Below are 102,444 nucleotides of genomic sequence, written 5' to 3' on the forward strand. Positions count from 1 at the left end.
AAAAGGTGGGAATAAAACTTAAGTTTTTATATTAAATTAATTTACCTAAAAAGAAAAATGACTTCATTGATTGTTTTGTGATTTTTATCAATTTTTAATTTTTCATATCGGTGGTTAAGTGTTGACATTCTTACTAAGCTAGTATAATTTATTTTTCTTATTTAATCATTTCATATCAGGAAGATTAAGATCCAGATTCTAAACAACAAGAAAGTTAGCGACTAAAGATTGTCTCTCACAGTAACGGCCCCGAAAATCCAAAAGAAAATATATAATAATTTAAGTAAGGAAGCGAAATAAAATATTAAGGTTTACATCTCTTACACAAGAACTTAAAAGTACAAAACAAACATTACGGAATGAATTCTCTGAAAGAAACACGAGAAATAAGAAAAGTAATAGAAAATAAAAAGTATCTAGCATCTATTCGCAATCTTCTTGCGGATCGTGCTCAGAAACTAGGTCCTCTTGATCTGAAATAGTTAAATAAAGGATGAGCTACACTAGCCCATTAAGAATATTACACTATATCACCGGCACAGAAGCAAAGGTTGGTACAAAATCAAAACAACTAAAGGAGCACTAAATTTAGCAAATTCGTTTATCAATCATAAAATCATTTACCGTTCACTTACCATGTACAATTTATGAAAATAATCTATAGAGACAATAATATCATACAGATCATAACTTCATGAACAATCAACAACATAGAACATATCATAAATTCATATTCATTAACAATAAACTAAATTATAACCGTTTCTCATTTCATCAGCCTACTAGTATCCAATGGGGTTCATAGGGGTGTCCCTGCTACACGTGAACCCTTTCCATTAACAATCTCAATTACAGGGTCGTCCCCATACCCCATCCGGTATGAGCACCAAATTATCAAGTCTCCATATCCCGTCTAGTACGAGACAACGTTCACAGTAAAGTTTCCTATGTACCCAGTCCGTCCACCATCTTCTAGAATATCTAGTAAAGCTGTCATTCTATCTGTTTATCTAATCATACCTCTTTCCTGTTTTTCCTTAGTCTCCATCATCAAATCAAATATAATCACAAAAATAAATAAACATGCATCCAGTAATGCAATCTTGTCTCATATTTCAAAATCAAACAGTGGTCAAGTAAGGTGGTAATACATGCATTTAAACCATAAAATAGATAAACCAGATACCATCATGCATTTAAACTGTAAAATAAATCAACAGAACTTAACAGAAAACAATGTTTGGTTCGGGCTCCATTAGCAATCCGTAATTAATTATGCACATCTATTTAATTTGTACAAAATATCGTATTATTATTTATTCAAACTTCAGTTATATGATAGGAAATAGGATGAAGAGTCCTTACTTGATTTGACGCTGAAAAATTAAATGATTTACTGCGCTTACGGGCGATCCTTGCGTTCCCTAAATTTTTTTTCAAGAACTGAAACGCGCTTATAGTACCTATAAATATATCAAATAAACTCAAAAATCAGTGGGCCTACTCGGCCAATTTCAGAAATCCAGCATAGTGGCTCCGCCGTGCTCTGGCGCCACCGTCCGCAGTTGCGGTTTGCCTCGGGTCAATCGTTTTCAGCCGAATTCAGTCGATTTTATATTGATTCCTGCGAGCACACACGCTAAAGGGCCTCGGTGGGCCGAAAAAATACGAAAAATCGAAACTTACCGGCGGTGAGGCTCTCTGGTGCGGCGGCTCCTCCGGTTCACGTTGCGGTTGGGTGTTTCGCTTCGGTCAACCTGTAGAGAAGAAAACAGTGATCACAACGGTGAAAAAATTATACGAAATAGAAATCGAAAAGGGTCTCATTGAAGGTGATCTGTAAAATTCCCCGCGGCGGCAACGCCGAGTTTCGACTGTGTTTTTCAGTCAATTGGCCGCTTCTTTCACTCCGATTTGACCATGAGTGGGTTTAAAATTGAATTTCATGTAAAATAAAATTTTTTTACTTTTTTTAACGGTCGAAAAGGGTTCCGATGCAGCGGCAGGTGGCGGCAGTCGGCTCCCCGGCGCTGGGTTGTCTTCTCCGGCGATGGGTTCTGGTGGCTAGGGTTAGGGTTTGGATGCGGATGGAGTTATTTATACCAATTCGCTTTTGATCTGGACTATCAATCGTTTTTTATCTATACCGTCCGATCGCGATTAAATAGGGAGTGAATCTGTACCGTTCATCGCGATCCAATCTTGCCCGTCCATATGCGATTCACTATGGATCGTCCGTGCGCGCGGGAACGGACCTCAACCGTTCAATCGAGCGCACACGGATTGCCCACATGGCTCCCCTCGCGTGGCCTCTCGCGTCAGTGCCTCTACCATTTGGCGCGTCCTGGTTGGTCGGGGCTGCTGACCGAACATCTGACGTGGAGTAATTTTTTTAAATTGCGTTTTCACTCTCGGTTTTCAATTTTTCTTTCAAAAATAACTCTAGAACCCAAATTTTCACATTTTTTTTTCAAAATTATTTTCAATTTACTCAATTTTTTTCATTAAATTAAAATAAAACAAAATATAATATAATAAAATAAATTAAATAATCAAAAAATTATATTTATTAATAAAAAAATAAATAAAAAGAAAAGTTTTAGGTGGTCCCATCGAAGTTGCCTTGCGGATGTTGAATCTATAGAATTTTAATTATATTTCTATTTTTATTATTTTAGTTTATTTTAAGGGACATTCACATACCCTATTCGACATCATAATTTATTATGTAAGGAATGTAAACTTTAAATTCTCAATTATTTTCGCTTATGTTTTATTAATTCAATATTTCTATTCAATAAAATTCTGGGAAGATATAATTTGAGTAATTTTAAAATTAATAAATTAATTTTTTTATTATTTTATACTAGTCAATCCAATTCAATTTAGAGATCACAAAACAAAATTTTTTCAATCATATTTATCACATAGTAAAGATGTGTCAAACCATATGTGGTCCAAATCCAATTTATTTGATGTAGTCTGATTAATTTTTTTTTCAATTAAATCTGGAATACGAACAAATCAAAATAATAACTCATCTCATCTATTCTTAATTTTATATATCTATTTTCATCTTTTAATTGATTTAAATCTTCGAATTTTTTTGCGTATAATTCGATGTTTTTTAAATTATACAAAGAATGTAGTATTGGTTCACAATATCACCATCGACAAACCTCAAGGACGGAAACTACTGGTCAATCATCTCTCCCATGCCATATGTTTTTGCAGTACCGCCGTTGATGGTTTATGAGGTTGACGTCGAGGGAGTCGACAGTGGAGAACTCGAACCCGAGGATGTCGAAGGAGAGACTGGAGGATGTTAGCGACGGCGTCGAGAGGGTCTAGGGAGATTGTGAAGGAACGAGTCGTGGATTCTTATCTTGATCGGTCAAATATGTCGATGGGAGTCCCCATTCGACAGTAGAAGCTCAAAAAGTGCGAGAGAGAGAGAGGAAATAGGCGGTGGACGATATGAGAGAAGGAGAGAAGCATGTGGTGAGGTTTGGGTTGCCGACGACAGTTTTGGACAATGAGATTTGGGAAGACGAGGGAAAGGGCAGTAGTTATTTTTTATTTCTTTAATTTTAGGTTTTTAATTTTTGTTATATAAAAATAATTAAAAAATTTATTTTGTACATGTAAACAATAGCCCAAATAAAATTCGACACATGTTAAATATAAACATATGTGTCATTTAAACTAACACAATCAGAAATTAAAATAAGTTTTTTTAAAAAATATATAAATTAATTTGAATATCTTAAAATAATATCTCGAATTAAAATCAATTCGTGTTGTCATGATCGTATTGGTTGAAAATTAAAACTGGGAATGCGTAATTAATTTTATTTGGGCTATACATACAGCAATATAACATTTGTTTACGTATTTTCCAAATTTGATTTGGACTGTACATTCAAAATATTAATTTCGTATATCAAATTCCAAGCCCACATGAAAAAGCATTTGCTTTATTATTTATACCAACATCGGATTGCGAATACGTACAATAGATTAGATTCTTCTGCCACCTATATTATTATTTGCCTGATGCGTAGGTTACCATAAAGATACGACAAAAGAGACAGTTCAGTTTATGTTTTCAGTAACTTCAAAAAAATAATAAAAATAAAGAAACAGAAAATTTAATTTTTACACATTATCGTTATTTGAATAAGCTATTTTTTATATTTTAAAAATAATATATAGTTATTAATAAAAATATATTTTTTTATTATTTAAATAATTTATTTATAATTCAAATCATAGTGATAAAGGAGAGAAGAAAATGAAACAAAATAACTAAATAAATAAAAGAAGAAGAAACTTGGGTGGCTCAACGCTGGCAGCGGTTGCAATTCGTACAATTCAAATTTATTGGTGTGAACATGTCAGCATTTATTATGCTCCTATAGAAAACGACAAAAATATGGCCTCTTTCTTTTTTTTTTTTTCTTATGAGTGAATTTTATTTTTAATATTGTTAATAGAAATATTTTATAACCTTATGACAAATACAAATTTATTATAACATAAATTTTTAACAAGAATGTATAAAAATATAATTTAACTCAAATTTACTACCATTTACAAAAAGAATGACATATCAATTATTTAATCATAGTTTTTATTTTGTAATTAATTGAAATCAAATCAGTATTTAAAATTTTGTTGACCATATAAAATATCATGTAACACTTAATATAACATTCAATATATATAATGATTAATCAAAATTTGTTATATGTTAAAAAATTTTAAATTCTTATATTAAAAATTAATAATATAAATAAATTAAATTAAATATTTTTAAAAAATATAAGAACTAACAGATATTAAATCAGTCAAAAAAATAATTATACAATGAGCAATTAGTTAAGAAAGCTAGTTTGTTTGGAGTTGTTTATGAAGCTGGACAATTCTCAGCAAAGATGGAAATGTTCATTCATTATATTAAAAGGTTGGGAGGTGAATACATTTATAGAGCTCTTTGGCTCTTGAAAAACAGAAAATAACAACAATACAAAAGACACAGAGGACCAAAAGCAATATACGTAAATACAGGTGGTACATGCAGCTTTAACGATTTTCAAACAGGGATGATTTGACACTTAAGCGGAGGATGGTTGCGTTCCAGTTGTCGGCCATGCATATTTGTCGGTGATCTGTGTGATGAGTTTGCATGCTGACTGGAACTTTCTGCTAAGCTGGACAAGTTGACACACTTGTCTTCAAGCAGCGGCTGTTGCCAGTTGTTTCTATTCTCAATATTCTCCCTCAAACTTGTCAAGGGAAGTGGCCGGTGAACTAATCTAAGTTTTTCCCTGAAATACTAAATCTGTGTTTGTGACAGAGCCTTGGTGAAGCAATCGGTGGTCTGATCACATGATGGCACGTACCTAACGTCCAGAGCTCCTTTTATCACTTGATCGCGAACAAAATGAACGTCCACTTCAATATGTTTGGTTCGTGAATGGAAAACGGGATTGCTTGCAAGGGTCGTGGCACTCATATTATCACACCAGGCTATCGGAGTTTGTGAAGAAGTTGCATTTATCTCTTTGAGTAATGACTCCAGCCAGATGATTTCACAAGCAAGAAGAGCCAAGGCCCTGATTCGGATTCCGCACTTGACCTTGACACAACACTTTGCTTCTTAAAGCTCCAAGAGATCAAAGTTTCTCCAAGGTAGACGTAGTAGCCTGAAGTCGACCGTCTGTCATCCCTTGAGCAGGCCCAGTCGGCATCCGAAAACCCAACAATGTTTGGTCTATCACTGGGTTTGATATGAAGACCGACATCAGTTGTTCCTTTTAAGTAACGAAGGACGCTTTTCAAGGCTTTCATGTGAAGATCAGTGGATTTTTACATGAATTGGCTAAGTTTGTTGATAATGAATATATGTCAGGCATTGTATGAGTTTGATATTGGAGAGACCCTATTATTTTTCGATAAGGAGTTGGATCTTTCAGGTCTTCCCCTTCTCTAGTGGACAACTTGTTTCCAAGTACAGTTAGTGTCGGATAAGCTTTAGCAGATAACATGTTACTTCTTTTGAGGAGGTCATCTATATGTTTCGTTTGGGTGAGAATGAGACCAGTGTCATCACGTGTTGCCTCAATGCCGAGGAAAAGATGGATGTCTCCAAGGTCTTTGAGAGCAAAAGAGTTGTGAAGTTGGTTGACGACATTTTGTATCACTTATAGTTGGTTTCCTGTAACTATTATGTCATCAACATAGATTAGGATGAAGATTTGAGTTGTCCCTGTGAGGAAGAGAAAGAGAGATGTGTCTGCTTGTGAGTTTCTGAAGCCCCACTTGATCAGTGAGGATTTGAGCTTGTCAAACCATGCTCTTGGAGCTTACTTCAGACCATAGAGCGCTTTATTGAGTTGACAAACTTAGTTGGGGTATTTGGGATCTTCGATACCTTCTGGTTATTTCATAAAGACAGTCTCTTTCAATTCTCCATTCAGGAAAGTATTGTTTACATCCAGTTGTTTGATATTCCAACCGTTTGTTACAGCTAACACCAGGATCACTCGAAGTGTTGATGCCTTAATTACTGGGTTGAAAGTTTGATGGAAGTCTATTCCAGGTTTTTGGTGAAACCCTTTTACCACTAACCTGGCTTTACACCGTTGGAGGCTACCATCGCATTGGTCTTGATTTTGTAAACCCATTTGTTGCCAACCAAATTCATTTCAGGTTGATGAAGAACCAGCTTCCATGTTTGATTATTTCTGAGTGCATATAGTTCTTCTTCCATAGCTGATTTTCAGTGAGGGATTTTGAGTGCTTCGACGATGGAGGTAGGAGTTGTAAGGTTTTTTACCAGCACTACTTTAAAAAAATGGAAGTCTTGTGGCATACTTCTTGGTTTAAAAATCCCTGCTTGAGCTCTGGTCATCATCTGGTGTCTTGGTGCTTCTATCAATGTATTTGCGGCTTGTGTTCTCCCTTCTTCTTGTTCTGATGGTGTTGTGCTTTGAATTGAAGTAGACATTGGTTCTTCATTTCTTGGTGAGTGTTGTGGTGAGGACTTTGCCACAGGTGAGGAAGCTGGTGCTAGGGGTTCTTCAACGACTTGTCTGCTTGGACTTTCTGGGATGAGAGATATAGGTTTGGAAGATATGTTCAGCCAAAAGGGGAGTGTGATTATAGAGATAGTGTCAGGTTGATATGTTTTAACGAAGCCATGGTGAAAAGGGAATTCAAGTTCATTAAAACAACGTTTCTGTAACACCCCAAGTGTTATTATTATTTTTATTTTATTTTGTAATTATTTGAATTTTTTTATTTTTAATTAATTTAATTTGATTTTATTTAATCTAATTTCATGAAAATAAAAATAATAATAATGATAAAATTAGGTAAAAATATTATTTGGATTTAATTGAAATTGATTTTGGAAAAAAGGGGTGAAAATTTGGATTCTGGGGGTGTTTTTGAAAAGAAAATCAGAAACCGGGGGTCAAAACACAATTTAAAAAAGTTTTGTCACGTCAGCACCACGTCAGCAGCTACGTCAGCAGCCCGGTCAGCAGCCCCGGCCAACGAGGACGCGCCGCGTGGCAAGACAACGCTGACTAGGGAACGGGCCACGTGGGTGATCCGCGTGCGCGCGACCGGAAGACCCAGATTCAATCAGGCACAGACGGTCCAGATTTAATCCCAATTAAATCGCGATCGAACGACCCATATTTAATCTTGATGGACGGTTGAGATTAAAAAGCAAATGGTATAAATAACCCCACCCATACCTGACCACAAAAACCCCAGCTGCTAGTGCCTCGTCGGAGAAGAAGAACCAGACGCCGGAGGAGCCGGCCGCTGCCATCTGCCGCCGCACGGGTGAAGTTTTCGACCGCCGATCGAGGTAAATTTTCTCCCCCTTGCTCGTTTTTCGATGCTGAGTCCACCTATGGCCAAACTGGAGCCAAACCACCGGCCAAACGGCCGAAAAACTCAGCCGAAGCCCTTCCTCAATTTTTGCCTCCGATGAGGCCCTTCCTGGCCTCCGTTCGACGTAATTTTTATACCACTATGATCACCGTTCTTTTCTCTACAGGTTGATCGGAGCCAAACATCAAAACGCAACTCACGCTGGAGGAGCCGCGGCACCCGAGAACACCGCCGCCGGTAGGTTTTGGTTTTTCGTAATTTTTTGGCCCACCGAGGGCCCTAGGATTGTTTTGTCGCAGAGACCGATGCAAGTGTGGCTGAATTCGGTCGAAAATGGCCAACCCGAGGCAAATCGCCGCCACTTGCGGCGGCGCCGTCGCCGGAGCCGCCGTGTCAGAATTGTGATATTGGCCAAAAGGGGCCCTAAGTCTGATTTGGAATTTTTTGGGACACGTGCAGGTACCGGTAGTGCGTTTCAGTTTTCCGAAAAAAATTCAGGGATATTAGGGACAGCCCGTAGGCGCACTGTAGAGTCGATTTTAGACCCCGAAACAAGTAAGGACCCCTCACCCTATTTACTATCATAGTATTAAAGCTAAATAAATAATTAAACTGCACTTTGTGACTTTATCGATGTATAATTGATGAAGGTTGCCAATGAAGCCCGAGTCTGACACAGTGTTGGTCTGTTATTGTTTGATCTAATTTTCAATATTAAATGCAGTATGATGTTTGATGTAATTATGTTGTGGTCTCATATGCATGAATCTTGGTTTCTTTTATTATGGTTTGTATTATGGTGAACCCGATATTGTGTTGTCTTATTTGGTGTCAATTACTGGTTTACATGCTGTGTATGATTGGATGATTGAGATTAAAAAAAAAGGCAAAAAATGTTATGTGAATTGATAAGTGGAAAATGTGGACAGCCTGACTAGATATCTTGGGAGATGGTGGACGGACCGGGTCCGTAGGGAACCCTACCGGGAACGTGGTCTCTCATACCGGACGGAGTATGAAGACCTTATGTGTTTTGGTGCCCATACCGGACAGGGTATGGGGACGACCCGTTTCACCCTCATACCGGACGGGGTATTGAGATTCATGGTTTTGGTGCCCATACCGGACGGGGTATGGGGACGGCCCTGGAATCAGGTTGTAAATGTTAATAGTTCACGTGTAGATGGGACCCCCTATGGATCCCCAGGGATACTAGTAGGCTGCTAAAAGAGGAAATTTGTTTCCTGATGATTGAAATGTGAAGGTGTGATATATGTTATATTTTAAAGTGTGTATGATTTCATGATATTATAAGGTTATTATTTTCATATGTTGTTTTCATGGATCTCACCGAGGTAGGTGGACAGTAAAGATTTTTATGTCAATAAACGAGTTCGTTATAAATTTTACTCCATTGGTCATTTTTATTTTCTACCCACCTTTACTTCCATGGCGGTGAGATAGTGTGATGTCTTTACTGGGATGGTGTAGCTCATTCCTTATTTAACCATTTCAGATCAGGAGGACATTGTTCCCGAGCCCGTTCCGCAGGAAGACGATGAAGGGGACGCCTAAAGACTCCATAGCTATATTTATAGTTCTTATTTCGAGTATCTCTGTTAGTTAGTTTGTTCTTTTATGTTTTGAGTACGTTTTGGTTATTGTGTAAGGGATGTTAATCAAAATTTTTATTACGCTTCCGCATTTAACATTTTTAATACATATATTTCATTTAAATTTCCAGGGCCGTTACAGGTGAGGAAGCTGGTGCTAGGGGTTCTTCAACGACTTGTTTGCTTGGACTTTCTGGGATGAGAGATATAGGTTTGGAAGATATGTTCAGCCAAAAGGGGAGTGTGATTGTAGAGATAGTGTCAGGTTGATATGTTTTAACGAAGCCATGGTGATAAGGGAATTCAAGTTCATTAAAACAACGTTTCTGAAAACATATATTTTGCCAGTAGGACCGAAACATTTGTATCCTTTGTGCAGTGGATTGTAACCAAGAAAAACACATTTTGTTGAGTGGAAGGAAAGTTTGTGGTTTTGATACAGTCGAAGGCACGGGAAACAGGCACACCCAAAAATCTTTAGCTGTTTGTAGTCAGGCCTTTTGTGGAAAAGCTTTTCGAGTGGTGAAGACTGATTCAAGGTAGGTGTGGGCATTCTATTGATCAGGAATACGATTGTTTCAAAAGCATCCAGCCAGTATTTCAATGGCACACCCGACTCGGTAAGAAGAGTGAGGCCGGTTTCGGTTATATGCCGATGTTTTCTTTCAGCACGTCCATTTTGAGCTAAAGAGTAGGGGCACGAGTATCTAATCTTAATCCCATTATTTTGGAGAGTCTGAGCTAGGCCAGTGAATTCTCCTCCCATGTCTGATTACAGACATTTTATTTTCCTTCCAAATTGAGTTTCTGTTTGGTGTTTAAATAGAGTAAAGGTTTGAATAACTTCTTATTTCTATTTTAGTGGATAAAGCCAGGTGAACCGACTATAATCATCAATGAAAATTACATAGTACTGATGGCCAGAGAGAGAAGGGAGTGAAGATGGTCCCCAGACATCAGTGTGAACAATTTTAAAGGGGGCTTTTGCATTTGATACAGATGGAGTGTAGGGAAGAAGATGAGACTTGCCTAGTTGACATGCACCATAAAATAAGTTCTCATTAAGTTTAAAAGATTCAGGGATTTGATAATGTTTGTTAGTGAAGAGGGTTTGATAATAAGGATGAAAAATAGGAGTTGATCCTGATGAGCCTAAACAATATAAGCCGTCTTTAAGCTTCCCTACCAGCAGCACCTTGCTTGTGGCTTTGTCCTTCACAAAATAGGAAGATGTGTCAAAAGTAACTTCAACATTGTTAGTGGAGGTAAGTTGAGAGACACTCAATTAATTTTTATTGATCTTTGGTACATGCAGAACTCTGTTTAAGGTTAGTTTTCTATTTTTGGGAGTATGAATATTTGCCTTACTAACATTTTTTATGTTTATTTTCTCACTATTTCCAATCATGAAACTTTCACTTCCTTCATATTATTGTTTGGACTGCAGCATGTTGACATCTCTTGTTACATGATTATTAGCACCACTATCAACCTACCAAAGTGGGTCTTCAAGAGGGTCTTCAGGGGTTGCTGAAAGAATTGAACTTTGATAAGCTTTGGGAGAGTTTTCTAGAATGGTTCCCATGTAGTTGTTTTCATACCGGTAATAGCAGTAAGCAGCAGTGTGGTCAATTTTGCCACACACCTGGCAGATTGGTCTGGAGTTACCACCGGCCCTTACTCCTCTTCTGTTGTGGTGACGACCTCCTCTATTAAAGGAGTTGTTGCGTCCACATCCTCTGTTGATTGATTGAGAATGTGAGTTCTAGTGAGTTTTGGTATTTTTAATGCTAGTGAAAAGCGCTAAGGGTCATCCGAGATTTGGAGTGGTCGTGGTCAAGTTGAGTTGTTCCAGCCGTCTTTCATAGTTGAGCAGTCAAGACTGCAATTCCACATAACTTACGCTTTCTTTTTCTATGATTTGACACACGAGTGGGTTATATTCAGAAGAGTCTAAACCAGCAAAGACTTTTGAGGTGAGATCCTCCAGGGTAATAGGATGTCCTGTTGGGGCAAGATTATCAACAATTTCTTTGATGGATTTGAGGTATTCTTCCATCTTCAGGTTACCCTTTTACATTTTAACGAATTCACTTTTGTAGTAGATTATGTTTGCTCGTGATTTAACTGTGAAAAGATCACGGATTCCTTCCCATAAGAGTTTTGATATTGAGTGCTCCATCAATTGGGAGGCTAAGTTGGTCTCAATGGAGCTGTAAAGCCAAACCCAATAACATTTGGTCTTGTGCAAACCAGTCTTTGAAATCCGGGTTTATAATGATTTTAACTTCAGCACTTCCTTCTATGGTTCTTTCTGTGTACTCAGGTGGGCTTGATTTGGCGTTGGTGAGGTAACCTTCAAGTTTGTTACCTCTTATGATTAGGAGAACCAACTTTTTTCAGATGAGATAGTTATCGTGATTGAGTTTCAGAGCACACACTGAGCTCATTGAGCTGCTATACAGAGTTTGAACTCTTTGAGGTGTTGGGTTGAAGGTAGAGGAGTTGTTGTTCTCTCCTGCCATGATGCCTCGTGGCTCTGATACAAAGTTAAGAAAACTAGTTTGTTTGGAGTTGTTTATGAAACTGGACAATTCTCAACAAAGATGGAAATGTTCATTCATTATATTAAAAGGTTGGGAGGTGAATACATTTATAGAGCTCTTTGGCTCTTGAAAGACAGAAAATAACAACAATGCAAAAGACACAGAGGACCAAAAACAATATACGTAAATACAGGTGGTACATGCAGCTTTAATGATTTTCAGACAGGGACGATTTGGCACTTAAGGGGAGGATGATTGCGTTCCCGTTGTCGGCCATGTGTATTTATCGGTGATCTGTGTGATGAGTTTGCATGCTGACTGGAGCTTTTCGCTGAGCTGGACAAGTTGGCACACTTGTTTTCAAGCAGCGGCTGTTGCCAGTTGTTTCTATTCTCAACACAATTAACCTTATGAATCATATAAATTAAATAGATCATTATCAAAACGAAACAAAATAAACCCATTAATTAACGAAAAGTTTGGAGACTAAACAAATAAACAAACAAGAGAAGAGAAGCCAATTAGCCACAAGAAATTATATAACTTTTATTATATTTAAAAATAATTAAAATTTAACTTTTTATGTATTAAATGTTATACAATTAAGCATGTAACGTTTGAATTAAATAATGATGTAAGTAAAATGTGACACTAAATATAAATTTAGATCCACCTAATATTTCTATAAATATTAGTAATGAATTGAAATAATTTTCTTTTAAAAGTATAAAAATTAATTTAAATGTTTTAAAAATAATATCTTAACAAAAATCAATTTGCATGGTTGAAAATTAAAATTCAATATTTCCATAGTAATTAATTTTAATTGAACTATACATACAGCAGTATGATATTTATTTGGATAATTGATAAATTTGATTCCAACTATACATTCAATACCTTAATTTCGTATATCAATTCCAAGCCAAACATGTGCTTTAGCACCTCCTCCTTTTTTTTTTTTTTTTTTTTGTATATAAGAAACACTTCATTATTTATACCAAATATCGAATTGACTCGTACAACACATGAGATTTTTCTGCCACGTGTATTATCATTTGCCTCATGCGTAGGTTACCATAAATCTACAACAAAAGAAATAATTCAGTAATTTTTTACAAAATAAAGAAACATAAAAAATAATTTTTACACATTGTTGTTATTTGAATAAGATATTTTTATATTTTTTAAAATTATTATATAGTTATTAATAAAAATATATTTTTATTATTTAAATTAGTGATAACGGAGAGAAGAAAAGGAAATAAAATAGAAAAATAAATAAATAAAAGAAGAAGAAACTTGGGGTGGCTCATCGCTGGCAGCGGTTGCAATTGACGCAATTCGTACAATCCAAATTTATTCGTGCGAACACGTCAGCATTTATTAGTTCTAATACACGGAGCTAATTAGAACTAATTAATTAAATCACAGCATTAACATTTTGATTACTCAAATACGTGTCATAATATGACGTATTGAGGTAATTAGAACTAATTAATTAAGTCATTGCATTAATATTTTGATTACTCAAATAATTTTTTTTAGAAAAAATTTGAACTTTTATTAGATAAAACAATTATTATGAATTAATAGATTGTTGAAAGCAAGATTAGGAAAGGAATAAGAATTTGATTAGCAGATAGAGTTTCCATCATGCTCTTAACATTTGAGTTTAATTTTTGTAGAGTGCAAAAGAAACATGAGTTTTTTTCATATGAGATAACATTTTATAGTTTAACTCATAATTTTCTTACAATACTAAATTATGCATTAGATTCTAATAAAAGTATAAAATATACTGACAACATATAATATATATATTTATCAATTAACTCATATATATATACATCAATCACAATATTTATAAATAACTCACAATTTACTTATTTCTCTCTCTAACACCACCTTCTTCTTCTTCCACTCTCTTTCTAATTTCTGCACACTAAAAGAAATGGCGGCGAGCAACTAGCCTATTTGTGATTTTTTTTTGTTGGTTGCGGTTGTTGTGCTCTAACTAATGCAGTTAAGGATTATTACTTCAGTTGAAGGCTTGTTTTGCAGCAGCATCCGAGATTCAGAAGCGAAGCGAAGCTGACAATTTTTTAGGGAAAAAGGGCGCTCCCTCTTAACTCCTTCCACTTTTGCAAAGGACATGGACTACGGCTTGACTTTTAGGGAAGAATTTTGTGGGTTTCATCCTTGACGGGTGCCTAGAAATTGAAAGGTTGTCCCTTTACAACGTTAGAAGGTAGGAAAAGTCACGAAGCTGGCTAACTGCACTCTGGCAGAGCTCTGGTATGGAAGTTGGTGGCTGAAGTCGCCGCACAGTTCAGGAGCGAGTAAGACTATCTTGGTTAATGCAATAAGAACTGGTTGCTTGCCACAGTTACGCGTGCTGTTATCCGGCGTGGAAGTGCCTCCGACGAACCGATCGCGCCAGATCTTAGCCTCCTCGTTTATCCCTCTCTCTCTCTCTTTAAAACATTTAGATTAAGGTTTAAGGCCAGGTAGGTTGGGAGATGTATATTGTTTTTTTTTCTTCTTACCTATGGACTGATTCAAACTAATTTACATGCAAATTTTTTTTATCATTTCAAATTTCACGTAACATTTAATATAACTTCAATATATGTTATGTTACGTATTAATAAATTTTGCATGTGGCGGTTGAAACTAATTATGTTAAAAATTAATAATGAAAATGGACTAAATCAAATATTTTTTAAAAAATATAAATACAAAAATCAAAACATAGACTAAATGATAAAAAAAACAATTAATAATACAAGGAGCAATTAGCGTTTTGAATCATTTACACTAAATAAATCCTTATCAAAATCAATCAAACGAACTCACTAATTAACAAAAAGGTTGGTGACTAAACAAATATAAAGGATATAGCTTTTGACTTTTTGTACACTCATCCTTGCTGCCCAAAAACAATCAAGACATAACAAACACTCATCAAACAATCAAGAGAGAAGCCAAGCGACAATGGCGTTTTGCTTATCAAAATCACTTTCATATCCACTAATGTTACTTTTTTCACCATTCCCTATCCCTACTTCATTGTCATTATCCCACAACCAAGAAAACATGTCGTCTTTCTCGACATCCAAAATCTCATTATGCCTTTCAAGATAATTATATATCCATTCCCAATTGTTACCTAAATCAAATTTCTCGGTATCCAAACAAGAAATTTCTGAGGAGCACGAAGAGGAGATGGTCATACTACAATTCCCGCCACTACCGCCACCACTACTCATGATTGTCCCTTGATCAACACCAGTAAGCACAACCGCAGAATAATTACTCACAGTCAAAAGCTCATCTGGGTCCAAAAGCTCCTTATCCATAAGTTCGCTAAAACATAATATCCAATCATCATCACCATTAGTGACGTCGTTGTGTGGACCCAAAAGAGTTTCCGTCTCTTTCTGTCCACCGCTACCTGGGCACGACATTGAATTTCCATTTAATGTCTCTTCTCTCTCCTCACCAGAACACGAGAGAATTCCATGAACGTTGTCGTCTGCAACTGCATGGCCTGCACTTGGACTGTCTCGAGAGGGACTTGAACCTCCAGCTGGGTTCGGAAACGACGTTGTATCCCTCTCCGCGCACGGATGATCCAGATTCATGAAGCAATACACGTCTCTCATGGCACCTTCGTCCAGGTCTAGAGTAGTTGGTGGACATGGCAATGGTGATGACACTGTGGGTTTTGAAGCCAAAAGTACCTTCGCTTCTGGCTGCTTCGCTGCGACGTCGTTTCGGACGTTCCCAGCTTTATGCTTCTTCTTTGCCGGCCGTCTGGTACCACTGCTTGGTTTGTCAGCGGGCGGTTTTGGCTCGGTTGCGGCGGCGAGATTCGTGACATCGGCGATGACAGAAAGAGTTTCGTTTGAAATAAACTTTCGGAGGTTGTGAATTTTTCTCCTCAAATGGCAGTTCCAGTAGTTCTTTATTTCATTGTCTGTTCGTCCCGGTAAATGACTCACTATTAACGACCACCTGCCATTGTTAAAAGCTTTCCTTTACAATCTACTCACAATATATATATATATATATATATATATTGTGAAAAGTTGAAGTCGATTCTAACAGTGCCAGTTTTTTTAACCTTTGATTTAATTATTTTTTCGTAAGAGCGAATTATTTAATTTGGGAATCATTTTTACTTATACCCATTTAAAAGTAACAGCACAAGGACCAGCTGGCTAACAGATAAAATATATAGTTACTACAATTGGCATTTCTTTTTTGATATTATTATTATTATTATTAATTTTAATTAATATAGTCACCTTCAAAACTATTGAATGGTAACTCGTCACAACCCCAGTTAGATAGATACCATGAAAACGAGAGGAAATAGCAATAAAAAGAAAAAAAACGAGGAATTTCATTTGATATTATTCATGTATTGCATTAATGGTTTCTGTTTCATTTTTTCTAAAATAAATATTAATTATAATGGTTTCTCACATTTTGGATGTTGGCAAAACATTTGGAGCTTAAGAAGGTAAAAATGGTTAAATGGACAAACCTATTTCCCAAAGTAGTATGCAACTTAACAATAAGTTCTTCTTCCTCAGCAGTTATGCTTCCCCTCTTCAGGTCAGCCCTCAAGTAGTTCATCCATCTCAGTCTGCAGCTCTTCCCACATCTCAACAACCCTTCAAGAACAAAGTACTTCTGAGGATATATACATATATTCATCAATTATATCATACTTAAAGAATCAATTATAACATAAGACAATCTTCAATCAATAGTGACACACCATAACATAATGCTATTCGGATTATAATGGAGAAATAAACGCATCAAGCAGAATATCATTCAGTTAAACTAGTGATTCACGTAACATTTTTAAACATAGTAAACTAGAATTCAAGAAACAGCTGGGCTGTCAATAAAAACAGTGTGGATTAAATGGGTGATTGTAATAGTGTATGTATGTGAGTGTAAAACTACCTGCATTCTTGGGTAATGACCTCCAAGAGCCTTCACCATTAGCTTGAATGTACTTGGTCAATTTCTCATCTTCTTCCGCTGTCCATCTCCCCTTATTGAGTCCCATTTTCTCGCAACACGGCGCTCTCCCCATTTTCCAACTCTCTCTATATATCACCCGCAAAACAGAGACAAACTAAGGCCAGAAACCCACAATGCCAGAGATTTTCAACAGTACCTATATATACATATGTATATATATATATGCATACACAGTCCAGTTGTCGTTGATGTAAAACCCAAAAGAAATTATTTTATGGGTTTTTTGACTTGGGTATAGCTACAGTAAATATAGTGTGGATTGAGGTGAAAATATAAATGTATAGACATATATATATATAATTATATAGGGGAAAGATGGGGAAGTGTGTGGCGATCTGCCGTGCTGTAAGGAAGAGAAGAGTCGTGAAATCTCCACCGTCGAGAGCGTTTCTCTCACGTTGATGCTCCCCGTACTTGCACTTTTCTCCTCCTGTTTACACCACCCTCCCGTCTTTCGCTTTTATTATTCTCATCTAACCCTTCTTATCTTCCCACTTGTTTATAAATTTACTTCTCTTTGTTTACGTTTTCAGTATTTTTTATAAGAATATTTATTCTAAAATTTTATTTTTTTTAAAATATTTGTAACAAATTAATTTTCTTTTTAGTTAAATTAAGCACAAATTTATTAATAATTTTTAAAATTTGTTTCAAACTTAATCTAAGTTAATTTCATTAAATTCTTATTTTTTTTCTTAAATTATTTTTGTCAGTTGATATGAGAGTTGATGTTCATGATTAGGATTCCTTTTTGTCTTTTGGTATGTACTCAAATTAATTTCTAGATCTAGGTTGTGTTCAATATGTGTTACAAAATTAATTACATCATTTAATTCCCTAAGAGATTGGTGTTTAGATTGTATATATATTATCACATCAATTGTTTAGAAACTGTATTGCATAATATTTAATGATTATAAATGTAATGTGACAAAATAATAATAACATATAACGAAACATTCATTCTAATTTTTGAGTAATGATTATAGATGTATGTAATTCTCTTTGCTTTTATTCTATATATTTGATTGAATTTTTATTTTTTTGTTATTGTAATTCACCACAATATTTCAATACAAAATATTGTATAAAAGCAAGTAGTATATTACAAGATTAATAATGTATAACATTTGAAGTTTTTGAGAAAACTTATACTATTTGAACTACAACAATTGATAATAAATTTATTAATTTCTTAAATATTGGACTTGTTAACATCACAATAACTAGTGTTGTACAAAGTTGGTACGCATTAATTTTAGACAAGTATGAAAAAATTAATATAATTACGTATTAACTGTGAGTTTTACTAACATTTATATATTAAATAAACTAATATCAAGAAATTGAATAAAAATATAATAAGTATGCACTACATAAAATTTATATCTCTTCTACTTGAACTAAGTTTAAACTTATAAATAAAATTTATAAAATTTTCAAATTTGTTACAAATCTAACTTTAGAGACAAAATTATTCAACGGTTTGAAACATGATATGATCGGAGGAGATTGAAGCTGAACATCGAAAGAAGTTGGGATATGAGAATTGCAATTTTTGATCATTTTGGTTTAATCCAAACTGAAAAAAAATTCAAATATAATTTGAACTAAAATGGATCATTCTCTCTCTCTCTCTCTCTCTCTCTCTCTCTCTCTCTCTCTCTCTCTCTCTCTCTCTCTCTCTCTCTCTCTTTCTCTCTCTCTCTCTCTCTCTCTCTCTCTCTCTCTCTCTCTCTCTCTCTCTCTCTCTCTCTCTCTCTCTCTCTCTCTCTCTCTCTCTTTCTCTTGTATAATCTTTGTATACCAAATAAAAGGAAGAAAATAAAGCACTTTTTTCTCTCAATCACTTCTTCCCTTGTCTTCCTTTTGGCTCTATTAACTTGATTCTTTATTCTTCAAGTTGCACTAAATTTCTCAAATTTTATCGTTTAGAAATATGAAAATTCCTCACCAATTAAATATTTTGACTACGTTCTAAAATATTTTAATGGGCCACAACAAATACTAACTCCAAATCCATTTAAAGATAATGATTTTAGACAATCTAACTGACGTCGTTTTCAAATTATCCTCATAGGGCGTTTACTTTTTGGGAAGAGATTTGTGACAAAAATGATAATAAATGATCGACGTGGCTTAATTCTATTGATTTTTATAGCTACAAGCTTACACTGATTGGTTATATTAACAAGGAACATGTTGTAAAACATAGTGATTAGTTATCATATTTTGTAGTTTTAAACTCTAAACACCCCAGTTTTAAGGGGGTCTTTGCACAACGAAGCAGACGAAAGTTAAGTGCCAATTTACGAAATCTATATTCGTTTCAAACAATCATATAACCGTATTGCATCACAATTTCACTGTAAGTGCGAAATCAAGATCCATAAAGAGCACTAGATTCGGAGCTTGGAGAGATCTCTCCTGATTTTTATTAGTGTCTGGTTTTTCAATAAGCGCATCCGAGGGTGAAGATTTTTGCTATGCACTATTTCTTACACTTTCACTCTCATATTAGTGTAAGCACCTCTATCCCTAAAAATGTATGTCCATCACTTATGATTGCAAACGTATACAGTTATGGCGATATGGAATTTTTTAGTTTTAGTATTTGTTTTTATAGATGTTGAAAATTTGATGCATGAAAAGTTACTGTGATATATTGTAAATGCCAAAAGGTGCCTCTAGTGAAAAATTAAGAGAGCATATAGAAAATTAACATTGAAGTATCACCCCGATAAGAACCAGGATAACCAAGAGACCAAATGTAATAACTAGATTTTTTTGGGTTATAAAAAATATATATGAATGATAATAATAATAATAAGGATATATATATATATATATGGGTGTATAGAAGAGGGAGAGGGGTGAGAAGGAACGGTGCAGATTGTGAGATAAGAATGGACGGCTGGGATGATTGGCAGGTGGGGTATAAATAGAGGAAGAAAAGAAAAAAAAAAGAAAGAGGGGAAAAACAGCAAGATAAGAGAGGAAATTTTTGAGAGAAGATTCGAGAGAGACAATTGGAGAAGGAAGAGACAAGAATAAAGGACTCGGTCGAGGACGGGAAAGGGAACTGGGAAGGAGGAGACAAATTAGACGATGGAGTGAGCTGTGGCAGTGTGGAGGACGATGGAGACTGAAGGTTTGGTGAATTTAAATTTCAAACATAGGAATGGTGAATTTGTAATGTGAATTCAATCTTGCAAACTTTGAAACGACATCTGGTATTTAAGGTTCTATGGTGTTATCGAGAGAATGTAAGAAATTGAAGGAGGAAATAGGTGTCTGATGGAATAGGAGAGCGAAGGAAGGATGTCAGTTACAGAAAGGTTCGATTAGGATTGTGAGTGAAGAAGAGTAATAGAATCCGTGGGAGGAGAGGTAAATAGATACGGGAATAGGGTTGTCGAGACAGTGTAAGGAATTAGAGGAAGAAATAGGTGTCTGAAGGAATAGGGGAGTGAAGGAAGTATTTTGATTATGGGAAGGTTCGAGTAGGACTGTGAGTGAAGAGGAGTAAGGGAATCCGTGGGAGAAGAGGTAAGCAGGTACGAGAAGGGTGAGTCGGGAGAAAACGACATACGAACGGGAGAGTGAAAGTTATACGAACACCATAGAGGAAGAAACAAGAGATGCAAGCATTAGGCAAAGAGGGAGAGTGTGTGTGCTCTAGGTGGTTATCTGGGAAAGGGAGAGATAGGGAAACATACCAAAATTGGGTTGTAGAAGGGGAGATGAAATGCAGAGAGAGGCGAAAAAGAATGTAGGGAACATGTTCTGATGGACGCGTAGGGGTGATGTGGATAGAGAGAAAAGTGTTGTGAGGCGAGAAAGGCAGAGGTGAGGAAAGAGAGAGACTGAGAGCAGGGGAGAATTTGAAATAGGTGCAGGTGTGTCGATGAGAGGTGAATTGTTGAGTAGAAGAGAAAGGGATTGGGGAAGTAGGATAGAGAACAGTAAGAGTGTGTGTGTGTGTGTGTGTGTGTGTGTGTATGTGCAATATAAGTATGATTGTTAAAAATTGCATGGAGATATTGATGGTTTATCAGTATTTTAAATTGAATTGACTTACATGTGGGCTTAGTATGCATGTATGTGTGGTATAATGAGTATGAATGTGGTGATGGTATATTAATGTTGGTAATGTTGGTGTAGGGTTGGGACACTGATATTGGTTGTCATCACTCAAAAAAGGTAAGTTGATTGCCGATATTGGTGATGCCTGGGAGTTGTCAGATTGGTAACAACTTGAGTCACCAATATTAGTGACGAAAGGAAATAGTAACGGTGTGTGTGGGTAGCCGGTTGTGGGTCGAGTGGTGAGAAAAAAAGGTCACCGATATTGGTGACAGTTGGAAGGGTTTTATCTGGGAGTAATAGTGTGGGTGAGTGGCCAGATCAGGGCTGAGGGGACAGGTACCTTGGTAATATTGGGTGACTACACATAGTAGAGTTGATAATTTTTCATCAAGGATATGTGATAATTACGGTAGGGTTAGATGAGTAGTAGTAGGAGAGTGTTGGTAGAAAAAAAGGCGTGGCCAATGTAAATGGGGGGGGGGGGGACTTAGAAGAATAGGCATTTAACTAGATTTTCATGCTATGTTTGTTATTTAAATTTACTGTGCTGAGTTTGTATATCCTCATTTCCTATCAATTACAGATGAAGTAGGACTGTGGGGGGGGGGGGGGGGGGGGAGGGGGACTGGATTAGAGCTGCATGCTTCTGAACCTAGCGTATAGAGGAAACAGACCAGAGAGTATGACTAATAAAACAGAATAATTACATAGTTGATAGTAATGTAACTCATTTTGGAAATGGGGACTTGTGAAATTCGTAACTAATAAAACAGAATAATTACATAGTTGATAGTAATGTAACTCATTTTGGAAATGGGGACTTGTGAAATTCGTAAACTACCATGATGATGGATATACAGTAGAGAAATTTTAAAAATTGAGTAACTTGTTTCCAATATTTTCTTTTTGTGTATGATTGAACTTCTTTATGGATCGATATACGTTGTGTCATGTATACTAACATGGTTGAGGTAATGACACTGAAAAAAAAAATCAAAAAAATATATGGGTGTTACGGTTGGTATCAGAGCAAACAAAGAGAAATACTAATGTGTGTCACTATCCTGTAGGTAGACCAAGAGAAATGACGAAGATGGGCAGGGGCCCACCTCGTCGGTAATCTGCCCCGGGGGCGCAGGACCCATCGGAAGCCCCACAACGAGCACCTGTTCCACTAGGTGCCCCTCATTGCATTTCAAGGGCCGCCTCCGTACCAAGCAGTGCCCCCCTCCTTCACAACCAAGATCTAACACCAAGTCACTATATACCTCCGAATAATAGAGGCTATGCGCGGTGCGGTAAGAACCATGGAGATCGGTCGTGTATGGGTGGCAGTTGGGGCTGCCACTGGTGTGGCAGTACTCAGCACTTCGTGTGTGATTGCTCCCTACCCAGGGAGCCTAGCAGATCGATGGTTCAGGGACGAGTATTTACCATAACAGCTCCAGAGGCAGCTACTACTCCAGAAGTAATACAAGAAATACTTTATATTTCAGATATTCCTGCTAGAGTATTAGTTGACCTTAGGGCCACACATTCATTTATATCACCTATGTTTGCATTTAAAATAGGAGCTAAACTAATGGTACTTGATCGTGTATTTGTAGTATCCACACCAACTAGTGGCACTTTACATACTGATGTAATGACTAATTCATGTAGAATAGAAATAGAGGGGAGGAGACTAAAGGTAGATTTAATTTTACTGGACATTAAAGACTTTGATATAATCATAGATATAGATTGGCTTGTTGCACAACATGCTCATGTAGAATGTTTCCATAAGAGAGTGGTATTTATAATTCCTAACGAGGAATCTTTTGCTATATAGGAAAAATAAATAAATAAATAAATTTTACTTTAAGGTATTGTACAGAGTAGTCTTGAATTGATAAATGTATGAGTTAAAAATCTTACATGTGCCTTTGATAGGGAACGAGAGTAAGAGACTCAAATTCCAGGAGATACTGGTGGTGAAAAATTTTTTGGATGTATTCCCGGACAACTTTTCGGGATTATCACCAAATAGAGATGTCAAGTTCACCATAGAGCTGTAGCCCGACACGCAGCCAATTTTTAAAGTCCCATATCAGATGGCGAGATCAGAATTACTGGAACTAAGTAGGCAACTACAGGCATTACTAGATAATAAATTCATCCGACCGAATATATCACCATGGGGGGCTCCAGTGTTATTTGTTAAGAAAAAAGATGGAGCTATGAGAATGTGTATTGATTACTGGGATCTGAACCAAGTAACAATAAAGAATAAGTATCCTTTTCTGAGGATAGACGACTTGTTTGATCAATTACAAGGAGCACATGTATTTTCAAAAATAGATTTACGTTTGGGGTATCATCAGTTGAGGATTAAGGTAGAAGACATTGCAAAAACGCGTTTTACACGAGGTATGGACATTATGAGTTTCTGGTGATACCCTTTGGACTAACGAATGCACCAACAGTGTTCATGGATCTGATGAACCGAGTGTTCAGACTCTTTTTGGACTGTTATGTGATTGTCTTCATAGATGATATATTGATATACTCGAGGGATCCTGTATAACATACGGAATATCTGCCAGCGGTCCTAGGGATACTTCAAAGAGCCAAGTTATATGCAAAATTCAGTAAATGGGAGTTTTGGTTGGATCAAATAGCATTATTGGGCCCCATGATGTCGAAAGATGGAGTATCTATAGACCAAGCAAAGGTAGAGGCAGTGGTAAAGTGGGAAAGGCCGAATACTACATCAAAAATCAAAAGTTTTTTGGGACTAGCTGGGTATTACCGCCGGTTTATCTAAGGGTTTTCGAGTATTGCGGCGCCTCTTACTAGATTGACTAAAAAGAATAAGTTCGAATGAGATGATAAGTGTGAAAGTAGTTTTCAAGAACTTAAACGTAGACTTACTACTATCCTGATATTGGCCATCCCGTCGGAAGAATGAGGTTATGCGGTGTATAGTGACGTATCTCATTTCGGATTGGGCTGTGTACTAATACGGCAGGGGAGAGTAATAACCTATAGGTCCCGATAATTAAAGATACATGAAAAGAATTATCCGACACATGATTTAGAATTGGCTGCAATAGTTTATGCCCTAAAACTATGGTGATACTACTTATATGGAAAGACTTTTAAAATTTATACAGATCACAAGAGTTTGCAATATCTGTTCACTCAGCGGGAGTTAAATATGTGACAGAGAAGATCGATGGACTTGTTGAAAAACTTGGACTGTAGGATCAGGTATCATCTCGGATGAGGAAATGTGATGGCAGATGCCCTCAGTCGGAAAGGTACTGGGGTGTTGGCTCATTTGATGGTGTCTGAGTGGAATTCATGAAAAGCCATGCAACAGCTACAAATTCGAGAAGAAAGTAATGTGAAATATGTAGCTAGTTTCAGGGCTCAACTTACCTTGGTTCAGAAAATCACGGAGGGACAGATGGTGGATACCGAGATACAGACGATCCGGAAGGGGATAGAACAGGGGACATCGAAAGAATTCAGTGTACAGGGGGATGGGTTACTCAGATTTTAAACTAGAATATGTGTTCCCAATGATAGTACGATACGGGAACAAGTACTTAGTGAGACTCATAACACCAAATTTACCATACATCCGGGGAGTATTAGGATGTACAGAACTTGCAGAAAAATTTCTGGTAGAAGGGTATGAAAAGAGATATTGTCGAGTATGTGTCGAGGTGCTCGACATGTCAGCAAGTGAAAGTGGAACATTAGAGGCCTGGGGGTTTATTACAACCTTTACCAATACCCGAGTAGAAGTGAGAGCATGTCTCCATGGATTTTGTGACCGGGTTACCAAGGAATCGCAATAAGCATGATAGTATCTGGGTGGTAATTGATTGTTTAACTAAATCTTTTCATTTTTTAGAAATGAGGGTGACTGATTTGGCGGATCAGTTGGCTAGGTTGTATATCAAGGAAGTGGTAAGATTACACAACATTCCCGTATCGATTGTTTCAGATCGGAATTTTCAGTTCATATCTAGATTTTGGAGAAGTTTACAACAGGCATTGGCTACTAAGTTGAGTTTTAGTACAACTTTTCATCCATAAACGGATAGGCAAACAGAGAGAACTATACAAGTATTGGAGGACATGTTGTGGGCATGTGTTATCGACATAGGGGGAGATTGGGAGGAGATGTTATCTTTGATGGAGTTCGCTTATAATAAGAGTTACCATACTAGCATCGAGATGACTCCTTACGAAGCTCTTTACGGTCAGCCCTTCGCCAGTGTGTTGGGAGGAAGTTGGGGAGAGACAGTTGATTAGGGCAGAACTAGTGAAAGAAACTACGGTTAAGGTGTCAGTAACATAAAAAAATTTACAAGCTGCCCAAAATAGATAAAAGGGATATAGAGATAATCGCAAAAGGGAGTTGAGCTTTGATGTAGGGGATCATTTGTTTTTGAAGGTGTCCCCAATGAAAGGTTTGTTAAGGTTTGGAAAGAAATGAAAGTTAAGCCCACGCTTCATAGGGCATTTTGAGATTCTCGAGAAGGTGGATATAGTTGCATACCGGATCGCGCTTCCTCCGCAGTATAGTGGGGTTCAAGATGTATTTCACATTTCTATATTGCAAAAATATCACCCTAATCTGAAACATATTATACAATATGAGTCGTTGCCATTGGAGAAGGATTGAACCTACAAAGAGGAACCGATCCAGGTCCTCGAGCGACAAGAAAGGAAATTGAGAAGTAGGATAATACCTATGGTGAAGATACAATGGTGACATCACGCAAATGAGGAAGCAACGTGGGAATGGGAGGACAAGATGAGAAGTAACTATCTGCAACTCTTTGAGGTAATAAACAAAATTTGATGGACTAAATTTCTTTTCAATGGAGGAATAATGTTATAATTGGATTTTTTTGGGTTGTAAAAAAAAATATATGAATGATAATAATAATAATAAGGATATATATATATGTGTGTATAGAATATATGGGTGTATAAAAGTGGGAGAGGGGTGAGAAGGAATAGTGCAGATTGTGGGATAAGAATGGACGGTTGGGATGATTGGCAGGTGGGGTATAAATAGAGGAAGAAAAAAAAAAAAGAAAGAGGGGAAAAACAGGAATAGAATAGAGGAAATTGTCGAGAAAAGATTTGAGAAAGAGAGTCGGAGAAGGAAGAGACGAGAAGAGAGGAGTCGGTCGAGGACGGGAAAGGGAACTGGAGATGAGAAGTTATTAGAGTTTTATATTAATTTTTTATCATTCAATTTTCGGATAAATATCATAAATTCAATTTAGCAAATTACTTATGATATTAAAATAATTATTAATTATAATTTAAAATATTTATAAAGCATATATCATAAATTTTTTTAAACAAGTGAATACAAAAATATTAAAAGAAAAATAAAATAATTTTAACTGAAATTATGAAAAATAGTTCTCCAAGATCCTTCGTTCTTGGACCAAAATTCTTCAAAAATTTTAAATATATATATTTTAATTTTTATAAGTTATTTGTATTTATTTTTGAGGAAACATTGATTTGTGTTTTGATAATTTATTAAATTGAATTTTTATAATTACTAACAAATAAAAACGAATTGAAATCTTTTAAAATAAAAATTATAGTTGTAAGTAGGCCCAATATAATAATAAGAATTTCCCATCAATTTAGCCAGACAAGAATTTCCCTTTCTTCCCTGCATAGGCTGTTTTTTTTTTTTAATTTATTTTAACTATTTAGAGTTTTTTAGTCATTTGACTGCTCTAATTAATAAATTTTAATTTTTATAAAATGTTCCTTCATGCCAACAGATCATCATTTATTACGACAAAATTAATTTAATAACCACAATCATTAATAAGTCAAATTATTAATTTTTACTAGATTAAACATCATGGATCAGTTGTTGTCTGCTTATAATATTTTTATAAAATAATAATATTTACGTTATCAATAAAATTTAAAATTATAATTTTTAATTTATATATAATAAAAATTTTAATCACTCAATTTCTTAATTATTAATTAAATTACTATATTTAATAATATATTTTATTTTTAAAAAGATCATATTTGGTCGAACTACTCCTATCTCGAATTTGGCCCAATAAATTAGAGAATTATCTTAGTTTAATCAGGTTTTTCGAAATTAACTGTTTCCTCTAGTTTTTATTTTGATTTTGTTATTAATAAAAATGAAGTGAATCCTGTGCTATGCAGCCGGCCAAATATAAAAATAATTAATAATTTTAAGTCATTAGAAATATTTAATTAACTTATTATATAAAATTAGAGTTTATTTTAATAAATTCAAAATTTTAATTAGCTGCGAGATTAATTCAAAATTTTAAATATTTTTAACAGGTTAAAAATCTGACTTAACTTAAAAAAAAAAAAATTTATTACACATGTTATCAAACTCAAAATACTAATCAATTAAATGATAGCATCTCAGCCATTAGAGCTCAATGTCAATACTATCTCATTGAGCCCATAACTCATTTATAGTCAAACATAGATCAAAATATTAAATTAATCTATTTATTATTTTAAAATATTCAATTCTTAATGGTTAACTTCCACTAAAACCGTGAATGAAAGTGTCATCTGAACACAAATTGAACATGTGACACATCTTGATTGGATCATTGTTCATGTTAGATGTTATATATATGATGATGTGATAACTTATTTAGTTTTTTTTAATTATTACAACTATAAATCTATATAAGTAAAGGAAAAAAAACAAGAGCATATGGCATTTAATACTAAATCTGTAACGGTCTCGAAAATTTAAAAAAAAAAAATGTATATAAAGAATATAAGTGCGGAAACGAAATAAAAGGTTCTGGTTAATATCTCTGACACAATAACTTAAACGTACTAACAATACCGAAAATAAGTTCTCTAAAAAAAATACTGAAAATGAAAGACTATAAAATAAACTAATAAACATCTAGGTATCTACTCGTCGTCTTCTTGTAGATCGAGCTCGGGAACCAAGTTCTCATGATCTGAAATGGTTAAGTAAGGAATGAGCTACACTATCATAGTAAAGACATCACACTATATCACTGTCACAGAAGTAAAGGTTGGTAGAAAACCAAAAACAACCAATGGAGTACAAGTTTCAAGTAAATTTATTTATCAATAATCAAATAATTTACCATCCACTTACCTCAGTGGGATTTATAAAAACGACCCATGGAAATAATAACATCATGATATCATAAGTTTATACATAATCTGTAGCATAATACATATCATACTTTTATATTTCAATCATCAAACAACAGTTGTCCCCTTTTTATCGGCCTACTAGTATCTGTGGGGATTCATAGGGGTCCCTGCTACCCGTGAACCATTCCCTTAACAAACTTAATTTCCAAGGTCGTCCCCATACCCCGTCCGGTATTGGTGCCAAACAATAAACTTCAATATCCCGTCCGATATAAGGGTGAAGCGAGCCGTCCCCATACCTCATACGGTATGAACGCCAAAATATTTAAAGTCTCCATACCCCGTCCGGTATGAGACAATATTCTCGGTAGGGTTCCCTATGGACCCGGTCCATCCACCATCTCTCAGGATATCTAGTGATGCTGTCAACTTATTCATTTATCAATTCACATACCTTTTTTATTTATTTATTAGTTTTTCGTTTCTCACATAAACATGAATACTTAAACAAGTAATGAGCATCCAACAAGGCAAGTATATCATCGGATTCACAAAATCCAGCCATAATAAAGTAAATAGTGATTCATGCATTCAAAACCATAGAATAAATAAATCAGATACCATACTGCATTTAGACTGTAAAATAAATTAAACAGGAACTGACAGAGAAATATGTCCGGTTCGGGCTCCATTGGCAACCGTAATAATTATGTATATCTATTTAATTCATACAAATACAGTTTTATCATTTATTAGACTTTAATCCCGTGATAGGAAATAGGGTGAGAGGTCCTTACCTGATTCGAAACCGAAAATCAAATTTTCACTGCGCCTACGGATAGTCCTTTGGTTCCCTGAATTTTTTTACGGGAACTGAAACGCGCTTACGGTACCTACACATGTTCCAAATAACTCAAAAATTAAACCCAAGACCTATTGGGCCAATTTCGGAATTCCAGCACGGCGGCTCCGCTATGCTCCAGCGATGGCGCCGTCGCTCACGACGGCAATCGCCTCGGGTTGGCTGTTTTTGACCTTTTTGGCCGAATTTGGCCAAACTTGCATTGGTTCCTATGAGAAAACACCCCTATGGCCCTCGGTGGTTCGAAAAAATACCGAAAATCAAAACTTACCGGCGGCAGAGCTCTCCGGTGCAGCTGCTCCTATGGCTCGAGTCACGATTTGGCGTTTTGCTCTGGTCAACCTGTAGAGGAAGGAACGGTGGTCAAAATAATATAAAAATTACATCGAACGGGAATCGAGAAGGGGCTCATCGGAGGCAAAAATTGAAAAAACTCGCAACGGCGACGCTGGGCTTAGGCGGCGTTTTCCAGCCAATTGGCCAGTGTTTTTGCTCCGATTTGGCCATAGGTGGGTTCAGTATCGAATTTTGAGTCAATGAGAAAATTTTTACCTTGTTTGGCGGCCGGAAAGTGCTCCGATGCGGCAACGAGTGACGGCGGTCGGCTCTCCGACGGCTGGGTTGTCTTCTCCGGTGAGAGCTCTGACGGCTAGGGTTAGGGTTTGGGTGTGGATGAGATTATTTATAACCTTCCGCTTTAATCTGAGCCGTCCATCGCGATTTAATCTGGGCCATCCGATCGCGATTAAAAAGGAAATGAATCTGGGCCATTCATCGCAATGCAATCTGGGTCATCTGTGCGCGATTCAACCTGAGCCATCCGTGCGCGTGCAATCTGGGCCGTTCGTGTGCGTTTTTGATCTAGGCCTTCCGTGCGCGCGGGAACGGATCTCAGTTGTTCGATCGCGCGCATGCGGATCGTCCACGTGGCTCTCTTTCGTCTGGCCTCCAGCGTCAGCGTCTCTGCCACGCGGTGCGTTCTAGTTGGCCGGGGCTGCTGACCGGACAGCTAACGTGGCTCAATTTTTTTAAATTACGTTTTGACCCCTATTTTTTAAATTTTCTTTTAAAAATACCTCTAAAATCCAAAATTTCACCCCTTTTTTTCAAAATTATTTTTAATTAAATTCTTAAGAAATTTTTTCTCTTTTTATTGTTTTTATTATTATTATTTCTATTAAAATACATTAAAGTAATTTAAAATAAATTAAATTCTATTAATACTTAATTATATTTATTTAGAATTAATTAAAAATAATACAATAAAATAATAATAATAATAATAATAATAATAATTCTTGGGTGTTACAATCACGGAGTGGGCCGGTCTGATGGATGTGGGCCATAGCTTCATCAAAGTCTTTAAACTCGGTCGGTCCGAACCCCGCCAACAACTCCTCTTTAAACTCGGTCCAGGTGATTTCTCTTCCTTCTTCTCTATAATTTCGGTTCAGCCACTGCCACTATTGATTAGCCTCTCCTTCCAGGTGATAGGCGACAAGAGACACCTTGTGTTACTCGGTGGTGCCTTGATAGAAAAAGAATTGGTCGACCCAGCATAACCATTTAGTCGGGTTGCCCCTGGTGAAGACCGGGAACTCCACTATGGCGAGTTTGGAATAGAACGATTTGTGGTTGTTCTCTTCGAGTTGTGAGTTTACGTCACGGTTTGCGGAGGCAGGCTGGAACACCAAAATCTCCTTTCACGTTCTCATGGGCTGAAATCGAATCACACCATGCGAATCACTTCCACTATCTGACATCAGAAAGCAATTGCTCTCATTGATAGCGGCTCCACGCACAACTTCATTTGTGAAAAGGTGGTAAGCTGATTACAACTCTCGGTCATTCCGACGGCCCCATTTTCAGTAAAAGTGGCAAGTGATAACACTCTGAAATGCTAGGGACAATCTAACAATGTTCCACTGCAAATCCAAGGTACCCCCTTTTCACTCACACTCTTTTCTTTATCACTGATGGGGTTAGATGTTGTGTTGGGTGTCCAATGGTTAGAAAACCTCAGCATCGTGACCTGCGATTGGAAGAAACTCACCATGGTGTTCCAATGGAACAATCAGAGGTGACTTTTGTATGGTCTCGACGCCCCTCCCAATCAGGCCGCCTCGCTAGAAGAAATTAGCAAGAAAACCAGCACAGCCGATTCTGTCACTGCCAATCCAGGATTACAAAAGTTATTGACTGAGTTTTTGGGTCTTTTTCATGAACCCAATCAACTTGCCCCAACTAGGAAAATCTTACACCACATTAATCTCAAGGAATGAAGTGAACCAGTCAATATTCGACCATATCGATATACTTATTTTCAAAAGCCCAAGATTAAAAAACAAGTAAATGAGACGATTACTTCTGAACTCATCTGACCCAACACTAGTCCATTCGACTACTGGAGCCTTCTTTACTAGATGTGATGGAGTTGGTGAGTCGTTGGATGGATTCTTCAAGTGCCCGAAATCGGTCGACCATTCTGATCTCCATTCGGCTTAAATGATCTTGCAGTCCTTCGAGGCCAGTCTCTAAATTCTCAATCTGCTCCTTGTTGGTCATCATAGTAACCTGGCTCTGATACGAGTGTGTAGTCCCAATACAAGCTTAGTATTGTGTGATAATACTGGAGCGATCACTCAAGCAAAAGAGCCGAGATCGCATCAAAAGTCCAAACACATTTTGCATAGATACCACTTGATTAGAGAAATCATTGAACATGGGGATGTTAAAATTTAAAAGATTGATAGAAAGGATAATGCAGCTGACCCGTTCACTAGGGCTCTTGGTGCAAAGGAGTTTGACAAGCATAAGTGGAAGTTATGAATGACGTACATGACAAATTGGATCTAGTGCAAGTGGGAGATTATTGGGAATATAAGTGTTATGCCCACAATCCAATTATTCATATAATATATTGAATACATTATTATTTGACAATTTATTTTAGTATATGACAATAGTATTTTATTATTATATCGTTTAATTTATGTGATAAAGTTCTTAATTAAATTTATAGATTTTACATCAAGATGGAGATCTTGATAATAAGAGTAAAATTTTTTATGAATTAATTTAAAATGTTCTTAGTCATTAGATCATCAAAATAAGATATTAATGATCCGGTAAGACTAATATATATGTGATAGTTTCTATAAGATAAAGATTAATTAATCTCATTAATTAAATCACATATATAAGTGATGCATATGGAGATATGATCATTGAATCGACGCAATTGAGAATTTCTAATGGTTAATATTATCTTAAATTGTCAATAAAGTATTCGCTTATTTGGATAAGATGTAAGAACTTTCTTATACCATATATCATCATAGTAATTGATAAGTAATTTATTATACTTTGAATTTGGACACCTATAGTCATAGAACTGTAGTTGAAAAGATATTGAGCGTGATTAAATGCTTGCAAAATTAATGATTGGTCAAGACGTAATCTGTCAACTTAGATAATAAGTTTAAACTCTATATTGTCATTTATTATAATGACTAAATTAAGATCTTGCGCAAAGTAGTTAAATGAAAGAAGAAAAGAGTTTCTTATGTCATTCATTAGTCAATTATAATTGACATGAAACATAGTTGGTTACCTGTTGGGATTTGACGGTTAAACCATATCTTAGGATTAATCCGAAGCAATAATGACAAAAGGAAGTATTACATATTTCTTTAGCAGGTTCTTGAGAGTAATTATACATTTCATACTATCCGGTCATTGAAGAGTGTTGCTAGATGCCAACCTTAATTAGTAAATTGGTTTGACAAATTTACTACCGGTTTAGTGTTGAACCTATGGGGTCGCACACTAACGAGTGTTCTGACTTTTACTAAATAGATTAATTATTTGAGAATTAAATTAGAGAATTTAATTTAATCAAATAAATAAAATTAGATCGTTGAGGAGTGTTGCTAGATGCAACCTTAATTAGTAAATTAGTTTGATAAATTTACTACCGGTTTAGTGTTAAATCTATGGGGTCGCACACTAACGAATGTTCTGACTTTACTAAATAAATTAATTATTTTAATTATTTAAGAATTAAATTAGAGAATTTAATTTAACCAAATAAATAAAATTTTTGGTCTAAATAGAATATTATTATATTATTTACTATCACCGAAAATATAATTAATATTGTAGATAAATTAAAACTTTCTATTTTTAAAATAAAAAATTAATATTTATATTTTAGTTATTATATTATTAGTATAATTATAACGGCCCCGGAAATTTAAAATGAAATATGTGTATCAAAAATGTCAAATGCGGAAGCGAAGTCAAAATTTCGATTAACATCCCTTATACTAAAACAAAAAACGTGCTCAAAATATAAAAGATCAAACTAACTAAAAGAGAAACTCGAAAGTAAAAGCTATGAATATGACTATGGAGTCTTTAGGCGTCCCCTTCATCGTCTTCCTGCGGGACGGGCTCGGGAACAATGTCTTCCTGATCTGAAATGATTAAATAAGGAATGAGCTACACTAGCCCAGTAAAGACATCACGATATCTCACCGTCACGGAGGTAAAGGTGGGTAGAAAACACAAAAAGACCAATGGAGCATAATTTACAACAATTCCTTTTATCAATAATAAAACCTTTACCATCCACTTACCTCGGTAAAATTAATAAAATAATAACAAAAATGCCCAAATTGTTTGGGCGTTACAACTCTCCCCCTCTTAAAGAAATTTGGTCCCCCAAATTTGCCTCTTACTCTTGATCGAACAGATGGGAATACTGGGCTCTAAATTCTGATTCCAGTTCCCAAGTAGCCTCCCTGGGCGTGTGGTTCTGCCACACGGCCTTTACAAATGATATTTTCCGGTTGCGGAGTATTCTGCTCTCTCCGTCCGTGATACCGACCGGTACTTCTTCATAAGACAAGTCCTCTTGGAATGGAAGTGGTTCATGAGCCAAGACATGAGAAGGATCCGGGTTGTACTTACGTAGCATAGATACGTGAAACACGTTGTGAACCCGGGAGAGCTCAGGAGGCAGTGCAAGTCTGTAGGCAGCGGTACCAATCTTGTCTAAGATTTCAAATGGTCCAATATATCTGGGGTTTAATTTTTTCCTCCTGCTGAACCTACTAATTCCCTTGAAATGAGTGACCTTAAGAAACACCCGGTCGCCTTTCTCAAAAGCTAGATCTCTCTTCTGGGTATCTGCATAACTCTTCTGCCTACTCTGAGCTGTCTGAATGTTCTTCTTGATTTTAACTATCTTGGACGTGGTCTCCTCTACCAACTCCGGGCCGAACAATCTTCTATCGCCCACTTCCTCCCAACAAATCGGTGACCTGCACGGGCGCCCATATAGCACCTCATATGGAGCCATGCCGATACTTGCTTGGTAGCTGTTGCTGTAGGCAAACTCTATCAGTGTTAGATGGTCGTCCCAATGGCCCCCAGAGTCAAGGACACAAGCTCGGAGCATATCCTCAAGCGTACGAATTGTCCTCTTTGATTGTCCATCAGTTTGGGGGTGGAAGGCAGTACTAAGAGACAGCTTTGTACCCATAGCTTGCTGAAAACTATTCCAAAATCGAGAAGTGAATCTGGGGTCCCTGTCGGATACCACTATCACTGGGACTCCATACAGTCTGACTATCTCCCGGATATACATTCTTGCCAACTTGTCCAAAGAATCAGTTATTCTGATGGCCAGGAAGTGGGAAGACTTAGTGAGTCGGTCAACAATTACCTATATAGCATCATGTCCTGATCGTGCCTTGGGTAGTCCCGATACGAAGTCCATGGTGATATGTTCCCACTTCCACTCTGGAATCGGTAAAGGCTGAAGTAACCCACTTGGGCGTTGATGTTCTGTTTTGACCTGCTGACATACCAAGCACTTAGATACAAAGTCGGCTATATCTCTCTTCATCCCATTCCACCAGAACCGAGGTCGCATAGTTTGGTACATTTTTGTACTTCCTGGATGCATGGCAAACCTTGAACTATGGGACTCCGTCATGATGTCTCTTTTTAACTCACTGTCGTCTTGGACACACACTCTGTCCTTGAAACGAATCAATCCGTCGGCAGAGATCTGAAATTCTGAACTCACTCCCTGTTCTGCATTCTTCTTGCGGGTTACTAGGGCGGGGTCGACGGATTGGGCTTCCTTTATTCTTTGGATTAACTCGGGTTGGACTGCTAGGTGGCCCAAACATGTGGCCCTCTTCAGATCTCGCAATCGAACCTGCTGCGTGGCCCCAATTGACCTGCATTCTGAAACCATCAAATGGGCTAGGGTGCCTGCACTTTTCCTGCTGAGGGCATCGGCTACTACGTTGCCCTTACCTGGATGGTATAGGATGTCACAATCATAGTCCTTGAGGAGTTCCATCCACCTTCTCTGAGGTATGTTGAGATCCTTCTGAGTGAAGATGTACTTCAAACTCTTATGATCGGTATAGATCTGAAAGGTCTCTCCATACAAATAATGGCGCCAGGTTTTCAAGGCGTGTATGATTGCGGCAAGCTCCAAGTCATGGGTAGGATAGTTCTTCTCATGATTCTTTAGTTGTCTAGACCCATATGCTATAACCTTTTCATGCTGCATCAGGACACAACCCAGGCCCAGATAGGAGACATCACTATAAACTGTATACCCTCCTGATCCACTCAGTAGAGCCAGCACGGGTGCAGTAGTCAGTCGCTTTTTCAATTCTGAAAAACTCCTTTCGCAGTCCTCATTCCATTCAAACTTTGCATTCTTCTTTGTGAGTTGGGTTAGAGGAGCTGCTAGACTCGAGAACCCTTCGACAAACCGGCGGTAATAACCTGCCATCCCCAGGAAGCTGCGAATTTCCTTAACTGTTGTCAGCCTTTCCCAACCAAGTACCGCTTCAACCTTTTCGTGGTTCACTGATACCCCTTCCTTCGATATAACATGTCCTAGGAAGGCGGTTTGCTCGAGCCAAAATCCACACTTGCCCAACTTTGCATACAACTTCTTTTTCCTAAGTACCTGTAGGACTTGGGCAAGATGATGAGCATGTTCTTCTCTACTTTTTGAGTATACTAAGATATCATCGATGAACACGATGACAAATTGATCCAAGAACTCTCTGAAGATCCTGTTCATTAGATCCATAAAGATGGCCGGGGCGTTGGTTAGCCCAAACGGCATGACCAGGAACTCATAGTGTCCGTACCTGGTTCGGAATGCCGTCTTGGGGATGTCTTCTATTCTTACATTTACCTGATGGTAACCTGATCGTAGATCTACTTTAGAAAAGACTCGTGCACCCTGCAACTGATCGAAAAGGTCATCAATCCGAGGAAGAGGATATTTGTTCTTAATTGTTACCTTGTTTATCCTTCTGTAATCAATGCACAGTCTCAACGTTCCATCTCCCTTCCTTACAAAAGTAACCCCGGCACCCCAAGGGGAAACGCTGTGTCTAATGAAATCACTGCCTTGTAACTCAGTGATCTGTTTCCTTAGTTCTTCCATCTCGATGTGGCTCATTCGGTAAGGAGCAACCGAGATGGGCTGGGTACCTGGCTGTAAGTCTATGGTGAACTCGACCTCTCTGTCCACTGGTAGACCGGGCAGTTCATCTGAAAATACGTCTGGAAAGTCTCGGACTACTGGAATCTCTTGGATACAAACTTCTTTCTTGGGTTTACCTAGTTAGAGAAAATACAAGATTAAGGCACTGGGAATTAAGAAAACTTGCCATCAGGGGAAATCAATACTGAATGATTTTATTAACTTGTAAATGGCTCCTCGTTGGGAGGATTAAATACAATCTTTTTGTTAAAGCAATCTATGGTGGCGTGATACGCCGCTAGCCAATCCATTCCTAGGATTACATCAAAATCCCCCGTGTCTAATCCTATCAGGTCTACCCTCAATTTCTTATCTGCTATCTCCACGGCACATGCCCTGTAGATAACCTCTCCTAGCAATATCTCCCCCCCTCCCCCCCCCCCAGCGGTAGATTCAAGCAATAATGAATCAAGTCTATCAGGTGATATACAAATTTTGGAAGCAAGAACATGTGAAACAAAAGAATGTGATGCACCAGTGTCAAACAAAACATGAGCGATGTGGCCAGAGATAGTATACATACAATGTACCACGTCCGGGTCTGCGTCGGCATCCTTCTGGGTAAGGTTGTAAACTCTGCCCTGGATTGGAGGTCTTCTTTGATTCTGGTTCCTAGGGCATTCCCTTGCATAGTGCTGGGCACTGCCGCATATGCGACAGGTGTTGCTGAGGCGGTAGCAGGGTTGGTCCCCGTGATCCCTGCCGCAGTACTGGCAGATCTTCCCACGTGCTGCCCCCGTAGCCTGATGAGGGGCCTGGATGGCGGGTCTGGGCCTCTTACTGGGTTGGACAGGCATGGTAGGTGCTGGCCTGCGGAGCGGGGCTGAGGGTGGGTGTCGAAGCTCCTTTCTATGATCTGCGCCTTTGCCAGGACTGCTGAATATGTCTCGAGCTCCATTACCAGTAAGTGCTGTCTGATCTCTAGGCAGAGACCCCACTGGAATTTCCTGGCCTTTCGGCCCTCATCCATCAATGTCTCCGGGGCATGTCGGCCCAGCTCCAGGAACTTACGGGCATACTCTGACACTGTCATGTTTCCCTGGACCAATTGAGCAAACTCCATTTCCTCTAGGTGTTGGATGTGTTTAGGGAGATACTCCGCGTGGAAGGCCGCTAAGAACTGCTCCTAAGTAGCTGGTGTAGGCAGGGTGGTCCGCTTGAGCTCCCACCAGCGTATTGTTTCCCCTACCAGTATGTAGCAGGCAATGACAGCCCTCTGCTCAGAAATTACTCCCAATGTCTCGAAAGCTCTCTCAGTCTCTGCCAGCCAGTATTGGGCCTCTTCAAAAGAGGATCCCCCTGCAAAAGTAGAAGGGTTCAGTCTTCTGTACCTCTCTATGAAACCGGGGTCGATCAAGGAAGGAGCGGGGTCTCGAGGTAGAGGGACTGGGGCCGGCTGAGGGTGAACTGGGGGACCCTATGGTGGCACCTGCTGATGTGGTGGGGGTACTGGAATGTGCTGTGGCGGCGCCTGGTGGTACTGTGGCTGTGGTACCGGGTCGTACAGCGGCTGTGGTACCGGGTGGTACTGTGGAGGAGTAGGCTCCTGCCGGGGTGGCTCGGGATCAGCCTACTGTAGCGGGGGCTCAACCTGCGATAGCGGAGGAGGTCCGGGTAACTCCCTTCTCTCCTCTTGCCTTTGCTGGGCAGCTACGAGAGCTTCCACCATCTCAAATAGTCTATCTAAATCCTCCCGAAATGAATTATCTTGGGCCGCTCGGTTTAGTGGGGGCCTTCCACTCCTCATTTTCGTGTACCTGCATTCACAAGGAATGGTTGAGTAACGATATATCGGTGAGTATTTCTCTAATGCGCTATTGTGTAAGGGATGGGTCCGAGGAAATGCGGCTCTGATACCAACTGTAACGGCCCCGAAAATTTAAAATGAAATATGTGTATCAAAAATATCAAATGTGGAAACGAAGTCAAAATTTTGATTAACATCCCTTACACTAAAACCAAAAACGTGCTCAAAATATAAAAGATTAAACTAACTAAAAGAGAAACTCGAAAGTAAAAGCTATGAATATGACTATGGAGTCTTTAGGCATCCCCTTCGTCGTCTTCCTGCGGGACGGGCTCAGGAACAATGTCTTCTTGATCTGAAATGATTAAATAAGGAATGAGCTACACTAGCCCAGTAAAGACATCACGATATCTCACCGTCACGGAGGTAAAGGTGGGTAGAAAACACAAAAAGACCAATAGAGCATAATTTACAACAATTCCTTTTATCAATAAAAAAACCTTTACCATCCACTTACCTCGGTGAAATTCATAAAACAATATACGAAAGCAATAACATTATCATCATCATGAAATCATATAAACTGTATAACATAATACTTATCACGCCTTTTGTAATTCAATCATTTCACAATATATTTTTCCTCTTTTACCAGCCTACTAGTATCCATGGGGATCCATAGGGGTCCCGCTACCCGTGAACCTTTAACACTTGTAATCAGATTCTAGGGCCGTCCCCATACCCCGTCCGGTATGGGCGCCAAACTATAAACCTCAATATCCCGTCCGGTATGAGGGTGAAACGGGCCGTCCCCATACCCCGTCCGGTATGGGCGCCAAAACACATAGGGTCTCCATACCCCATCCGGTATGAGAGACCATAATCTCGGTAGGGTTCCCTACAGACCCGGTCCGTCCACCATCTCCCATGATATCTAGTCAGACTGATCATATTATACAATTATCAATTTACATAACCTTTCATTCCCCTTTTCCTCCGTCAGCATTATCAATTCACACACAAACAAGCAAAACAGTAATTTATGCCAAACAAGACAACATACAGCATCGGTTTCTCAGTCATTCAACCCATAATCAATAAAACAGTAAAATATACACACGAAACTATGAAATGAAAACATCAGACCTCATACTGCATTTAAAACTGTAAAATAGGCCAAATAACAGTTAACCGACAAACACACTAGACTCGGGCTCCATTAGTGACCTTAAGCAATTTCACACATTCGTTGATTCAAGAAATACCGTTTTATCATTATTGAACTTTAATACCGTGATAGGAAATAGGGTGAGGGGTCTTTACTCGTTTCGGGGTCCGAACACGGCTCCACAGTGCGCCTACAGGCTGTCCCTAATTTTCTCTTAATTTTTTTTGGGGAACTGAAACGCACTACTGGTACCTGCACGTGTTCCAAAAAATCTCAAATTAGACCCAGGGCCCCTTTCGGCCAATATCGCAATTCCGGCACGGCGGCTCCGCCGTGCTCCGGTCAAGCGGCGGCGATTCGCCTCGGGTTGACCGTTTTCGGCCATTTCCGACCGAATTCGGCCACACTTACATCGGTCCCTGTGATAAAACAACCCTAGGGCCCTCGGGGGGCCAAAAAATTACGAAAAACCGAAGCTTACCGGCGGCGGTGCTCTCGGGTGCGGCGGCTCTCCGGCGAGGTTCGTGTTTTGGTGATTCGGCTCCGATCAACCTGTAGAGAAAAGAATGGTGATCACGGTGATATAAAAATTGCATCAAGCGTCCGTGCGCACGCTTGATCTGGGTCGTCCGTGCGCGCGGGGACGCATCTGGGCCGTCCGATCGCGTGCACGCGGATCGCCCACGTGACTCGTTCCCTGGTCGACGTGGTCTTGCCACACGGCAGGTCCTGGTTGGCCAGGGCTGCTGACTGGCCCGCTAACGTGGCTGCTGACGTGGCGCTCTTTTTTTTTTAAATTAAACTAAATAAATAAAATTAATAAAATAATAACAAAAATGCCCAAATTTTTTGAGCATTACAATAATAATATAATATGGGTGGCTATTATAATAATTGATATTATTATAAAATTTAATTTAAAATTAAATTGATTTATAAAATTATTTTATTAAATAATAATAATTAAAAAGGATAAATATATATATATATATGAGATATATATGTAAATATTTAGGTGTTAAAAAAAAAAAAAGTGGATGAGTCCAAATAAATTTGGACGTCCACAGGAAGAGTCCAAAATGAACTCCTACAGCCATGCCATCTATATATATATATGATATATATATTTATGTGTGTGGGGTTTTGAAAATAGAGATAAAAGAATTAAAAAAATCAGAACATATTTATATTGTTAAATTTATCTGTATGTTTAGTTGATCGGTAAATATTGATTTCGCTGTAGATACGTATAAAATGTTCATATTTTTGAGTAATTTTAATTTAAAAAACTACTGACAATATATTTTAAATTTGATTTTTAATCTGTAATATAATTTTTAAATACAAATAAATCATATTAGATTGTTATACACATATTACAATATTTCAAGAGAATAATTAGGTTCTCTACAAATAGATAAGAGTTTAAAATTATCATTTTCATCATTATAATATTCTCTAAAAATGTTGTTATTAAAGTCTTAGTGATTGAGAATATCATATTAAAAGTGTTCAAAATCAAAACTAGAGTCTTATAAATAGAATTCTTCATTAACTTACACAACAATCTCTAAAAATTTTAATAGAATTCTTCATTAACTTACCAATATATCACAAGGTGTAAGGCTTGTGATATATTGGTTAAATGATGGTCATGTCTTTTTTTTTTTTCTTATCATACCTAAATCTAATTTTATCTTATAATAATTAAAAAAAAATCATGTTATATGTAATGCTATTAAATACGTAATATGATATAGACAATGACCCAATTTAAAATATTGCGCATCCAACTTGAATCCACACGATATTTTTACTAATAATATTAGTAATTATTAACATTCATAAATAAAAAAGAGAGATTTTTTAAAAATATATTAATTAAAATAATAATAAAATATTATATATTATATAAAATAATAAAATATTTTAAAATAATATAAAAACTAATTTAACATTTTGACGATCCAATGTCCATCGTTCATAGATATTTATTAATTATTGAAAAGTATTCATTAATTTAAAATTAAATTTCATAAGAAGTGGACCATGTAAGAAAAATTATTACATATATGGATCAAAAACGGGACATAATTGGATCGTTTTTATTTTCATATTTTAATTTTTTTGAGTTGTTATAAATAATAATTACTAATTTATTATCAAATACTAACATTAAAACTAATTTAACATTGTTAAATAAAAATACTTATACCTATTTATTATAATACAAATTTTCTAATAAAAATATAATTTAATTCAATTTTACTATTATTTCTAAAATAGTAACTACATACCAACTATTTAATTATAGTCTCTTGTCTTGTAATCACTTGAAATCAAATCAATATTTAAAAAAGGATATGTATATATGGAGCAAATTACAATTGGTTAATTACTCAAATATGCACTATTGTATGACCTAGGGAGCTAATTAGAACTAATTAATTAAGTCATTGCATTAACATTTTGATTATTTAAATATTTTTATTAAAAAAGTGTTAATTTTTATTAAATAAAAATATTATTACGAATTTAAATATAACTGAAAATAAAATTATTAAAGGTATATGACTCTGATTATTAAAGAGAATTTTAATTTTATTTTAATAACTTGAGTTCAATTTTTGTATGCAATATTGAATATAATGAAAGGTGAATTTTGAAAACCTTTAACATATAATCAAAGTGATTAAGTAAATAAGAATATTTTCATAGGAGACAACATTTTGTAGCTTAAACTCATGAATTTTTTGTTTACAATATTAAATAATGCTCTAGATCTTATTTACAGTATAAAAAATATTAATAATAGAGAACACATATATTCATCAATTAAATTATATACATACATATTAATATAATAAAATACAAATAAACTTTAAATAAGAATTAATACGAGAGCATATAACTAATTTGAACTTATGCCATATCATATTATAAAATAAAAAATGTATGAATTATAAAGTTAAATAATGTTTAACATGAAAAATGTTAATGGATTAATATAATTTAGGTTATAATATAAATTTAGTCTTTGCACTATTATTTTTTATTTGATTTTATTTTTATTATGATTTTGAGGTAAATTAATTTTTATATTTTTTAAAAATATTTAACTTAGTAAATCTTTGATAGTGATTACTAATACCATTAACAATTGTGTTGCTTATTTTGGACATGTAATTTTATCTGTTTTGTTAATTTTAGATGTCTTAATTATAAATTTTAAATTTGTATTTAATTAAAAAAAAATTAAAAAAAAAAACACCCACCCCACTTCTTTTTTCTGCTTCTTTGTCTCTTTAGTTCTTTTTTTCTCTAGCACCAACTTCTTCTTCTTCTCATTTCTCCCTCAATTTTTGCACAACAAAAGAAACAACGGCAAGCTACCAGCCTATTCGTGGTTTTCTTTTTCAAGGTCGCGGCTGTTGAGCTCCATGTAATGTCGTTCAGGATTATTACTTCGTCTACTGGCTTGTTTTGGCAGCAGCATCCGAGATTCAAAATCAAGCTTAGCCGCCTATTTTTTAAAAGGGTGCTCCCTCCTCTTAACTCCTTATACTTCTCTGAGGAAGAGGGACCATGGCTTGACCTTTCAGGAAGAACTCCGTAGGATCCCTCCTTGACGAGTGCTTAAATAGTGAAATGTTATCCCTTTGCAACGTTAGAAGCTAAGAAAAGTCACGAAGCTAGCTGATTATACTCAGGTAGAGCTACTGTTAGGATCCGTAGATCCCAACGTATCCCCATAAAGAACCCAAAGTATCTTGATGGAGCATGACTAGGTCAACAGGACGTGCACACCTACAGAATTGGTCTCACTTATCCACCTCCAACTGAAGAACCACTCCACTCTATAGCAGCAACTCCGCACAACGAAAGTGACTCACGATCTTTATCCTTTATTTTTCATGTTGTAAATGTAGGAATTTACCATTATCTTGTAATCTCTTATTAGTTATTTAAAGCCTGGAACTTTAGATGGAAAGGGCGTAAAAAATTTAAATCAAATTATGGTTTCTTTCTCACCTCAAGCAGAAAGTCTTTTTCTTATTTTCTTCAAGCTTTTATTGGGACTAAACACCGGTATCAGAGCCAGGTTACTATAATGACCAACAAGGAACAGATTGAGAATTTGGAGACTGGCCTCGAAGGACTGCAAGATCATTTAAGCCGAATAGAAATCAGAATGGTCAACCGATTTCGGGCGCTTAAAAAATCCATCCAATGACTCACCAACTCCATCACATCTGGTAGAGAAGGCTCCAGTAGCCGAATGGACTAGTGCTGGGTCGGATAAGTTCGGAAGTAATCATCTCATTTACTTATTTTTCAATCTTGGCCTTCTGAAAATAAGCATATCGATATGGTCGAATATTGACTGGTTCACTTCATTCCTTGAGATTAATGTGGTGTAAGATTTTCTTAGTTGAGGCAAGTTGATTGGGTTCATGAAAAGACCCGAAAACTCAGTCAATAGCTTTTGTAATTCTGGATTGGCAGTGACAAAATCAGTTGTGCTGATGGAGAGCAAGCAAACAACATACATAGAAAGCCCTCTACTGGTTTTCTTGCTAATTTCTTCCAGCGAGGCGGCCTGAATGGGAGGGGCGTCAAGACCATGCAAAAGTCGCCTCTGATTGTTTCATTGGAACACCATGGTGAGTTTCCTCTAACCGCAGGTCACGATGCCGAGGTTTTCTAACTACTGGACACCCAACACAACATCCAACCCCGTCAGTGATAAAGAAAAGAGTGTGAGTGAAAAGGGGGTACCTTAGATTTATAGTGGAACATTTTCAGACTGTCCCTGGCATTTCAGAGTGTTGCCACTGGCCACTTTTACTAGAAACAGGGCCGTTGGAACGATCGGGAGTTATAATCGGCTTGCCACCTTTTTGCAAATGAAGTTGTGCGTGGAGCCGCTATAAATGAGAGCAACTACTTCCTGATGTCGAAAGGTGGTGGTGACTTGCATGGTGCGAGCCGGTGTCCAGCCCATGAAAGTGTGCAAAGAGGTTTCGATTTCGGGACCCTCTACTTCTTCGTCTTCCTCACCACCCCCTTTAAGTAGCAGGAGCTACGATTTGCGACAATGGCGGCCAACCATGAAGCGCTCGTCGCAATTGAAGCACAACCATATCTTCCCAGGTGAGCCTCTTCGGCACTGTGGCCATGGCGATTAAGGTTTGTGGAAAAAACTCAAGTAAGGATGATAGATGTTGGGCGGGTTGGGCTCTCCTGGGTCGGGTCAGACGATTTTGTCGACCCACTTATTCTTCCCACATTCGGGCCAGGCCTATGGCGTTTCTGAGTGTCTTGGGCTTGAACATCTGAATCCCATCAGCTATCTCGGGCTTGAGCCCACCAATGAAGGCTTTAACTAGCGCCCGCTGAGGCCACCCATGGACTCTGTTGCCCAATTTTTTGAACTCCCTCTAATTATCACAAAGTGGGTCAGTCTGACGGATGTGGGCAAGAGCTTCATCAAAGTCTTCAAACTCGATCGGCTCGAACCCCGCCCACAGCTCCTCTTCAAACTCAGTCCAGGTGATTTCTCTTCCCTCTTCTCTGTAAATTTGGTTCAGCCACTGCCACCATTGATTGGCCTCTCCTTCCAGGTGATAGGCGACAAGAGACACCTTGTGTTACTCGGTGGTGCCTTGATAGAAAAAGAATTGGCTGACCCAGCACAACCATTCAGTCGGGTTGCCCCCGACGAAGACCGGGAACTCCAGCATGGCGAGTTTGGAATAGAACGAGTTGCGGTTGTTTTTTTTTAGTTGTGAGTTTACGTCACGGTTTGCGGGAGGCGGGCTGGGACACCGAAATCTCCTTGCACATTCTCATGGGCTGGAACCGGCTCACACCATGCAAGTCACCACCACTATCGGACATCAGGAAGTAGTTGCTCTCATCGATAGGTGCTCCATGCACAACTTCATTTCTGAAAATGTGGCAAACTGATTACAGCTCTTGGTCATTCTGACGACCCCATTTTCAGTAAAAGTGGCAAGTGACAACACTCTGAAATGCCAAGGACAATTTGACAATGTTCCACTGCAAATCCAAGGTACCCCCTTTTCACTCGCTCTTTTCTTTATCTCTAACGGGGTTGGATGTTGTGTTGGGTGTCCAGTGGTTAGAGAACCTCAGCATCGTGACCTATGATTGGAAGAAACTCACCATGGCGTCCAATGGAACAATCAGAGGCGAATTTTATGTGATCTCGACCCCCCTCCCATTTAGGCTGCCTGGATGAAAGAAATTAGTAAGAAAACCAGTAGACGACCTTCTCTATATGCTGTCTGCTTGCTCTCCATCAGCATAACCGATTCTGGCATTGCTAATCCAAAATTACAGAAACTATTGACTGAGTTTTTGGGTCTTTTCCATGAACCCAATCAACTTCCCCAAGCTAGGAAAATCTCACACCACATTAATCTCAAGGAAAGAAGTGAACCAGTCAATGTTCGACCGTATCGATATGCTTATTTTCAGAAGGCCGAGATTGAAAAACAAGTAGATGAGATGATTACTTGTGGACTCATCCGACCCGGAACTAGTCCATTTTCATCTCCGATTTTGTTGGTCAAAAACAAAGACGACACTTGGAGGTTTTGCACCGACTAACGAGCACTCAATGCAATCACCATCAAGGACTGTTTTCCTATTCTAACGGTCGAAAATTTGTTAGATGAGCTATATGGTGTCACTTACTTCACCAAACTAGATCTGACATCTAGATATCACCATATCAAAGTCTACCCTGAGGATGTCCATAAAACAGCATTTCGAACTCACAATAGCCACCACGAGTATTTGGTAATGTCGTTCAAACTCTGCAATACCCCCTATACTTTTCAAGTTATAATGAATGCCATATTTCGGTCATACTTGCACAAATTTGTATGAGTATTTTTTGATGATATTTTAGTGTACAGTCTCGACTGGCAATCTCACCTAGTGCATGTGCGACAAGTGTTTAAAGTTTTAAAACAGAATAAGTTCTTCATCAAGCTCAAAAAATGCGTGTTTAGCCAACAAGAATTAGATTATTTTGGCCACATCATCACACCGAATGGGGTACAAGATGACCAGAGTAAGATTCAGGAAATTTTAGACTGACCAACCCCAGCCACTATCACGGAGTTCTGCAGATTTTTGGGACTGATTGACTACTATAGAAAATTTGTAAAAGATTATTATGCGTTCATTGTCAGGCCATTGATACAACTCCACAAAAAATGGTAGTTTGAATGGAACAATGATGTAGAGAAAGCCTTCAAAAGCCTGAAGCAGGCCATGACACACACCCCCATACTGACCCTACCTAACTTTAGTGAGCCATTCACTATTAAGACTGATGCCTCAGGGGTCGCAATAGGAGCAATCCTCAGTCAACAAGGAAAACTCATAGCCTACTTAAGCAGAGCTTTAGGAGTTGCTAAACACTCTTGGTCCACTTATACCAAGGAAATGTTGGTTGTTGTTATTGCAATACAAACTTGGAGACCATATTTGATGGGCATGAAATTTTTTATTTAAACATACCAACGCAGTCTTAAATACCTACTTGAACAATGGATCTCTACTCTGGAACAACAGAAATGGGTCTCCAAACTATTTGGGTATGATTATGAAATCATGTATAAGCCAGACAAAGAAAACACGATGGCAGATGCCCTCTTCAGATAAGTTACAAAGTCATCCCTGGACGCGCTATTCGTCCACCATAATCAGATTTGGGACAACATCTGTAACACCCCGTTTTTTTTTTCTTAACGGTGTACGATAAAGCACCCATACAACACAATACCGAAATCCATATTATTCCAACCATGCACAAGAGAAATTTATCCACCTTCCATATTCCAAATCAATTGTACATACATCTCCACCTCTACAACACATAGTAATACAATATCAACATTCCTAGATATTCAATATCCAGACTAAACCATCCTTTCAAACTACTTTAAATCACAAACAAAACTTGTGCCCTATGGCACTACCGACGGGGCTCCGTTACCAGCCGCTCGGATCCCAATTCCGTCCTTACTCCACCTGTGAATGATGAGAAGTGAGTTCACATAACTCAATATGATAAAAATCAAGTTGTAAGTGTAATATGCAGTGACAAGAATTTCCAGAAATGTCTATATGCATTTACCCTACCCAACCCCAAACAACTCATAACCCTCTCCCTACACTAATTATCAAGGTCCCATTCCAAGGCAATAGCACGGCCAAACAACCCCCCCCACCCAACAATCATCCACTAACTCTCGTCACCAACATCGGCGACTCATACACTCTTCCCCCATCTCCCGACCTCACGAGGCCACACACACACACACCCAACCACCTTCATTCCACGTCACCAATATCGGCGACTCACACCTATATCTCCACCTCTCGACCTAATAGGCCACGCACACACACACACACCATTATTCCGCGTCACCAACATCGGCGACTCACACTCACTCCTCCACCTCTCGACCTAAAGAGGCCACACACACACACAAATACCATCATCTCGCGTCACCAACATCGGCGACTCATACTCACTCCTCCACCTCTCGACCTAAAGAGGCCACACACACACACAAATACCATCGTCTCGCGTCACCAACATCGGCGACTCATACTCACTCCTCCACCTCTCGACCTAAAGAGGTGGAGGAGTGAGTGTGAGTCGTTAATAGGCGGTGATGTGTTGCCCCGAAATGCACGGTGGTGAGGGCGTGTATGTGGCGTGAAACGGTGCAAGCTGAGAGGTTAATCGCCCTAGGTAGGCAAAAGTGTATAGGAACCGGGAGGAGGCAGGAGGATGGGGGAGGTAGTGGGTAGGGGGCAGTGGGAGAGGGAAGGGAGCTGGAAGGTACGGCAGAGGGGACTAGGAAGCGGGATTTGAGGGGGATTGGATGGGAGAAGAGGAGTAATGTGGTCAGTAGGAGTTAGTAAGTTAGAATGCTTGGGACTAGCATGGTATAAGGGGAGATGGGAGCATGCGGTTTGGGAGGGGAGATTTGGAGGCCGTTGGTAGGGGCGGGTTGAGTTGCCGATGTTGGTGGAGCAGGGAGGGGATATGTATGTGAGTGTGGCCTAGCAAGGCCGAGAGGGGTAGAAGGGTGCATGAGTCACGGATGGTGGTGACGGGAGGTGGAAATGTTTGTGTGTGTGCGTGGCCCAACGAGGTCGAGAGATGGAGGAGTGAGTATGAGTCGCCGATGTTGGTGACGCGAGAGGATGGTATTTGTGTGTGTGTGTGGCCTCTTTAGGTCGAGAGGTGGAGGAGTGAGTATGAGTCGCCGATGTTGGTGACGCAAGACGATGGTATTTGTGTGTGTGTGTGGCCTCTTTAGGTCGAGAGGTGGAGGAGTGAGTATGAGTCGCCGATGTTGGTGACGCGAGATGATGGTATTTGTGTGTGTGTGTGGCCTCTTTAGGTCGAGAGGTGGAGGAGTGAGTGTGAGTCGCCGATGTTGGTGACGCGGAATAATGGTGTGTGTGTGTGTGCGTGGCCTATTAGGTCGAGAGGTGGAGATATAGGTGTGAGTCGCCGATATTGGTGACGTGGAATGAAGGTGGTTGGGTGTGTGTGTGTGTGGCCTCGTGAGGTCGGGAGATGGGGGAAGAGTGTATGAGTCGCCGATGTTGGTGACGAGAGTTAGTGGATGATTGTTGGGTGGGGGGGGTTGTTTGGCCGTGCTATTGCCTTGGAATGGGACCTTGATAATTAGTGTAGGGAGAGGGTTATGAGTTGTTTGGGGTTGGGTAGGGTAAATGCATATAGACATTTCTGGAAATTCTTGTCACTGCATATTACACTTACAACTTGATTTTTATCGTATTGAGTTATGTGAACTCACTTCTCATCATTCACAGGTGGAGTAAGGACGGAATTGGGATCCGAGCGGCTGGTAACGGAGCCTCGTCGGTAGTGCCATAGGGCACAAGTTTTGTTTGTGATTTAAAGTAGTTTGAAAGGATGGTTTAGTCTGGATATTGAATATCTAGGAATGTTGATATTGTATTACTATGTGTTGTAGAGGTGGAGATGTATGTACAATTGATTTGGAATATGGAAGGTGGATAAATTTCTCTTGTGCATGGTTGGAATAATATGGATTTCGGTATTGTGTTGTATGGGTGCTTTATCGTACACCGTTAAGAAAAAAAAAACGGGGTGTTACAACATCAGGAAAGAAATAGAGACACACCCCTATATACAGAAGCTTAGTAAACTGGCAGAAGAGCAAAAGGGTAGATCTTATACCTCACGAAATGGATTGATTTATTATAAGCATCAGGTAGTCCTACCCCCTCAGTCTTATCTGATATGACAACTTTTACTAGCTTATCATGATTCACTATTAGGGGGACATTTTGGAATCCTCCGTACCTACAAAAGATTGACGCAGCAATTCTACTGACCATCTATAAAAAATGTAGTTCAAGAGTATATGTCCGCTTGTGAAACATGTTAGAGAGTAAAAACAGAGACATTAATCCATGTAGGTCTCCTCCAACCCTTACCCATTCCATGTCAAGTTTGGGAAGACATGACGATGGATTTTATAGAAGGCTTACCCCCCTCCAGTGGCAAGAACACCATTCTAGTAGTAGTCGACCGCCTCAATACGTTTAAACACTTTCTGGCACTAGCTCACCCCTATACAGGTAGGACGGTGGCTGAGAAATTTGTCGACGAAATAGTTAAGCTACATGGGATGCCCCACACCATAGTCAGTGACCGAGATCTAATATTCATCAGTCATTTCTGAAAGAAATTTTTCAAAATGTCAGGGACATAACTGAAAATGAGCTCAGCATACCACCCTCAGATGGAGGGATAATTCGAGGTAGTCAACCAATGTCTTCAGCAGTACTTGAGGTGTTTAGGTCACAAACGACCTAATAAATGGAGCTCCATGCTTCTATGTGCAGAATGTTGGTACAACACTACTTATCACACCGCCATCAAAATGACTCCCTTTTGAGCTCTTTACAAGCGACCTCCATCCGCCATACCATATTATCACTCAGGTATGATTTCGGTCAACGAAGTAGATCAACAGTTACTGGGCTGAAATGAATTACTACAATAATTGAAAGCCAATCTCCATGCTGCCCAGAATAGCATGCAACATTACTCCAACACCAAGAGATGCCACTTAGAATTCCAGGAAGGGGATTGGGTCTTCTTCAAGCTACAACCTTATCGCCAATAGATTGTCTTCCGCAAAGCCATTCAAAAACTAGTTTGTCGGTATTATGGATCTTACTAAGTTGAGCAATGCATTGGTCCAGTCACCTATAAACTCAAACTGCCAGCATAAGCTCATATCCACTCGGTTTTTCATGTGTCCTTACTCAAGAAGTAAATAGGCAAATCTGTTTTCACCACCAAGGATCTTCTCACTACTATTGAAGAATGTACTGTCTTACTCCACCCACAACAAATCTTGAACACACACTGGCTGAAGAAAGACGATAAATTTATAGAACAAAGCTTGGTTCAATGGAAAAATCTGTCCGCTGAAGATTCCACGTGGGAGAACACTACTGACATCATCACTCAATTTCCTAACCTTGAGGACAAAGTTGCTCCAAAAGGAGGGAGTGATGTTAGGATCCGTAGATCCCAATGTATCCCCACAAAAAACTCAAAGTATCTTGATTGAGCATGACTGGGTCAACAGCACGTGCACACCTACAGAATCGGTCTCACTTATCCACCTCCAATTGAAGAACCGTTCCACTCCACAGCAGCAACTCTCTATAACACTCCACTCCACAGCAGCAACTCCCTACAACACTCCACTCCACAACAGCAACTCCCCACAATGAAAGTGACCCACGATCTTTATCCTTTATTTTTCATGTCATAAATGTAGGAATTTTTCATTATCTTGTAATCTCTTGTTGGCTATTTAAAGCCTGGAACTTTAGATGGAAAGGAGGTAAAAAATTTAAATCAAATTCTGGTTTCTTTCTCACCTCAAGCAGAAAGTCTTTTTCTTATTTTCTTCAAGCTTTGATTGGGACCAAACAGCTACGGCCCGAAGGTGGTGGCTGAACTCGCCGCAGAGTTCAGGAGCGAGTAAAACTATCTTGGTGAGTGCAATAAGAATAGATCGCTTGCCGCAGTTGCACATGCTGTTATCCGGTGTAGAAATGCCTATGGTGAACCCGGTCACACTAGATCTTTGCCTCCCGTTCATCCCTCTCTCTCTATCCTCTCCCTAAAACGTTCAGCTTAGGGTTTAGGGTTGTGTTGGCTAGGATGTATGTAGGGTTTTTTTTTTTTTTAATTATGAATTGGTCTGGACTGACTTATACATGACATTTTACGTATATCAATCAAAATTTATTGTGTGTAAATAAATTTTGCTTAAAAATTAAGAACAAAAATAGATTAAATCAAATATTTTTAAAAAAATATAAGAACTAATTGAACATATAATATAATTGAGACATAAACTAAATTGATAAAAAATAATAATAACAGAAGTAACAATTAGCCGTTATGAACCATTTACATTAGATAAATCTTTATCAAAAACTAACAAACAAACCCATTAATTAACAAAAATGTTGGGGACTAAACAAATAAACAAAGAAGCCACAATTGACTTTTTGTACACTCATCCATTAGTTCAAAACCTAGCTGCCAAAAAACAATCAAGACATAACACACACTCATCAATACTCAAGAGAGAAGCCAAGCGACAATGGCGTTTTGCTTATCAAAATCACTTTCATCTAAACTAATATTACTTTTTTCACCGCTTCCTATTCCTGCTCCATCGTCATTATCCCACAACCAAGAAAGCATGTCGTCTTTCTCGACGTCCAAAATCCCATTTTGCCCTTCAAGATAATTATCAATCCATTCCCAGTTGTTACCTAAATCAAATTTCTCGTTATCCAAACAAGAAATTTCTGAGGAGCACGAAGAGGAGCTGGTCATAGTGCAATTCCCACCACTACCACTACTCATTATTGTCCTTTGATCATCACCATTAAGCACAACCGCAGAATAATCACTTACTGTCAAAAGCTCATCTGGGTCCAAAAGCTCCTCGCCCATAAGCTCGTTAAAACATAACATCCCATCATCATCACCATTAATGACGACGTCGTGTGGACCCGACAGAGTTTCCGTCTCTTTCTGTCCACCATTGCCTGGGCACGACATTGAATTTCCATTTAATGCCTGTTCTCTCTCCTCACTAGAACACAATAGAATTCCATGATCGTTGTCGTCTGCAACTGCATGGCCTGTACAACTACTGTCTCGAGAGGGACTTGAACGTCCAGCTGGGTTCTGGAACGACGTCGTATCACTCTCTGCGCACGGATGATCCAGGTTCATGCAGCAGTACACGTCTCTCATGGCACCTTCGTCCAGGTCTGGAGTAGTGGGGGGACATGGCAATGATGATGACACTGTGGGTTCCGAAGCCAAAGGTATCTTCGCTTCTGGCTGCTTCGCTGCGACGTCGTTTTGGGCATTCCGAGCTTTACGCTTCTTCTTTGCCGGCCGTCCGGTTCCACTGCCTGGTTTATTAGCGGAGGGTTTTGGCTTGGTTGCGGCGGCGAGCTTTGCGACGTCGGCGATGATGGAAAGGGTTTCGTTTGAAATAAGCTTCCTGAAGCTGTGAATCTTTCTGCTCAAATGGGAGTTCCAGTAATTCTTTATTTCGTTATCCGTTCGTCCCGGTAAATGACTCGCTATCAACGACCATCTGCCATGATTAAAAGCTTTTCTTTTCAATTTACTCATATAAATAGAAATATATATATTTTTTCAACTATGATAAGCACGTACTTACCACAATTTACATTTCCTTTTTGTGAACCTATTTTCTTGATAGTATTAAATTTTAATTTTAATTTTAATTTTGTTTAGTCACTTTCAAAACCTAAGGAGGATGAAAGGTCCCTAAAACCAGTCGGTGTCTAGTTCTTTCCCAACTACTACTCCATACTTTACAAAACGGAGTATTAAATGGTAACTCATCATAACCCCACGTAGATACCATGAAAAAGAGAGCACATACCAAAAAAGAAAACCAAGGAATTTAATTTTATATTATTCATGTATTGCATTAATGGTTTCTGTTTCTCTTTTTTTTTTTTTTTAATAATGAAAAATTAATCTATGTAAAAAAACTATGTTATAAATATTAAGTATAATAAGTTTAAAAATTAATTATTCCGAACGTGGCTGGTAAAATCATAATTTTTATTTACTTTGGTAAAAGTGAAAAATTAATAAATCTTTTTATTCTCCAATATTTAATAAATTAATCAATTTATATATTTATTTTCCAAGGTTAATGGACTGACCTATTTCCCAAAGCAGTATGCAACTTAACAATCAGCTCTTCTTCCTCAGTAGTTATGTTTCCTCTTTTTAGGTCAGCCCTCAAGTAGTTTATCCATCTCAGTCTGCAACTCTTCCCACATCTCAGTAACCCTTCAGAAACAAAACACCAAACATCTATTTAGTCAAAACCAACAAAAAAAAAAAAAACATAGAAATTTAATCCCATAACACAATCTTAACATAACAAAATATTTTCTTAAATCTTTTTGGATCATATACATACATTTATCAATTAGATTATACGTAAAAATTAATTATAATATAATAAATATAAACTCTAAAAATGACATGGTAGAGCACAACACTGTTTGAATTATAATCGATAAAAAATGTATAAGGATAAAATGGGTGATTATAATAAAGTGTGGGTGTGTGCAAAATTACCCGCATTCTTGGGTAATGACCTCCAAGAACCTTCACCATTAGCTTGAATGTACTTAGTCAATTTCTCATCCTCTTCCGCCGTCCATCTCCCCTTGTTGAGTCCTACTTTCTCGCAACACGGCGCTCTCCCCATTCCCCAACTCTCTCTATACCTCACCCACACAACAGAGACAAACCAAGGCCAGAAACCAACAATGCCAGAGATTTTCACCTATACCTATATACATATATATATCTATATATATAGTCCAGCCCAAAATAATTTTTTCTGTGGGATTTTTGACTTGGGTATAGCTACAGCAAGAATAGTATGGATTGGGGTAAAATATAAATATATATATATATAATTATATAGGGGAAAGATGGGGCCGGTGATGGGGAAGTAAGTGTGGCGAGAGATTGTGCCACGCCGTGCGGTAAGGAAGAGAAGAGTCGTGGCATCTCCACCGTCGAGAGCGTAGTGACGGGGCACGTTTCTCCCACGTTGATGCCCCTCGTACTTGCACTTTTCTCCTCCCGTTTATACCACCTACGGTCTTTCGCTTTTATTATTCTCATCTACCCCCTCTCATCTTCCCACTTGTTCATAAATATACTTCTCCTTTTTTAAGTTTTCAGTTTTTTTTTTTTATAAGAAATTAATTTTCATGATTTTTAACAAATATTTATAATAAATTTAAGTGCAAATTTATATTATTTTAAAATTTATTTCATACTTACTCTAATTTAATTTTTTTAAGTAATTCGTATTTTATAAGTTGATATGAGAGTCGGTAAGCTCCAAAATATTCATGATTATGGTTTTCTTTTTGTCTTTTAGTACGTACTCAATTTAATTTAGAGATCTCCGTTGTGTTCCATATTTGTTAGAAAATTAATTACATCATTTAATTCACTAAGAGAGTGGTATCTAGATTGTATAGAATTATCACAATCATTGTTATTTATAGCTTGTATTATTTCATCACTTCAATTATTTAGATATTATATTGCATAAAGTTTGACGATTATAAATATAACGTGACAAAATAATAGTAATACAAAAAAGATAGTTATTCTATTTTTTATCATGAATTATATAAGCTAAAATTTACTTAACAAACAAAGAATATTATAATTCTCAATTTAATCTATATTATATCAAAACGGTGGTCTATATCAAGATATTTAGTATTTTTTTAATATTATAAATTTACCATTTTATAAATTTATTATGAGTTAGATTATATTTTTTATTCAGTCGATCTAAAGTTAAGTTATATTTTTTCTTCCAATAAACTATTATGATTACGATAAAAATAAGTAATTGTAATATAAACAATAATTAATTTTTATTTTTATTTAAAAATATATTTGAAATTATATAAGTGCTTTTTATTCTATACATTTGATCGAATTTTTATCTTTTTTATTGCAAAACTACAAAATAAAAGTTGGACCGAAGGAGAATTTAAGTAATGCTTCGGTACCAACTATTGTATGAAAACTTATACTAATTGAATTACAACGGTCTAACTTTATTAATTTATCAAATACTTGACTTGCTAACATTACAATAGTTAGTATTAGACAAAGTTGGTACACGTTAATTTTAGATATGGGTGAAAAAAATCATACAATTATGTAGTAGCTGTGAATTTGACTAACACTTACATATTAAATATTTGCATTAAATATTGAATGTTAATTTATTTAAAGAGTGATAAAAGTTATTTATAAAATTATATAAATTAATTTTAACCATAATTATTATAAGAAAAAAATTAGAATCGAACGGAGACCTTACGAAACTGATTGGTTCCTTGATCTTTAGTTTTTGAACCGAGAGGATGTAATCATATCTTTTGATAATTCAGACCGAACGCTTTTAATTTAAGGTTTCATATTTAGTGGGCCACGACAAATACTAACACCAAGCCCATTTAGAGGTAGTCATTTGGAGCGTTTAACCGACGTCGTTTTGATCATCCTCGCAGGATGACCGCCCGGGAAAGAGATGCATGACAAAAATGACAATAAACGGCCGACGTGGCTTAATTCTATTGGTTACGATAGCTACAAGCTTACTCTGATTGGCTAGATTCAGTAAAGAACACGTTGTAAAAACGTAGTGACCAGTCATCGTGTTCCGTAGCTTTTGAACTCCATACGCCCCAGTTTGGAAGGGGGGACTTCGCGCACACGAAAGATAAGTTCCTTCATTTTCTTTCCTTTGCAAAACTTGCGATCTATATTTGTTTCAAACGATCATAGAGCCGTCTCGGATCACAATTTCACTGTAATCGCGAAATCAAGATCCATAAGGAGCACTAGATTCAGAGCTTGGAGAGATCCATTTCTCTCCTGATCTTGATTAGTGCCTGGTTTTTCAATGGCGTATCCGGGGGCGAGGCTTCTGTTCCTGCTATGCGCTCTTTCTTACGTTTTCACCCTCATTTCAGCGTAAGCACCTCTATTATGTCTGGACATTGCTTACGATTGCGGACGTATATGGTTATGGTGATACGGAATATTGCAGTGTTGGTGTTTGTTTTCACAGATGTTGAAATTTTAATGCAGGAAAAGTTACTATGATGTTCTGCAAGTGCCGAAAGGTGCCTCTGACGACCAGATTAAGAGAGCGTATAGAAAGCTGGCATTGAAGTATCACCCCGATAAGAACCAGGGTAACGAAGAGGCCAACAAGCGTTTCGCCGAGATTAACAATGGTAAACTTTTTCGTTTCCGTCACTGATTTGTTTCTCGGTTTAGCTTTTGGGCTGTAATTGGTTTTGATTGAAAATATATCTCGTTATCTCAAATTGTTTATGTAACACTTACTGAGTGGTTTCTGTGGATTAATTAATAGCATATGAGGTGTTATCGGATAGCGAGAAGAGGGGTATATATGATAGGTACGGAGAAGAGGGACTCAAACAGCATGCAGCAAATGGGGGTAGAGGTGGAGGAATGGGTATTAACATTCAAGATATTTTTGGCCAGTAAGTTGAATGTGTTTTGCTTATACGTTAAATTGCATAAACCATCTTGATACTGATTACGGATATGAGTGGGTTGATCAGTTAGTGATGCTATTTAGTTTGCGCCATTTATGAGTTTGGTTATCTTCATCGACCAAACTGTTTATATTCTCATAGATGAATGAAATTGAAAGGGAAATTGCCTGGCTTTCCGAATTCTTGCTTTCATAATTGTTTACATGAAATTTGGAGAAATGAAGGATATTTTGGTTGCACTAATGGTTATACCTGTTGCTTTGACCACCCATTCTTGTATCTATATCAGCGAGCATGATTTGGAATTTATTGTCTTCCATGCTTGCCTTGATCATTACTAAGAATGCTCAAAGATTGAAAGATGCCTATCATAATTTTTATACAGATTTTAATTGTCATAGTGATAATTATTTGGACTATCCTTTTGTTCTTTCAAAAAGGAAATGATTTGGACTGTCTGCTTGCAACTGTTTTTTTTGGGATTGTGCATGTTCTATACAGATACCATAATACCTGATGAAATGTTGTGTATTTTATGTGCATGCCTCATTTCTTATCATAAGTTAGAATAAACCTACTGATCATTTTCAAGTTATTGTTTTCTTGGTCCTAATATGTTATTTCTGACTAGGTGAATTCTCTTTTAGGTTCTTTGGTACAGGCTCAATGGAAGAGGAAGAGAAGGTGGTGAAGGGTGATGATGTGATTGTTGAACTAGATGCAACACTGGAAGATTTATACATGGGGGGTTCACTGAAGGTAACATTTGTTTCTAAACTTTAACTTCGTAAATCTTCTATATACTTTCAGTTTTCGTTTGCTAATTGTGATCTGTACTGATAGACACAAACTACTTGGTGCAAACTTGCAATCAGTTATGATATTCTAATCTTATTTGCCGATTACTAACATGGTAAAACAGAAGAGTTCACAAAGGGAAATCGGTGTGCAATATAGTGCCATGTTTGTTTATGGATGTAGTTCCAAGATGTAGGGAACTTCGAAGATTTAACTATTTGAATTATTTCCTTTTTTATGAAATAGAACTTTCAGAATTCTATGAGATTTTATTGCCTATACAACTATATTTGGCAATAAACCTTGAACTGAAATTAATTCTACTACTATGAATTGACAGAAAGTTTAATGCTCTATATATTCTTTTGCCATTTTCACTGCTAGGTATGGTCAAGGAAAGTAAAGAGAGACTTTGGTTAGTTAGGTATATGGTTGTTTTATTGAAATTGGAATTATTTGGGATTTATCAGGTTTGGAGGGAGAAAAATGTACTCAAGCCAGCCCCCGGCAAAAGAAAATGTAACTGCAGGAATGAGGTCTATCACAGGCAAATTGGTCCTGGAATGTTCCAGCAGATGACAGAGCAGGTATTATCACTTGTCTTTATGCAAAGGGTGCCAATGATGGCAATGTCATTAGTTTTCCTATGGCAAACTCATTGGCACAGTTTCTTTTGAAATGTAGTCTGTCTCAACCATTGTGCCAACTGTTACATCACTGAACCTTCAAAAAATCTTTTTTGTTTCTTTCAGGTTTGCGAGCAATGCCAAAATGTTAAATATGTAAGGGAAGGAGATTTCATTACAGTTGATATTGAGAAAGGAATGCAAGATGGACAGGTATGTTTTCTACAAAATTTAGTCTGACACATATCTTATTGCTATATGGAGGAATCATTATCCTGTATTATTTTATATTTGCATCCCTGTTTTGAGTAAAAAAAAGTAGATTCTAATTGTTCTCTCCTTTAATGCAATTAAGATCCTCTTCTTTACAAATGCATTTGAGATTATACCTACATAAGATTCGTTGAAGCTTGTCTGCATTAGCTCAATAATCATTCTGGTTTTTGATTATAGCCTGAGGAATGGTTCTTTCTTTTATGTATATTTCCAGTCTCCAATTTTTTTATTGGAGTTTCTTTGGGTACTTGCTCATCTTTGAAGTTTATACTCAAAATGCTATGGTTGCTATTTTTTGCAGTATCCCTGAATGCCTCTTTAAGTTTCTGAGAGACTTGGAAATAAGAATTAATTTCCCTGAAATTTTTTGGTGTCGTTAGAGACATTATCTTATCAAGCCTCTGTAGTGTAGACTCTGTCAGAACATCTTTTTGCTTTTTCTAGCTTCATATGTACTGTTAACTATGTTGGCCTGTGCACTGGTACCACTTCGCAAGGTCTGAGTTCCCAGATTACATCTATCATATGCTTATTATTTATACCCTCTATCCACGTGAAGTAGTTTTCTTGGCCCTTCACTTGGGAACGCAAAATAATCTATTTACAAGCTGCCTCTTCAAAGGATGCTTTTTTCTCTCCTTTCACTGTTTTGGACTTTTAAACTCTCTTCTTTGGCATTTTACAGGAAGTGGTTTTCTATGAAGAAGGAGAACCTATAATAGATGGTGAACCTGGAGACCTAAAGGTGAGTCTTTGACTTTGGTGTGCAAGCTTGCTATTGTTTTGTTTAGTTTTATAATAGAGGATAACAAGTGTATTTTATGCAGTTCCGAATTCGCACCGCACCTCATGATCGCTTCAGAAGGGAAGACAATGATTTACACACAACAGTCACCATAACATTGGTAATAGTTCCTGGACATATTACATTCAACCTTTAATTGAAATGAAATTGAAAATATGGTGTATCTTGTTTATTTACTTTCCCGAATCTTGATTAGGTTCAAGCTCTTGTTGGTTTTGAGAAGACCATCAAACACCTAGATGATCATTTAGTAGATATCAGCTCCAAGGTAAGCACAAATTTTTTTTTTCTAGGATTTGATTATTAAAGAACAGTGTAAAATGGAAAAGAATCAACAATTTATCTGGTGCCATTTTATTCTTAGGGAATTACCAAACCGAAGGAAGTGAGGAAGTTTAAAGGAGAAGGTATGCCATTGCACTTCAGCACAAAGAAAGGAGATCTCTATGTTACATATGAAGTTCTTTTCCCCACATCTCTGACGGAGGAACAGAAGTCAAAGATCAAAGCAGTGCTTGGCTAGGATGTAAGGTTCTAAGTCTTTTGTTTTTTTTTTCTTATGGGCTGGATCCAAAGAAGTTCCAACTGTAACATGATCAGGTTACATAGAAAATCAGGCAGTTTAGGATTCCTTTCTCTTCTAGATCCTCTTAAATTTTGCCCATTCATTAACAGAATGTAGTCAAACTGCCTAAAAGTATCTGCTGTATAACACTCTGCTAGGTCTTGCCGATGGAGGAACCTTCTGCTTTTTCTCTTTTTGGCTGCTAAAGATAAGCTAATATATGTTATGGTGATTTGTTCAGAAATCAGGATGAAACATGTAGATGAAATTGAAATTCCATATGAACTCTAATTTTTGGTAATGAAGCTCATTCTCTTTGCTTTTTTTTTCTTTGATTGTTGTAGGTGCTAACATTGGCACTTAGACTATCCGTGTTATTAATGCTGATTATCAATTTATAAGAAGACATTAATTGAAAACAAAAATTAAATTCAATGACGTTAATGTACTTGCAAGTAATATAATTTGAAATAATTATCTCTTAATTTGTTTTTACAATGAATTATTTCATCTTATTGTTGTTTAAGCAGATCTGAATTTTGTCCTCCCAAAAAAAATTTCGTGAATAGATTTCTCTCGGTAACTGTTCAGGTCATACAGTGTAAACAAATCATGTCTAGGTTTAACTTGGTCCCTAAAGCTGAACCTCCTGCGGCGGAGTTCAGGAGCCGATCCTATGGCCCCTTAACTCTAAATGCACATGAACTCTAATAGGGCGTTGACATTTCATAAAGATATTATACATTGGAAAAAGCCCACTATCAGCAGATAGCTTTTTGTGGAAGGAACTAAAAGCTCCCATTAAAACTGCTTACAAGTTACAAGGAGCGCACTACTTGAACGCCAAAGTTAGAACCAATGACAACTTCTGTAATTGACCTATTATCCATAGTTGCTTCAATGATTTTGTTCACAGGAATGCATGACCGGAGCAACAGAAATTACATTATATGAAGACTAAATCTTTGTTGTATCACTCCCCTGATGCCAGCTTCTCTTCATCCACCTCGAAAGCCTTCCTTGCTTGTTTCAGTTCCTCTTGCATGGACAGCAATTCCGTACATCGGTTAAGTTTTGGCAAGTCCTACAATTTCAAAGCGGTTGATTTGTGTCAGTCCACAGGTCTATAATGCGAAACATTTATAGCCAAAAAAATCACAAATCTGTTTGTCAAATGGTTGTAGATACAGAAAAAAAAAAACAAGAAAGATGATCATATTTGTGGATGGCAATCATTTTTAAAGCAACAAAAAAAGGAAAAATCTTCAGGAAAACCTCAATCAGCATTTGAAACAATTTTGCGGGCAGTTACTGTAAGAGAAATTGATAGTTTGTAAAGCACTTGATTCCATCATGCAAAAGTTAACTCGAACTTGATTGGTGTAAAATCAACTACTAGATAGAAATATTAAGTTATTGCAAATGAATTAGAGAAACCACTAATGAAGAATACCTTCCTAATCAGATACAAGAAATCCTCAACTGATAGCTTTCCCCTCTTTGATCCAATATCTTGGGCTTTATGTGCCTGCATGGAAATGCAGGTAATCATGCTTGCCGTACACCTCACTCAAAGAAAGAGATGCTAACTCAAAAAAATACTTACCAAATCTGTGACATATTCCACAACAATATCCTCCACAAGCGCCACAGTCTCCGGAAGTGGCTGATGGTGAAAAATTAGAAAAGTTAATAGGTGAAAGAATCATGTGGAAACTCATTCCATACAATTTTCACAAATAAAAAAAATAAATTAGAAAAACAGACAGGTTCATACACATGCATGCCTTCATGCATGCCTCTCTATGTGCACCTCAATGTATACATCTCTTATGTACATGCCTGTATACATGATGTTATATGACTTCCTTGATGTTATATGACTTCCTTGACTCCATACTTTTAAGTGGCTCATTGAGAACTATAAATCAAGCAAGGTTCGCGGAAGTAAAACTCAACAAAATTTTCCACAGGTGAAGGAAGCAGTTTGGGTATGTTCAGAGGTTAATGAAAACACAGAAAAGTTCCGGACTATTGGTGCCTATAGTATATCATCAGAGTTGTCATGACTATGGCTCATAATTCCTTGGCTTTCTTCCTCTATCAAAAGCATTTCTGTGTGACATTGTCCTCAAAGGATGTGATGCATTTAAGTCATAACTGACTATCAAATGAACAAACTGGTTTCCCAGCAATCAAACCCAGTTAAAAATCACTAAGAGATATCATTCATAAAGTTTTCATGCCATCACAAAATCTTTCTTCCATACAACTAGAGAACTCATGGCTCTCTTGAGTATTTTCCTAGAAATTCAGCTACCCAATATTCATTATAATAAGTCGAAAATCATCCATATCACTGACAGCATTAGCTATCAAGGTGATTACTGTACAGAATACTAGAAGGCTCTTTTTTAACTTTTTCTTTTTGAGGAAAACAGAATACTAGATGGTTGTGTTTGGTTTATTTCCCATTTAATTCCTTTTTTTTAAAGTATTTTCTCATTTAATTCCTAATAAATTAGTATTTTCTAATTTTCATATTAGTCTAAATATACATAATTATAATACAATTCGTTACGCTTGAGTTACCATCAAAACCACCTTGAATTTTTTTATCTTGAGAATCCAATTTCTACCTTTTGAGATGGGAGTTGAATTCTTACCATCAAAAAAATCAAGGCCGGTAGAACCTTAAGCAAAACAAATTATACTCTAATTATACACACTACAGCTACCTATGAAACTTGAAATTTTGAATTAACTATGAATTTAATGGGAAATAAACCAGACACACGATAATAGTCTACAAATTAATTATTGATTCCTCAAAGAGCCGAATGCAAATTAGTATAAAACTCGAATAAAAGAAATGAAATTTCTTACAGACATTCTTTAACTTGCCAGATTGTTTTACTATCCCACTGTTAACAGGAAAAGGTCAATAAGTTATAAACTTCTAGGCCACTTCAAAATTTTGAGGGTGAGGAAAAAGAGTGAGGTCAAACGATCTTCCTTTGGAACCTAAATTGAAGAGCCAATATCAATCAGCAGTTAAGAGAAGATTGTTTCACATGATCACAGATGAACAAAAAAGAAAAGCAAAAACCACCATATTCATATTTTTGTCAATCTTTTGGAGAATTAACAAGGGAAGAAAAAGGGAAACAATGGACAAAAATCTCACAGCACATAATCATTCAATTAAGATATAACAACCTTATATCACCGTGTAAAGATAAAAAAAATTTAAATTGGAAGGTAGAACTTACATTAGCATCATCTCCAAAGCCATACATCATGTGTTGTACTGTAGCAGAGAACAAAGTCAGATAATAATTCACAATCTGCAGACAATGAACTTAAGAATTTTCATGCGCACATGAACATGAGAACAAGGAGAAAAATGAAAAAACCACTTACAATCTTTCTGAAAGACTCCCCGCTTACGCTTAAAAGAAGTTTCAGCAGGCTGTGATGATGACCCGACTTTTGATTTTGAGGTTGATGGTGGTGCAGAGTTGTTCATCTTCTATCCAAAAGTTATCCTTCAATATAAATCACAGAAATTAACTTCATTCAGCAATCAAATTACAATTATAAAGATTTCTCAAAATAAAAAATTATAATTATAAAGAAAGCTCATCAATCACTAAACATTTCAATAACTTCTATTTCAAGAAAAAAAAAAACCTACTGACTGCTCAATGAACCAAAAACAACATCAGAATTAAAATTTACTTCTCTTTCCTAAATTTTCTTGGAACCGAAGGAAAAAAAGGGATAAAGAAACCCTCAATTAACATATAAAATTCACCTATTATGTGAAATACCAGAAAATTGTTGAAATAATTGACGTCTGATCAGACAGCTTTTTTGAAGAGTGCCAGCAATCAGAAAGGTTCACAGAAAAATTAAAAGAAAAAGAAAGGAAACATAGTATGCACCATTTTTATAAGAACCAAACAGTCCAAACCAAATGACAAGAGATAAAAGATTATACATATTGTCTACCAAAGGACAGAAGATATCTTGAAGACAAAATCTCTTCGAAAGTTTTGACCTCTATTGCTGTTTGTTTCAAGAGCAGAAAATAGAATTCTATTGCCCTTCTAAAAGCATGTCCATAATGTTGAAATCATACTTAAAGAATGTATTAATTGAAAAAAATGCCGGACAGTTTGCCTCAAAATAATACTCACTGAACACAACCTAGATCAAATAAAAACAAACTTCAAATTTTTCACATAAACAAATCAAATTGAAAAGAAAGCAATGACTAAGATAGCAAAATTTAATTCAATGTTTCCTTCCTAATCATTAAAGAAATTTTGCAAACACTTAAAAGAACTTGATCATTAAGAAATATATTAATGGAGGGAAAGATGAGGCAAGTTTAGGCTCATCATTTTGTTTATAGCAACCTCTTCAATTGCTTACTAGCAAACTGTATTTGAATGGTGATTTTAAAGACAAAAATAAAAGGAAAGAAAGATCTCAACAGTAAATGAAGATAAGATTCCAAATAATATTCAAGAAGTTGTAATAGGGTGCCTTGAAATTCCCTAGGCACCAAAAAACCTTTCACAACCTAAACCTAATTCAAAGCCCAAAGAACTCAACCGAAACCTCATGCAACAAGCAAAGTACAAACCATACCTAAACAAGATAAAGCATATTAAACCACTAAATAGTAATGGATGAGGAGAGAAAGAACTGAATCACAAGAAAAGATGCCTTGACAGAGTTTAAATAACATGAGCTTTCAGCCATTCAAATTAACCAGACTGAATTGAATCATAACAGACACAGTGGAAAAGAAAAATTTTGACAAATCTAACTGAATCTCAAATTGGTAGACCAATTGAAACCTGGTAGCTTAAAATATCACGTCATGAAAAGAACACCAGGTCATTCAGGGACCAGAGGAAAGAAGATGAGCAATCCGATTAAACTAATATATCCCACTAAAGTAGAACCTGGAAAGAACCTGATAATATGCTGAAAACAAGGTCTATATGGAAACCCGAAAAACAAGCTAAGAACCAATGTGGAACTTCAAACAGAAACATAACTAAGCAAACTTAGGATGAAAACAGACCAGAATAAAGTCCACCACAGGACCCAGAAGATTTAAGCAAGCGAAAGGCTCAGAATTACTAAACTTGAAAACCAAGCTTACAGAAACATAACAAAAAAACGCACAAAACAATGACACATCAATAAACAAACTAGTAACCCATCTTAATTTGAAAATTACTCAAACGTCAAACAAACATGAGAAACATAATTCACGGAAGCTCATAAAATTCCAGATAATGCATAGGTCGATCAGAAAGCACGATAAAAACACTGTCAACAGGAAGAGCAACACAGTGCAACTTCAAGTCACGCGCTGACTTTAGGCCATAGAATGAGGGCGAATCATGATATATTTCCATAAGCATCCCATCAAACACTCAATTGACAGACTTAAGTCACCACAGTAGCTCAACCTCCGTCACTTTGTAAAGCCACTAATCAATAACCAAAACACTCTTTGTCACGAAAGACAGCAAGAGACAGAGAGAGGGAGAGGGAGAGGGAGAGAGAGAGAGAGAGAGAAGAGACAAGACAATAATAAAAAAAAATGAGATGATATTAAAAAAAAAAAATCCAAGCTCCAGTTAATCACTTCTCTCACTAATTAAACATGAAAATAGGAGCGAAAAATCAAGCACGTCGTATCAACAAGCAGAAACTGCCATTATTAAAGCGATAGACTATTGAAGTAAGGAGAGTTCGCTGAGCAATTAAAAACCTTACCCGCGAAGGGGCAAAATTCACGAGCAAATGTTGAAGCAAATCAGCAAATACTGGCTGCCTGGAAAATACGGCAGTGGACGATGACAGCACGTAGATTTGAACGTACACGATATGGAGCTCTATGCGGTGGCAATGAGGACCCGGAATCTAGAAGCAGGAATGATGGAGAATAGTTGCAGAAGTATGGGGGTTTTCTATTTAGGAGAATAAATATTGCAAGAGGTAAAAATGAAATCTCTCGCTATCTGCCTCCCATCTCTCCTTCTTTCCCCATTAAAGGCCCGGTTCTGACCAAATGGGTTGGGCCAGACCAGGCCCAACCCGAAATTTTTTCACATATTGAGCTTGGTCCGGTTGTGATCTGAAAAGGGTATCGGGTTAGACCAAACTAAATGGACCGAAATTGATCTCATTTTTCTCATAAAACATCTTGTTGCTTTTAATTTGGTTTAAATAAAACTTCACATTATATTTTATGAAATAAATAGTCATATATGGTATTTATCCGTAGTTAGATACCCTACCGACAAAATTTAATTATTATAAAATATTTATTTAAAATAAATCTTAATTTAATTATTAAAATTTTATTAATAAAATAATAAATTTAATTATAAGACTGATGAATAAAAAATTACGGATTAATTATTATTTGTTTATAATATATTTATAAAATAAAAAAATTTATATTTTAAATAAAATTTAATCTCGTGACAAATACTAAGTATGATTTAATAAAAAATTTAAAATGTATGTATAATTGAATTTTTGTTAATTCATAATTTATTAAAAAAAATAACATGAATTATAAGAACTACAAATTTTATTTAAAAATTTTGTAAAATATAAAAAGTGATTGTATAAACTAAAATTACATTATTTTAATTATATTAATAAAATAAAAGTTAAGCCAAATCATTACCATCCCATGTGATAGTAAATAAATCATAATTATCATATCATGTTTCAACATTATTAATAAAATTTAAATAAAATAAAATTAATTAATTATTCATTGCACCGTTGTATTATATGATAAAAGTTGAGTCAAAACGTTGAACACTAATCAGTGCATGTTAAAATAAAACATGAACGCCTAATTACCATTTCCTATTAAATAAAATAAAGAAAATTATTTAATTATGCCATGAACACCAATAATAATGACCATAATTATATTTGTAATCCATATTTATTAAGCCATTGTGATTCAATTAACATAATAAATATATTACTCTTTTCAGTTTATTTTTTTAATCATGTTTATATTAAGTATAATCAGTTCATTAAATTTTTATATATTAAAACTGTTATGTCATTAAATATTATCATCTAATATCATAATATATCACATATCTAAAATGATCAACATGACACTTTAACTAATAATATTATTATGCATTAATTGTCAATAATTAACTTATAATATTTTTAGAAGTATAGAAACAAAATTTTTCTAAAAAAATTTAAAAGACTAATTTAGTATTTTAGTATATTTGTATAATATACTTGAAATAGTATGACAAATTTGGTGTAATTCAATACTAATTCAAAATAACATATTCTAATCAAATTCATATGAAACTGAACTAAAAAAATATATCAAAATCAAAATTTATTTATTACTAATATTATAGTACAGTGGTTAAAACTAATTTATTATATTTAAACGTTATAAATTTAAACTTTATTAATAACATAATATTAATAAAGTAGTAGATATATTATAGATCAATTTATAATATTCTATTTAATATAATTTATAATATAATTTATTTATGTATTAGTAAAATTTCAGTGATTAAATTAAGTTAAATTTTATTAAATATATTATATTTTGTAGTAAAAAAATATTTTTATAATAATTAAAATAAATTAAAAATGCAAGGTAGCATTATATTTATTTATTTTTATTTAAAAAAAAAACTAAAAGTCCATGTGTTTCAATATTAAAAAATAATTGAACACGTTAACTTGAATAACTTAAGAATTTAATTATCATTGGTCCAGCCTGATTTATAGTTTAATCTGGCCCAAATTATAATTTCGTATACTCATCTCATTTTAAAATATTTAAACAAATTATTATAAAAAATATGCTTTCAATTAAATTTGTATTTTTAGATTTTATTACCCTATATTTTTTGGCGTTTCTCCGTATTAAACGCAAAATTTACACGAAAATTTATTTAAAATATTATTTCAATAACACGTTTTTTTTTTTTTATAAATATTTTGGCCTACACAAAAAAGTGCCCCAAAACGACACGAGTCGCCACCGAAAGGATAATGAGGAGAAGGCAGGAGCTTTTGGGGACACGTCACTTGGGCGTTTTTATAGTTCATCTGTAAACCTGACGTGGCAGTCTCATATGTAATATATCCACTATTTGTCGTATGTGGGTCCCACTTTTCTTAGATCCGGCTGGCTACAACACGTACCCGACACGACGTCGTCGCACCCACGTGCCCGACTTCTATACGGGCAATTGCGATGCCGTTCAAGTGAGTAATACGAAATCGTCCGGAAATAGTCAAATAGGAAATGTCCTCCGATCAACGACTAAAATTTAACTTTAAAAAAAAAAGAAGAATATTTATTTATTTTATGGATTTTTTAATTTTTTATTTGCAGGGGTAAATATGTCAATTGAAGGTTGGTGACCTGTTTGGTCCCCAACTTTCTTTCTTCTTCCCCTTAAATACTCCCTTTCCATCTTCTATTTCCTCTCCAACTCTTATATGTATATAAACGTGTACATATGTTATGTCCTCTTTCTTTAAGATTTGATCGAGCAAGAAACGGCAAGAAGAGGACAACAGCCTGAAAATTCAAAGCTTGTGGGTGCACGTTAACGCCTGAAGAGTGGGAGAAACAAACATTTACATATACATTCAAACAGAGTTGTATCTATATATTGATCGAGGGAGAAACATTTACATATACATTCAAACGGACATTGAAAGCAAACAAGAAGAGTAAATGGATGCTCTGTGCTTGAACACGGGGGTTAATGCTATTGCTTCGAGGATCTCTGTCGGTGGAGCGCTCGATATCCGTACTTGTGCACCGCAGGTGACCGCGGTGAGCCGGACCGCGGCTGATAAAACAGCGCCCGCGGCAAAGCATCAGAAAGCGGCGTCGTCGAGGTTCTCTTTCAGGTATCCTTTAAAGTCTTTGTGGCTGGGCGGAAGGGATACGGATAAAAGAAATAACGGGCTTGCTCTGGATGACGCCGTTCTGGTGGATAACGGAGATGGCAGAAGGGGCGTCGTTGAGGATAGCGAGATTGGAGAGATTGGGTCCGCACAGGAGAGAAATGGGAACTGGGTGATGAAGATTTTGTACCTACGCTCGCTCTGGAAAGACGAGGAACAGAGGGAGAGTGGTGGGGGGGAATCGGAGGGAGAGAAGGGGATAAATGGCATCGTTAATGGTGATAAAAGCGATTGTAATGGTGACGCCTCTAGGGACGATAGTGATAGGGTTTGTGATGAATGTAGAGTAGATGATGATGACGACGAAAAAGAGTTGCAGTTTGATAGAGATTCGTTTTCGAGCATGCTGAGGAGAGCTTCTCTATCTGAAGCGAAGCTATATGCCAAAATGTCCTACCTGGGGAACTTGGCGTACTCAATTCCAAAAATCAAGGTACAGATTCAACACTTGTTCTTGTTTGGTTATATATGTTTTTGAACGTGTAAGATATCTGATTTGACTTGTTGGGTTTTAATGCTGCTCTTCATTGGGATAGGTAGCTGATCTATGGCCTTTTTTGAGCTTCATTGATGGTTAAATCATATTCATTGGATCCATAAAAGTTGGAGTTGTATATAATATTCATAAACTGAATATTTTACTTTTGGAATTTGGGAGATCTAGCTGAATTTCCTATGTGCATTATGAAAGAACTTGTAGCTGCATTTAAACAGATCATGGTGCTAGTTCAATGTCCCACAGCATTACATTATACATGTTCGACCAAATGTGCGTGATGAGGATTAAGAATCAATCAGGAAGAGAAAAGTTTGTAGAATAATCAAAATAACTTACGATATATCCAGCTTATTTCTGTTAGGAATTTTATTTACGAAGGTTTCTTCAGTTGTTGCTTATTGAACATTTAAGCCTTCTTTCTTGGGGCATAAAATAATACTTGTTATATATCTTCCTGAAACTGTAAATTTGATGTTTTCCTTGAGGCATTTTGGAATTGGTAGTTTAAATGTGAATTCTCTGTTAGGCTACCCCTGGTTTCATGGTTTGAATTGATACCCATCTCATGCCTTAGTTTTTTTTTTTCTTTTGATTAATTTAGCCAGGAAATCTCTTGAAATATCATGGTCTACGATTTGTAACTTCATCAATAGAGAAGAGAGAATTGGCAATTAAAGCCGATAAAAATGAGGTTTCAGTTGAAAACGAAGAAGAAGGATCTCTCCCAAACGATAAACTAGAAGACAGGGAGCAGAATAGAAGTGGTTATCGGATAAGTGCCTCTACTGCATATCATATAGCAGCCTCAGCAGCTTCTTATCTGCATTCTCATACAAAGAGCATACTGCCATTCAGATCCTGGAAGACTGAGAACTTGCTTGAAACCACGAGTGAAAGTGGTGACATTGCTATGAAGTCAGATGTGGCTGATCTGATGGCTACCACTGACTCAGTGACAGCTGTTGTTGCTGCAAAGGAGGAAGTAAAGCAGGCTGTTGCAGATGATTTAAAGTCAACAAAGTCATCACCCTGTGAATGGTTCATCTGTGACGATCTGAATGGCTCAAGATTTTTTGTGATCCAGGTAAGAAATACCTCTGGAAATATCATGTGGCATTTCCAGATTTTAGTCTGCTGTTCACCTGATGATGTAAGATCCATTTCATGACTTTGAACTGTTGTGGTTCCTTAGTTTGTACATTTTGCATTGAACGCTTCTCTTTACCGTGTTTCCTGCAGGGGTCCGAGTCGTTGGCATCCTGGAAAGCAAATTTACTTTTTGAACCTATTCAGTTTGAGGTAATTTCCTGTATAATTCTTCCTGAAAACTGAAAATGCTGTCTTTGATTTATTTCAAAGGAGATATATATGTAGCAAACTCAGACATCTGCTTGTGGTAAATTCAGAGTAAATTTCTCTATGTTTCACTTGCATTCTTAACTCTTCCAAACATTCCATTTGGATACTAGAGTTATATAATCGATTAACTATTCTTAACTCTTTACTTGCGAAAAAAAGAAAAGAACTCCTCCCTTAACTTGGCAAGAAAAGAAGTTGTTAAAACCACCCTGCCAAACCCACATTGGAAATATAAATGAAACTTGTCTGACACTTTATGGATTACATGTCTTCAAATGTATTAATTTGGCAAATTGTGTTTTATGAATGTGATCCATTTTGTTGTTTCAGGATCTGGATGTTCTTGTACATAGAGGTATATATGAGGCTGCGAAAGGAATTTATGAACAGATGCTGCCTGAAGTCCGCGCCCACCTTAAATCTCATGGAAACCGTGCTACTTTTCGATTCACTGGGCATTCATTAGGAGGAAGCTTGTCACTCCTTGTAAATCTCATGTTGCTTATAAGGGGTGAAGTACCGGCTTCCTCCTTACTTCCAGTTATAACATTTGGTTCACCATGCATTATGTGTGGAGGTGACTGGCTTCTTCGAAAACTTGGGTTGCCTCGCAGCCATGTTCAGGCAATTACAATGCATAGAGACATTGTGCCCCGTGCCTTCTCTTGCAATTATCCTAATCATGTTGCAGAGTTTCTGAAGGCCGTCAATGGCAACTTTCGGAATCATCCTTGTCTCAATAATCAGGTATTGATTCAATTATGTATCATGCAAAATATTAGTTTAGATATAAGTTTCGTTGTGTCCTAGCTCATGCTAATCTTTATCTACAGAAACTATTGTTTGCCCCAATGGGAGAGCTTCTGATTTTACAACCAGAGGAGAAATTCTCTCCACATCATCAACTTCTTCCTTCTGGCAGCGGTTTGTACTTCCTAAGCTATCCACTTTCAGGCAGCAAATCCTCAGAGAAAGATCTCCGAGCTGCAGAGATGGCATTCTTAAACTCACCACACCCTTTAGAGATACTAAGTGACCGTGGTGCATATGGTTCTGAAGGATCAATCCAGAGAGATCACGATATGAATTCTTATCTAATCTCAGTTAGGGGCATAATTCATCAAGAGTTAAATCGCATAAGGAAGGCCAAAAGAGAGTACCGCCGCAAAGTTTGGTGGCAACTATTGGCCCCGAGCAGCATTAGCACCGGGATCATTATGGGGAGGCCCGTTGTTAAAGCGGGACAAGAACAGTTCAACTTCTCTGGTATCCTACAAACCGGGAGAGAATCATTGAAGCAGTTCAGCCGGCTCGTGACGTCACAGCAAATGCATTTGCTTGTTGTGTTCTTGTTACCTGCAAGGCTGTTTCTGCTGGGAACATGCAGCGTGATTAGTTTCAATTAAGCCAGCTTATTTGGTTTGGCACTTAGTGTTTACTTTGAATTTTAGAAGAATGTATAGGTGGAGGCGGCATGTGGGTTGCCAGCTTGCTTAGATGATTCTTTATTCATTGACTTGACTCTTTTGCCAAAAGAGAAAAGTTCAAATTGTATTCTTGTTCTTGACAGAAGGACTTTGAGAAATAATTGGAAATGGAATATAAAGGGAAAAAGGAAATAGCTAAAACAATTTATTTAATTTTTATTTGCTATAATCTAAATCCCATAACCTCCTTGACCCAGAAAGGAGTTTTTACCGGAGCTATCATCTGTCCCTGGTAAAATTTTAAGGTAAATGGGGGGTAGAATATTTTTTTACTGTGAGAATTAAGAATAAAATGAGGAGTGGTTGAATTATTAGTAAGGGAATTAATGGAGGGGGGGGGGGGGGTTTTCTTGAGCTCAGTCGATGCATGATTACGAAATATATCAGTGGGAAAATGAAAATATGGAAAGCAACAGATTGATGAAAACAAGATATTTGATTAAAACGCACCGGTTTTGTGGCCATTAATTGCATTAATTGAAGTATCAATCGCTATCCTTTTCTGTAATAATTGAGTCTTTCTTAAAACGTGTAGAATGCCTTCACAACAAAATATCAATGTAGAATTCCCAAATCAGAGAATCTTTTTTTTTTTTTTTGGCTTAATTGGGTTATTAATATTTTTAAATTAGTAAATGAATAAAGATGACAGGAAAAAAAGGAAAATAATAAAAGTTTATAAAAATTTATAAATAAATAAATAAATAATCTTTGTTGGAATATGTTATTTAATTTAATACTATAAATAAAGTAAATTAGTTATATAGAGAATGGTTAAAAATGCTCTTCATTTTAAAGTCAATGGTTGGAGAGAATATAAATCTATAAATTTAAAATTTTGTGTATTTATAAGTAGAGCAAATATTTAACCGCGTTGGATTCATTTTTTTTTTTAATTTTATTTGCTAACTTAAGGTAAATTTTTTTAGTACAACTTAGTACATACTAATTTTATTTTAAATAAAAGTTAAAAATCTAAATATATATCGTGAACTGAAATTTAGATAACCGTTAAGTTAAAATTCATTAAATTAATTAGAAGTTAACCGTTTAACAAAATTGAAAATAATCAAGTTGTTAATTTTAAGAACATATAGTTTAGAGACCAAAAAAGGGGAAAAAAAAAACAAAACAAAAATAGGTAATGAATTTGCAAATTAATTTTAAAAATTTAAAGAGAAACATGCAAAAAGAAGGCAAAAGACAAGAAAGAAATGTAGAGGTTTGGTGTGAGTGGACAGAACAATAACAAAGAAGGCCAAAATTGATGTCTATCCCATCCACCAATGCAAAACTTGGCCACTTCCTTCTCTCTTCTCGTTAGTGAAAATTCAACCCTCTCCCAACGCGACCTCTAAAATTTTTCTTCATATGATTTGGGTCGAAAGATCAAGCTCAATCGATTTGATTATTTTCTTTAAAACTAGAGCAATACCTACTCGTCACCAGCATCAAAATTAATTAGATCATTTACACGATGAAAAAAATACGAGCCCGAAATATGCGAGTAGGTCGGTATTATTTATAGGGTTTGAAAAAGGTAGAGAGAAACTTTAAGAAAGGTGAAGAAATTGAAGCAATTTAACGGGTGGGGGAGGTGAACAATTGTGTCTCCCCCACCAATATTTTTATGTTAAAAAGTTGTTTTAGGAGAAAATTTAATGCTTACAGATGTCAACAGTTTTGATGTGTTCAAAAATTTTCCTTCTATTTTGTATATTATTTTTAAAAATTATATTCAAAGATATGTATGTTTAGTTCAAAAATAAAGTTCTTTTTATATAGTTAACAATTGAAATTTTTTTATAATATATCTATTTTTACATATATCTCAGGAAGGGAGGCTTGGTACCTTTGTGCATAAATTTACACAACCTACTGGATTAATACTTGTAAAATGGGGCTTAATAATAATTTGTTGGGTCAGTGATCGATCATGTGCTTCTGTTTTCGTTCTTTTACCACGCACCACATATCTAAAATTGACAGAAATTGCTTAATTTATTGTAAAGATTAATTTCAACCGTGATTTAACTTAACAGTAACTTTTAAAAATTAAAATCAATTTTTAAAATATTTATCTTGTAGTTAATATTGTAAGCTTCAAGATATAATTAATATATTAATCCTGAATTTATAACAAAACTCAAAGCAAATGCAACTTTCAAGACCTAACAATCCTCATATCTAGAATCTCCAAACATGACACTATTTCAAAACTAAACATGAATCAGAATGCTCGTCTCAAATACTATGCAGATGATAATTCAATAGAAAATTTGACCAACACTTATTTTCAATTAACAGGATGCACAGACATAACGTTTGATCTTACATGGCTTTCAGGGTGAAATACTTGAAACAGTTCATCTAAGAGGAAGATAACAAAGTCTTTCTGCAGCTATTTTCAATCTCTCTCCATTTATAAAATAACTTCCTCTTCCCATGGAGATGAAGATCAAATTACAGATTGATCTTCCCAGCCAAGTACCACGAATGCATAGCAAGACTGCCAAAGGCCATGATATTAGCAAGCGATGATAACCCGTGAATCATTCCAAATTTCTTGTTCATGGCTGCAAGCTGTGGATTAACCTTTGCAACTTCTTTGTTCTTTGTCCACCCGATTTCATCCCCAATGTTCTGCTCTCTCTCCACTTTGTGCCTCTTCTTCATCATCTAGACCAAAACAAGATAACATTCAAGAAAAGAAAAACATATTCATAAACTTCGACACCATTAAACTGAAAATCTTATAAGAATCTGAAACATGAACAATATGACCACTGTACTTTCATTTTTTTTTTCTTTAAATATGGCCAAGAATGTTTGATTCTGATTGTTGTTGAAATGAGGGGAACTAGTGAATGTTTTGTGGAGACTGTAGTCTAAGGTAACTTTTTTGTGTTAAATCAAGTTATTGCGAGTTAAACTGTTTTTAAATTTTCAACTGTTAAATTCGTTAAACATACTTGATCTCAACTTATCTAAAAGTTAACAGAAACCAAACCAATGTCACTTGCTATCATTTAATTTTTCAGGGGTCATACAGGGTCTTTTACTATTTATAGCAGGGACTGGTGCCTTCTGCACAATATTATCACTGTAAAAGAAATAAGCTTTTAGTGATACTAAGTAGAAAAGTGAGTATCGTTTGAACTTCTAAATTTTGTGAATTAGGTGACTAGTTCTCCCAGAGTTAAAAACAGATATAAAATCATTTTATTTATTACTTATACTTTTACCCGATTTTCTCATACAGAAGATAAATATATATTGTGTTGCAAATTTTTATTCAATTTACCATTTAATAACTCATAATTAGATTTAGGTAACAAAATATTTTCAACTTGACAATTTAAACCAAAATTTTAAAGTAATTAAATATTACTTAAATGGATGAAACTGGGAGAATTTATAATCCCGATCCATGTAGTAACATCATTTTGAATCTATTCAATTTGAATTGATATTTTCTCTATAAAAAATCATTATAATTATTGTGAAGAAACATCCACAACAATTAGTCTTGGACAATTTATTTGCGAAAATGTATGTATAGGTAAAAACAGAATCCACCCAAAATCAGGTCAAGTTTTATTGTTCAAGTTGACTCTATAGTAATAAGATCAGCTAAGCCTTATTTGACTATTCCAGAAGCAACTTTTCATGGATATTATGGAAAAAAATCATTTATGAAGGAGATACATTAATTATATTTATATATAAAAAATCGAGATTTGGTGATATAACACAAGCTCTTCCAAAAGTGGAATAAGTGTTAAAAGTGTATTTGATTGATTCAATATCTCTAAACCTAGAAAAGAGATTTGACGGTTGGAACAAGCGTATAACAAGAATTCTTGAAATTCTTGATTGGTGCTGAGCTAACAATAGTCCAAAGTTGTATCTCTTTGGTTAATAAGATCAAAAAGATTAAATAATTATCTGTGCCAAGTAACCTAAGAACTTGAATTATTAGGAAATTGCCAAATATGTTATTTTTACTATAACAAGTTTTATGATAAATGCAAAAAAGTTCTAGTGATATTGAGTAGAAAGGTGATATATTTGTTTGAGCTATCTTAACTTATTAGAAGCCAAGTAATTTATTGATATGTTTTGAATTTTTGTGATATTTATTTATATTTTGAAAATAATTTATTTATATTTTGAAAATAATTTATTTAAATTTTCTTTATATTTATCATGAGAAATATTTGATATATATTTTAAAAAAATTTTATTTGTGAAAAATTCTATTAATTTCTCTATAACTAGGTTTGCTAACTCTATTAGTGATGTACTCTCAAATTACATAGTGAAATTCTTTCTTCCTGGTTTTGCCCGTAGATGTAGGTATACTGCTAAACTACGTAAAATTCTTGTGTTCTTTTCTTTCCGCTTTTATTTTGGTGTGATTATGCATGCTTCAAGGATTAATTTTCCCCAACAAGTAGTATCAGAGCTCGGGTTTGACCACGGGTTAGTAAGAGAAAATTAGAAGAAGTTGAAAAGTCACTGTGAACCTGTTCGATCGGACCTATACAACCAAATAGTCTCCGGCGTGGCGGCTTCCGGCGAAGAATACGAAGTGCAACTAGATCAGATTTCATCTGCGTGTTTCTTGCATGCGGCGGCAAAAGAAACTCGGTTGCTATCGCAGTGCGGGAGGATCTGTCGGCGCGACCAAAGTAGATCGAGAAGAGGGACCGCGCAACTTGGAGAAGACGACTGGTCTGCGATCACTGGAAGAAAAACAGATTGTGTCCGCGTGAGGAGGGCCAAAGAAGAGAAACTGAAGGCGGATCCGCGATGTCCCGCCCCGTTTGTGCGCGAAACCAGCTGGAGAGGGAGAATGTGCGCCAGAGAAGACGAACCAGCACGACAGCACCCAATTCGCTCGAGGCCCGATTTACGGCATTCTCGACGGTTTTTCGACACATCTTCACCAAATCCGTGTCGGATTCGTCGAGTCGCACGTTCCTATGCATTTTTTGGTGTTTTCCGGCAACAGTGAGAGGCGGCCGTTGGCCGCACGTGACAGCTTCGATGATCGCGCGTGTGATAGCGCATAGAGGAGCATGTGGTGTTCCGTTGGTTGTGTTAGGTAGTTTTCTATGCATACCTGTAAGTGTTTTTTGTTTTATGACAGTATTTTTTTCTCTTTGTTTGGTTTTTTGGTGAACAATTTAGGGATTCGAGATAAAATCCACAAAATATAAGATAGAGAAGCTTGATGGTGGTACGAGTTTCAATCTGTGGAAGATTAGAATGAGATCGTCCTTGGTGCTACAAGGTTTGTGGGGCCCAATTGAACAAAGATATTTTGAGGGTATGAAAGAGTCAGAAAAGGCAAGAATGCAGGATAGAGCCTTATGTGCGATTTTTATGAGTGTCAATGACAATGTTCTACGAGAGATTGCTAAAGAGATGTCAGCTTCAGTTGCATGGAAGAAACTGAAAGAGTTGTACTGTGTAAAATCGCTGACGAACAGCCTTTATCTGAAGAAAAAATTGTACAATTTCAGAATGAGTGAAGGTACACCCATTAAAAATCATCTTGATGAGTTTAATTCTTTAATTATGGATCTGTATAACATAAATATTAAGATTTAAAATGAGAATTATACATTGATTATTCTGTATTCATTACCATATTCTTATGAGACATTTGTTGATACTCTGCTGTATGGGAAAACTAGAATTTCACTAGATAATGTTAGTAATGCACTAAAATAAAAAAGTTGTAAAAGAACTTTACTAAGTATAAAACATAAGAGGAATGTTTAGTAAGCAGGGGAAGGACACAGAGAAGGGGCAAATCAAAATCTAGAAATAAAAAGAGAAATTGTTTTGAGTGTGGGGAAAAAAGTTACTTTAAGAGAGATTGTCTTATGCTGAAGAGAGGAAAAGAGCAGGAGAGTTCTGCTAATATAAGCGACAAGAATAATTTTGATGATAGTGATAGCAGTAGTGTTGGGGTAGTTCTATATATGAATTCGAATAATATAAAGAACTCCTGAATTCTTGATTCTGGTGCTACATTTCACATGTGTCTACATAGGCATTGGTTTTCTACTTACAAGCAGATGAGTGGTACCGTGTATATGAGAGATGACAGTTCGTTATCTGTAGCTGGGACTGATAATATTAGATTAAAAAGTTTGACGATATCATCACAACTATCGAATGTTGGCATGTTCAGATGAAGAGAAATTTAATTTTTCTTTCTATATTGGCAACTCAGGGTTACAGATATCATGTAGAGAATGATACTCTTAAAGTGTAAAGGCTCCGAAATACTCATAAAAGACAGTTTAGAATCTATATTGTATGTTCTTAAGGGAAATGTAGTTTTAGGGGAAGCTGCTGTAACATCAAGGAGTAGTAATCAAAATCAGTTATGGCATCTGCGTTTGAGTCATATGAGTGACAAAAGTGTTATCTGTTTTGAGCCGACAAAGCTTGTTGAATGGGTATAAAGAAGGAACTTTGGGTTTCTGTGAACACTTTGTCTTTGGCAAATGGACCAGAGTGAAATTCAACAAAAAGGTAGTGCACAAGATTATAGGTAAGTTGGATTATGTTTATTCTGACTTAAGGGGTCCATACAGAGTTTCCTCCAAAAGTGGTGTCAAGTATTTTATGACATTAATTGATGATTACTTTAGGAATGTATGAACATATTTTTTGAAACCCAAGAAATAAGTATTTTCAACATTTTTCAAATGGAAAACCATGATTGAGAAGCAGACAAAGAGGAAGATCAAATGTCTTAGGACTGACAATGAGTTGGAAGTTTGAAATCATGAGTTTGATGATTTCTGCAGTATGGAAGGTATAGTGAGACACCGCACTTGTGTTAGGATACCACAATAGAATGGTATTGCAGAACACATAAATATGATACTTTGTGATAGGGCACGAAATATGTTATCTCATTCAGGTGTGGGACATGAATTTTGGACTGAAGCTGTGAATACTACTAGTTTCTTAGTTAATAGATCTTCATCCACAACTATTGAGAGTAAAATTCCTTTTAAGATATGGTCTGAGTTACATGTTGATTACTCTCAGTTGAGAGTGTTTAGTTGTCCTGCTTATGCTCATGCTAGGGATGGTAAGCTTCAGCCAAGGCAAAGAAGTGCATATTTCTGAGGTATGCATCTAAAGTGAAAGGCTACAGATTGTGGTGTAGTGATCCTAAATCTTCAGGGTTGATTATCAGCAGATATGTGACATTTAATGAGTCTGCTTCATTAGACAGTCAGAAGATGAAGACAAAGGCAGAATCAAATCATGATGTCAGAGAACAAGCAGAGTTAAAAATTTAGTCTAATGGTCCAAGGAATGAAGTGCATGATCTTAATCAAGAGGGTGATAGTGCACCTGATCAACAATAACCATATAGTATTACAATAGGCAGAGAGAAAAGACAAATTAAACGACTACAAAGGTATGAGAATCTGGTTGCATATAACTTGTCAATTGTAGGGCCAATTGATTTGCAGGAACTAGGGAGTTCAGATGCTAATCAGATTATTGGTGTTGTGTGTGAAGAACTTGATAGCAGATGTCACTTTTTTTCAGGGATCAGATAGCAAGTTTAGGTATGGTCTAAACTTGGCTAAAGTAGGTGATACTCAATAGCGTCCCAGTTGGGGCATGTTGGCAAGACGGTGCGATAAAATGGTTAACTGCTTTTTAATAGAGGAAATTCAAGCCAAGAGAAAAATTTGTTGATGTGTCTTGAATTTTGGTGATATTTATCTATATTATGAGAATAATTTATTTGGATTTTCTTTATATTTAAACTGAAAAATATTTGATATATATTCTAGAAAGCTTTTATTTGTGAAGAACTCTAGTAGTTTTTCTATAAATAGGTTTACTAATCTATTAGTAATGTACTATCATATTACATTGTAAAATTCTTTTTTACCGGTCTTACCCGTGAATGTAGACATACTGCTGAACTACATAAAATTCTTGTATTTTTTTCTTTCTATTTTTACTTTGATGTGATTGTGCATAATTCAGGGATTAATTTTCCCCAACAGTTTAAGTTATCTTAACTTACTAGAAGCCAAGTAATTTGGAACTAGGCAACGGAGACTAGTTAGTTTGTTGCTTGGCTAGTATAATTTGGAACTCAACTACCCCAATCTGCAAGTAATCATTACCATTCCCTCAATTTCCTTGACAATCAAGTTTTCACAAAGGGTATATCCAACTTAAATAAGGAGGTCATATAACGACTCCAACAATGGGACTATCTAATACTTCCAAACACTCCATTATTTTTAGTGAACTAAGATGCTCAGAGCAAGAAACTTAAATCTAGCTAAAATGCAAATTGATGTGAATTAAAAAAAAAAGGAAAAAAACAAGCTTGCTTACCTCAATGGTCATGGGCGTAAAGACAAACAAATTGGTGAGATTAAAAGCAAAACCAGAGAGTAGAAACCCTAATTGATACTTCTCTGCAGTGGCAGATGATTTCCATGGATGCGAATAACCAAAGGCTGCCACACTCAGCGCGCAACACACACCCACCAAAGAAAAATATGCAGGAAACATCTTGCTTTGTAGGTTTCCAAACTGATGCCTTGGTAGATTCCTAATTACATTATTTGTAAAAAGAAAAAAGAAACAACAAAACAAAATCAGACTCCTTAGATTTAAACTCCCATTTCTTCATAATTTCAAACAGAAAATCCCCTTCTAGCAGTTAATGTGATGCAATGGCCTCAATTTTGATTATACTAATCAAAATTGACCTAAACAACTCAGTTAATATAATCATTCAACTTTGTTTGATTCATTTCTATTCAATTCTGAGTTATAGTATTCATATGAGTTTTCCTCAACTCCACCCTAAAATTGTAAAGTGGACACTCACACTTAGCTAGAAAACAAGGAACTCAATTTTCACCCATAAGTAGTTAAGAGGAAATTGAATGACTCAGACTGTAAAAAATCATCTCGAATCATTCATATCGATCCTAACGTGAGTGTAAAACTAGAAATCGACTAAAAAAATTAGAAGAAAAATGAACCAAACAGGACAAATAGGAAAACCTAAACCTAAACACCATAAGATAGAAAATACCCGCTGAAATTAAATATAATTATACTCTATTAACGACGTTTTTTTTTAAACTTATTATAAGGTATTATAACGGGAATGAAAGAGAATTACTTGAACATGATGATTCCGCCAATGAAGGTGACCCAGAGAGCGGCGCCCCACGCCGTGGAGAAGCTGAGGAGATGAACTAGCTTCAGGTAGACTGATAGTTTCGATGAATTCTGGCCCTCTGACGTTGATCCGAAAGTCTCCGGCGAGAATATCACGCCGATGGCTAAGAAAGCCACCGCTGCCAAGAATCGTGTCAGCCAAGCCATGTGCCTAATAACTGTACGATTCCCTTCCTAGTCCTTCTCTCTTTCTCTGGAATTTTCTGGCGGAGTATTGACGAAGGCAAATCACGGGGAGGATTTTCGTCTTTCCCGTTGACGAGAAGGAACGGGATGCCTACTACACTGTAAAGCCTATATCTACCACTAATCCGTTTGCAGTTGAGATTGCATAAAGTACCAAAAATGCCCCTGTATCTGGCAAGAATTTACGTTAAAAAATGCCGGACGTGGCCGATAGAGGAGGACTGCTCTGTCATTTTGATTTCCCCACCTACCCGTGCCTACGGAAACACAGAACAGGGTGGTCGACGCACCCAAATTACATACGTGGTTTCATTTGTCAGTTGAATAAATTCGAGAAAATTATAAAAATATTACCTACTTTTGGACAAAAATAATTAGAAGAACTTTGAAGTATTATATTTAACTATATAACTAGCAAAAAATAAACTTTCAATAAACCTCATCAGACACGTGTCCACGACCCAGAACTCTCACAATGTGACGTGGACTCATCTCATTGAACCACCAAAATTTCCCTCTCCCGCCAGTGCACCAAAATTAAATGCACCAAAAACCAAATAATTCCCTCCCCATTTCCCTCCCTATTTCCACTCTTCCTCTGCAAGTTTCGTCAGCCAACTCTGAACTCTCCTTTAACTTCATTCTATCATACACATTGTTCTTCTTCTTAATAAGTCTGGTTAATATATTCTTCTTCGTATTCTCTGGTTCGTCCATTAGATCTGGATTTGCCCTAATTTTGGCTGGAAAGGCGGTTTCGCCTCAAATGGAATCCGGTTCTCCGTCCAAAACTTTCCTCGGTGTCCGTTTCGTTCTCTTCGGATTCGATCCCGTAAACGAACACAAGGTCTTTCTATATATAACACTCAGATAAGCATTTTTGAATATTCATGATCCATTTTGTAGTTTCAAGTATTTAATCTGTCTGCAGACTGCAGTATTTTGTTTTTAACTGACGTCCTTGTGTTACTTGATGAACAAACAGGTTCAATTTATTTACGAATTACTTTTTGTTAACATATTTCCAGGTTCGATCTAGGCTTGTTGGTGGCGGTGGAATTGATGTTGGTCAGTACAGTCAAAGTTGTAGTCACGTAATCGTTGATAAGATTGCTTATGTAAGCCTTGTTTCTGGTTTTCATACTTGGAGTCTACGATATTGGTTCTAATTAAAATTATGCTGTGATTTTGTTGTTTAATTATTAATTCATACTCATGCAGGATGATCCGGTATGTGTTGCTGCTCGAGATGATGGGAAAACACTCGTCACTGGGTTATGGGTTGATCATAGTTTTGATATTGGAATGCCCGTTGACAGCACTTCGGTGAGGATCTGTATATGATAGTTGCTGCAGATTTTTTACATTAGTTATCTGATTCAATTTTCCCTGTGGCTCAATTCACTTAAATTATTTTTGCTTTTATCCTTCAATTGGTAATGTTGTATATAGTTACTCACATGTTTCAGTCCCAGGATGATGAATGAGTAGGAATTGAATAAAAATTAAATGGGCCATTGCTGTTTCTCAACTTGATATGTTATTTACCAACAAAATGATTGCCTTTGGTATGGCACCTTATAATCGATTTGATGCTAAATATGGATGGAATGGAAGTGACGATATGTACATACTTAGAGATCATGCTCCAACATTTGTAGTTTTTTGTTTTCTGCCTTTTCTAACTTGGAAATTTAGCTGCATTGATTTCTCTAATTGATATTTGGGAGTATTTACTTATTTCTACTAGCTTTTAACAGGTTATGTACAGACCTCCCAAGGATTTGAATGGGATTCTGGGTGCCAAAGGTCTAATAATATGCTTGACTGGATACCAGCGGCAGGATCGGGATGATATTATGGTTTGGGTTTCCCTTTGCTTCTCTTTTTCTGTCTTTTTGACTTGTAGTGGATGTGGTTGTTTGATTGGAATATAATGCTCTATAATTTTATTCTTTCTTCTCAGACAATGGTTGGATTGATGGGTGCAGAATTCTCCAAGCCATTGGTGGCAAACAAAGTTACTCATTTAATATGCTACAAGTTTGAGGGTGCGTTATTTATTATCAAGGGGTTCAAGAGTCTACTGACTCTTATTATTTCTTCTACTTGTTCCCTATTATTTCTTTTCCTCTCAGGCATTGTGCACTTTGGTATTTGTGCATCCTTGGTTTTACTTGATGCTTGTTGGTGGTAACTCTCAGCTGAAATAAATGTTTGACTAATTATAAAATCAGTTAAACAGTTGTAATTTGATTCAAGAAAGCTAATGGTGATTTAGGAGAGCTGAAGGTTTTGTGCCTTTGAGGCATCAAAGTCGGATCCTTATTTACTTTTCCAACTTAAATCTTGTTCCATAATCAATTTACCTGTTGGAGAAAAGGCTGAAAATGTTCTTTGTTCTGCCATGTTTGGCAACTCCCGCGTGGGTTCATGGCTATAAACTTTGTACATTATCTTGTTTATTCGAGCGCATTATCAGCTCTTCAGTTTTTATCTATCCATTCAGTTGACATACTAGGATATATCCTCCAGTTTAAATTTCTTCTGACCTCCGAATTGAGTTGCAACAGGAAATGTGCGATTGTTCTTAGTTCTCTCATCTGTTGTAGCTGGTTTATTTGTTGAGTCTGGTTGGTTGTCTTTCAACCTTCTCAGGGTGGATGATGGGTAAGTTTTGGTGTTTATATCATTGTGTTGTTTAGGTAAGGTGTTGGTGAAACTAATATGATAGCTGCCAAAATCTATCACATACAGTGACTACAAATTATTCTATTTGCTGGTTGTTTTCTGGATTGGTCAACAGTTCACTGATAATTTGGGTGGAATTAATACTTGATAGGTTTATGATTGCTTTAAGTTCTTTTCTGAACATGTTTAACAACATTAGATTACTACTACCATATGATGTGATTTCAACAGAATTTCTTTTGGGTTCTTAGAAGTACTTGATGGTATTAGAAGTTTACAGACTTTATCAATTGTGCAGGGGAGAAATATGAACTCGCAAAGAAGATGAAGAAGATAAAGCTTGTTAACCACCGCTGGCTGGAAGACTGGTAAATTATGCTTTATTTATTTTCTATTATATTCTATGAAGTGCCATTTGATTTTTAAACAAATGTGTTGTTAATACTCAGAGAATATGTTGTTTTGTGCAGTTTGAGGGATTGGGAGCTTCTTCCAGAATCTAATTATAACAAGAGGTGAGCTTTTTCAATATCTAGTTCATACAATAGTTGCTCTATAACAATTCATGCGGGACTATATGAAAATTTTATTTCAGAATAATTCTTTTAACTAAATGACAACATGCGCTTGATGTATGATAAGCAATTACTTTTATAATCTTTGTGCACAAGTTAGAACTTGCTAAATAGGCATGTTTGTAAGTTTGCCTTCAGAACATGTGTCATTTTTCTTGGTGTTCTTTAGTCGTACTCTCGGGTGCCTGTTATTTTGCACCTAAAGGCCTCTCCTCTGATTGCTTACTTTTCTATGACCTTTTTACCTTCTGATTCTAAATTCTTCAATGTATATTAAGATTTAACCACCAAGCCAAAGAAAAGAAAAAGGAAGTTTTGTTGTAATTACAGCTGAAAGATTTTTCTTGTTTTCAACAGTGGCTATGAGCTGGAGATGATGGATGCTGAAGCTAGGGATTCTGAAGAAGAGGCAGAAGATGCCCCCTTGAAGCAGCTTGGGGGAAGAAACATGCAAAAGAGCCCTCTTAATTTGAAAACTGAAATTTCAAATATTGTTGAATTGCCTAGGGTAGAAGCAGAGGTGCCAGGAATGCAATCAAATTCTAGTAGGACCAAAGATTTCAGTCCAGTCATAGCTAAAAGAATGATAACTCCTGACAGAGAAGACAGACGTCGTCAATCTCCAAACATTAATGAGGCCAATACTTTTGTGGGGGATGACTGTCAAGAAATCAGTGTCCACGGGAATGCTTTAAATGTTCAGTTACCTGATCCATGTGATATAACTCCAAAGTCTACAACACTGGTAAATGATTTGTCATCTACAACTAAAAGTTCTGGAAGTCCCTCCCCATCTAATGTGAGGGTTACTGCCATGAGCTATTCAAGGAGATCACCTAGGATGCCTACAGTCTCAATTTCTAGACAAGAGTTGTCAGGCAATATAGATGGTTCTCTGAAACAAAATGTTGGTGACTCCAACGTGACAGATGCACATGATCCTTCAACAGATAGAACCGGTTCTATTCATTTTGAGACTCCCCATAAAAATGGAGAATCACGCAATGAAGAAGGGTCAACTAGTATATTGCCCCAAAAAAGAGTGATGTCTGTTTTGGTTGATAGCTCTAAATCACGGAAGATAGAACTTAGTAATAAATCAAGGGTCAGTGGAAGTCCTTTAGTTAGTTGCAGAAAACAAGGATTGGAAGTAGGTCCTCTTGAGAGAAATGATAGTTTCAAGCCTGGCAATGGAGTTTCTATGGATGAGCCTGCTATCTCTAACTCATGTGCCAGCACTTCAATGACCAAGTCATCATGTTTAGACAAGAAATTGACTGATGATGTCTCTGTCCCTGAAAGTGTAACGTCAGAGATTCTGCACAATAATATTAATGATGAGGAGATCCTCAAAACATCTATAAGGGGATTGGCAGAGCCAACTTTTTCAAGGAAACTTAATAATGATGATCTGGGTATTGCTAAATCAGTTAATGGGACTGGTGAGGCAGAGATTTTGCAAAATATCCAGCAAAATGTTGAGCTTTCATCTCTCAGTAAGAGAACATCAGTAACGGAGAAGTCCCAGATAGCTTTAAATTTGGATGCACTTCAAGAAGAAACTGACATGTTGGTTAACAAGCCACTGAGGAAAAAAATGGTTGCCAGGAAGACTCTGGGTTCTAGAGCAAAGATGAAAAATACAGTTAGTCAAAAAGGCTCTATTTACTTGAGTAAGAATGCCTCCGAAGATAACCCTTCAACTTGTTTAGGAGACGGAAAAATGACAACATTCCAGGAGATTGGCAATGAACTGGAGATATGTCCTCCTGCTGGTGCTGAAACCACGAAGAAGATAGAGACAGAAATTATAGCTGAGGTCGATGCTGTTAGAAAGAATGAATTTGGTGATGATGAAACTGAGGCTCCAGAGGAAGATGAGCAGGAGATGAAAAAGGCACATAATCAAGAAAATCCAAAAGTCATTGAATTGGCACCCAAAACTGATGCCAAGATAGGAAAGAATACAAGAGTTCACCAAGCACTTGATAATTCTAAGGCTACGATGCATAACGATGCAATGGCCTCAGAGAAAGATATGGACGGGATCAAACTTAAAGGGGTTGTTTCCGGGAGGAAGTTTGGTGTGGATGAAAAAGTCTTAAAATGTGAGCTTGTCAAAAAGAAATCAAATAAGGAGAAAAAACAAATTTCAAATAAAGCTGAAGCAGAGATTTTTCCTCCTGTGGAGAAATCGACAGAACCTACAAAGGATGCAGGTGAGAGAGAGAGGCAAAATAGAAGGGATATTGACAATAAGGAGATGGAAAAGGAGAAGACTGTGCTGTGTTCTACAGGCAAAACTAGCCGCAGGAAATCTGTGAGTAAGCTCGTTAACTCTGCAGAAGCAGAGAAGGAGAACATGCCAATTCTTTGTGGAGGCCAAAATTCTTGTCAGGGAGAACTTGTAACCAAAGTTGTTAAATCTACCAAGAAGCCATTAACGAACAGTAAAAAATCTGCCAAAGTTAACTCTAAGACAGTGCCTGGTGGAAAGGTTTTGAACAAAGTGTACACTGAGCCGACATGGTTTATATTGAGTGGCCATCGGTTACAGAGAAAAGAATTTCAGCAGGTTATTAGGCGATTGAAAGGTAGATTATGCAGAGACTCACATCATTGGTCATACCAGGCAACACATTTCATCACTCCAGATCTTCGCCGCACAGAAAAGTTATTTGCTGCAGCTGCATCTGGAAGGTGAAGCATCCTCCTGTTAGATTTGAGATTTTGCATATTGATACCCTGTCATTATAGCAAATTTGTTTTTCTTTTCCAGTTGAAATTTCTGACAGTTTGCATTAATTTGCTAGGCTCACCTAGTAATTTTGCCATTTGTTATGAGAATTTCAGTTCACTGTCATGTAGACTGTTTCTACATATTTTAGATGCCATGTATCTATTCTCTTCGGGCTATTCAGCAGAAAGGCCTGTCTGATAGATTATATCAATGCAGGTGGGTTCTTAGGAGTGATTACTTAACCGCTTGTAATCAGGCTGGAAGGTTCTTGCCGGAGGAACCTTATGAGTGGCATGAGACTGGCCTTAGTGAAGATGGTGCAATCAATCTAGAGGCTCCAAGGAAGTGGCGACTCTTAAGGGAGAAAACAGGTCATGGTGCCTTCCATGGAATGAATATTATTGTATATGGAGAATGCATTGCGCCGCCTTTGGTATGGCCAATTTCCTTTTTTTATTTCATTGACTTATTGCTCATGACTAAAACAAAGGTCTCTGTCATGTCCCCTCCTTGCATATCTCTATGAGCTTTCCTCATACTGCTGGGTTTATTAATTTCATTGGTTTCGAGTATATACACTCCTCTTTAAATTGCTCTTTTAACATTCTCCGATCTAATTGTATTCCACAGGATACGCTGAAGCGTGTAGTGAAGGCTGGAGGTGGGACTATATTAGCAACTTCTCCCCCTTACTCTCGCTTCCTCAAATCTAGCATTGACTTTGCCATCATAAGTCCTGGCATGCCGCGTGTTGATTTGTGGATTCAAGAGTTTGTAAAGCATGAGATACCCTGCGTTGTTGCAGATTATTTGGTGGAGTATGTTTGCAAGCCTGGATACTCTCTTGAAAGACACGTTCTCTTCAATACCCATGCTTGGGCCGAGAAGTCATTTTCAAACTTGCAACACAAGCAAGAAGAGATCATCAGGGACTCGAACTTATCACCTGATTCCGCTGCTAGTGTTGGCATAGTTTGCCAAGTTTGCGGATGTCACGACAGAGAAGAAGTTATGTTGATATGTGGCGATGAAAGTGGTTCCACTGGATGTGGCACCGGAGCTCACATAGATTGCTGTGATCCTCCGCTCCACGAAGTGCCCGAAGGGGACTGGTTTTGCCCAAAATGCAACGGAAACAAAGGCAGTTCCAGTCCCTCTAAAAAAAGGAAGAAGGGAAGGTCTTCATCAAAGCAGAAGTGATTTTTATCTGTGCTTCTCTCTACCTCTCCTTAAGAGGTATGTTACTATTGCATTTGACATTTCTGTATGCCAAGTTGCAGTGAGATGTGTAGAAATCATTATAATGCAGGGTTATTTGGTTCTGGTAATCCAAGTTTGCCAGCAGTTTCTGATTTTAGCGAAAATGGGAATTTCAAGAATGGTAGCATTAAGTCACTTTGTTTGGTTAGGCAGGTCAAAGTAAATAGAAACTTTTTTTCGAAAATACTATTTCATATTGTAATCTCTCATTACTTTTAGAAACCTAGCTTCTATGTCTCCAATAATTTAGATAGATTAGGCAATCTGGGAAATTCATGTTACCTCATAAACTCCTAATCTAATTATTTTAAAGCAAATCAAATGGCTTGGTTTCAAGACATTGATTCTGTAATTTGTGTTAACAAACCTGTAAGCTTTTGAATATATATATATATATATATATATATATATATATACACACACACTGAAAATTTCTAGTTACAAAACTATACTTCCTTTACAATTCTGATAATCTCATTAGTTTTATAATATTAGTTGTAAATATTAATAATTTCTAAAAAAGTACTAATTTATCAATTAAAAAATTTAGTGCTTACACTGCTATATATATATATATCTAACGAATAATCCAGCTGTAAATTGCCAGACGGCCCAGTAAATGCAAATCACATGTTTATAGTGGGTCGATTCAAGCCCAAAAAGCTGGTAATGGAAAACTTACTCTGATATATCCTTCTAAGTTTGACTTCGACCCCAAAAAGAGGAATAGCAATAAATAAATAAGAATGGTTGTTATTAATTAAACGATTAAATTGAATGCAGCATCCTATGACCATTTGGTCTGATGACATCTCTTTCTTTAAATAAATAAATTAATTAATATTATATACATATTCATATTCTTAAATTAATTAATATTAATATTAATATTAATATATAGTGTGAGAGAGATACAAGTTTAATTTCCCACCCATTCTGGGCATCGTATTTAAAATCTAGAATTGAAATTTAGGATAAAAATGGGATTTTTTATTTCTTAGCAGCAAGAGACAGCATGTTGCCTTCATGGTCACTCCGTTTCCAATCTCCATAAAATGGTTGTAGACATGTAAATGATTGTCATTAAAGGCGCCACGCGATATTTCCAGTCGTAATTAATACGGATAATGTTATCCTAATTTTAATCTAATAACATTAATCATAAATGTTAATATTTTTATTTTTAAAAATTATTATATCTTTAAATACTAATAATATTCAAAACTAAAAAAATTAATATAGTTTGATTGATAATGTACTAAAATAATAACTGTACCATTTATATTTATTCAAATATTTTCAAATATAAAATATTTTGTTCAATAAATTATTTTTATTATAATACTGAATTCCTAATCTGAACGATTAAGAACTATGAGATTATTGCTCTCCTTTGTTATCAATTATGGCATTCACATTAAAAGTAAAATAGGTATGCACCCAAAATTGTAAACATGGGTAACCCATCTTGAAGTTATTGGAATATTAATTTAAAATAAAAATTTGCATTTTAATTCGTGTTTAGAATATATATATATATATTAATATAAACACCATCAAATCTACCCTTTCAAAAAACCAAATGATCTCAACTACCCGAAATTCAAACACAAAAAAACAAACACGTCTATCAAAAAATAATTAAAAAGACCAAAATCATTTTCTTTTTTTTTATTAAAAAAAAAAAAAAGAGTGAACACATTCTCTGTACCTTTCCCATTTTTTTCACATTGCATTAAAAAAATAATTTAGCAAAAGAAAATTTTAAAAAGTGTGAAAGTAAGAACAGATTAGTGAAAATGATTTGTCAGAATAATTATTGTTTAGTGAATTAATTAAGTTTAAAATAAAAATGGATCCTCTTAATCCCCCCCCTAATTCTTTACAGAGACGGCATCACATGGTTTCCCTGACATCATCATATCTGGCCACGACCTCTCCCTCTTTCCGATGTTTCCAACATTCAAACATCACGTGTTATTTTCCCTTAAACCCCTCTATTTCCCCTTAATCCTATTTTCTACAACACCCCTCTTTAATTAATTAATTAATCCAAACTCACACGTTGGTAACAAAGGCACGTGTAAAGATGATGAGAATTTCATAAGTTCAGATTAAAACTCAATTTACTTTTAATTTTTAATCTCAAAATAGCAAAAAGTGACAAATAATTTAATATACTGAAAACACAGTGTGGAATATTATGCCTAACAAAGACGAAAGTTTAAAAACCATTAATCTGTCAAATGTGCAATTGAGAACAACCTATACTTATGCCTATATAATGTATATTTTTATAGGTGGGGTATGTATGTATGTATGTATGTATGCAGATGTGTAAGTCTTGCAAATTGGGAGTATAAAAACAGAGTGATGCAGATGTGGGTGGCGTATAATTTTCCACTATTGTTCTAATTCCGTGCTTATTTGTTTCTTATTTTAAGTGCTTTTGAAATTAATAATAATGAAGAGCAGCAAAGGCACGTGTACGAGTCATTAGTCACGCGAAGCTAATCATGCAACAAAAAAGCCAGCTGCTGCTACAACATTGTTTTAAATAATTTTAATTAAAAACATTTATATATGCATATATTAATTTAAGAAATTATTTTTATTTTTATTTTTTTTTTCTGGTGAAAGTGGCTGATGATTCCCAAACACGCCCTTTTAAGTGTACCTTGGGCTGTCATTCAACTGATAGAACATGCTGTGTTTTGAGGCTTAATTTTTTTAAAAATGTTAAATTTTGCTACGTTATATATTAAATTACATAATCTTGGGGGGTAAAAAATAGAAAAGCAGACAAGAGTAACGTACAAGAACAAAGCCGATGGTTAAGGATATTAAAATCACTTGCAAGCCAAGAAAAGATTACAAAGTTAAGTTGGTTTTTTGTTTTTTAAAGTAATAAAAGAAGGATTCTTTTCTTTTGACTTGTATAAATTTCAATCTAAATATTAAAACTTTTTATTAAGGGAGATACTTTTTGCAAAGACAAAATTTTGAGAGAACAAAATAAAACTCTAATTTCTTATAAATAATTTTAATTGTATAGAAGAAAGGGAATTGCGTCCGTTAAGAAAAGAAGACAAAAAAAAAAAAAAAAAAAAAAAAAGGAAAAGAAATTTGGTGAGGCATAATTATGATTTGATTGCCTTAATCTTAGCTTAATCAAAGGAGACTAATTATAATTTTGTAATAATCACCTCCATCAATGTGTTTGCATTCCAATCTTCAATAGTTTTGAAAAGGAGTGTTTTGTTCAAATCTCTATTAAAAAATAAAAAATTTCAATTTTTTTTTTTTTTATGAGATATATACACCTTTTTATAAAATAAAATAAATTTTAATTCACTGTAAAAGCTGTGATTATGAAGCCAATAAAAAAAATATCCGGCATTAAATTTAATTTTGGTAAAATGAACTACCAAGAAAACAAACAAAGGCAATCTGGGTACATGGCAAAATGACAAAGTAGCAATCAATAACATAATGATGCTGCCACCTTTTCGCATGGCCAGAACACCACAGGCTTTTCTCCTCAAATTATTAACCTTACGTTCAATAAATTTCCTAACAGTAAAAATTAATTACCCACAACAACCTCCTTACTATATAATTACCGTATTTTATGCTCTGTCTCTTCGCTAATTAATTACCCCTCTCCCCAAGTTGGTAGAATTTGTAGTTTATAGGGTGGAATTCAGAGACTTGTTGTGTGTATAAATTTAGTGATACATAATGAAAATTAGTTGAATGGGACTTAAATTTCTTTCAATTTTGCCAAAACTAGCTCGTGTTATGATATGATAAGTTATAAGGGTGAAATTTCCCACCTTGGAAGTAGCTTGTTGCAAGAGAAGAAGAGTAAAAGGGTGGGTTCCTAGTGAATTGAGAAGGGAAAGAGTAATCACTGTTAATGAAATTGACATGTCCCATATCGTATTGAGTGCTTGACAACACCCTCCTCCTTCCTCACTCGTTATTTTCTTTTCAGAGCGCCCCCATAATAATTTTCCCCCAAACCCAATGCCCAATCAAGAATCTTATGCGGAGTGGAGAAAGCAAAAGTTAGGAGTGGGGAGTAGCAAATGAATGAAATCTAGTGGGAATATCAGGTGGGTGTGTCAGTTTTTGGATAAACTTAACCCCCAGGAAGGCAAAAATTAAATGCCACTACATACGACATGGGAGAGAAGCCAAGATAAAAGCTACCTTTCCTTATCTACCTTCTGTACCCGTCTGCCTACTTCCACACACCAGCACTAACTTCTAACGCCATTCATATTCCAATTCTATGGGGATTAATCTTAATTTTTTAAACAAAAAAAAAAAAATTGGAAATTAAAAGGATTTGTTAAGGTAATCAAAACCCCCAAAGTAGAAATTTCGATACTGAAGAAAATTCTGTACATGTAGTAGATAATTCAAGATTAAGATGAGACAAATTGAGGAGGAAGGGTAGAGGATGACAAAATTTTCCGGCGAGGGGCAAATTACATATTCGTTTTTTGTACAGAGAAGAGATTTCCCCGTCGGTAATTATCTTACTTGATGCTTCTTCACTCGATTGAGCAAGAATCTAGCAGCTTAGTGCCTCGTATTTGACTGGAAGTGGACGGTTGAATCCAACTTGGGAGAGAAGGTTTCCGACGGCGGCGAGGTCCCGGCAAAACACGCCTTGGAAGACGTTGGCTGGAGGAGTTGTAGGTTGTTTTTTATCGGATGTTGTCTTCGGAGGTTGATTTGGTTCATGGTTGGTTTGAGATTGTTGGACTTGGATTGCGGCTTGGGCGGCTTGCAGAGCTGCTGCCGCTTTCTTCCTGTGTTTCTCCGCGGCTTCCTCCTCCATGATATTAGTCATGACGCTGGAATAACCCTTTTGGATCAGTCTGTAAAGTAACAGAGCAGACATTTTCGCTCTGTCCTTGATGGAATCGAGATCACGGTCATCGGCAAAATCGCACCGATCGATGAAACTAGTGGATTTGTCAGGCTTGTGTTTTAAACAGAGCAGCAGATGAGCTCTCTCGAGCTCCGATCGGGAACACCCACGTCGGAGTCCGATCAAAGCGTAGTAATCCACATTGGCTGTTTCACCCGAAGCAACCCTCTGCTTCAGTTGTTGAATCTTGGTGGTCAATGCACATAGTTTCCCAGGAATCTCCCGGTACCTAACGTTGTGTCTCTTCCATGCCGGACCAGGGAGCTTCCTGTCCCGCAAAATGGCATTGTAGAGGAGCTTGAGGTGCTCGAGGTCATGGAGGCAATCAGGGAGGCAACGTACGGTCTCTAGAAGGGAGGCTCTTGTGTCCAGAGCCTGGATGCAAGATGGCTCAAGAGCCAACGTCCTGTTGCAATCGGCGATGGCCTCCGCAATCCGGCCGGCGGACCGGTACGCCGAGGCTCTGTGCATATAGCACTCTGCCAGAAAACCCTGCGGAGCGCCGCGCCTCCCGTCAACTATCTTGGAAAAGTGCCGGATGGCCTCGGAGTAAAGGCCGGCGTCCAGCGCAGCCAAAGCGGCAGCGCGGCGGCGAAGGAGAAGTTTGATATGGGCGAGTAACTGAGAGACGCTCTCCAGTTCGGTCACGGACCGGGAAGGGATGACGATAGCATTTGCCGGTGACTGATTGGAGGCAGTGACGCCGGCGGCTGAAATGTCAGAGGCAAGTGGGAAGTTGGCAAGGGAGAAGCTGTCATCCGACCAGCAAATGCTCTCCCGGCGGAACGCGGCGGTGGCCAGGCGCTTGCCTGTCTGCAGAAGCACCATGGCATCCTCCATTAACCCAAGATGGAAACATCCTTGTCCCAGCACCAAGTACCTGAAATCCAGTAAAAAATCGGGTCGGTTCAATTGGATAATGATACAGTTTACTGTTATTTTGTAAATATATAATTAATTATCTTGACGGCTTAAAATATTGGGGAAAAAAAAAAACTCACATGGAAGCCAAGTGGCGACCAAGTTGTATAATGTATTTTTATTTTATTCTTTAAACAAAATTTTAATTTTTATCTCGTGAAATTTCCAAATTGGCGAAAAAGAAAAATAAAATAAATCGGAGTTCACGATATTATTTTGTTAGTAATAACATTCAACTGTTTGCTACTCATTGGCATGCACCGCAAGCTATTATTATGCAATTTCAACTTTTTAGGCTACAAAATTGATTATTTTGCTTCCCCAAATATGTCTACTAAAATAATGTAAAATTAAAAAATATATATATATATATATTACCATTTTTAATATTTAAAAATGCAAAAAAATTACTAAGAAAATCGAATACCAATTGCTATTCCCATTGATTAAAATATATAAACATAAATAAGAAATGTAAAACGAATTTTTTAATGTCGTTTTACGGGTCAAAAGTTGGAAATTCCAATACTGATAAGAATATATAATAACACTAAAACCCGCACGAAAATAAAATCAAATAATAACAGAGAGGAGTAGTGATAATGAGACGTTACCTCCATTGCCCTTCTTTCTCGCAATTTCTACACAGCCCCGCCATCACTTTCTTCTTCAAGTCCGACACAGAGAAGCATTTGAACGACGGATCGCGATCCCATGAGTCGGACGACGAGTTGTTAGAAGAGAGAAGTTTGACTCGCTCTCGCGACAGCTGCGTCGACGAGTTATCGGCGGAGGCCGAACCAGAGTCCTCGCTGGCGAGCTTAAGGCTAGGAATGTAGTCCTGCAGCATATCAGCGACGTCTCTGAATCGCCGGAGACATAGCAGAGATCTCGCTTTAAGTTCTAGAGCAACCTCGTAGCGAGGCGAAAGAGCGAGAGCCGCGTCGAGGAGATTGAGTGCAGATACGATGTCGTTTTGCTCCTGGGTAGCGATAAGAGTCCTCGCGTCTTTAATGTACTTATCCACGAGCTGTACATCCAGATCAATGTCGATTACATTCAATACAAGCATTTACGCAACAATGCAGCGAAATTCATTTCGGGGAGAGAAAATCAAAGTGAATCCGCATAATGCGGAGATTTTATAAATTCGATGTTCACGAAAAGATAACTATAAATTACTGGAGTGAAAACAGAGATCAGAGTCCAGATGGTTATACCTTTCTGTTGCTAAGCCACCAGTGCTTCTTTTCGGTACCAGTTAGAGAAGGATGAACGGGCATGGTTTCTCTGGTCGTTTCAGCTGTTATCGTTTTCGGAAGAAAGAAGAATGGTTTCAGTTAGTCAGAACAAGAAACAAGCAACCCACAACGAAAACAGAACCCCTCTTCTCCTTCTTTCACTCAAACCAAACACATTCTTATCTCCTCTGAGGAAAAAAAAAAAAGAAATAAGAGAAATTATATATAAGGAGAGAGAGAGAGAGGGAAAATGAGGGGGAATGCGTGAGAAAAACAGGAAGGAATGCAGAGTGATTTAAAAAGGGTGTAGAGAAATATAGGAAGAAGATGATGATGAGAGAGAAATTACAAAGCCCTAAAAGAGAGAAGAAAATTGCCAGCTTTGACCTCAGAGAAAGCTTTGATCCTTCAACTTCATAGCTGGCATCACACTATTTAGATTCTCTCTCCTCTTCACCCTACTGCTATAAATCTATGAAGAAATAAAATAAAAACAAAAAATAAAGGACAAAACTTGGGAATTTTTTCTCCAAAAAACAAGGGGTCTCATTACTGACCGGGAGTATCGGGTGCATTCATCAGTATGACCGAATGTAGCCGGTAACCCATCACGGGTTCTCGGGTTCAACCACCGTAGAGAGTTGAGAATTGAGAAACCCCAAAAAAAAAAAAAAAAAAAAAAAAATTCAGACGCCAGCAACTTGCTCTAAAAGTAAGTAAAAGCGATCTCCAGTTATTTATTTCTGCCTATTGTGAATTCCCCATTTTACCCCAACTGGTCAATTCTTTTTTTTTTTTTTCTAACAACAGTTGATGGCCATTGAAACCATAACAGAAGGTGGTTCAGATGAATTGGTTTGGTTAACCGTGGCGTGCCCTTAGGAAAGGCAGGGGGTGCCCCTTGGGAAGAACAAACCGGGTTTTCTTTTTGTCCAAATTTGCTGACGCAAACAATTAATTTGCTTTTAATGCGTCTTGCTTAAACCAGTACGTAAAATGGGAGATCGCCATGGATTGCTTTGGAAGCTTCTCAATTCTGCATGCACGGTGGTGGTGGGGGATTCTATAATCTCTCTGTAAAGGGTAATTTTGAACCCGACCCGAAAATATCATTTCACAATATTGTATCGTTTAAGTCTATATGGTTGAGTTTTATTTAAATTATAATTTTTTGTTGAAGTTGCAATTTTTTGTTAACGAGTAAATATCAAATTCCATGGGTGATAACATGAGTTTTCTATTTTAATTATTTAAAATACAACAATTTGTAGATAAACATTTTAAATGCGTCGTATTAATTTGAGAAAGTTGGTGATTAAAATGGTGGTAAAAATAGTATTAATGATGCACAAAAATAGTTTTTATAGGGAAAAAGTAAAAACTAATTGTAACCAAATTCCAAGTACTTAAAAAGCAGGATTAGTCAACGAAATTGATAAGTACTTGAAAAGGAGGATTGCGAGGAGCTTATCATTCAAAGTACTTACTTACGGTATAAATTATATAGTATTCGAATTTGCATATATGTGTATGTGTATATTATACACATATGTACAAGAGTACGTCTGGCTTCAAATGAATTTATTAGTGAACATATTTTAAGATATTTATTTAGTAAGTCTAATAATTCATAATTAGAGTGCAAATTATAGTTTGAACTTCAATTTTTCTTTCTTTTTTTAAAAATAAATAAAAAATAAAAAATAAAAATTCAGCTTACTTGTCAGCAATTAAGTAATATTAATTGGTAACAGGCTATAAAGAAATGGGTAATAACCCTCAAAATTATAAATTTTTAAAACTATTATTTTACTCTCAACATTATAATTTTTCATTACAATAAATAAATACCCAACTTTAGAAATTTTATAAATTGAAATTTATCTAAAAGTTTATGACAGTAATTAAAAATGATGGTCAAATAATAATTAATTACAATCACATTGGATAAAAGATAAACACTAGAGATAAGATAAGATTGAAATGCAGTATTAAAAAAAAAAAAAAAAAAACAAAAACAAAACAAAAGGTACCTTGAGTAAAATAATAGGAAAAGAAAATGATTAAAGGGGAGAGGAGATGAATGTAATTAAGAGAAAAGAGGGAGGAGAAATTGGTAAATAGAAAGGTGTATTTATAAGGTGGAGGGAAAGTGACTCATCTCTGCCGTAAGCCACAAGAATCATGCTTTTCCTTTTCGGGATTTTTATTTTTATTTTTATTTTTATTAGAATTATTAAATTTTTTTTATTTAAAAAAAAAAAAAAAAAAAAAGAATTTATTTATTTTGGTGGGTTTGCTTTAGATTTCACCCACATTTTTTTGTGATTAATGAAGGCACATGAATAAGGATAGAAAGCCAGATGGGTTTGTCTTAAAGCCTCCCCTTCCTTAACTTCCCTTTCCTTCCCCTCTAACCCTTCTCGTGCCACGTCATTACATCGTTCCACGTGGGACCCGACCCCATCTCCCTAGTCCATGTCAGCGCAGTTTTCAGTTTAGACAACAACGCTTTTGTTTGGGAAGTAGGTATTATTGGTTTGCTGCTTGTCTGGCGACGTACTCCCCCAACAATCCATGTTTTGATCTTCTTCTTCTTCTTCTTTTTTTTTTTTTTTTTTTTAACAAAAAAAATATATATATATTATTATTATTTATGATTTTTCTAATTTATTAATTATATTGGGACGTAATTAATTTATGAAATAATTATTTTTATTATTTGTTTATATGTGGTTATTGGTTAAGATTCCTCTTTCGTTCAATTCAATAATGCGAGTATAATGATAAAAAGCGAAGTGTCATTCTCACCAATCTATTTTCAATAATATTGTCTGTGAGTTCGTCTCCCTATGCCACCATACTCACATTGTTGTGGTGATTTGTGCTCTGAAACAGCCAATTGATGAATTGAAAATTGTCAACTTCTATGTATAATGTTGTATAAACTATTAAATTAATAGCAAATAATATATAATTAATTTCACCCACTAAAAAAATTTAAACCAACCCAATTCCTCGTATAATTTTATTATACTAAATATATATATATTTTTTGGTATAATACCCATAAAATGGGATCATTAAAATTTAAATTCTAAACGACTGGCTCTAGTGTCGTTTTAAATTGATTAAAAGTTATTATTTGTTTGTTTTGGTTTCCTAAAAGAGGAAGAGGAGAAAGGGAAAAAAAAAAAAAAAAAAAAAAAGAATAGGAAAGTGAGAAATGATAGAAGTTGTTGGAGCCGAGATTTGGTTTCTTCCATAAACGTACAGCTATTAGAAATTCCAGGTTGGAGAAATTTGGTGGGGGGAGGGACCTTTATTTATTTCCTCAATACGGCCCCGTTTTGTTGTTGGAGACCATTAATGGATCGAACTAATTTCATCACCTACGGCGGGGGAGGGATGGAGAAGAGAGGCAGTGGGGTCCTCTTTTTTTTCTTTTTTCTTTTTGGTTCTCTTTCAAATTCCACTAAAATGTTTCCAGCAGTTTTTTTTTTTTTTTTTTTTCTTTTTGTTTTCACATATATAAATATATATATATATAGATACAATCTTTGTGATTTAATTTATTATAATCCTGGTTCGTGTAATATGGTTTAATTACAATTTAAATCCTTTATTTTTACGATAATTACTATCCATAATTTTATTGTTATTTTATTTTATAAGTATTTTATATTTTTCTAATTTCTTAATTGTTTAATATTATATTTTTACTTATTCATATTTAATTTTTTTTCCGAAAAAACACTAGAATATATAATTTAAAAACCCATTATTTAATGTTTTCAAAAATAACTTAAAAAGTATATTTTGACTCATTAATTGAATTAATAATTTACTAATAAGGAAGAATACTTCTAATTGCATTATTAATGTATTAATTTGATTAATTAATTAAAATCACCATTCTTAATTAGTTTTTTTTTTTTTAAATACTCACAATATGATGCAACTACTTTAGATTTGTTGTTACAAAATAGAAAGAGATTGAGTTTTTAAAACAAACAAAAAACATCTGTTGTTAAAAAAAAAACCCCATCAAAAATAAAATTAGACTAAATTTAAGTTTCTCAAATATTGTATATTAAAAATTAAATTTGTTATATGTTGGTGCACGCGATATATAAATATCATATAATATAGATAATAATAACGAAATTCAAATTTAAAAATTTTGCAAAAGATTTTTTTTTTTTTTTTGAAATGTTTAATTTATAGAGATGATGAACATGAAGTCTGTGTATTGAGTATGAAAATGGGCCACGAAAATAATTGAAAAAGCAATTTGCTTTGTTGTGTCTTAGGAGATAAAATTCAATGGTGAGGGGTCATAGCTAAATTACAAGAGAGCAACTTATCATGTGCCCATTAATATTAAGTGGAAAACACATGCTCTGTCTCGTTCATTTTATTTATTAAATTTATCAAGAGAATCAAAATCAACCTTATTTACATACTTTACCACTCAAACTCCTTAATGGGTTCCTTCTCTTTAAATTACATTTCCAAATATATACATGTATATATATCATATGGGTATGTTTTACAATATGAAATTTCCAAAGGCACATAAATATTATCGAACGGTACAAGAGATCGTTAATTTGTATCTTAATTTCTCTTTAATTTTATTTGAACTTAGACAAAATTATTTGAAAGGAAACTTATTATTATTGAATCAGATTAAATTATCATATTATTTGTGAACAATTTATTTCAATTATTAGAGAATAAATTTCTAAACATACATCAAATGATTGTAGAGAGTATGGCTTAAAATTAAAGCCAACCCAAAATAATAATAATAATACCCAATAGACCGTTGTTTATTTTTATTGTTATTATTGAGACAATAATTATATATAGACATATAATGTGTTCATGTTAATTATTAGTTATATGAAGGAAAAAAAAAAAAGTACGTGGCATGTTCCAACTATACTAGTATTATAATTATCAACGAACTACTAGATTTTTTTCTGAACCCTTTTTTTTTTTTTTTTTCTAAAATTATTTATTGGAGTCCCAAGAATTTTGGGAGGGGTTGACTTCAAATAAAGTGAACACGTAGATGATGATTAATTAACAAAACCTTATCAATTCACTGTGTTAATGGAGCTTAAGCTTCAAGTTTGCTGGCTTTCTTTCTCAAAAGATAAAAAAGAAAAAGTTTGAAAGAAACAAAGACAGAATTAGAATAAAATATTATTCCCCGAACCACTTTTATTATTATTTTTTATAAATAAAAATTTAACATTCATAAAATATTTTATTTATTAAAATACGTCATAATTCATTGACATTAAATTTAAATTAGTCAATGTAATCTAACACACACTAACAAAATAAGTCATTAAACATAAATACATACACCTATAAATGTCCGCATAAACAAATATAAAATCTAAAAGGTGGCATGGCACAATTAGGATGGGTTACATAAATCAAACTTTGAATTATTTGAAATAAATAAATAAATAATTATTAAGTTGATATCATAGCTACCCATTACCATGCCACTATCATTTTCATTAATTAAAAAGAATTAAAAGCTGCCAGGATGGCATATGCTTGCAACAAGATCCTTTCTTAAAGGAATCAGCATCATGG

General features: G+C 36.2%; 8 protein-coding genes and 1 long non-coding RNA gene across 10 annotated transcripts; 4 read left to right on the plus strand and 5 right to left on the minus strand.

The window, feature by feature from the left end:
- Positions 1–14,775: 14,775 nt before the first annotated feature.
- On the minus strand, positions 14,776–17,541 carry LOC110819503 (transcription factor MYB12-like). Its single transcript, XM_022048726.2, has 3 exons — positions 17,057–17,541; positions 16,626–16,755; positions 14,776–16,090 (listed from the first exon to the last, which is right to left on the minus strand). The coding sequence occupies exons 1-3, from the start codon at positions 17,187–17,189 to the stop codon at positions 15,046–15,048; spliced, it is 1,308 nt and encodes a 435-aa protein (XP_021904418.2). The 5' UTR covers positions 17,190–17,541; the 3' UTR covers positions 14,776–15,045.
- Positions 17,542–20,032: 2,491 nt separating this feature from the next.
- On the plus strand, positions 20,033–23,094 carry LOC148253682 (uncharacterized). The gene is made up of 2 exons (XR_015819223.1): positions 20,033–20,288; positions 22,297–23,094. It is a non-coding gene; the product is annotated as an uncharacterized LOC148253682 (long non-coding RNA).
- A 29,165-nt stretch (positions 23,095–52,259) lies between these two features.
- Positions 52,260–55,032, minus strand: LOC110819468 (transcription factor MYB12-like). Its single transcript, XM_022048678.2, has 3 exons — positions 54,568–55,032; positions 54,144–54,273; positions 52,260–53,539 (listed from the first exon to the last, which is right to left on the minus strand). The coding sequence occupies exons 1-3, from the start codon at positions 54,698–54,700 to the stop codon at positions 52,501–52,503; spliced, it is 1,302 nt and encodes a 433-aa protein (XP_021904370.2). The 5' UTR covers positions 54,701–55,032; the 3' UTR covers positions 52,260–52,500.
- A 1,660-nt stretch (positions 55,033–56,692) lies between these two features.
- On the plus strand, positions 56,693–60,961 carry ATERDJ3B (DNAJ heat shock family protein). The gene is made up of 10 exons (XM_022048853.2): positions 56,693–57,009; positions 57,127–57,275; positions 57,416–57,548; positions 58,211–58,322; positions 58,832–58,948; positions 59,114–59,200; positions 59,949–60,008; positions 60,091–60,168; positions 60,265–60,336; positions 60,433–60,961. Exons 1-10 carry the CDS (start codon positions 56,939–56,941, stop codon positions 60,589–60,591), a joined length of 1,038 nt encoding a protein of 345 aa, XP_021904545.1. The 5' UTR covers positions 56,693–56,938; the 3' UTR covers positions 60,592–60,961.
- Positions 60,962–61,334: 373 nt separating this feature from the next.
- Positions 61,335–66,677, minus strand: TAF13 (TBP-associated factor 13). Its single transcript, XM_022048718.2, has 6 exons — positions 66,439–66,677; positions 64,057–64,181; positions 63,906–63,943; positions 62,240–62,299; positions 62,087–62,161; positions 61,335–61,717 (listed from the first exon to the last, which is right to left on the minus strand). Exons 2-6 carry the CDS (start codon positions 64,160–64,162, stop codon positions 61,607–61,609), a joined length of 390 nt encoding a protein of 129 aa, XP_021904410.1. The 5' UTR covers positions 64,163–64,181; positions 66,439–66,677; the 3' UTR covers positions 61,335–61,606.
- A 2,480-nt stretch (positions 66,678–69,157) lies between these two features.
- On the plus strand, positions 69,158–73,155 carry LOC110819517 (phospholipase A1 PLIP2, chloroplastic-like). Its single transcript, XM_022048753.2, has 5 exons — positions 69,158–70,090; positions 70,758–71,240; positions 71,396–71,455; positions 71,846–72,262; positions 72,349–73,155. The coding sequence occupies exons 1-5, from the start codon at positions 69,422–69,424 to the stop codon at positions 72,919–72,921; spliced, it is 2,202 nt and encodes a 733-aa protein (XP_021904445.2). The 5' UTR covers positions 69,158–69,421; the 3' UTR covers positions 72,922–73,155.
- Positions 73,156–75,280: 2,125 nt separating this feature from the next.
- On the minus strand, positions 75,281–82,566 carry LOC110819454 (Late embryogenesis abundant protein (LEA) family protein). The gene is made up of 3 exons (XM_022048655.2): positions 82,208–82,566; positions 81,406–81,625; positions 75,281–75,681 (listed from the first exon to the last, which is right to left on the minus strand). The coding sequence occupies exons 1-3, from the start codon at positions 82,411–82,413 to the stop codon at positions 75,466–75,468; spliced, it is 642 nt and encodes a 213-aa protein (XP_021904347.1). The 5' UTR covers positions 82,414–82,566; the 3' UTR covers positions 75,281–75,465.
- Positions 82,567–83,012: 446 nt separating this feature from the next.
- On the plus strand, positions 83,013–89,822 carry LOC110819414 (transcription coactivator). The gene is made up of 10 exons (XM_022048588.2): positions 83,013–83,299; positions 83,481–83,570; positions 83,674–83,778; positions 84,213–84,314; positions 84,419–84,503; positions 85,442–85,511; positions 85,614–85,658; positions 86,076–88,418; positions 88,675–88,891; positions 89,089–89,822. The coding sequence occupies exons 1-10, from the start codon at positions 83,219–83,221 to the stop codon at positions 89,656–89,658; spliced, it is 3,708 nt and encodes a 1,235-aa protein (XP_021904280.1). The 5' UTR covers positions 83,013–83,218; the 3' UTR covers positions 89,659–89,822.
- Positions 89,823–94,081: 4,259 nt separating this feature from the next.
- On the minus strand, positions 94,082–97,229 carry LOC110819521 (uncharacterized). 2 transcript variants are annotated; one of them, XM_022048757.2, is made up of 4 exons: positions 97,213–97,229; positions 96,805–97,013; positions 96,199–96,614; positions 94,082–95,543 (listed from the first exon to the last, which is right to left on the minus strand). In XM_022048757.2, exons 2-4 carry the CDS (start codon positions 96,865–96,867, stop codon positions 94,301–94,303), a joined length of 1,722 nt encoding a protein of 573 aa, XP_021904449.1. In that variant the 5' UTR covers positions 96,868–97,013; positions 97,213–97,229; the 3' UTR covers positions 94,082–94,300. The 2 variants fall into 2 exon arrangements, with proteins under 2 accessions (XP_021904449.1, XP_088076135.1); XM_088220009.1 differs by lacking the exon at positions 97,213–97,229 and having other exon boundaries at positions 96,805–97,158.
- Between the last annotated feature and the right edge of the window lie 5,215 nt (positions 97,230–102,444).

The sequence above is a fragment of the Carica papaya genome, chromosome 5 (assembly GCF_054855325.1).
Source record: "Carica papaya isolate Zhongbai chromosome 5, ASM5485532v1, whole genome shotgun sequence".
Taxonomy (NCBI): Eukaryota; Viridiplantae; Streptophyta; class Magnoliopsida; order Brassicales; family Caricaceae; genus Carica; species Carica papaya.

What these genes read in the sequence shown, in the direction of transcription:
- LOC110819503 (XM_022048726.2), bottom strand. Translation starts at nt 17,189, where the DNA reads ATGGGGAGAGCGCCGTGTTGCGAGAAAATGGGACTCAATAAGGGGAGA. An exon ending in GTCATTACCCAAGAATGCAG is followed by an intron (nt 16,756 to 17,056) that starts GTAGTTTTACAC and finishes TTGTTCTTGAAG; the next exon opens with GGTTGTTGAGATGTGGGAAG. An exon ending in CATACTACTTTGGGAAATAG is followed by an intron (nt 16,091 to 16,625) that starts GTTTGTCCATTT and finishes TAACAATGGCAG; the next exon opens with GTGGTCGTTAATAGTGAGTC.
- LOC110819454 (XM_022048655.2), bottom strand. Translation starts at nt 82,413, where the DNA reads ATGGCTTGGCTGACACGATTCTTGGCAGCGGTGGCTTTCTTAGCCATC. An exon ending in GGCGGAATCATCATGTTCAA is followed by an intron (nt 81,626 to 82,207) that starts GTAATTCTCTTT and finishes TAATGTAATTAG; the next exon opens with GAATCTACCAAGGCATCAGT. An exon ending in TTACGCCCATGACCATTGAG is followed by an intron (nt 75,682 to 81,405) that starts GTAAGCAAGCTT and finishes GTTTTGGTCTAG; the next exon opens with ATGATGAAGAAGAGGCACAA.
- TAF13 (XM_022048718.2), bottom strand. Translation starts at nt 64,162, where the DNA reads ATGAACAACTCTGCACCACCATCAACCTCAAAATCAAAAGTCGGGTCA. An exon ending in GGGAGTCTTTCAGAAAGATT is followed by an intron (nt 63,944 to 64,056) that starts GTAAGTGGTTTT and finishes TCTCTGCTACAG; the next exon opens with TACAACACATGATGTATGGC. An exon ending in GCTTTGGAGATGATGCTAAT is followed by an intron (nt 62,300 to 63,905) that starts GTAAGTTCTACC and finishes TTTCACCATCAG; the next exon opens with CCACTTCCGGAGACTGTGGC.
- LOC110819414 (XM_022048588.2), top strand. Translation starts at nt 83,219, where the DNA reads ATGGAATCCGGTTCTCCGTCCAAAACTTTCCTCGGTGTCCGTTTCGTT. An exon ending in AATATGCTACAAGTTTGAGG is followed by an intron (nt 84,504 to 85,441) that starts GTGCGTTATTTA and finishes TCAATTGTGCAG; the next exon opens with GGGAGAAATATGAACTCGCA. An exon ending in GCTGCAGCTGCATCTGGAAG is followed by an intron (nt 88,419 to 88,674) that starts GTGAAGCATCCT and finishes ATATCAATGCAG; the next exon opens with GTGGGTTCTTAGGAGTGATT.
- LOC110819517 (XM_022048753.2), top strand. Translation starts at nt 69,422, where the DNA reads ATGGATGCTCTGTGCTTGAACACGGGGGTTAATGCTATTGCTTCGAGG. An exon ending in ACTCAATTCCAAAAATCAAG is followed by an intron (nt 70,091 to 70,757) that starts GTACAGATTCAA and finishes TGATTAATTTAG; the next exon opens with CCAGGAAATCTCTTGAAATA. An exon ending in CAAGATTTTTTGTGATCCAG is followed by an intron (nt 71,241 to 71,395) that starts GTAAGAAATACC and finishes TGTTTCCTGCAG; the next exon opens with GGGTCCGAGTCGTTGGCATC.
- ATERDJ3B (XM_022048853.2), top strand. Translation starts at nt 56,939, where the DNA reads ATGGCGTATCCGGGGGCGAGGCTTCTGTTCCTGCTATGCGCTCTTTCT. An exon ending in TTTCGCCGAGATTAACAATG is followed by an intron (nt 57,276 to 57,415) that starts GTAAACTTTTTC and finishes ATTAATTAATAG; the next exon opens with CATATGAGGTGTTATCGGAT. An exon ending in TCCAGCAGATGACAGAGCAG is followed by an intron (nt 58,949 to 59,113) that starts GTATTATCACTT and finishes TGTTTCTTTCAG; the next exon opens with GTTTGCGAGCAATGCCAAAA.
- LOC110819468 (XM_022048678.2), bottom strand. Translation starts at nt 54,700, where the DNA reads ATGGGGAGAGCGCCGTGTTGCGAGAAAGTAGGACTCAACAAGGGGAGA. An exon ending in GTCATTACCCAAGAATGCGG is followed by an intron (nt 54,274 to 54,567) that starts GTAATTTTGCAC and finishes TTGTTTCTGAAG; the next exon opens with GGTTACTGAGATGTGGGAAG. An exon ending in CATACTGCTTTGGGAAATAG is followed by an intron (nt 53,540 to 54,143) that starts GTCAGTCCATTA and finishes TAATCATGGCAG; the next exon opens with ATGGTCGTTGATAGCGAGTC.
- LOC110819521 (XM_022048757.2), bottom strand. Translation starts at nt 96,867, where the DNA reads ATGCCCGTTCATCCTTCTCTAACTGGTACCGAAAAGAAGCACTGGTGG. An exon ending in GGTGGCTTAGCAACAGAAAG is followed by an intron (nt 96,615 to 96,804) that starts GTATAACCATCT and finishes CTGGATGTACAG; the next exon opens with CTCGTGGATAAGTACATTAA. An exon ending in GAGAAAGAAGGGCAATGGAG is followed by an intron (nt 95,544 to 96,198) that starts GTAACGTCTCAT and finishes ACTGGATTTCAG; the next exon opens with GTACTTGGTGCTGGGACAAG.